This window comes from Aedes aegypti, chromosome 3 (genome assembly GCF_002204515.2).
Source record: "Aedes aegypti strain LVP_AGWG chromosome 3, AaegL5.0 Primary Assembly, whole genome shotgun sequence".
NCBI lineage: Eukaryota > Metazoa > Arthropoda > Insecta > Diptera > Culicidae > Aedes > Aedes aegypti.
In genome coordinates, this window is record NC_035109.1 from 103,908,322 (window position 1) to 104,052,500 (window position 144,179).

Consider the following 144,179-nt stretch of genomic DNA (forward strand, 5'->3'; position numbering starts at 1 on the left):
GATTCCCTATTAGTAAAAAAAATCTGTAGAATTTAACAATCAGTCCGATACCTCAGACAAATTTTTGGAGCAGCAAATCAAATCAGTCTCTAGGCCAAGCCATTCGATTCAAGTAAGGAAGCAAAGAAAATCGTCAATCGTAGTCAGCTTTTCTGAATTTGGTGGATTTAGGCAGGAGATCTTTTATTATGTTAGGGAAGTCAAACTTTCCTGAGTGGTGTTTGGTCTTTCTGCGGGGGTAAGCGATGGAATCCCAGGAGTTGTATCAGTAGTGTCTGCTTTATTGATTGCTTGCAACGGCGGGCGAATCAAGCTAATGTGGTGTCGTCGATATATGAGCGATTCTCGCTGAAACCAGACCGCCATCAAAACACGTCGTTGGAACTCCAATTTTATGTAACTGATCGCTAGTAAGCTGATGTGCTAGTTATCCATCGTATTTCGCTTCGATCAGTGAGAACCTGCAATTTTCCCAGTATTGCAGTGAATGATGCTGATACCAACCGATGCTAAACTATTCTCTCCCAAAACGGTTTTCGCATTGTGTTGTGCAATAAAATTTTGATAAATCTTGTTCGTTTATTGGAAAAAAATACAATAAAATTAATACTTGCCGTTGTCTCTATTCGTCGTATCGTTTCCATCACAACACATCAACGCTACAATAAAATGTTTAACAAGATTATTAAGACCTTTGAGTATACACTACCATCGCGTATTGCAACACTCATACTGAACATTGCAGCAATTTGAAAAGTTTATAAGCACCTAAAATGAATATTATCTCGTGATTCTGAGATTGAAAATACGTCTTTGATTCCCTGATTTTTTTTATTTTTGTTGAAAAAAACTTTTATCACTGGGTTTTGGGTGATGCTAAACGAAGAAGTGCTGCAATACTCGGTATTGCAACGATTCCATACTTTTGGTGGGCTGTGTACCTCTTCATTCCCACAGTATTCCGATGTGATTTTCCCTTAAAGTTCATTTGTTCCATTAAAATACAGCCCAAACATATCTGCACAATTACTTTTGACCAAACAAATGCAGCGAAAACAATCACAACCAAAGCAATCATTTCCTACGTAGAACATCACGTATACATTGAAACGTTTTTCCCTTAGTACGACGGATTGAATTTTGTTTACGTTCATAGTAATATCCGATCGTTGGGGGAATTTCGTGAATTATAAAAGTTTTACCGCGTGTAATTGGAATGAAGTCTTTCAGTAAAGAAGTACGAAGGTTTTCCATAGTGTAAATAAGCGCCCGGTGAAGTAAGTCACACAGGGGGCAGGAAGAAATGTGAACCGTGATATTTATTGAAATACAGTAGATTTATTGCATGTTTGGTGTACAAGTGGACAAACTATAATAACTTTCACAAAATTACACATGTAGAATGAAACTATGCTGCAAGGTATTCAAACTAACTTGCCGTAGTGGAACATTTTAAGTTTGATACGACGAATAATAGCGCTTACGACGAAGTAGATTTTTATTATCGTATAATTTGGGCCGGAGGTTCTTCGATTTGTATGAAATTTTCACCAAAGGTAGAGCTCGTGAATACATGACCAAAAGTAAAATTAAAATTAAAAAATATATGGTGGCCTTTTTTCCCGGAAAACTCTTGATGAATTGTTACACGGTGCTAAAATCTGCAGTGGGAATGACATACTTTTTTTTCATTATAGGACAATTCAACTTGGTGTTTTTCCCTAATTTTACTGAACAAAAAGTGATTTCACGTTAGTGCAGCTGAAAGATCATTAGAAGATATAATGAAAACTGATATAAACTGAACATTGACCAAAATGCAGACGGGACTGACATGCGATTCACGGCAACAAACTTTAGTTAATAATTTTCAGTTATTAAATTTTTGCATGATCTACAATACATTGAAGTGTTTAATTGTTTCTTTTGTTCTAAAGTTTTTATTCCTTCTCAAATGTTTTAAAATTATGACTTAAGTTTTTATCATACTTCCATTCATAAGTACTATAGAGAATTTGAAAAACCCACAGCAAACCCGTAATAAGAAAGTCTTATCTGAAAAGTGATTTGCTATAATTCACATATTATTTTGAAAAGTTACATTATTCGTTTATTTCGTAAAAAAAAATAATTGTTCAATTTGTACGTTTATTTCAACCAAAATACTAGTTAATTGAAAACTTGATAAATCCCGGGATCCCGGAATTTCCAGGGACAAGCATAGATTTTTGTCCCGAATCCCGGGACGAGCAAAATGACCGGGAAATGGACACACTGTGTACATTCAAAAATGTATAACCGAAGGTACAAACCAAATTAAATTATGAACAAATTATATAATTTCCCATTTTTCTCGCATAACTTACGATCTCGCCCTAAAAGCCATCGGTAACCATGTGTGTAGCTCGTTGTTTCTAAGCATTTGAATATGGAGTTACACGTTATTTAACAACGCTACACAGTGGGACGAAGCTGAAAATCGACGGTCAAAACCTCTTAGAGGCGTTTTAGCCCATAGGTGTCTTCGAGACATTGTTTTGAAGTAGCATCCCGAGTAATAATGAATAATAATTTTTAAATTATACTAAATAGGGAACTCGTGAAAAAAATTATTTAAGGAAAACAATTTTTAGGGTGATTATTACTTCAGCAAAGATTTAATTCTTTTTGTTTTCAACAACTTTGCTGAACATACTTGATATTTTTGACTTCGTTTTCACGGTGATATATTTTAATTTATCCAATTTTACTATAAATACCAGTTTTTTGACCATAGAAATGCGCATTTTGAACATGACATGTTCTACAACATATGTATTATATATTACAAAAATACACAACTATACCGAATATACCAAAGCTGTGAAATCATCACATCGGAAGATATAATGAAATGATGTTAAAATTTATATAATTTTTGACCATTTTTATATGCAAGTTTCTCTTGAATCGCCACTTTAATCGGCAGCCATATTGAGTATGATTTGATGCCTTATTATATCAGTTGAAGCCCCGTGGCAATAGAATGATCGGGTCTCATAGGTCACATTGATTTCAACCATTTTTGACAAGCATGGAGTAATATTTTGACATTTTGTGTACTCACTGTGCAATCAATAAACTTGGGATATTCTGTTATTTTTATATCACCAAACATTGTTGAAGACATCTGTATAAGTTTACAAGCTGTAAAAGTAGTGCATAAAAATATGTTTTTATTAAAATAAATACTATTTTTAGCTTAGCTTAGCTTAGCTTAGACTGACTACACATATCAATGGGATTCTACCCCATCACCCCGAATGCCATTTCCCAGAATGCCACCACCCCGAATTCCATTACCCCCAATGTACCATTACCCCGAATTCCATCACCCCGAATGCTTTTTCCCCTAATTTACAATTATCTTCACATGGTGATATTGATGACATTTCCCCATGATATTGGAATTCGGGGTAATGTCATTCGGGGTGATGGATCATTCGGGGTTTTGGAATTCGGGGTAATGGGATTCGGGGTAATGGGGTAGAATCATGAATGGTTGCTATTCCGTGATTGACCGAAGTCAGTGAAAATGCACAAAGAATCAACTAGAAGTTCAGCTGGGATTGGCCATAATCTTCTTCAGTGTGCATAATTCAGTGCCTCTATTTATACATGGTCAATACCGGCGCCGGCCACGTCCTTGCAGTCAGGTGGGATTGGGGGCATGAATGTTAGTGTGTAACCTTTGCTATTTGGAGACCGTGTTTTCCTCTGCATCTCCACAAAGGTTACTGGGAGGGATGTTTGTTAATGGGAAGGATCGTTGGGTCACAGGATTCACTTTGATAAGCGATTAGACCATGATAAATAATTATTTGTGAGATATAAACATGCTTATATGTAAATATAATATTTTCATTTGATATGTAGAGAAAAATTATGCCGACACTTGAGGTGACGAACCTTTCAAAGTTTGTTGAATAAAGTGAACCTTTCGGAAGTCTACACTTGAAGTTAAATGAATGAATAAAAAAAAATTAGACATAAATAATTTATGGATCAGAGTTTATGTCGACACTCACAGTGACGAACCATTCATATTTTTTTGAAAAATCATATTTACATCTCACCGTTGTAACGATTAAAGGTACAGTCATACATATTTTATAGATTAGAAACAGTAGCATGAAACGAGCTCACCAATTGATCCGTCATACTTGAGCAGCAATAATCCTCTTTCAGCTTCACTCGTTTGCTCGACTATATAAAAGCACTCAGAGAAAATAGGCACGCGACCCGTGAGAGAAAACAACTTACGACTACTCGGGCATTCTTGACGCACTGCCCAGGAGCAAGCGTCAACGTTGGAAGTTCAAAAAGAACTTATCGAAGGCGGCACTTTTTCACTTTACTCGATCGACGCGCGACATGTTTGATCCTGCCCTCATCGCCGGCCCCCGCAGGAGCAAGCGTCAAGGTCGAGAGGTCAAACACAACTCTTTATTAAAATAAATACTATTTTTGAGTATTGACTAGGTAGGTTTATCTTGTATCAGCAAGTTCGGACATAAATTCACTTTTGCTGACACAACAACCTAATGGTTGGAAAATTAGAGGAATTTGGCTTAACAGGCGAAATTATGTTTTACTCTCTATTTTTATTTGCTTTTTATCGTTAACATTATTATTATTTATTTTATTATTATTTATTTTTATTTTTTCACGCATTGTGACCTTTTAGACGTGAACGACTTAACCAGTTAAAGCGTCTCAAATAAAGACAACTAACTAACTAACGCATTGTGACCAAAGCCGAATTATCGTCAGCTACTACGATTTGGTGTAAAACTTGAGCAGTTTAAGTGTGACAAACATGTTGTTTCAAAATGTTGTTTTGCTATATAATAAATATAGAGTATTCCAAGTTTTTTAATTGCTCTGTGAGCATACAAAATAGTGTTCGGTAATATTGAAAATGTCATCATTTATTTCAATCATGCCTTCTGAAACCGAATATGAAGACCAAACGCTTACAAGTCGTTTACAGTTTCAGTTATTTTAAATTTGAAAACATACTCCTAAAGTTAGGCAATTTCTTAAATATTTTTTTTATTCTTGGCAGTAAATCTTTATTGTTGTCTAATTGAAAATTCCTATGAAATTTTTGACAACGGAATCGTTTTTAGCGATGCCATTTTTAGTGTGAAACACAATTTCCTAGCTCATATTGCATGCAGAAATTGTTGCTTCGAAAAGTTGACAAATTTACGCATGAAATAAAGGCAATTTTCGCAAAAATCCTTATTTTCTTTAGCTCATGAATATAAGAAGGAGAAGCGCAATTCATAATTTGGAAATGTTCTATCAATAAATAATGATACGAACTTTTCACGCGATGAGTCATTCCCATCAATAATACCCCGCTGATCAATGATACCCCGGATTATGGTGCTCCTAATATTTGTTTGCAGGTGAAAAGGGCTTAGTAATAGCAACCATATGATATGGATATAAGTGAGGCTAACTTGATAGATATGATAGTGGCATATCATATTTCGTATAATCTGATCCATAGCAGCAAGCTATTCATTAAATTTGCATTTTGGTTTGATTTTGTCTGATGACTTTTTTTTTTTTTTTTGAACCAAAATACTAACGAACTGACTTTTACCAAATGGAAGAAAATGTGAAGGCATGGCATTCAGTTGCCAAATAAACATATTTTGCTACGCTGCAATTCGTTTCGACGGAAATTGATTCCGAACATCCATGTCAAAGAACTGCTACCAACGAACAGTCATAGATCCGACCCAATGAACAATATTTCATTGCGTGACTCATTAGCTCATACCAAAGCTCTCCAGTGAAAGAGTGTCGAATACATCGCTTCCTCGCTGCATTTGCAATTGCAACCGATGCTTAATACAAGGGAATTTCGGTGTTTTCGTATTTTTCCACGCTTTAAATTGACTTTTAATTATCTTCCATTCAACACTTAGTAACACTAATGCCACTCTAGTTTTCTTCTTCCACTGACTGTCAGCAGAAAATCAATTTTACGAGTACGACACGCACGTGTGAGAGGTTGGCATTAGTCGAATGCGCCGAGTGGTCATCTGACATTAGGGGTGTTCACTATTGGCGCTGCTCTTTGGCTGACTCATGTGCAACACTGCAGTCGGAGCATCCACACCACAGCACCTCAATGCTTTCAGGAAAAGAATAGCAACTGCACTTTGAAGACACAATTCCTCTTTCCGACTATGCTGACTTGCCTGTCTGTCTGCTGAGTTGGCCCCCAAAGTGCGCTGATGGCCTGATGTGGTCGATCGTCGTTCGTTGGTGGTAATAATTAATCACGCTGCAAGTCGGGTTCGCCAGCTTTTTCGAGCAGCTCGTCCACGCGAACACGTCTTTTGAAAGCGCACATGAGCATGTTGAGCTTGCCAAAGATTACGACACCTTCGTGGGTCTGATGTCCGTCATGCACCCATCAGGAACTGTCCAGTCTTGTGCAACTCACCACGCTGGAGTACCACGAATTTATCTGGGAGTTAGATCCGCTGCGTTTTTCGTTGTTTATAATTTCAAGCAAAATAGCCCCAAAACACGCCATCGATCATGAAATGGGCATTTTACGGTCACCGTAATTAAGTCGAATGCTCCCATAGGGGTGTATCCTTCCATCAAGAGTAGAAGCAAACAAGCGACAACTTCGACGGAGTGGAATTAATCGGTTTGTCGCACAGCTCGGTTGACAATGCAAGACCGTAACCACAGGGGTAATGCCCCCTCTTTATGGGCACACAATCTTTTGGCGGTCGTGAGTAAAGATCGCGTAATATGTAGGTCCTCTTAACTTTGCCACCTCATTCGAGCTAAATATGTTTGACTCGACGCGGCACCCATCTAGATACCTAATTTGAATATTGTCGAGATTGCCGCTCACAGCTGGTGTGAAAAGATGTTGCATATCTGCATCTTTCAGCAGATGGTTAATTTTGTTTTCGTCAACTCCACCAATGATGATTGAAGGGTGTGAAAAACACTGCTGTCGGTACCTGTTCCGAATCGACGAAAATTGCACCAATTTAATTATGTAAACGAAATGTTCACCGTGGGTTTACCCTGATTTTATGCGATGAAAAAAAATTTTTTTTTTCTGTAGCTCGCTTGAAAGTTCTCAATTTCTTAAGTTCATCACACATTTTTGCGCCTCAATATCTTAACCGTCGGGCAGTCGTGCGGTTGTACTTTGTACAACAGCTGTAATTTATATGCTATTATTTTAAAACAAGATATCTATCGACAGCAAGCCAAAATGTATTCCTCAAGAATCTTATTAGGAACAATACTCAACAGTTTTTATTGACAGTATGGCCCTTTATAATGCGGTAAAATTAAAAAATGTTCATAGAAGTCTCAGAATAATACGGTCTTATTAGACTACAATTTGATATCGATATATCTCAAAATCCAAATAATTTTGAAACATGTGGTCTTCAGTAAAGTTGTTCTGGAGATGGAGCGCCTTATGACGGTAACTCATTTAATTCGGAAATTGACCGGTAGGTGGCACTAGTGTGCATTAAACTTTTACTTTTGTTTGCAAACATTTACATATCTGAAGAACCTGTCCATTTAGAAAGTTGGCATTTTCGTTACAGTTATTCAATGGCTATCTTTGCTCGAGCAAGTTGATTCGAAACTTTGCCACTAGGCGGCACTAGTGGGCATGGACTTTCGTTTTGCAGATATCTCAGTAGCCTGACCACTTAGAATGATTGCGTCTTCAGTAAAGTTATTCAGTAGCTCAAGGACTATTTTTATTTTAACAAATCTTCAATTTCAAGGCTTAAATAAAGATAGCCTTTGAACTACCGAACAACTGTGTCGAAGACTCCATCTTTCTAAGTAATCGGGCTGCTGATATGTTTGTAAAACAAATGTTCCATGCTTATTGGCGTCAACTGCAAAACAAAACTTTAATGCTCACTAGTACCGCCTGGTGGCAAAATTATGAATTAATTGCCTCTAACAATTATAGCTCTTGAGGTACGGAACAACTTTTCGCAGTCCAAAAAAAAACTCGTCGAGGCTGGTAAGGTCAAAATGGGATGGTCGGTCTGCACGGCCTGATGAAACTGATCCATCGGGAGACAAATTCGATGGAGAGATAAACACAAGGTGGCTTCAACTGTCAAAATATCAGCCGACAAGCTGATCGCTCGAACGCCGGTAATCATCGGAGGGGACTTAATGCTTGGGCCGTGGTGTGGGGTAACAGACTAACCAAGACGGTGGAAGCTATTCGAACAGTCATCGCGTGCGCGGAGAAAGCCTCCAAACAGAGGAGAGGCAGTGGTAACGATAGATGTGAAGAAATCGTTCAGCAGTGCCAGTTGGGAGGTTATCGTCGCAGCCCTACACATAATGCTGGTTCCTGAATATCTGGGTAAAGTTCTGCGAAGCTGCTCTGAGCTGGGTAATGGTTCACAACATAAACCAGGAACGCATGTCAACCAAAGTAACGGCGGGTGTTCCACATGGATCCATACTTGGTCCAACACTGTGGAATATGATGTACGATGGAGTGCTAACCTTGAGATGCTGATGGTGGAATCCCTAGACATCATTGAACCGTGGATGACTGGAGTCAAGCTGCAGATGTCCATCATAAAACGGGGATGGTGCTGGTCAGCAACTGCAAGGCGGTTCAGCAGTTTGAAATCAACGTCGGAGGGCACGTAATCTTATCGAAGCGCTTTCTAGAGCACCTTTGAGTAATGGTCGACGATAGGCTGAACTTAAAAGCCACTTAGACTATGCATGCGAAAAGGCAGCGAAAGCAGCTCACCGTATAGCTAGGATCATGCCCAACATCGTAGGACCAAGATGTAGTAGGAGGCGCTATCTGGCAACTGTATTATCCTCCATATTAAGATACGGAGTCCCAGCTTGGGCTGCAGCATTGACAACCAAACATAACCGAGAGAAGCTGGCATGCGGTGAATTATGTCGTCGCGGCAAATTATGCTGTCGCTGCAAAGAAGATGGCGTAAAGACCAGAGAGCTCCGGGCCGCGTTCGGAGTAGGCTAGATCCTCCGTCGGGGCGCCAGCAAACCGGAAGTCATCCTTCAACCGAAATTGCAGAACCGACCCTGGCACTTGGCACCGGCAAATGGTCGTCTGAGCGCCTGTGAACCAAAAGTTTCCCCCACCGGAATCGCAGGACTGACCTCGGCATCTACCCGGCCAGCTTCGGTGTAGGCCAGCTCCACCATCGGGGACGAGGCCGAGTAGCATCGATCGTCACAAATTTTAGGTCGTCGGGACGTCAGTGAACTAGAAGCCATCCTTCAACCATAATCGCTAAACCAACCTAGGCAAACAATTGATCAACCAGGAAAGCTCGAACAGCAGCAGCGGAGAACGAGTCGTCGTAGAGCAACAAAATGTACATAAGCGTCCAGTAGAAGCGGGGAAGTATGCGTCGTCGCATATAAAGCTGTCCAAAGCCCCGGCGAGATCTTCAACCGCCAATAGGGTAAAACGATTAGTCGTAGAGACACCGTACAAATATCGTAGTGAGTAGCGTTTCTGACAATCTTAAGCTCCAACAGCGAACTAGCAGAATAGCTTGAGGCTGAGACTGACGAAGTGCATGAACACAGCCCTCCCCGGATGAAGTTGCGTGATGTAGTTCCGGGGGGAGATCGAGGCATAGGAGCAGTAGGGAAAGTTTTTTTGAGGTTAAGCACGCCTAACGTGACTCCCAGACAGTGCCAACACACAACAGGACAGGCATTTGAAGCTTTTGTGTACCCTACTATAAAAAAAAAAAAAAGATTCCAATTAGCTAGAAGTTAAGTGTCTTCGGCAATGTTGTTCAGAAGATCAAGGGATTTCTGTAGATGCGGATCTGATTGAGAATATTTCCTTTAGATTGGGCTTTTAACAAATTTACTACAATCGTCTGTATCTTCCTAACCTTATAAGCTAGAAAGCTGATGTATTTGGCACTTCCACAATCATTTGAGCACAATCACTAACCCGTATAGGTGTAAGTGAAAGCAAATATACTAAAACTCTAATCGCTCAGTGAGAGTATACTTCTACACAGTTCGAACGAAACGTGTAAATTTCTGAGACATATAATGCACATAATTGGAGCGTGGAGCATCATGGATATTTACATGATATGTCATGTAAACTTCGATTATATGTCATGTAATGCAGCAGGATTATGAGTGGTTACATGACATATAACATATTTTTACATGATTTCCGACTTAAATTTACATGACGTCATGTTGCATTAATGAAGTTTACATGACGTGTAATCTTCATTATTTTTAACTGTGTACACATATCTAGTTTCTTAAAGTGGCATCAGGTATTCGGGAATGTTCATGGGACCAAAATTATTCCGGTGGATCACTGGGTCAGGTCAGGTGAAAAGAGTACTGTGCTTTTTTGCCCCTGTACTGCCGTGAATAGCAAGTCCCATCTGTAAAAAGTAGGCATTGAGAAAATGGGCTGTGAAGTTTCCAAACTCATTTTCTCTACGAATACCGTGGTGCATCAATACCCAGACGCTTAAGGTGCCACAAATGTCCTAACATCAATATGAACGTGTTATTTTAGAAAATCCTCAATGCAATATTGCTTCATAGATTGTTTCAAGCCAGATCTTCACGAAAGTTTTGAAATTTTCGTTACAATTCTTGATTTTAACACAAAAATTAATCAAATATTGAAGCATGTCTTGTCTATAAATCCGGACACCTTAGGCAAATGATGTCTTTAATTCCGGACACTCTTGGATCGAAATCCGGACAACGGTGTTATAGCATGCAACGCAATTAAATAACAATCTTTAATAAACTTGATGTCCACGTTTGCACTACATTGGCAAAAAGAATTCACGTTCGTAATAATAGTGGTTTGATTACCTGAGCTGAAACACACGTAGCTTGAACTGCATTCGATGCGGCTCGAACAGCTATTATTGAAGATAAATACAATATATCTAATAATAAATTGCATTCTGAACATTCACTATACTATCCATAGTTGTTTTTCAAGTTTTCATTTTTTTCTTTCTGGAATCTCATTTACACCAGTAAAACGGGGGTCCCGGACAGTCTTTTTACTCACTGATAAATGCATATTTCCTACATATTTAATGATACTGGAGTCACCGAACTTCAAAAATATCTCTTTTTAAACAGTTTTAGATAAAACATTCTATACAGATATATTTTACTAACTTTCACTTCAAACAAACGTTGTTCGCGCCGTAATCGATCGTTCAACTCGAGTTGAAGATAAATCGCGACGAAATGACGTCCGACGTGAATGAATTATTTGTTTTTATTTTTATATTTATTTGACAGTGGTTACTAGATTAGAAATTAATGTTCATAAAAAAGGGGATGAATAAAAACCATACATATAATTACTTTATTTTAACTGTAATTAATTGATATAATTAAAGTGTCCGGATATTGATACCGTCCGGATTTTGATTCACCACGGTATTCAAAACGATCCAGAGGATTGGAACATATTCAAATCTTAATGAAATTTTCACTAATTGCTTTTCACTGCAATATCTTTCCGAGAAAAATTTTAAGATGATCAAAACACGGTTTATTTTTGTGTTATACGGTGCGGAAATCTGTAGTGGGACTGATATGCAGTTACTTTACATTATGGGACAATTTTACTAGCTGTTTTTTCTTTCTTTTTCCAAACAAAGCTTATTATCTCATTGGGGCAGCTGAATGAGTATTGGAAGATATGTTGAAAATTAAACTCAACTAAATTTTGACGAAAATGCAGATGGGACTGACTTGCGATTTACGGCAGTGTAGGTAGGTAAATTTTAAATTTTTATCACAGATAATTTCTGAAATCGGCTATAATGTGGCCTCTCACGCCGAGGACCTGGGATCGAATCCCATCCCCGACATAGTCACTAACGACGTAAAAAGTTATAGTGACGACTTCCTTCGGAAGGGAAGTAAAGCCGTTGGTCCCGAGATGAACTAGCCCAGGGCTAAAAATCTCGTTAATAAAGTCAAACCAACCAACCTATAATGTGGCCACTAAACGGAAGAATTTTAAGAAAAAAGCATAATTGTGAACCTTTTGAGAATTGATTGAGTTGGATAACCATGTTTTCTGCATTTGATCGATCCTACAAATGGTCATAATCTGGTTCTCCGGAACACGCAAATTTTACTACCGTGTTGATTCAAAGAGTCCGGATGCTTCGAATCCGGGACACAGGCCTCAAATCTATATAAATAAAAATGGAATGGTGTTTGTATGTCACGAAATGGCTTACGAACGGGCCAACGGATATGAATGATTCTCTCTCCGTTTTCTTCGTCAAGAGTTCCGACGTGTTTGTGTGTATAAAAATCCCAGGATATTCACCGGGAAAGTTGAAAAAACGGAATTGTCATTTATCACGGGACGTTTCATAGCGTTTTTTAACAGCCTACTTGATGGCAAGACAAAGTTTGCCGGGACCGCTAGTCATCCAATAAATATTTGTTCGACAACTTTTATGCATGTAGAATGTAGTAGACATCTCAATTATGGATTCTAGGCGAAAAAAACGGATTTTGGTCCAAAAACACCGTGAAAAAGGCCAGCGTCCGGCTTTCACAGCGTCCGACAATTCGTATTGAAACGTTTGTGCAAAGCTTATGTGATCGTATTTTTGTAGATTGATACAGTTTAATATCCAACTAATTTATAGCTTGATCCTTTATTCTTCATTTATAATTTTGAATATTAGATCTTGATTATATATGCAAATTAATCGCAAACAAGTAAAGATACCTTGGCATGTCCCAAAACAAAGATTATTTGCCCGACCCGTTCCAGTAACTCCGGTCACATGAACATTCAAGAATTCCTCTGATCACTTTAAGAAATTAGATATTCTTCTTCTTGGCATTGACGTCCTCACTGGCACAGAGCCTGCTTCTCAGCTTAGTGTTCCTATGAGCACTTCCACAGTTATTAACTGAGAGCTTTCTTTGCCAAAGTTGCCATTTCGTATTCGTATATCGTGTGGCCGGTACGATGATACTCTATGCTCAGGGAAGTCAAGGAAATTTCCATTACGAAATGTTCCTGCACCGACCGGGATTCGAACCCAACCACCTTCAGCATGGCTTTGCTTTGTAGCCGCGGACTCTAATCACTCGGCTAAGGAAGGCCCAAATAAATTAGATTTGCGAACGAGTATACTGACAAAAAATATTGGAATATGTAAAGTATTCGCTTAACAGTTGTAGTTTCAGTATTTTTACTCTTACTCGACCCTATACGGGTTAATTTAGAGCTTTCATTGTCAATTCGAAAGGCTATTTTTGTATGAGTATATAGTGTGACAAGTACGAAAATACTCTATGCTCAGGTATTTCGAGAAACTTTCCAACCAGAAAAGATCTTCCACCGGTGGGATTACAACCCACGACCCTCAGCTTGGTCTTGCTTAACCCGTTAACGCCCAAGGTACGTTAACGCTCACTTTTTGTTATTCATAGTCGTATTTCCATATATTAAACCTTATTTCACCAAAAAATTTCAAGTCTATGGTGGGGATCCAAAAAAATTCTTGAAAGTGTGTCGTCCACATCTATTTGATCTATAAGTTTATTTTTGAGATTAATCAAATATATTTTCATGCTCTTCGACCCATAACAATGTAAACAAGTTGAAAAAACTGCAGGTGAGGGGTAATTCGTAAATTACGTCCCGTACAGAAGAGAAAGGAGGGGGTAACAAGGAAACGTGACTACCCATATAAAAATTTAAATCCATACAAAAAGTGTGATATAGAGGAAAATTAAGGAGGATAAATATGGCAAAACTTTGCGTGACGTAATTTATGTACGTACCCTTATGAAAAAATTGCAACATAAAGAATACAAATTTCAGAGGCGAAATATGCATGCCTGAACTAAATCATTTAGTGACTTCAATTCAATTTTCTGCTCTACCACGTAAGTAAGATACAGACATACATACATTTACATACATGTACATGTACAATTATGCACACTTACACCCTTTATATACCAAAAGCAAAATAAAATCTTACGTCAAATTTTTTTATTATAAAAAACCTACAGATGTTTCAGAATAGTCTTCAAAAAGATTCTATAAAACTTGCCAGCTGATAATGCCCTGCCCAGCGTATAAACATAACTAGCAATATATTTTTTCTGGGTCAAGCTATTAGTATATGTGGCTGGGATCTGACAGCGATCGAAATATATATTTGCAATATCAGAATTTCGTTAGTGCTAATCAAAAGTTAGTCCTCCAGTCCAACGACAGTCAAATATTGCACTCCAATTATTATTACATGCTTTACAAACGTGAATATTTGAAGCCAACATTATTCGTCTATAACGTTGGAGTTACTGCATCACTGATGCATATGGTCACCGATAGAACCGAATCCACGCGGTCCAAGATTTTTAACACTAGAGCGGGCCAGAATACGGAAGCGTGCCCGCACAAATGTCACAATTCTTGGACCGAGTGAGTTCAGCAAGGGAGGCTCTTTACTGCTACCTCAACGTGTCGCTGGTTCTAAAAATCAAACAACCATACACAAATACGACCAAACAATGGTGAAGACTTAATCAACTTTCTCGAACATTTATTTTAGGAATTTAGTAGAATTTTCTGATTAAATTGGCAACAATGCACTGCAGTAGCGCGTAGTAAGTAACTGCTTGCAAAAATATCTTTCAAGCGCATATATTACCTGAAATTTTGCGAACAATAATTTTTACTTTTCCACGTTCAGCCACTGGTTCTGGACTGGTTGGTGGCTATTAAATTTTACTCTCATTTGACAGCCGCCTTTCACCCTTAGAGTTCAGTTCATGGATGGATGAGTCAATTTGTCGGTTTTTTCGTTCTTCACTCCCTTCAGAAGATCATCTTTTCCATTCGACGGCTAGAAAACATGTGCTTCTTTTTTTTAGCCTTCAATAAATGGTGTCAAGGTTCATCTAAAAATGTAAGGAGCATTGCACTAAAAATAAGCGATTGTTGCTCGACTCGATAGTAATTATCTATTGTTTTGATCTAGGCAGACCAATTTCTTATTGGTTGTTTTCTTGATGTTTGGCACATAGAAGCAATTCCCAGCTAATAAGTTTTTTTGCGAAAATATCTCCTTTAGTAGATCATCGTTTTCGAAGATAGCAAATTTTTCATCACTGGACTTCAATATAGGCGAATAAAATATTTGCCGACTAGCGCCATCATGAGAATGACTTCCGAACTAAGAAGGATATATTCGAATAACTTTCTTCGGATTTATTCAGTGGACTGATGTATAAGCGAAGAAAATGTGTACCCAGTAGGTGATTTCCGAAGTAATAAGTCTCCAGGCGAATAGGTCTCATTTAGTTCTTCAGCTTTGTCAAAGACTTTAACTTTGTATCCAATCACTGGATTGAGATATAAGCAAATAATATATTTGTCTACAAGCGCCACCTTGGGAGAGTTTTCCAAACTACTATGTTTCTGGGCGAATAGATCGCATTTAGTTGAACACTTTTGTCGAAGACACCAATTTCGAATCTCATCGCTAGACTGAGATATAAAAAAAAATGTACCACTAGTGCCACCTTGTGAGTGTTTTCCTAACTAATAAGGTTTTAGGCGAATAGGATTCATTTAGTTGTTCAACATTGTCCAAGATACAAACTTTGTATCTAATCACTTGATGAGATATTATCAAAATAAAATTTTTGCCCACTAGCGCCATCTAGTGAATGTTTTCCGAACTAATAAGTTTTCGGGTGAATAGATCTCATTTAGTTGAACACATTTGTCGAAGACACCAATGTTGTATCTCATCACTGAAATGAGATATGAACAATAAAAATGTTCGACCATTAGCGCCATCTCTTGAGTGTTTTCCGAACTAATAAGGTTTTAGGCGATTAGGTCTCATTTGGTTGATCAACTTTATCGACGACACCAATTTTGTATCTAATAATTGGACTAAGATATAAGCAAATAAAGTTTTGGCTCACTAGCGCCCTTTTGTGAGCGTTTTCAGAATTCATAAGGTTCTTTGCAAATAGGTATTATTTAGTTGTTCAAGCTTTTCGAAGACACTATTTTTGTATCTCATAACTGGACTTCGATATAAGCAAATGAAGTTTTGGCTCACTAGCGCCATCTTGGGAGTGTTTTACGAATTTATAAGGTTCTATGCAAATAGGCAGTGTTGACCAGACTCATTTCCCCGAAATTCGAATTGTGAAGCCATGAACTGTTATAACTGTGCGTTATATTCCTGAGATGGAGGGGGAGGTGGTTGGGCTTGAGTGTTGCACATGGGATCCGACAGTTTCGATCTCGGTGGGCCGCAATTCAAGTTTCGGTGAAATGATTCGCACTCACTCACTCACTCATTTCATTTCACCGAAACTTGAATTGTGGCTCTCTGGGATCAAAACTAATCGATTTTGTGTGCAGTATTCAAGCTTAACCATCTGCTTTTCTATCTTAGGAGGATAGAGCATGGTTGTAGTAGTTCGTGGCTTCGTAGTTCGGAAAATGTTATTTTCGGGGAAATGAGTCTGAACAACACTGCAAATAGGTATTATTTAGTTGTTCAACTTTGTCAAAGACACCAATTTTGTATCTCATCGCTGGAATAAGATATGAGCAACAGAAGTTTTGGCTCACCAGCGCCATCTTGGGAGCGTTTTCCGAATTTATAAGGTTCTATACAAATAGGTATTATTGAGTTGTTCAACTTTGTCGAAGACACCAATTTTGTATCCCATCGCTGGACTGAGATACAGTGAAACCTCCATAAGTCGATATTGAAGGGACCATCGACTCATGGAAATATCGAGTCATGGAACAGCAATCCTTTGGAAAGCTGCTTCTAGGGACCATCATAGTAACCATGAAATTTTGTTTTTAGTATGGTTCCATGAGTCGATATCGAGTCATGGAACATCGACTCATGGAGGTATCACTGTATAAACGAAGCAAATACTTGTACCATGACCCCACAGTTATGGATCAAATAGTGTGGAGTCCAACGTATAAAATTCAATAAAACGACATGGGAAACGTAAAATTGTAATTTAAAAGCACGAATCGAATCGTTTCAAATTGGAACTTCGGTTAGTTAACTGTTTTGAGTGTAATATTTACATAGAATTGCATAAAAATTAAAAATTGTGTCGGTTCCTGAAAACCATTTTATGGATCAATTTTCATATTGATTGATTCATATTGATCAAATTGTGACATATTACGGATCAGTGCGCAAAATCAAGAGATTTTCAACTCAATGCATCTGTATCTGTAAATTATCAATGTGTCATATATTACTGCAAAAAAAGCAGTGTTAGAGCTGTAAACAAGGGTAAAATGCCCTTATTTTGTGATACTGCGTTGTAGTAACTGAGAAATGAACTGTTTTCGCTCCACATCAAGTTTTCCACCCATTTTTGTCTGCTAAAATATGCAATTTACAAACCTTGATGTTTTATTAGTTTTATCCTTAGTGCTATTGTCTGAAAATGTCGAATCCAATGCATCAAATAGCAGAAATCTACATATTTTTAAAGTGATCCATAACCGTGGTAAACAATCATTTCCTGGTCCATATTATGGATCACTAGTTAGGAGTGCTAACATTCGGTATTTTGAATAAAAAATCGAGTAAAATGTTTTCCAAAGATGAATTCATACTAAATCGAAGCGAACGAGCATAAAACATGCTATAACATTTGAATTTTACCACCTGTGGGAGCTTATGAATGCTGACGGCACTTCTTACAGAAAACGACCATATAATGATAGCTGTGTGCTACCAACTAAACATTTATCAAATATACAGTTATTTAGCGGTTGAATGTTGTGCTTAACATTACAAATGGCAAAAGACAAATAGTATAACATGCAAAAAATATGTTTTACGTCAACGTTTATGTTTTGAGCGAGTTATCCGATGTTGAACGTCAAAGTGATCCGTCACTGTGGGTGATCCGTATCTGTGTGGGCATGGTACGTCGGAAAGTTGTTTCATATGTTGCTTATATATGCAACATTTGTTGGCGTCTGTGCGCCACCTGATGAGTTGATTCTGAATTAAAATGGTTACCAAGTGGAAGTCAGCAGTCCTGTGATCAACTTTGCAGAAGACAGTTTTCTTGTAAACCTCTTTATTTTCAAGATATTTGCACTACAAGTACTGCCCTATTCATAGGACGCTGGGCGTTCGGGACTTCTGTCCTATTTTTAGGACGCTGGGCGGATAGGGGTTAATAGCTACACGTTTACCGCTACGGCTTTTTGGGTCTCCAAAAAGATAGTTAATGGTATAGGTTTTGAAACTTTGCCATCATGAAAACACATCTCAATAACAACTCAGCTCGTACTTATCCCATGCATCCACACCCATCCTCATCCATCAGCAAACAGCACATATCGAAAACCCGAAACCCGATCCAACAAAATCCCCAAGTCACACCGACTAAAATTGACCCCCAATATAAAAGCAACGGTTGGCCATTGCGTTAAAGTTTGTTCCTTCCAGTCCACCCCGATGGTCACTACCATTCACTACATCGCTTCTCGAGAAGAATCTTGAATTTTTGCATTACCCTACCAAAACCACCACCGACTTCGACTTCGCGGGAAAGTAAAGCCCTTCTTTGCAAAAGACAAAGCACACGTGCGACGCTCACCAACGACTTCAACGGCTCTCTCTTGCTGGAGACTTGAATGCTAGTGCCTACTGTGAGCGAGGAGCCCGTGAACGCGATCCATTCGTCCAATTCGCGCGCGCTACGTTCCAACCAGAAGCACCGAGGCGCGACATTCGCCAACGAACCGTCGTGGCGTAAGTTCGATTTTGCTGAATTGGTTAACTAGCCAGGTGCAGAAGTGTGACAATCTGACCCCAGCTGAGCACGTGCCCATCAAGTGCAGTGCAGTGAGTTCCGAACCTGTGTAGTCAAACGAGAGGGTTTCTGCTCTCCCGTAATTGAAACCGGAGCAAAAGGCTAGACTTTAGTACGGTGTACTAAAACAGGCCGGTTGGATATTCGCAGACGAGAGAGAGAGCCTAGTGAGACCCACTTTGAAAGTTCGTATGTGACGAAAGTGAGAGTGAGCGTTCCTGCAGAGACCCCAAACCAGCGACCGCGAGTGGTTTGTTTTTCGAAGCAATTATAAAAGTGTTATTCCGCATTTTAGCGCCTTTTAGTACCGTATGGACTGTTGATACAGAATGAAGTGGATTATTGTGGTATGTCGTAATTAGATTGTTTATTTTATGTTCAAAAATTTGCCTTGCTTTTCCTACATTGCTTAAATTGTTACTGGAGTGCTACCTGGTTGTAATTCAAAATTAACTTGAAGGACGTGTTCAAATACCGGAGTCTCAACGTACGGAGAACTCTTCCAAGGACTTTGTGAAAAACTTTGAATACGCAGCTGAACTGTTACGCCACACGCGCGTGCAAGAAAACAAAACGCAACTCTATGCAGAGCAGATCGATCGATCAAGGATTTCTAACTGGTGTACTGCTCGAAAGAGTTATGTAATTACGAAACCAAGTGCTGGCTCGGCGGTTCTTAGTGCTTTGAAACCTGTGGTCTTGCCGAGATGCCGAACGACATGAACGAACGGTGAAGAGTGTGGTGATCAACATAGTTGCAAAATGTGTGATTAATAATGATGATTTTGATAATGGTTCAGCGGTCGAGTTGGTTGGTTTAATAAGTGACGCTGAGAAGAGATCCAATACACGAATGACATGCTTTATTAAATTACCCATAATGACGGTGAACAGGTGGAAGAACACGTTTTGAAGCATGCGGCTCTTAATGGGAGTGACATAGTGAACACGGATGGGTTATTACTGTGGAATTGGCTTGTATAAATTTCAGAATACTCAATTGAACGGTAAGCGATTCTAGGCTTAAGAATTTTCCATGCGACCGGGCCAAACAACATATGAAGTGCCATGAAAAGCATTACGTAAAAGTGTTACGTTTATTTACAGCTCTTCAAATTATCAAATATCGAATGTGATACAGATTTAAGGCTACTGTAAAAATAGGAATAATAAATTCACACACTGCTGCACAGACAAAAATTTTACAAGGACATGGCAACTTGCAGAGATAAAAGCATAATAATAATGCAAAACCAAGAAATTATTATAACTTTATTATAGTAGATTTTTGCCCATGGTAAGTTCGCCACTCGAGACCATAGGGCGCTCTGCTAAAGAAAATACGTCTTCAATTGAAAGGCCAAGTATTGAACAGAAACATGTAGATTCCTGACTAAGTTAACATCGTACTATGTACTAGCATCAGATTTAAGGAGCAATTGATAATTATCTTCAGTAGAGAAAATTTTCATATTAATGGAAACATTCATGAATTTCCTTTTCCAGTTTATTACCTTTTTGGTATATCCTCACTAAGCTGGTCTATAATCATACAGATGCAACAATCCTAAGTTGTGTCCCCCAAATTTGTTCATTCCGACTCCCAGAAGCCACTGCGAAATGTGAACGGAATTCATCAAATCTTAGTGGAGTGTAAGTTGGGCGTCTCAACGAGCTCAAAGTTTGTTTGGAAAATTCGAGAAAATGTACGATTACATTTTGGCCATTTGTGGCATTGTAGTCATGGATGAAGCCAGAGGGGGGCAGGAGAGGCCGTTGTCCAGGGGGCCTGGTCTAAAAAGTCAACAAATTTATTTATTTATTGTCGTCAAGCATGTTTGTAGACCGTTACAGAGAGTTTCTTATGCGCTAGTTACACTTCTACATTCAATTACCTAATTTTTCTTCTTAAGATAATGTGCGGAAGTATTGTTTTAGCTTCGCTTTGGACCAAGCTAAGTCGATTGAATTGTAATGTTTATTATAAGTAGTCATCATTTGGTTCATTGGCCCAAATTTTGCATAATTAGTACGGTGATAGTTGATTGCAAATAGTTCTCGATGGCGTAAACGTCTGGATGGTACATAAAAGTTTAATTTAGATAATAATTCTGGTGAATCAACTTTATGGAATACAATATCGTTTATAAATGAAATCATGGCATATTCATGACGCTCTCTTAGTGTTTGAATATTAATCAACATACATCTAGCTTTGTAAGATGGTAATGGAAATTCTGTCCAACCTAATTTGAGAAGAGCATATAATAAAAATTGTTTTTGAACCGACTCTATCCTATCATGTACTGTTGAAAAAGGAGACCAAATTATGCTGCAATATTCAATTATTGATCTAACATAGGCAATGAACAATGTTTTTATTGTGTATGGATCATTGAAGTTATAAGCGAAGCGTTTAATGAAGCCTAACATATTATTAGCTTTATTTATCATAGTGTTATAGTGATCAATGAAGGTAAGTTTTGAGTCTAAAATTATGCCTAAGTCTCTGATTCTATTACATTTTTCAACATTTTGATTGCCTAAAGTTATTGTTACATTGGGAATGTCTTTTTTCCTGTTAAAAGATATCAGGTTACATTTTTTTACATTCAGTTGTAGTAGGCTTTTCCGACACCACGTGTGGAAGATTTGTACTTCGTGTTTAAAAGTATGTATGTCCTGTGCAGTTTTTATTTCGAAATAAAGTTTCATATCGTCAGCATAGATTAATACTTTTATTTTGTCAAGAATAAACGACAAATCGTTCACAAACAGTATAAACAAAAGTGGACCTAAATGAGAGCCTTGTGGAACCCCTGAAGTGGCATGTATTGGAGTTGACTTTTTTTCCTTTGAATTTCACTATTAGCTCGCGAGTGGTTAAATATGATTCAATCCATTTCAACAATTTGGCTTCAATACCAATTTTTTGTAGTTTAAATATAAGCATGGGTATATCGACACGGTCAAATGCTTTACTAAAATCTGTGTATAGAGCTTCTACATGATTTCCATTTTCCATAGCACTCAATGAATAGTTTACAAATTCGAGCAAATTAGTGGCTGTCGAACGCCCTTTAAAAAAGCCGTGCTGCGCTGTAGTTATTCTGTTTTTGATTTGGATGAATACTTTTTCATTTATGATAGCCTCAAAGAGCTTCGGAATGCACGAAATAAGGGCAATGCCACGATAGTTAATAATATCAGATTTTTTGCCAGATTTGAAAATGGGAACAAGGTATGAGCTTTTCCACATCTTTGGAAAGACTCCAGACTCCAGTGACATATTAAAGAGCCAAAATAAAGGAGTAGTTAATTCAATTGCTAAAGTCTTCATGAAGATTGGTGGAACTCCATCCGGTCCATTTCATTTGAATGCATCCAAGTTTTTCAAACCATTCAATATTTCATGCACATTTATATGACTGATACCAACATCGTTAGGAAATTCAGGATGGAAATCGAAATATTCATAATCACGATCAGCTTCAGAGTATGTTGTGTACACTTCTTGAAAAAATTTTGAAAATAAGTGGCATATATCTTGTGAGGTATGGCCAACCTTTTCATTAAAATACATTGTAGAATGAAAGTTATTTGATTTTAGTTTAGATTTAACATAGTTGAAGAAATTCTTTGGACAGTTTTTGATTTCTTGCTCAGTTTTGGATTTGTAGCTTTCATATGCCAATCGCATTGCTGAGTTGAGTTGTACGCTCATATTCAAATATACTTGTAAATTCTCTTGACTTTTATGCTTCTTTTAAATTTTATGTAGTTTCTGTTTACGATTCTTCAAATTTATTATTTCTTTATTGAACCAAACAGGATGTTTTGAAAAACCATTACACCTTCTTTTAATGATTGGTACTTCTTCTAATATTATTTTGAACAAACAGTTGTAGAAAACTTCTGTTGAATTATTTACATCATCTTTGCTTCTCAAAATCGATTGCCAGTTAATGTTATTTAATTTATTTCTAATGTTGTCATAGTTAGCTGAATTAAAGTCGAATATTTCCTCAAATTCATTGTCAATATAGAAATCTGTATTAGAAATAAACTGAGAAAATTCTATTGCCGTATGAAACACTTCATTTTTCCAAAGTGGAGTCAATGCCTCATTAACACAAAAGTCATCAGAGACGTTTGTCAGCAAGAGATCAAGATAACAGTTTTGTTGATTTTTTACATGATTGATTTGATTAAGACCTAAGTTTGCAATTTTGTCAAATATAAACTGTAGCAATTCACTTTCTCCAAAGACTGGGAGTAATATATAATCATTGTCCATATCAGGTATAAAATCAATGTTGCGTCATTTAAAATAATTTAAATTAATTAAGAGTGATTAATTTAAATTATTTTAAATGAGGTCAAAATATCATGATGAAATAATTTATTCAAGCTATAATTTGATTTTTATGGCATAGACCTATAGACTTCGTTTGAAAAAAAACATAGATGTCGCAAACAATCACTTTTCCATGAATTTCCCCAGGTTTCTGTCAACGACCTTGCAAGCAAAACTACTTTAATTTCAAAACATATCATATTGCAATTATTCACCTCCTTAAGGTGATGATGAATCGATGCCACACCTCAAATTTTCAAGAGCACAAATCTGGAGAACCAAACACCCGATTGGGCTGAAAACTTAATCGAATGGTCACTAGCTGGTGGTGCCAGCCCAATCGGGTGTTCGGTTCTCCAGATTTGTGCTCTTGAAAATTTGAGGTTTGGCTTTGATTCATCTTCACCTTTAAGATACTTCCAATTATTGGCTGGTTTGTCTCAAACACTATCTTAAGATAATTTCAAGCATTTCTTCTATGAAATCTCCCTATTATTCCATCTGGCACTTTTTCTTAAAAATTATCCTAGGAAGTATTCTAATGACGCCTCGACGAATTTCAATACCAATGATACCTTGTGATGTGTCAAATAACTTTTTCATCATACATTCCAAGATGTTTATCAAAAAGTTCCTTCATGTGATCTTTTATGTTTCGAAGGCATATTACCAAGAACTGCTAATTCACTTCAATAGGTTTTCCAAGAATTCTCTCCACCATTCATCCATGTTCATTCTTCATCAAGGTATTTCTCTGGAAACTATTGCTGGCAAGTTGTTTCAAATTATTATGAAATTATTTGAGAAAACACCTCCAAGAATTGTTCAAGGGCTTCTTCCAGAAATTCTTACATAACCTACATAAGCAGCTACTGCAGGAAACTTTTCCATTGCTTCCTCGAAGAATCTCTATAGAATTTCCCAACACGATTTTTTCGAATAATTTTTGAAGGTAATTATTATATTCAAGAAATTATTTTTATTCAAGAAATTCGTTCAAAGATTTTCCAAGTACTACTCTACGAAAAAAAACAAGAAATTCTCCCATGAATTATTTGAGATTTATTCAAGAATCGTTCTGGTATTCCTCCAAGAAGCACACCAGAGTTCCTCGGATATTTAGCAATCCTCGTTGGATTCGTTTTAAAATGTTCCAGGCACTCCTTCTCGGATTAGTCGGAGTCCAGGCTTTACGTTCTTAAGGTGAAGATGAATCGAAGCCAAAGTTCAAATTTTCAAGAGCATGGATCTGAAGAACCAAACATCCGTTTTAGCTGAAAACTTAATCGATTGATCACTAGCTGGTGGTGACCAATCGAATAGGTTTTCAGCTCAAACGGATGCTTGGTTCTTCAGATCCGTGCTCTTGAAAATTTGAACTTTGGCTTCGATTTATCTTCACTTTAAATAAAACCTCTTATTATTCTTGCAGGGCTATTCGGCAAGACGATCGTAGACGAAGAAGTTTCTCAGAACTAAAAAAAATTAATGATGGGGTTGGTGGTCTAATTGCCATAGCTTCTGATTCTTAAGCAGAAGGTCATGGGTTCAATCCCAGGCTCGTCTCTTTTCTCGTACTATGTAGTTATATATTTTACTCACTTCTTTCTCTCACTTTCAATCTATCACAGTTGACCTATTCGTTCATGGCATTTTCTAGAACCAGAGACGGATCAACGACTGTTTCCCCATGCATGTTACTTAGGCAGGCTGTTAACCAAAATACTCTATCATAAAATAACCACCCCTGCATTTTCTCACATGATCTTAATCTTACAGTTAACTCTCTCTCTACTCTTGCACTTACTTACTTGTATTCTATAACTCGATACCTCCATTGCCCGATGATTTTATTGATTCCCCCCAGATTTATCTAAGGACATGTTCAGGACAAATTCATGCAGGGATTTCGCGAGATACTTCTCTGTCAAAAATAATGAACTCCACTTAGGATTAAAACTACCTTAAAGTTTGTAAAAGGGACTCCTTAAAGATTTCTTTCGCAACACTAACACTAACGCAAAATCGTTTAAAGATTTTTTTAGAAACATGCCTGAAATTTCAACATTACTTTCTGTATGAACTTTTTCTAAACTGCCAGGGATTACTGTAGAATTGCATCCATCGATGCTGTTTACTTCTACAATTATTTATTTAAGAATTCTTAGAGGTATCCTCAGTGGAATCTATAGACGAATCTTTAAACCGAATAGCGCCTTCCGCTTTTTAACTAGCGCTGCCTTACCTGTGCGTTAAACCTAATGTCGGAAGTAGTGCGCTATACAGGTCATCTGATGCTCTATACAGCGCACTACTTCCGACATTAGGTTTAACGCACAGGTAAGGCAGCGCTAGTTAAAAAGCGGAAGGCGCTATTCGGTTTAGTGCTAGAAGGGGTATACTATCTTGCTGTCTGATTTTCTGCAATAAGCATTATATGTGATAATAAATGCTGAAAAAAAACGCTCTAAGTTAATAACTGGAAGTACTCTTAAAAGCTGAGAAGCAGGCTTTGTCCCAGTTAGGACGTAACACCAGAAATAATAGGAAGAAGAAAATGTATCAGTTTGCGCAGTTAGAACACAATAGTGTTATTTATTTATATAGCCTAAATATAAGATTATGATAATACTAACGGAGAACCAATAATAATTATTCTAAATAGTTCGTCAATATACTGTTTACATTCCATAAACTAAAAATACTACCATCTCTAATTTATTAGATATTTAAAAGATTGCCATCTTCCGCATTCAAATTTTGAATTAATTATATCTAAAAAGATGTCAAGATTATAGAAAAAAAAGTCTGAGCGATTGCCTATTACAAATCCACATATTTTTATCAGAGGCTTTTATTTGGCTTAGTGCTTAGGTGTACGGATTTCGGTCCCACACGGTATTCGTATAGATATAACTTTTGACTTTTTTGGTGGGGTTTCTAAAATAATCATTTTTTTAAGTATTCTGGTTTCTGGGAAAATATCAAGAAATTACTTTGAAGAACTGAAGGAAATAATAACGTAATTTTCGGACAATATTAATATTGGTGAACCAAATAATTTTAATTATATGTTTAAAAATCGTCTTACACAATATGAGATCAAATAGACCATTCCCAGCATTGACACACAGGTTGCAGATAGTTGAATTCCTTTTTAGATATATTGATTTATTAAAAATGATCCAAATAGATTTATTGACCGACGACACGCAACATAGATATTCAGTTAGTGGCACACTATCAATCTCTCGCGAAATGGGTCACATATGAATGTGATTTACGGCATTGCTTCCACAACACTGCCAAAGGCGAATTGCAACAGCGGCAGGAAACCCCTTTATTCCCACAGATGGTTGCACTCTGTCGCCGGTAGACACCATTCGACAGAGTTATTTTCGTCGTCATCACCAATGTCGGTTGCCTAAATCCACGAAACATCGGCACCGGTAGGCAACCAGTAGTAACCAGAAGCCTATAATCAACTCATTACGTCTCACAGTATAGTAGTGCGCGATCGCTCTGCCAAGCGTTGCCATAGAGTAAAGTGGGGCGAAATTTCTAGAAATTAGGAAAAAGTATTGAAAATGTCACATTTTGCCTATTTTTTTGAAAAACTGCTGTTTCAAAGAATATTAAAATTTGTTATCAAAATGTATCAAATTGTAGCAAACATGTTTGAGATTCACTGTGTGATATTTATTCCCATTCAACTGTAATAGTTTTTCTAGATACAGGGGATAGGCAAAATGATTGAGATAGGCAAAATTTTGCCCAAATTCAAATGCTTATAACTTTATGAAAAATGGATGAAATTGGATGCATCTGGAAGCAGTCGACGGCAAATTTGGTCCAGTTTTAGGAACTTCCTTGGCCATGCATATTGGCCACTGGACACCGGAGATGTTCCGGATTTTCTGAGGTCATGTCCAAATGTCATTTTTTCTGTCGCTTGTATTTTTGTGTGGTGTAAAGTTAGATAGATGTTTGCAATTTTCCTAGAAACTAGAACTAATAGGAAGTTGAATGCCACCGGACGCATTAAGATTGGTTGGAAATCTTCAGAAATATGACCATTTCCGTAAAACTGGTTCCGGAAAGCATGGTCAGTCATGTTTGTATTTCCAATCATGTAAATATTATCCGGAGCTATATCCAAGCGGACACCAACCTTAAAAATGATGTTTCCTGCAGCGTATTCAGAACCATTAGATGCACAGACCACTCTATAGAACGTTCCAGGTGCCCTGGGGGAAGTGGTCAATTAGGAACATATCCGGAACCATATCAATATGGGCATCAAACTTCATTATTTTCAAAGGTTATGCTTTCCGAAGCATTTCCAGCATCACCGGCTGCCATAACCACTTTATAGTAGGTTCCAGGTGCCCCGGGGGATGTGGCCGATTCGGAACATGTCCGTTCATCTGTTTAGAATCACATTCTACCATAAACAGTAAGATCCATGTGACTTGGAAAATGGCGAGCATTTTCAGAACCACAAGATATAATAATCACTCTATAGTATATTCCAGGGGCTCCTAGAGATGTGGCCAACTCGAAACATGACCTCATCCCCCAGGGCCCATGGAACCTACTATACAGTGGTCATATAAATAAGTTGCGCTGTAAATACTTCTATTAGCATCACCTTCAAAAATCTTGATGTTTTTACCCATATTGATGTGTTTTCGGACATGTTTTGAATTGGCCACATCCCCGGGGCACCTGGAATCTACTATAAAGTGGTCATGGCAGCCGGTGGTGCTGGAAATGCTTCGGAAAGCATAACCTTTGAAAATCATGAAGTTTGATGCTCATATTGATATGGTTCCAGATATGTTCCTAATTGACCACTTCCCCCAGGGCACCTGGAACCTTCTATAGAGTGGTCTGTACATCTAATGGTTCTGAATACGCTGCAGGAAACATCATTTTTAAGGTTGATGTCCACTTGGATACCGCTCCGGATAATATTTACATGATTGGAAATACAAACATGACTGACCATGCTTTCCGGAACCAGTTTTACGGAAATGGTCATATTTCTGACGATTTCCAACCAATCTTAATGCGTCCGGTGGCATTCAACTTCCTATTAGTTCTAGTTTCTAGGAAAATTGCAAACATCTATCTAACTTTACACCGCACAAAAATACAAGCGACAGAAAAAATGACATTTGGACATGACCTCAGAAAATCCGGAACATCTCCGATGTCCAGTGGCCAATATACATGGCCAAGGAAGTTCTTAAAACTGAACCAAATTTGCCGTCGACTGCTTCCAGATGCATCCAATTTCATTCATTTTTCATAAAGTTATAAGCATTTGAATTTGGGCAAAATTTTGCCTATCTCAATCATTTTGCCTATCCCCTGTATATCGATTATTTCCCTAAAATCCAAAATTTGCCCCACTTTACCCTACTGGGGCAATAGGTTTTCCACTTTACCTGCTACTGTTTGCTCGCATTATTTTCGCCGCATCTCCAATTGCCGCGCTTTGTGCCAAGGTAACCAGAGCGGCTTCCTCCGCACCGTTGTCGTTCAAGACCAAGATTGATGAATTACCGCGCACGTAGTAGTTGATGAGTTTTTGTTCGAAATTTCGCTCTCCTTGCAGCATTCCGACTTATATATTGTGCAGCCTTTAGGGGAACAGCGCACAATGGAATCATTTCAGAAACAAACGATCACAACGTCTAAAGGGTCTTGGGTGATTTTTTTGTGACAAACTACAAATTATCTCAATTTTTGATAACTATAAAAAAGCGGTATGAAAACTATCGATTCAAAAAGATTAAGATTAAAGATAGGGTGAATATTAGATAAATATGTTGTATTGAAATTTGTCATTTCTGTAAATAAAAAACCTTGTCTTTTCTGTACTTGCAACGATATTCTACATTTTTGTATTATATTTTGTTTTGCGTGTAAGGTTTTGATCGTCTTTTCCTGAAATGATCCCATTGTGCAGCGGCACAAAAACGAACTCACTACCGCTCTGTAATTGGCGTGATTTTCCTTCTTTTCGCACCTGGGGACGACCAGTAAACACGAGTTTCTGTGACTCTTCTTCGTGGAAATATGACGATTACTCGTCGAAGAACTAGATTATCTCCGGTGATGCATCATCATGCTTCATCGCTGTATTGCTCTACTACTGGATGGAAGGTTACATGACGAACATTTACTTTACCAACCAAGGGAAAAAATCGAGACCAGGATGAGAATGGTAAAGCTAATGATCGCGTTATTGGATTCATCAGCTGCCATTTCAGGCATCTTTCGCAAAAAATGGTTTTTGTCTTCCTGAAAGATGATCTTCTGTTCAATGAACACATCTCCCACTCATAGGGTCAGTTGTTACAAAATCGCAATTTACGACGACCTTTGTCAATGTTTGACATTATTGACTCTTCATCGCACCATCAACATGATAATTATAGGCGATATGACAACCCCTAAAGTGCCCCATTCAACGCCACCCGCGGTTGTCAACAGCTGAACAAGCAACTACAAACCGACAATTATGCAATCCCACTAACCTATTACGAACCCGTTCGAGTTGGTTGTTGTTGGTTGGGGCAAGCCTACGGGAGAACACATCTCTTCCTCGTTCGATCGGTAGGTACTTTGTCCGTATGGCAACGGGCATGCAGCATCTTCAGTCGTTTGGAACACGGTGTGGGTAAACCAGTCACATCGGACGCTTTCATCTGGGCACGATGGAAAAGTGAAATACAAGTGTTTCTTTTATGACAGGGAGCTATCCTCTAGCAAAAGTTAGACGATTGCTACTCTGAGTAAATAGCCTGAAAACGAAAAGCACGAATGTCACTGGTTAATAAACGCAACCCAGAAATGCAAGTCAGCATCTAGTTATGCAAGGTTACCGTGGCAAACTTAGCCGGTTCAACTAAGACAAGCAATTGTGATGGAAACCAATTAGGATGAAGTAGAATAAGAACATTAATTTTACGAACGGAATTTACAAGCTGAGGGTCGTGGATTCGAATCCCACTGGTCGAAGATCTTTCCGTAAAGATACGAAATTAAATCATAACGAAAACTATAGGTACGCACGGTAAATTGTTCACCAGCACGGCAAATGGTGACTTAGAACGGTACATGGCGACCCTAACATGACATTTGTAAACATATTTTTTGAGTAATTTTTATCATTACTAATTTTAGATTTTATCCTGAATGATGATATAATTACACGCTTCGTAGTGATATTCTAGTTTGCTTTAAATGATTTGGAAAATTATAACATTTTTTCAATAACGGCGCCGGCCACGTCCTTACGGTCATCGGGGAAAGGAAGGATAAACAGTTCGACAAAAAAGTCGAATTGAAAGACGGGACATCCCGGGCTTGAAAGTAAAAAAATAAACAAAAATAATGGCATTTTCAGAATGTTTGTGTCTGCCCCAGGTGAATATTGACTAAATAAGTGGATTCGCTTAGAGTTTCAGTATAGTAAGTAAGCATCTTACAGAACTAGCATATGATATGAGGGCTAGATTTCGGGAAAAGTTGAGAATAGGGTGTCCCAGACAAGCTGTGATTAATATGTAGGAATATGGCCATGATTATGAATCTTGCATTTGCTTGCATTATGTCAGCAAAAAGTCTAATTAGAAAATATTTCCATATATATAGTTTTTTTTTTTTTTTTTTGAGGAGTTTGGTTTTAAGTAGGGTTAGGTGTAGAATTAGGCAAAACCAAAAATGATCACAACAAAAAAAAATAAGACAAATACACGAACAAAAAGTGTGTTTTTTTTTTCAATTTTATGTGATGATTTGTTCTTTTTTACAGATTTGAAAAAAATGTACTCTTTCCAGCGAGAGCAAACATTTTAACCTTACAGTACTGGACAGAATAAAGTACGCATTGGCCATTTTTCCATACAAAATGATCAAGTTTGGAGTCTTATATCTCGGTTTCTAGTTGTCCGATTGACCTGAAATTTTCACCGCAGCTTGAAAGTAACCTCAAATTTGCTAGGCTAGAAATTCATAGTTTTTCATTAACGAACTTTTAAGTTATCGCAAATCTCAAATTTTGATAAAAATGACTTAATTTTAAAGTAAAAATAATTTTTAAATGAAAATATTCAGAGCAATATGTCCTTCTGCAAAAATGTACAATTTGATAAGACACACAAATTTGCAGAACATCATTTTTCGGTAAAACTGATTGTTTTCAAAATATTTTCAAAATTAAATTTTGCAATTTTTTGTAAATTGAGAGATTTTCAATAATTTAAAAGATTGTGTTTCAAATGCAGTGATATTTTAATTGAGTAAAATCTATGTTATATCTAGGCTGTGGTGAAAATTTCAGATCAATCGGAACACTAAAAGCTGAGATTTAGGTCTCCAAACTTGACCATTTTGTATGGGAAAACGGTCAATGCGTACTTTATTCTGTCCAGTACTGTAGCTGAGAAGCAGGCTCTTTCCCATTGTTATTTTCGCAAATCATAAATAGGTAGATGCCTCGAATTCAGGTCAGGTTTGTAGTGAGTTTTTGCATTTGTTTTTCGCGGAGACCGGTGAGATTCAAACTCTCGACTCTCAGCTTCGTCTTGCCGAATAGTTGCACATTTACTACTACGGATATCTGGGCTCCGTTCATGCATGGATGCCCCTCCTCATGGAAATACCGAATTATGAAACAGCATTTCTTACTCATACAACTATAAATCCTCGTAATGCAAATTTATCACAATTCTAATTTAATAATTGATTGAAAATTGTAGGAAATATGTGAAAGCAATTCTCTTTTGTTTCATTTCGAACCAATCTAATGCACACCAGCTGAAACTATAAGCAACAAAAAATAGACTGAAGTGAAGCCAAAAATTTTGTGCTGGAGAAGGTGCCGATTTGACAGCTCGTCCAAAAATACCGTTTTAGGCACAAGACACGCTCGTTTTCGAATGCGACATTTATATTTTACCTATCAATTTGGTATTAAGCACGTATTACTTTATCGAGTTTTTCTGAAATCGCTATATAATTTATTAGGTACAACGATAAACGATTATCAATATTATAATGTGTTTCTCATACGACATTTGTCGCTTCCCACGCGGGGTTTGATGAGGGCAAAGCGTAAATTTGTTTACTCCAGCACTAGCGTCATACAGATGGTGGTAGGCTTCAAAAACTAGCGCTTTCTTCAGGGAGTTGGTTCAATCAGATTATTCTATGAAACTAGACTAAACTCCGACTGCCGGATGAAGAAAGTTATGCAAGTTTGAATTTAAACAAAATGTTACGTATCCCAATCTTTTTGTCTTCTAGGTACGGGGCAAGTGTGCCATCCGAGGCTAGAGTTCCACTTTCAAGTTAATATAGTCTCAATAAAATTTTCATTATTAAATCCAGAATAAGTATAAATAAGGATCTAATATAAATATAATAGTCATTTTCACTATGGAAAATAATTAAAGGTCTTTGCAAGGAAACTGTGAAATATTATAAGAACTCCAGTCTTAAAAATAAAATGTGACTTGATTTAACCTTAACTGAAATGATTTATTTTTCAATGATTAAAGAATCTTTCCAATTATGATTCGTGATTTTACGGCTAACCAACCGACTGGAAGATTAACAGCTACCGAAAAACTAAATATGATATATACTTTGCAAATGGATTAAACGGACAAATTGAAGTGAAATTTGCAAAAAAGTTACACGTCTTCTCGGTGAGAATCGACTTCACGACTTCCTGTTCACTAGATAGGGCACGTTACTCCTATACCCAGACATCATGTATACGCGCTTCATATCAAGAGCTTGAGATCAGCTGCCATGAGCGCACAAAAATATCCGCGCGCTTGAGCACGTGCTATAGTGAGACACATTTTATTAGGTCTCATGTAGCAATGTACTAGCTCAAACGATCACATTTGCACTGGCTTATGCGCCGTCTTATGAGAAAATCTCAATGTGACAGCGATGATGAGACTCGCAGGTAAAGGTTCCAATAGCAATGGAAAGGGATCAAATGATGGACTAAACTGCCTGTAGGCAGTTTGAAAGGACTGACGTGGTTCAACGCGGTTGAGATTCTAGCATTTGAATTGAAAAACTTGTGCTGGCCACCGAAGAAGCATAATAGGCCTAGACCGACGCCGTATGCCTCCTAGGGTTGTTGTACTAGGCAAACATAACTGCATAAAAGTACTCCAAGTAAGCGCATGCGACGAGCCTCACGAGATGTCTCATGAGACTCGCTCACTAAGATATATGTTGTACGTCTCAGTGTTGTACGTATCTGTATCTCGTATCTTACATAATCTGTGAGCTACGATATGATATATCGCATGGCACACTAGCTCATTTAGGTATACATGAGAAACACGACACTCTGCCTATACCACGAAGACTCATGGACGCAGAAGTTTACCTGAATTAGATTTCAGCACAATAATTACGTGGATTGAAGATTATTCAAAATAGTTGTAGGGGAAATTTTCCAAAACAGTTGTTTTCACATTTAGTTCTTCGTATATGAAACCAATATATCTCAATGGGAAAGAATACCATAATATCTTATCTAAACCCAGAAGAAGTTCTGTTGTTCTTGTCTAATGTCACATAAAATCAAAATTACTACTAACGCTAAATCAATAAACTCATTACGCGTGGTAAAGATGGATAAATTATGGGTGAAATTATGGAAAAAAAGTGTTCGGCTGGGATTCGAACCCAGAAGAGCACTTTACCAACTAAGCTACCGAGCCACTTGGTGACCCAATAACTCAGTTGGTTACAAGTTTCGAATTCAAAGTTATTGGGTCACCAAATGGCTCGGTACCGTAAACCGGGGGCAAATTGATCACTGGGGCGATTTTGATCAGGTCGGTACAAAAACACAATTCCTCCTAAGGATGCTAAAGGCTTCGTTGGCACCACATACAATCCATGTTTTCTAGTTTATAGATGTCTAATGATGATTTTCAACTATTTCATTTTTAGTAGGGTGAGTTTTGCATAGAAATATTCACACTTTTTGATGGTGTAAGCAACACAGTTGGAAATGTCGGTGCTAAACAATCCACTGGTGCTATGTCAACTTTAGGTGTTTAAAATGTTGTGTAAGCTTAAACTTGAACTACTGAACTCATTTTTGATATCATGCAGCATAGCAAGTAGAGTTTTTTGCTCATAAAACCGTTTATTCTCAAATAATGTGCTCATTTCAAGGGAACTTGCCTACATTTAGGCGTTTTAGGCGAATTTTCAAAACTACAAATGAACTTTAACACTTCACTTTTTTGCAAAAAAAAAAGTCGAGCACTCGACACTGAAGAAGTCTGTAAGTCGCAGACGAAATAGGCCTATCTGTCAAGATAAGCAACACATATTAGAGTTTAAAGGTATTTGCTCACCTTAGTGATTTTAGTATTTTATTTTTTTTTTGCAAAAAAGTGAAGTGTTAAAGTTCATTTGTAGTTTTAAACATACTCTAATAATCCCTCCCAAAGTTTAATATAAAAAAGTGTAGTGAATTTTCAAAGTTAAATTTTGCAATAAAATGATGAAATACTCGACTTGTAAGAATTTTAATATCATTTTCAGATTCAGGAGACCCAAATTTAGTAGAGGGATTTTTTTAAATTTTTAAACCTGCTTTTTTGTATGGTGATCAAATTTGCCCCGAAGTGACATTTTACATTTTTGATATTAAAACTATTTTTATGATATGTTAAATATTATTTCATGAATATTCGATTACGTAAACTGATAAAGATCAATGGAGTACTGATTTTGTCGAAATTTTTTTGACAATATTTGTATTCCGAAGGAAAACACAACAAAAAGTTGTAAAATAGTGATCAATTTGCCCCCGGATTACGGTAGCTAAGTTGGTAAAGTGCTCGTCTAGCATACAACAGTCCTGGGTTCGAATCCCAGCCGAACACGTGGATTTTTTCCATAATTTCACCCATAATTTATCCATCTTTACCACGCGTAATGAGTTAATTAATTTAAGAGGAAAATAACCATCATCCTTTTTCAAATTTTCAAAATCAGTTTTTTTGCTCAAAGTGTTAGCAATGTTCAAGAAAATCTATCATTGCATTGCATTGGCTATCTATAAAGCGATGATAGATTTTCACAAGGATTTCTTCAATTTTGAACGAATAAACTGGTTTTTAATTTTTGATGATTGAATGAAGGATTCTTAAGGCTAAGTAGCCCGTCATTCATTTTGGCAACAATGATGACTTTTCGGCTTGAATTTCAAATGGATAAAACTCATTCTTGATAGTTTATATTGACTTGAAAAAATATCACTGTACGCGATAACATGCATAGAGTATACTGATACTTTTTCAGCTGTGTCAGTGCAAAACCAACTGGTTTTCTTTGATTCTTAATCGTGAGATGAATAAGCAACAATCATCAACGACGCGTACAAATTTCAATGACGGCTTACTTCGCCTTAAGCCTAATAACCATTGGATTACCGAACAGCTCAATATAAGCGTAAATTTATATCAATACTAATTAACAGAAAAATAAACCATCTAGGACATTCGTACAGGTTTTAAGTCAACTTTACTGCTATTCCGATAATCAAATCAGATAAAAACTAAACAATTTCTGTTAAATTATGGTTTGAGAGCAAATTTTAAATCCGTAAGGTGCAGATTTGTTGCAATTATCTCTAGTGGTCTTCTGGCCTCAAACAAGTGGCACACTGGCATATTAAGGGCCCACACTTAGATTTTTTTCACGAGCTCAGCTGTGCGGATCTCGGTGTTCCAATTTGAACCAAGACTCAGCTAACAAATTGTCCGGTTGCTTAACAACCAAGCACGGTTTACTGATACTCGGATTTTATTTCCCGAGGTACCAGGAAATTTCTTTGCCGACTACTCGGCTGTGCGAATATTGGTTAAAATAAGCCGAGATTTGGTATTCTAAATTGAGTGTGTTTGGCGTTCGTTTGGCATAATAGTCATTTAGCATGATAAGTCTGAAATCAGAGATTTCTTAAGGTGACATTCGTTTTTATGTTACGTTTGACTCCCACTGCCAACATTAGGCTTATTTTAGATTTAATTGGTTCATCTTTTTCTTGGCATTACGTCCTCTCTGGGACAGAGCCTGCTTCTCAGCTTAGTGTTCAATGAGTACTTCCACAGTTATTAACTGAGAGCTTTATTTGCCAAAGTTACCATTTTCGCATTCGTACATCGTGTAGCAGGTACGATGAGACATTATGCCTCAAGGAACTTTCATTACGAAAAGGTCCTGGACCGACCGGGAATCAAACCCAGACACCTTCAGCATGGCATTGCTTTGTAGCCGCTGACCACTCAGCTAAGGAAGGCCCCACAAGAAATGTCTCATGATTTGCTTGAACATATAATGGGGTACAGTTCGCATTAAAATACACGTTCCTCCCAAAATCATGACTCTTTTTCCTTGTATAGCATGCCGCATTTTTCCCCGTGCACATCTGGAAGCCAAAACCCACTGAAATAATATTGTTTGGATGAACAGGGGATAGGCAAAATGATTGAGACAGGCAAAATTTTGCTCAAATTCAAATGCTGCCATGACCACTAAATAGTAAATTCTAGCTGCTCCGGGGGATGTGGACAGTTCGAAACATTGGAGCATACCAATATGGGTATCACACTTCAAAGCTCTTGAAGGTGATGCTTCCGGAAGCATTTCTAGAACTACCGGCTGCTATGACTACTCTATGGTAGGTTTGTGGTGGCCCTGAGGAAGTAACTAATTTCAAACTGCTTCTAAAAGCATCTTATCCAAAAGCTTGAAGTTCGGTACCCATATTTATAATGGTTACGGACATGAACGAAATTGACCACTCATCCCGGGGCTCTTCGACCCTACTATAGAGTGGCCATAGCAGCCTGTGGTGCTTCCGGGAGCCTCAGTTTCAAAAATCTTGAAGTTTGTTACTCATATTGATATGGTTCTGAACATGTTTTGAATTGGCCACATCCCCCGGGGTACTTGGAACCTAATATAGAGTGGTCGTCACAGCCAGTGATTCAGGAAAGCATCACCTTTAAAAATCTTAAAATTTGATGCCCATATTGATGTGGTACCGCACATGTTCCTAATTGGCTTTCCCGAGGGCACCTGGAACCTAACCATATATTGGTCAGAGCATCGAATGGTTCTGAATATTTTCCCGGACGCATCATCGTGAAGTTTGATGCCCACTTGGATGTACTGGATATATGCATGATTGGAAATACAAACGTGATTGATGTTTTTTCCGCGACTAGTACTCGAAGCAGCTCCAGACCAATCAGCCGACAACGATCCTCATAACTTGGCAGACGGAACGAGTCACTCCAAGGCAGTTTGCGCAAGGCGAATCGAAGAAACCGTCGTTGGACCGATTCAACTCTTTCAACGCCGTTGTTATAATATGGATTCCAAACGGGAGAACCATATTCAAGAATCGAGCGCACCAGCGATCCATAAAGAGATTTCAGGCAATGAACATCGGAAAAATGTTTTGTCATGGGGACTACTGGAGGCATTTCTGAAGGAATCACTGTCGAGATTTTTCTATCTCTGAACCCCTAGCGAAATCTCGAGAAAACCCCGTGTGGAGATTTTTCTGGAGATATTTTTCTGGATCCTGGAATCCAGGCTTGATAATACTTCGCAATATCTTCAGAGTTCGCCGTTGTTATAATAGGGATTCCAAACGGGAGAACCATATTCAAGAATCGAGCGTACCAGCGATCCATAAAGAGATTTCAGGCAATGAACATCGGAAAAATGTTTTGTCATGGGGACTACTGGAGGCATTTCTGAAGGAATCACTGTCGAGATTTTTCTATCTCTGAACCCCTAGCGAAATCTCGAGAAAACCCCGTGTGGAGATTTTTCTGGAGATATTTTTCTGGATCCTGGAATCCAGGCTTGATAATACTTCGCAATATCTTCAGAGTTCAATGACATACTCTAGACAGTGATGGAAAGTGGCGATCATTTCTTCTGAACTGAAACAAAATCAAAACCAAACGCTCCCGAGCGTCAGAGCGCTGGTTTACTCGCATCTATCGTGCTCCCGAGTAACTGAAGCCAAAAGTGATTCGCGAACGTGTTCGGAGCTGTTCAGAGTCATATTGTGCTTTTGGGAAATAAAAGCTACTTCCTCTTCGAGATTTATAATTTCCAAGGGTTTTTGACTATGATCTAGTAGTTTACTGTCGATTTGATGGTTATACAATTAATTTGCCTGTCAAAACCATAATAAATCACACCTTGCTCGGTTACTCGCGAGTAAACGTTCCCGAGCTTGTTGCTACTTCTTTTGACATGTTCTCCCGAGCAGACGGGTGTGGACTTACTCACACCTAGCTGGTTCCCGAGTTTGTTATGCGTTGGTATACAGGGGGTTGTCAAAATAACTGGGACAGGCAAAAATTGAGCCAACTTTGGAATGCTGTAACTTTGACAAAAATTGACCGATTTCAATTCTTTAAGAAGTAATGGACGGGTCAACTAATCTAGTTTTGAGGTGCATCCACGGAGATGAACTATGACCACCGGATACCGGTGATAATCCGGATTTCCGGAAGCATGTCTTATGCAGTAAAATTATGACGTGTTTTTGGCAAAGGTCTCGGCTAAAAAATCAAAATTTTACTACACATGAAGATAGAAGATCTAATTCTGAAGCGATTGGTGCGCCAAATAATGTAGTCAAATATCCACTTAAGGTCTACAATAACCCTATTTAGCACGAGACATGAAAAATGAACTGTCGCACGATATGTATTGGAGTTCAATATCAATTGTCCCTAATTACAGGTTCCCTCTGGAACATCCGGTGGTCCCGGAAGTAGTCACTGTAGTCAACTATCCATTTTGAGTCTACAGTTGCCCTATTTACGACAAGACATGAAGAATGAGCCGTCGCATGATATGCTTTGGTGTCAAAATCGAAATGTCCCCTATGCAAGGTTCCCCCGGGGCACTGGGCGGCGCCATGAGTGGCCAAATCTGTACAAGACTCATTTTCAACCTCTAATAGGGTATTTTATGATAAGCTAGGGAGAAAACAATATTGCGCGACATATTTTGAGTGAATAAATTGTTTGATCCCAATTCGGATCCACTACCGGCACCGATTCCGGGGAAATGGCCATATATTGGTTGTTTCTGGACCAATAATTATACTTGGCGCACCAATCGCTTCAGAATTAGATCTTCTATCTTCATGTGTAGTAAAATTTTGATTTTTTAGCCGAAACCTTTGCCAAAAACACGTCATAATTTTACTGCATAAGACATGCTTCCGGAAATCCGGATTATCACCGGTATCCGGTGGTCATAGTTCATCTCCGTGGATGCACCTCAAAACTAGATTAGTTGACCCGTCCATTACTTCTTAAAGAATTGAAATCGTTCAATTTTTGTCAAAGTTGCAGCATTCCAAAGTTGGCCCAATTTTTGCCTGTCCCAGTTATTTTGACAACCCCCTGTACAATCGTGAACTGCTTCGTGATGCGAATTTTTCCAGCACTTCTAGATCAACGTGCTGCATTTAACTCTTTGCGAGGGAGCGAAAAATTGCTTAGCAGAGAGGCAACGAAAAATAAGCAAGGGAGATGCAGCACAAAACAAAACAGAATAACGGTCGGGACACTCAAGAGTTCTTTTGAAGCATGGGTAAAGGTGAGCATCACAACAAGAGAGATAGAGAGAGTACCAGAAAAAATCCTTGATTTTTTTTTGCAATCTCACTCTAATAGCTTGAGGATATGTGTAAAAAGTTTTGAGTTCAATTATTTCTCATCAGAAAAACGGCAAAATCACCTCATCTTTGCATCGCAGAAGAATTTCTATCAAGCCTGAAGGAATCCATGAAGAGATTTTCCAAAAGGAATCAATGAAGAAATTTTACTGAAAGATTTTCCTAATTTAATCTCTGGAGATATTGTAAGAATGATTTTCGATTAAATTTCTGCAGAAATTCAGTTTCAAGAGGAACTTTTGACGGAATCCATGGATGATTTTTTGAAGGCCCAAAACGAACCTCTGGAGAAATCTCTGGGATATCCCTGTAGTATTATCTGGAGAGATCCTTGGAATAAGTCATGTAGCGATTGCCTAGGTGGTAACTTTGTTAAAATCCCTGGATGAAATTGTTGAGACATCCCTATTGAATTCATGAGTAGTAGAACACCTGGAGGAATTTCTGGTAAAATCCCTGGAGTGAGTCGTGGGAAAAAAATCTTAAAAAATCTTCGGAATAATTCCTTGACGAACTTCGAGAGGACTACTTGGGGGTATCTTTGTATGTATCGATGGAGGAATCCTTGGAGGGCACTCTGGAGAATTCACAATAGAAATATCTTGAGTAATCCTTGAAAAGAGTTTGCTAGTGTAAATCCTGGAACAATTCCTGGAGATTTGCATGATATCTCTGCCAGAATCTTTGTAGAGATTTTCCTAGAGGAACCTTTGGAGGAGTCTCTGAGAGAATACTAGAAGAAATCGTTTGGAAAATCCCTGTAGAAATCTCCGCAAAAATTCCGAAGCATTCCTGGAAAAAAATCCTGAATAGATTTTACAGGAGCAATCTATGAAGGAATCACTGGAGAAATTCTTGCATTTTATTATTATTTATTCTGGTATACTTTTTTCCATTCACCATTAATACCTTTTCAAACATTTCATTAATTTCTTATACCCAGGTATTCTGTGTTAGGCAACACTATCATCCTTTTGGTAAAAATAAATTAAGCATTTCTTAACATTTTGTTAACAGCATATTAACAGCATAACAGCATATTTACCGTAACACTGAAATTTATTTATTTATTTCGTCAATCAATAGTAGACTACACATTTGCTTAATTCTATGTTGTATTATATCTTAAGGAATTAAGAGACATCATTCGATTCATTGGGCCGAATTTTGCATAGTTAGTTCGATGATTATTTGATGCAAACAAATTCCGATTTCTTAACTGTCTAGCGGGCGTGTAGAAATTCAAACATGATAAAAGATTGGTGGAATCAATACGCTGCGATACAATATCATTGATAAATGAAATCATGGCTATTTCGCGACGCTCATTTAAGGTTTGAATATCGATAAGCATGCATCGAGCCTCGTATGATGGCAGTGGAAACGTTGTCCAGCCTAATTTGCGTAAGGCATATAAAAGAAATTGCTTCTGTACTGATTCGATTCTATCCTCATGTGTTTTCATATGTGGGGACCACACAATACTACAATATTCTAAAACTGATCTTACATAAGCAATGTACAAGGTTTTAATCGTATATGGATCCCGAAAATTGTAGCTAAAACGCTCAATAAAGCTCAAAATATTGGTTGCTTTATGGATAATCGTATTATAATGATCAGTAAAGGTAAGTTTAGAATCTAATATGACACCTAAATCTCTAATCTTATCGCACTTTTGAACAATTTGATTTCCTAAAGAGACAGTAATCTGTGGTGTATTCCGTTTTCTGCTATATGTGATTAAATTACATTTTTTGACGTTTAATTGAAGTAAGCTTTTGCTACACCATTTATCAAATATACTTATTTCATTCAGATAAATGTCGCTATCTTTGTTGCTATTGATTTCCACTAAGCCTGCACTAAAATGAACATCATGCAAAAAACGTGAGCAAAACTAATATTATTTTTTTTAATTTTCATTGCGTTCCCGAAAATATATCTATAAATGATTGTAACCCATTTAAAGAGAAATCTAAAAGTTTCATATTTGACATCATAATACAACGATAGTCACATCACTGAAAAACCCCAAGACCTCTGTATCAACCCGAACACTCTGATTTACGCTCTAAATCGTCCGTACGAGATAAAAAATCATTGAAATTTGTTTGGTCTCGGTAAAAGGCACGGTATTCATTATACCACCACTTCCCCTAGAACATGGCATGCCTGAAAATTTGTTTGAAGATCAAAAGCGTATTTTTTAGACAAAGTTTCGATTTTCTTGTAATAAGAGGATACAGACATTCCATGTATTTCTAACATTTGGCTTGAATGCCACCAATGTGATTTTTGAAGGTTAAATTTTTATCTAGCACTAGCATGACAACATATCTACTTGAAGGTTTCAAATAAAGAACTTTTGGTTTATGTGGCAATATTGTAGGTTGAGTTTTGGAAGCATTTGAAGAAATCTTCCATTTTCGCAAGTATGAAGAAAAAATATCCAAACTTTTTTGCAAACTAATAGAGATGACACGCAGGCTTCGTGCTTTGGCTGAGAGGCCTGTGTTGTCCGTAATGTTACAAAGATTTTTGACATCCCTGAGGTCCCAAATTGCTGCCTTGAGGAACACCAGCTCTTTCAGGAATGATAAGCTATTTTTTGAAAGTTTCTTGATGAGAATGTAGAAAATTCCATCATTGCCAGGAGCATTCAGATTAATGATTTTTTTAATAGTTCTCACTTCTTCCAAATCAGTCTCCCAGGAATTTTCTAAAACATTCTCGTGATTGCGAATATTTTCGAAGTCCTGTGTAACTTGATTTTCAATTGGATTAGTAAGTCCTAAATTAAAATTGTGCGCGCTTTCAAATTGCATAACAAGTTTTTGAGTTTTTTCGCAATTGGTTATTAATAATTTGTTTCCTCTTTCAATGCCGGTATTGACTTTTGAGGTTTTTTTTTCAGAATTTAAGATAATTTACAAAAAGGCTTAGAGCCAGGATCCAAAAAACAAATTTTTTATTCAAAATTTTTGTTTCCTAATTGTGAAAATCGTTTTTTTTTTTCATTTCTTTCTGCAAATCCTGCCATATAATATTCAGGAACGCGAGTGCGGTGAAATTGACTTCTTCTCACGTTTTTACGACGGATCAAGAGTTTAAGATCATCGTCTATAATCACGGTTTCAAATTTTACTTCACATTTTGAAATTGCAATGCTCCTGGCTTCCACAATGGAATTTGTTAAAGTTTCAAGAGCATTGTCAATATCAATTTTTGTTTGTTATGGAATGTTAACATCAAGATTAGAGTCAATATATATACTTTGTGATTTTTTCCATGACCGATGTTTGGCATTAAAGTCACCAATGACAAACAATTTTGGATTACGTGTCAATTTTCGCAAGTCAGTCTGGAGCAATTAAACTTGCTGCCCAGAGCATGAAAAAGACGAATAGGCAGCTATGAAAGTATATTTACCAAGCTGTGTTTCAACAGAAACACCCAACGTTTAAAAAACTTTAGTTTCAAAAGACGAAAAAAGTTGATGTTTTATACGTCTGATGATTGCAACTCCACCACATGCTCCATCCAGTCGATCATTACAATAAACAAAAAAGTTGGGATCTCTTTACCATTTAAAGAACGGGCATTCCAGATCAAAATATTAAAAAAAAATATTTGGATCCATTAGAGAAACATTATCAAATAACAATTTTGTTAGTAAACTTTACACTGCTTCAGCCATATTGGTGGTTTTGAACATTCGTCATTTTCTCCTACAAAGTATACCATTTCCCTGTTGAGCTTGTTAGCGAGAATGTTCAGAAGTAGGCAGCTGGCCTGAAATGTTTGCCAAAATGTCGGTTGTCAGTTTAAAGTTTCAGCCCAACCACACTGCATGTAACCCGTTTCGCACCCATCGATAAGCTTTTTTTCAGACAATCTATAACTTCTCAGCCTTTTGATCGAAAACTTAAGTGGAATGGTTTATCGTTGGTGGCGCCGCAGCGTAGCGAGAATGCATGCATCGAGTAAATTGTATAATCAGCTAAAAACCGGTCGGTAGTTGACGGCCCAAGTTGTTTGGCGGCATCCTAGACGCATTTTTAGCGAGTGTGGGCCTTATTTTCGTGTTTTCACCGCAAAAAATAACCAACCTGGTGTCTGCGTGAGTGAACAACACCGAAAGTGATTTGTGATTAGTTGGGGATTTTTCCGCTGGGACGTTCCTGCCCCTCGAAACAAGCCGACTGGAACATGAAAAAATAAATACTTCTATGAAAACAACAGCATATAAAATATGTTGAATGAGACTAACCAAATCGGTTATGAAAGTGAATTTGATAAATACAATGTTTGGAACGACTTGGTGAACAACTGGTCAACACGGTCGTTAAGCCTACAAACCATAAAGATAATGAGGAGGGCGTTCCATTCCAACATTGGCGTAAAACAGAGGGCGGCTTTATTAATTCGACATGTGCCAAACAGTTGTTCGCTTTTTTTTCTTCTTCGTATTCAAACGAAATTATGTGATTGACGGCGAAGGAAGCACGCTGATAGCTGAATTCTTTTCAATTGGATATAGGTTACTGGGTCGATGTTATGATGAGGTGGGTTTGAATGATTGTTTATTTATGCAATGCTTTTTTTTAGTTTTTTAAAATTTTGCTCGTATGAGCAATGATACGTTTGAAAGTTTGCAGTTAAAATTCCTATAGTAATATTGGTGACAGTATTTGGATACTCAAAGCATTTTGCAGAAGATTCGTTTTGGGATTCAAAATATGCAGGGATGAAGATGGAAGCATTTTGGCAGACGAAGATGAGATGATATAAAATGGATGTTGAAATTCGATACTCTTGAGGACTGCTGGAGTTCAATGAAATCAGCCATCAACGATGCTGCTGAAAGAAACATGGTACAGAATCGACAGAATGAATGGTTCGACGAGGAATGTTGGCAGATTCTGGAGGAGAAGAATGCAGCATGGGCGGTTATACTGCAGCAAGGGACCCGTTGAACGTTATGGACGGGAACGGCTACAGCAATATGTCTCTTTCGGGAGAAACAACGCCGCCTGGAGGACACGGAGTGCGAGGAGATGAAACAGCAGTTTCGATCTCAAGAAACGCGGAAGTTTTATCAGAAGCTCAACGCATCCCGCAACCGCCTCGTGCCATGAGCCGAGGCGTGCAGAGATAAGAATGAGAGCATCTTGACGGGTGAACGTCAGGTGATCGAAAGGTGGAAGCAGTATTTCGACGAACACTAGAATGGTGCTGAGAGCGCAGACAATGAAATGCATTAGTTTTAAGACAATGAAATGCATTAGTTTTAAGTCTATGTATAAGCGAATGGTTCAAGTACCTGATTTCAATTACACTTATTTTAGGTTTAAGCATTAATTTAACAGGGTTATTACTAAAATTAACTTAAGTTGTTTTCGGTTTCTTGTATACTCACGCTTGTGACAGGCGGCAGCTCTGTCATTCCGAATCAGTGCACCCAGAGCAGCATGGCCAGGGCTGTTAATAAGGCACATAACTAATGGGCGCGCGCTGTTCAATAGGACAGTTCACACTCCCCTCGGGTACGCTAGCGTTCAGACTGGCTTACTTTCATCGCGTCTCACGTCTAGAATTGTCAATTTGGTGACCGCTCGAACGTATACTCCAGTAGATGTTTGTATAGTGGCCGAGTGAACTTCTCCGTCCTTGCCTGGGTGTAGTTTGGGGTCAGCTATCACATCCAGATCACCTATGGTTACTGGATCAGTGCGGTTAAACCGCTTTGATCGCTTTGTGATTTCGGGGAGGTAGTCACTTAGCCAACGCTTCCAGTACCTGTTGGCTAGCACCTGCGAGGCTAGTATATTTTGACGAAGAGTAGCACTGCTTTCGTCGATAGTAAAGAACGGCTTGATACCATTTGAGGAACCAAAGAGAAAATGGTTTGGTGTCAGCACGAGAGCACTGTCATTATCAACCGGGACGTGGATGAGCGGCCTGGAGTTAATGATGTTTTCGTCTTCGAACAGTAGGTTCCGAAGTACTTCATCAGTTGGGTTTCGAGGTGGGTTAATTGTTTGAAGATTTCTCTTAACGCTTCCTATCAGTCTCTCCCAGCTGCCACCCACGTGTGGCGCGAGGGGCGAATTGAAGGACCAAGCTGTTTCCACGTTTACGAATTTCTTCATAACTTGGTCGACGTTCAGTGCTGCAGCTGATGATGATGATGATGATGATGGTCCCGCCACATACCCCTACAGAAGTTTGAGCTAGACGATATAAAGCCTGTCCACGTTAAATTTCGGACACCCAAATAATGGCAGCAAAAAAAAGATACTCATAATTCAACAAAAACAATTGTTTATTTCAGAATAAAAGAGTTATATCTACAAAATAAACAGTTGACAAGGATGTTAATCCTTCTTTCTGTAAAATTCTCGAACTTTCTGTGGTACACCCGCCATCCGTGTCCGAAATTTATCGTGGACAGGCTTTATCTTTTAGATAATTAATTGTGATCAATGTTAACCAGATTTACAAGCAATATTCGGTCTGATTATTATAACAGGTGTAAACAACATTAGAAGTTTCCATACTCTACAGCAAAAAAACAAATTTAAAAAACACTGTTGGTCTCAACCATCAATATTCGTAAGCATTACTAGTGATCATGAAAGTTCAACAAAATCCAAAACATTGCCAGATTTGGTAACCCCGCAAGCTGATTTCAAAAACTATGGACATTATTCGCATTTTCAAGAAATTTCCGACATTCAACCAGACAACTTACTACTAATTAATAGAATCATCCAACAGTCTAAATCCCCAAATTGGTTGTTAAATAATCAAAAGTCATTTATACCTGTGTAGCTGCCTCTTTCATTTGACGAGACGCTCCGATAATGTTGGTTCCTCTATCGCTGTAAATCACCCGGGGTGTATCTCGACGCGACAGGAAGTTGCGAATTGCCATTATGCAAGATTAGATTCAGTGCTTAAAGAGGCCACAACTTCGATATGAACTGCACGAATTGTTAGGCAGGTTGCGAGCATTCCCCATCGTTTTTCTGTGCGTCTTCTAAATACTACTTCGTATGGCCCAAAATAAGTCTATACCCGTGTGTGTAAATGGTGGCGAATATGATTGGTGGACGTGGGTTGGCGTGGTCGTTCTTGCATCGTTGGCTGTTTTTTCTCACTGTAGGCTGAGCGGATACGCGGGATGTTGAATCTCTGACGAAGTTCGTTGATCACCGCTTCACGATTTTGGTGATGAAATTTTCGATGATAGTGCGAAATTATCAAGTTGGTAGTGGTCACGCGGTAGGATTATTGGCTTTTTAGCGTCTTCTGTAGTATAATGACAGACTGCAATTCGCATAAGTCCTTGGCGATCTAGCTACGGAGTTAATTTGTACAATCTGCTTTGCTTGGATAACGTTTCTGAGCTGTTGTGTTTCTGTCCTAACTTCTTCAAATGGGACATCTCTTCAGGGTATCCATCGCGTTGAGCTGATCGTAGAAGATATGCTTCAGCAGAAGTTAATTTTTTTTTTTTTTTTTGCTTATAGAGACTTTACCCAGAAGGGGCATTCGTCTCTTAATTAAAAGGGTTTTATTATCAAAAGTTATTTTGTTTTACAATTTGACTTATATACTACTGAACAATCCAATCCTTTTTACAAATCTTATTACCTTGTCTTCTGCGTCTTTCTCATTGCTAAGAATTTCAGCTAAATTCTTGTTTATTCCTAGCTCTTGTCTTTCAGCATCGTATCGCTGACACGCAGCAAGTACATGATGAACTGTTACTTTTCTATTGCATAACGTACACACTTCAGGTTCTTTTTTCTCAAAAATATGCTTCTTATTAAAAATTGAATGACCTAATCGTAATCTAGTTAATACTATTTGCTCCTTTCTGTCCGTTCTATCTGTCAATTTTCCAACACCGCTTTTAACTATTTTCAAGGTAGTCCTGGGATTTTGACTCCATGTGTTTTGGTGGGCCTTCCATATCATTTTTTGTATCCATTTGCTGGTATCCTGACAAGGAACTTCCTCAGTTGAAATTGATCGGTTTCTCCCACATCGTGCTGCGTCGTCGGCTTTTTCATTTCCTGGGATTCCTGAATGTCCGGGTATCCAACAAAAACGAATGTCCTTCCCTTCAATATCAGCTTCAATAAGTTGGATGTAACAGTTCTTCGATTTTCCAGATTCTAATGCTGCTAGGCAACTAGCTGAATCACTAAAGATGACTGATCTGTTTCTGGCATGTTTGGTTGCTTGTGATAGTGCCTTAGCTTCCGCAGTGAACACCGAACATTGTTTCGCTAGGCTGGCTTCTAATCTCGTGTCTGGTCCTACAACTCCGTACCCAACTTTTCCTTCGGCGAGGGATCCGTCCGTGTACCAGTGAGCATATCCTTGGTATTTTCTTTCTGTCACCTCTCTGAAAGCAATAAGTCCTAACATAGGGGGCTGTCCAGCTCTTACCTTCTCTTTTACGGACAAATCGATGCAAGGGACCGCTTTATTCCACGCTCTTGGGTGTATTGTTGCGAGCTTGCATATTTTTGGTATTTCTTCGCCTGTTAGGTTTTGAAACGCATCTTGAGCTCTCCTCCAAATATGATTAGAATCGTCATCAGATTTTTCTATCAATGCGCATGCTTTTTTGCTAATTGTCATTATAGCCATGAGATCAAATGGTAGACATCCAGATTCTACCACTAAGGAAAGAATTGGGGTAGTTCGAAGTGCACCAGAAGCTATTCTAATAATTTGGTTGTATATTGGTGCAAGTTTCTCGATGTTTTCTTCGCGAAGTATCTCTAACCCGTAGAAAAGATTTGAAGTTACTATGGAGTTTCCTATGTACAATAGGGTCTTACGATCTGCTCTTCTAGAGATTGCTCTAAGAAGATTTAATCTGCTTGTACAGTCTTCTTTCAGATTTTTAGTATGTTGGTTGCGGTTGCATTTTCTGTCAAAGGTGACTCCGAGAATTCGGGTTGTCTTATTTTTGGCTATTTCCTTTCCATCTAGAAGAATTTTAGGTCCTTCGAGGTGCCAATTACGATGCTTTTTGAGCTTGCAGCAATGCATAGTGGATGATTTGACCGGTGATAATTGAAAACCAACACTTGAGGCCCAATTTTCTACACTCTCTACAGCCTTCTGAAGTCTACGTCGCAGGTAGCTTACGCGTTTGCCAGAGAAAAACTTTTACATTTTTCGGGGCAAACTTGAAGACTGAATTCATAGCTAGAAGAAAAAGAGACACTGAGAGCACGGAGCCCTGTGGGACACCGTTTTCTAGATGTATCAATTTTGAGAGGACTCTAGAAAAGCTAACCCTCGCCGATCGTTGTTGCAGGAAGTTATTGATGAATTTATTCATGTTCGTACCGAGATCACAGTCAATGACGGTTTCCATGATGTGCCTATGCCATACCCGATCATAAGCTTTGCTGATATCAAGGGTAACCATCTCACAATGTTCTCCTCTTTCGGCTGCCTCGGCGATAGTTTCATATAGATCTGCTAGATAGTGTGTTGTTCCTTTTCCTTTCCGGAACGCGTATTGTTGTTGGTTGAGTATTCCATTGACTTCTAGATGGTTCATCAGTCGGCGATTTACCATTCGCTCCATTGTTTTGGCAACGCAGCTAATTAAAGATATTGGTCGGAAGCTATTGGATGCACAAGTGTTTTCCCCAGGTTTGGGAATCGGAATTATGATACTCTCTTTCCAAACAGAAGGGACATTGCCACTTTCCCAAATGCGGTTGAAGGCATTTAGTAGAGTCATTTTGCAGTGGAATGGTAGATTTTTTATCATAAGATACCCAATGCAGAAGTTAATCCGACCGGTGGTAGTCGGAGATCCGTCCAATTTTTGACGGCAATTGTCCAGAAATCTGAAAACGAAGGCTGTCACGTTATGCATGCGCTTCCAGCTGGAGAATTTGTAAGGATTGATGGAAGCTTCACATGGAGTGTGATTCGCGAGCAAGTTAGGACGGAGTTCTTTGTCCGTAGAATTGCTCAAGTTTTCCGGTAAGTTCGAGGAGTGGCCGGTCTTCATGTCGATGCTTAACAGCACGGCAAACATATGCGGCTTCACGAACGAAGAAAATGTCGTCGGAAAATCATATGAAACAGCACAGAGTCTCCTGATGCACCCGTCGAATGTTCCAGCGATCATGCGAACTCTGAAAATGAGATTCGGTCAACCCGAGACCGCGTCCACTCTTCGATACAAAAGGTAAATGCTCTACAACCAATACAAGAGGACCTACTAGAAACATTAGAACTTCCTACTAGAAACATTAGAACTTCCGGCGTCGCTGAAGCTGGACTGGGCTAGGCATAGACAAAACCTTCAACTTGGCGACCTTTGGGCACTGGGCGTATTCGTTAGCAGAAGTACCGTTGTGATTCCGGTGGATTCAAACGACACAAAGTCCAGACGCAAAGAAGCACGTGTAAAAATAAGCGAACACATACAACAATGCTCATTCTGAGACGTTTTTTGCATCCAGTGACAGTCCGATGTCCGTAGACTCCGATACAGGTCAGAGTGAAAGTCGTACGCCAATCTCAAAACACCCAGCCAAGGTGCCTGATGCGTGTATGGTATGCAAAAGAGATTGCAAAGATGTTTTAAAGTTCAAACAGTTTGTAGGAGTTGTCACGAGAATCCAGATGGGTCATTGTGAGGGAATTCAAACTGGGTCGCAGTTGTCTACGCAGGCACAAAGGAGCATGTGACGCGATCATCTGGGCTATTTTGTTTTGAAAAATTCTTGGCATATTGTTTGAACCATTTTTTGGTGAATCTCCAGGAAAATTTTCTTATGGAATTGCTCAAGGAATCCTCAATACTGATCAAATGTTTATTGGAACTCTTGGAAGAATCTCTGAAATCACTTTGGAAAAAAAAAACCTTAGAAAGTTTTATTGATGAGTCTTAAATCTGAGTTCGTTCTTAACTTTTTGAATACGAGGTCCTATTCAATAATTATCAACTCCGACACGAAAGCTCAATGTAAGTGTAAAGTGTCGCAAGTAAATCAATCAATCAATAATTGTTAGAGTTTTCATATAAAATTGAAATGAGTGGCAGGCTTGGTCGCAGTGGAATCGTAGATGTCACAAAGATGAAGAAGAATTATGCTTTTCATACAAATTCTCATATATAAGACATTAATGGCAGAGTTTTGGAAAGGGGCTGTCCATTAATTACGTAAGACAATTTTCGGGGTTTTTCAACCCCCCCATGGTAAGATTTTTTGTATGAAAATGAAAAATAAATTGTATGGCAAGTAAGAAATCTCAGAGAGATATCGAGTTATGAAGAGAAATTTTCCTCACAAGTGAAATTGACTAATGGAAACAACGACTTATCGATCGATAAATATCGACATATGGAGAGCATGATATATGGGAATTTGAAGGTACCGAAAAATCCATCGAGTTATAGTTATATACTTTTTTTTTCAACTTTATTATACACTCCCGTGCAAAAGTTTGGGTTCACCCCCTCAAAATCATACAAAAGTGTTCAGTAGACAGTTTCACAAAAATCAAAATTTCTGGGATTCAACCAGTCACCCCCAAGTCCTAGTTGCAATACTAAAACAAACCACCAGACAAATTTTCATCCAATTTGGAGAAGATAAGGAGGTGCCTCAAGTCGACATTGTGTTTTTTGGCTATTTTTTACATTCAAAAATTTCTACCGTAAATTTGGAAAAATGAAAATCAAAATAAATACCACTGGTTGAACGTATTATTAGTACTTTACAACTTTTGAGAACACTGTATGCGCCATTTGGCAGCAGCTCTAAATGCAGGGGAATGAGGAATGTCGTATTTCCGACGATTTTTTACAATTTATCTGTAATTCGGATGCAAAAATGATGTACTACAATAATGTTCAGAAATGACAAAGGGATGATACTACGATTGAACTTTTATGATTAGGCATCAGGTTAAGAATCTCGTAGAACAAAAACTGTAGAGAAATGTATGTTTTACAGGTACTTTAATGAACATAAATCAATTTTATGAGGTCAAAACCATCTCTTATCGCCATACATTGTTCTCAAAAGTTGTAATGTACTAATAATACGTTCAACTAGTGGTATTCATTCTGATTTTCATTTTTCCAAATTCTTGTTAGAATTTTTTGAATGTAAAAAATAGCCAAAAAACACAATGTCGACTTGAGGCACCTCCTAATCTTCTCCAAATTGGATGAAAATTTGTCTGGTAGTTTGTTTTAGTATTGCAACTAGGACTTGGGGGTGACTGGTTGAATCCCAGAAATTTTGATTTTTGTGAAACTGTCTAGTGTTCAGTCCATATCTCTGTTATTACACGTCTAATTAAAACTCTCTAAGCCGCATTCAACAGTTATTCTTACTTCGAATGTATTTTTCCAACATTTTTTTTTTTTTTGAATTTTGTATACAAAATTTTTACATAAAGTTGTGACATTTTTCAAAAACACACTGAAAAATCATATCTAATTTCCTCAGCATTGGATCGACCAAAATTTCAAATCAAAGTGACATTAGAATCGTAAACTTATATTCTTTGAAGAGACCGCACCAAATTTTGGCGGTAAAATTTGAAAAGAATTTAAAATCAATGAAACAGGCAGTGAAGTCATCGTGCAAAAGTTTGGGTTCAACCCTCAGTATGATGCAAATCGTGCAAAAATTTGGGTTCACCTGAGCCGCACGCACATAATTTTTTGTTATATCTTTACCATTTTTCAACCGATTTTAATAATTTAAAGCATTTTCGAGCGCAAATAATGGTTGGTTTGAGATTTCATAGATTTTTCGTGTTTTATGTAAGTTCAGGTGAACCCGAACTTTTGCACGATGGCTTGAATGACTGTTTCATTGATTTTGAATAGTTTTAGATTTGTCCGTAAAAATTTCGTGAGTGCTTTTCAAAGAATATAAGATTACGATTCTAATGACACCTTGTTTTAAAATATTGGTCGATCCAATGCTGAGGAAATTAGCTATGTGTGTTTTTTGAAAACTGTCATAACTTTATGTAAAAATTATGTATACAAAGTCCAAAGAATGGTTTTGTAAAAATACATACGAAGTAAGAATAACTCTGCCTTTCGAATGCGGCTTAGAGAGTTTCAATTGGACGTGTAATCACAGAGATATGGACTGAACACTTTTGTATGTTTTTAGGGAGTGAACCCAAACTTATGCACGGGAGTGTATATCGAGTTATAGAACATCGAGTTGTGGAGAGTCGACTGTATTTCTATATCCCAGCTTATATAAGTGGAACCGAAATTGTGACTTTTCAGTTCAGGATGCATTACCTATTGGTTTGATGAGCTCGTTTCATGCTTCTGATAACGCATTTGTATCATGGCATGTATTTTTTATGTATTTGTTAAACTGTCACTTAAAGTGTCGACAAAAGCGCTTATTCATGATTAAAATAAATTGAGATCCAATCCTTTGAATGATTCGACAATTAAGATGTCGACGCACTGATAAATAACTGCCTAATCAGAGTTTGCATGAATCGCATCACTTACCAAGGTGAATCCTGACCATGTAATTTTTTGACAAGGATGGAAAAAAAATGTCTCTAGCGATGATTAATCTAATAGGGCCGTCACTTTTCAAGTAGCACGATTTCTACACTGCATCACGCGAGCGTAGAACGAATATATATAAAGCGTCCGTTGCACCGTTTCTGAAGCAGCATAATAGACCTGTGCTATTCTGGCTAGGCTTGCCACTATGGGAAAAAAGCAATCGAGTGGCACGATGCGAACAACGTAGTTTTGGAAAGCAATGTTCACAACCCTCTCAATAGCCCAGAACTCCGCCCTATCGATCGGTATTGGGCCTTGGTCAGATGAAATTTAAAAATAAACTCAAATCCATGGAAAACGAGAAGAAGATCAAATCAAACTGGCATTTGGCAGCGAATAAGGTCGATGAAACCACTGTGCAAAATTTAATGCAAAGGGTTAATCTGAAGGCACTGCAGTTCGGATTTAGCAAACCAAAATGATAAATGAATATTTTTCCTTTAAATATATGAATTAAGCTACCAGAAAAAAAAGTTTTTGTACTACGAATTTTGACTGAGAGATATTATTTTTTCGACGACCAATTTTTGCGCGTTCCAGTTTTTAACTTGACGACAGAAGGCTAACCATTGTTGCTTTGATCGCAGGATAAAGAACAACCGCGAGGCATCATGTATTTTGTCATGATCATTAGATTTCCATCCTTGCTTTTAACCTTTCCACTGACAACACTCCTTCCTGTGGCAACCATGAGGATGCAGAGGTATACTTGGTCTTTAGTAACAATGGATGTCACACTACCATTCCTTCCTTTCCCTGATGACCGTTAACACGTGGCCGGCATCGTTAGTGACATTACTAAGTTGAAAACCTGATTCAGTTATCAGTTTGGCGCTTGTAGAATATGCATTATTATTTATGGTATCTTACCACTTATGCAGGGCACGTTCTTATTGAGGTGATAAGTATTGAAAATTATCTGGTATGGAAAACTTTATGTTATTATTTTACAGCCATTTTCTTCTGCTCGTGTAACCTTTTTTCATCCACATCATCACATTTGAAGCACACTAGTAAGTTGATAACTGGTAGAAGTTTCATCCAGATGTTTTTTTTTTTCAGAAATTAAAATGAAAAAATGTAGGCTAATAATAATTATTTATTAGAATGTTACTTGCATTAATCAAAATATACATGTTTGTTTTGTTTGCGTATATTCAAGCAAATTCTAAAATTTTTATTACGCAGTATTTTATTAACCTAAAATACAGAAATTATTTTCTGGAAGCGAAATTCGTAAACGAACGTAAACCTCATGAACACTTTTTATTATTTTTTTTTTCTACGAAGTTCTCTAAGGGTTCCATAACTCTACGATTAGTGTCGACATACGAGCAGAATTTTAGGGAATTAAGAATCGATTTTTGATTGAATTTTGGCGAAATGCTGAGTTTCCTTAGGAAATTCCTAGAAAATACCGACAAATAGCACTTCGCGGACAAGATTTTTTTTATGAAATCCTTCCAGATTAGCTTACAAGGAATCTGCCAAAAAATTCCAGAAAACAAGAAATTTTGCTTAGAGAAAAAAAAACATATCACGAAAAAAATGTTCAAACTCAAGCCACTCAATATCTACAAAGTATCTCAAGTATTTTGTGTTGGAAAGAACAATATTTTATCAAACCAAAATATTCTTAGAAGTAGAAATGGAGAAAACTCTTTAAAAACTTGAACTACAATTTTGGAGATAATTTTTGAGGAATACAAGCAATTGCTAGTGAAATTTATTGAAAATTTCCCCGGGTTTAAAAAAAAATCTCCAATGAAGTACCCAACAGATTTTTATTGGGCCATCAACTCATTTATGGTCCCGTAAAAATCGCAAAAAAAACTTAATAAGGGTAGGTGTACCAGTTATGGACATAATGGTTCCCTATTTCGCCACATGTGATAATTTATTAGTTTCCAAATTTTTGATCATTTTGTATGTTTAGTAGTTTGATATCAAATATATCTTGATGTTAGAACGTTCAAAAACATTCAAAATGAAAGGTTTTAAATAATACCAATATAGCCAAATAGGGAACCACTATAGCCATAACAAGTACACTTTCCCTACTAGAATCATAAGCAAATTACGAAATTCGCGCGAATCGCTATCATTGCGACAGATGTTCCGTCATTTAATCTAAATTACGCTAGCCTCTTCCTCTGGAACAAAATTCCTAACTACGCAAATGCTTAGGACTAAAAATCTTTTAATTACAAGTTTTTCAGATTCAACTTTAAAAATATTACTACCATTTTGTCTCAAGTTCCGAACAGGCTCATATTCCGAACACAATTTTAATGTCTTTTAATCTATTTCAAACTAATAGAGTTGTAATGATTTTCAAGTTCAAGTTATTAAAGCTTGTTCAGATAAATTTATTAGCGAAGTTATTCATTTGAATACGATTAATTCGTGCTGTTCGGAATTTGAATCAGGGTGTTCAGTATGTAAGACAGAATTACCATATAGTTCGGCATTTGAATCGAAATGTTGTTCCATACTTTTAAGTAAAAACTATACTTAATAAGTTTATATCAACATCTTTGTCGGCACAACCAACAGCTAACAATTAGGTTCAGCTTACGAAGAAATGGTCGGCGTTAAGTCAGAGGGGACCAAGTACCGTTTTGACTCATATTCCGAACACTTAAGGCCAGCTGTGAATTCAAATGCATCTGAGGGGCACAAATCAGTCGATATTTGTGAAAATTTAAATTTCTTCGCAAAGCCTAACTGTTAGCTGTTGAGTGTGCCGTTAATAATGTTTATTTTAACTTATTTAGTATTGTTTTAACGCAGAAGTATGGAACAACATTTTGATTCAAATGCCGAACACTGTGTTCATTCTGTCTCATATTCCGAACACCTTGATTCAAATTCCGAACAGCACGAATAAATTGTATTAAAATGAATAATTTCGCAAATAAATTTATCTGAGCTAGTTCTACTGACCACGAACTAGAGAATCATCACTACTCCTGAGGTCTTAAATAGATTGGAATATGTTTAAATTGAATTGCAATTGACTGCCATTTCGTGGTAATTTGATGACATATTTCAGCGAAACATTTCAACCAAATCGCCATACAAAATCCAAGTGTTCGGAATATGAGTCTGTTCGGAATTTGAGACAAAACGGTACAAAACTTGGGAAAATTGTATTATTCTCCCATTAGATGCGAAATTACCTTACCTCCTTTTCACTTTGACCAGATTTGATGAATGCTGTAAACTGCGAGAGATATGTAATAAATTTACTTTGGATGATCAATAAAAATCGATAAAAGTGTGCAGTCATAGTGGACCAAGAGCTTATGATCAGCGTGCTGAAAAATGCGAGGAAATAAAAAAAAAACATTTTTGAAACAATTTCTGTGCAGACAGAGCGGACCAAGTGTTAAAAAGCAATAAACTGATTGACTATTGCATTTTTTGAGTCGATTTCAGAGTCCAATTGAAGTTTTTGATTGTTCTATCGTGTATGTATGGAATGTGCTAGAACCCGCTTATTAGACCATTATATTTTGGTCGGTACTCAAGATTTTCACTTGGTCCACTCTGACTGAACACATATTTGAATATTTATGATCTCCAATGCTCTGACCCTGTAAAACCTTAAATTGAAAGCTATCGTAATGCCACTGATTTCGGTATTGACGATATGGATTATTGAAGAATTAACGATACTGGTGTTGATGGGCCTTGATAATCTGCTTATCTTAAAGATATGCACCCAGTTTGACTATGCAAGCATTAAGTGATTGTTATTTTCCTAGAAATTGTTCAGTCAGAGTGAACCAACTCACTGAACGATGATCTTTAGTTCAGTCAGAGTGGACCAAGTACACATAGTCCACCAAAAAATCGTTCTATAAGAGGTTCAGATTATGATTTTTCATGATTACCACTTCACATTATATTGTTTGAAAATAACACAAAGATGGGTAGAAATATTGAACCAAAATTTCAACGAGTTCAAAAATTACAGAGCGTTAGACTTCAAACCCATTTTTCTCAAAATATGAAAAATGTCACTTGGCCCACTCTGACTTAACGCCGACCAAATTTCAGATAAATAATACCGATCAGATGCATTTGAAGTCATTGTTAGTTTATTCGGAATATGAGTCAAAACGGTAAATCTATATTGTTTTCACAATCGTTTTGAGCAAGATTTTATGACACGGGTCGTTTGTCTATTTGAAGAGATGTTTATTGGCAAATAGCTCAAACAGATACAGAGGTCAAAAAGTTCGACCACTTAACATTTCTCAACAATGTTGAGTCAACATTCATAATCATAGATCATCCACTGGAACTTTAAACAATTATTCAACAACTGGAAACATTTTCAACTGAATACTCCTCATACAGCCACTTACATCCCACTTACTAACTCTTCATCGTAGCACCTGCATCTTCGCCGCCACCTGTCTTTCTGTAGTGCCAATCATCTCAGACCATCAAAGTTGCAGCAGCAAAACCGGTGAACCTTCCCATTTTTTTTTCTTTCTTCATGTTTTAGTCGATCCTTCAAGCGGTCAGTCACAGAAATAAACAAGAAATTGCACGAAAACGCTACTTTATGGCACACAAAGCTCGATTGCAAAAACCGCCAAATCTCACACGTTTACTTGCCATTGAACTGTATTCCCCGCGGCAGCCCGAAAAAAATGACTGTAATTCACATCGAGAAATAATGAGCTCCTCGTTAAATGTTGCCAAACCGCGAGGCAGTCGGTGATGATCACTGTGGCTCACGATACCATTCATTCATTTCACCGCGCTGTACACAGGAGTAGTTTTGATCAATCATGGCTAAATTATATTCTGTCCTTAAGGTGAATCGAAGCCAAAACTCAACTTTTGAAGAGCACAAATCTGGAGAATCGTACATCGGTTTGAGCTGGGAACGTAATCGATTGATCACCACCAACTAGTGACCAATCGATAAAGTTTTCAGCTCAAACGGATGTCTAGTTCTCCAGATTCGTGATCTTGAAAATTTTAGGTTTGGCTTCGATTTATCTTCTCCTTAATGGTCTTCTTATGCCCTAATATTGACTAAACAATAGATTTAGAACACTAAGCTGAGAAGCAGGCTCTGTCCCAGTGAGGACGTTTATGCCAAGAAGAAGATAAACAAAGATTGCAGCCAAAGTATTGCATCAGATATACAAAATTCATCATATACAAACAACAAATATAAACAAATGATCAAAACAGATGAAAAATTGTTAGAAAACCCACTTTTCGCAACTTCATTGCATCTTTCAATGCATTAAACATCTTAATGTCACCACAACATACGGCATGTATACAATGTTTAAAAACTATATCGGAATATAACCTAAAATGTTCATATCTGTAATTATGACCACGAATGTATTCCAGTTACTCCTCTGTGCGCTACTGCCCGAAGAAATTATGAGCAACAGGCCATTAAGCAATTTGGCAGCGATTCGGCAGCATAGCTACCGAAACACATCGAGCTTTCAATGGTCCATCGAGTAGCGGCCTTGCAAGGTCGGACTGAACCGAGCGCGCAATTTTCTCTTTCGTCTTTCTTCGCACGTGTTTGTGATCCAACGAATCCGAACCGAAAAGAAGCACAGAAAACGCTTAGCGCAGCATGAACTTTTTATGATTCACGTACATTTATGCTTGCAAATGGCCGTTCTTAAGTGCTTTATGGCTTTAGTATTAATTGAAATATGTTTGAACATGAAAACCGTTCCTAATAGACTCATAATGGTTGGCATTAATTAACACCTGAAGTTATATTGAGATGGTCAGTGATTGACGTCGTCGATCGCTTGGCCACCTACACCATACTTGCTTTTCCCCTGCCCACACGTCTTCACTACAGTGGGGCACGTTCACAGCTGTAGGAGCTAAGGCATTGCATGCAATTTTGCAAGCTGGTACGGTGTAAGTGTTTTATACAGTGGTCACTTACTACATAATTTTAGGCGTCGTTCTCAGTAAAAAAAACGATTCTCAATTTCACGATGCATAATAATTATTATTACAGTCACCTCACAGTTATGGATCAACTAAGGGTAATTTTCCAGAACAAAACATGGTGATTCCTGGCACTGCAGAATATAGTTGTTTTTGATAATACACCTCGAAATTCCCAGTTATTTACAAAAAAGTGTCGATTTCGGTAGAAATTTCAAACGTTGCCCACCCCACAGATGTGGATCAGTGGAAGCGGAGGATCCCTATTATGGATCAAATCGACTCATATTATGGATCAAAACACTATAACAGCAATTTAACTGCGAAGTAAACGAATGGTGTGCTAGTGAAAGCATACGTGTTGGCGTTTGTTTCGGGATCGTATCATTGGTTCATAACTGTGGTATGGTTTTCAATGCCCCACAGTTATGAATCAACGCTTCTGGGAATACGGTTTACATTTTATTTCCTACGGACGGAAAAAAATATTCTTAAGCATATGTATCATAATTCTGCGTAATTGCAACTCTAGTTGAAGAGATATTCCCGTTTTAATCCAACGCTGATCCATATCCGTGGGGTGACTGTACCTAGGGTGATGTTGATGTGCTAGTTCTTCTTTCTGGCGTTACGTCCCCACTGGGACAGAGCCTGCTTCTCAGCTTAATGTTCTTATGAGCACTTCCACAGTTATTAACTGAGAGCTTACTATGCCAATGACCATTTTTGCATGTGTATTTCGTGTGGCAGGTACGAAGATACTCTATGCCCTGGGAAGTCGAGAAAATTTCCAACCCGAAAAGATCCTCGACCGGTGGGATTCGAACCCACGACCCTCAGCTTGGTCTTGCTGAATAGCTGCGCGTTTACCGCTACGATGTGCTAGTATCCATCGTATTAAGCTTTGATCAGTGAAAACCTGCAATTTTTCCAGTAGGGGGAAGTCCTCTATGCCCGGACACTTTTTGTTTTTTGGTAATATTTCAAAATCTACATTAGTTTTACCGTAAATTTTTGTACAGTATAAAAAAACACATTATTCTAAGTAAAAACTCACATGAGAACAAAAATAAACGTTTACAATTCATTTTTATGATGGATTATTATGTGCCAAAAATGGTGTGCACTGAAATGTGTCCTCTATGCTCGGACACTATGATTTTCACCATCAAAGTTCACACCCAACCCACAGAAAGGCCAAAGGGCTTCGTATGTCAGCACATGCCTTGTGGGTTCAATCTTTGCATGATGTACAGCGTATAAAGCATATTAGCGAGATCATAGGTCAGTTCCATAAACTCATTCTTGATCAGCGCCATAGATCGAATCGCCATATGTCGCCGTCTATGTTGCATAAGCGGTTGTTCGTATTCAGATGGAAATGTCTTCGAGCATTCAACGCGTTTATAGTTCTTCGCAATTTCTTTGTCAGCTCGAAGTTTGAAGTTTGCTCTTAGGTACAGTCATCTCTCCCTTACTCGACCTACGTATCTCAATATCTATTTAGAGAACCATAGTAAAATTTGGTGTTCATGGCTGCCTCGATGGTCTTTTGAATCGCATATTTGCACTATTTCAGTATTCTGTAACACGATATCTCCCAAACTCGATGGTCTCTTCATTATCAAATTATGGAGAGATTACTGTACATCATATCTTGTGGCTGCTTCTCGTGCGCTCATTTGCCTTAAAAGCATCATGTTTACAGCACTTTATAAGGCCTCCAAGGACCGAAAATTTTGTTGTTTATGCTCTATTTTTGTTGCTGTTTGTTTTTTGTACCCTACATTTATGAAAAAGCGAATTTTAAATTAAATCCCAGTTATTAGGTTAACATTTTCACTGTCCGGCCACTTGCAATGGTTTACAAAAAAGGTTGCTTTTCTTTGAAATTCTACATTTTCTAATAAATGTTGCATTGTGATTGATACAAAACTTACTGAAGTCAACGTAGACAATTCAGCTTAAATTATAAGAAACATTTGTGGCTACACTTGTATGAAAATTTATCGTTTCACATTTTTTGGTAGATTGTAGCAGAGTGATACTTTCAACAGCTACTTTTTGTTTTTGTTTGGACATGAAAACTTCATAGTTTGTATACAGTGCAAAAATATGTTTTGGTATAATCCTGGAATACTAAAATAGAGGCTATCCGGCCATAGAGGACTTTCCACTATTACAGTGAATGATGCTGCTCAAACCGATGCCAAACAATTCTTTCCCAAAACGGCTTTCGAATTGTACAATAAGATTTTGATGAATCTTGATCGTCTTTTTGGAAATAATGTAATTAAATTTCATCTTGCCGTATTGTCCATCCGTCGTTTTCATTTCTGTCGCAATCAGTTTTCAGATTCGTCTCACAACTTACGGCTCACTGTGATATAGTGAGTGATCAAAACACAACACATCAACGCTATTATAAAATGTTTTACTAGAATATATCGATCTACGGGCATCTCCCTCCATTCTTTCAGCATGATACAATATATTAATGTCCTTAATAATTCTTTGTTGGCACATCAAAATTTAGCACAAACATATAAACACAATACCTTTTGTCCGAACAATCAAGACAATTGCTCTCAGTGCAGTGAAAACAACAAAATCAAAGGAATCGTTTTTTACGTCGAATATCGCGCACACATTGACGAGCACAACTTTTTTTTTCTCAGTACCGTAATCCGGGGGCAAATTGATCACTGGGGCGAATTTGATCAGGTCGATACCAAAACACATTTCCTTCCAAGGATGGTGAAGGATTCGTTGGCACCAAATACATTCCATGTTTTCAAGTTTAAATATGCCTAATAAGGATTTGGAACTATCTGGTGTCAGTTTTGCATAGAAATATTAACACTTTTTGAAGGTGTAAGTAATACAGTTGGAAATGTCGATGCTAAACAATCCACTGGTGCTATGCCTATATGTCAACTATGAGTGTTTAAAATGTTGTATAAACTTTAGTATTAACTACTGAACTCATTGTTAATATCATACAGCATAGCAAGTATGGTGTATTGCTCATGAAACCGTTTATTCTCAAATAATGTGCTTATTTCAAGGGAAATTGCCTACATTTAGGCGTATTAGGCAGATTTTCAAAGTTTAATTTTGCAATAAAATGATCAAATACTCGAGTTGTAAGATTTTTGACATCATATTCAGATTCAGGAGACCCAAATTTTGTAGATAAGGAAAATTTTTACTCTTAAACCTGCTTTTTTATTTGGTGATCAATTTCGCCCCAGTGCGTCATTCTAATTTTTGGATATTTAAACTATTTTTATAATATGTTAAATATTATTCGAAAAATCGATTACATAAACTGATAAAGGTCAATGTAGTACTGGTTTCGCCGAAATTTACATGACAATATTTGAATTCCGAAGGACAACACAGCAAAAAATTGTAAAATGGTGATCATTTTGCCCCCGGATTACGGTACGACGGATTGAACTTTGTTTACATTCTCAATTTTACGCGGCCGTTGAGGAAATTTTATACAATTCTATACTTTTACGGCGTGTGATTGGAATGAAATTCTTCAGTGAAAAAGTACCGTAATCCGGGGCAACATTGATCAGCGGGGTAACATTGATCGGGATGACTCATCTTGTTAAACGTTCAAATAAAGATTTATTGATGAACCATTTTCGAACCATGAATGGTGCCTCTCTTTCGTATATTCATAAACTAATGATAATTAAGGTTTTTGCCAAAATTGCGTTTAGTTCATGCGCAAATTTGTCAACTTTTTGAAATACAGTCGACCCTCCACATCTCGATGTTCTACATCTCGATATCTCTCCCTATGTCGATGATTTCATAAGTCCCTTCAGTCTGCATACATTTTCACTCTCCATATCTCGATATCCTCCTTATCTCGATATCTCCATATCTCGATGTGTTTCTGTTGATTTTTCGTTCTCAATTTTCTCTCCGTTTGTCGATATGACCAATATCGAAGGTTACTAGACCAAAGTTTTGGGATTCAAAACAAATTAGAAGCGCTTAATGACGTCTGTTTGTGTATTACTATCTTGGCAACGGAGTGTTTTTCAATCTAGTATTCATCAAAAATTTGTTCTTTGTCTCGATCTCTCCCTATCTCGATGGTCCCTTCGATATCGAGATGTGGAGAGGCGACTGTAATGATTTCTATCATTTTCACTTACACTACCGAAAATTAATGTCTCACATGAGTTCTGCAGACGATATGATCAAGGAAAATGCGGGTGTTACTAAAAATGGCAAGGCCGAAAACGATTCCGTTGTCAAATCTTTCATAAGTTTATTCAATTAGGCAAAATTAACTAATTACTATTACGAATGTAGAATTTCATGAGGAAATTACCTACTTTTAAGCGTATTCCGCGGTTCAAGGTGTTTTTAAATTTGAAATAACTCAAAAAGTAAATGACTTGTAAGAGTTTGGTCTTCATATTCGGCTTCAGGGGCCCTGATTTTAGTAAGTAACGACATTTCCAATATTAGCGAACGTTGTTTACTTGGGTGATCAATGTTACCCCATATCAGCTGAATCAAAAAATCACTTAAAACATTTATTTAAACATGTTTAAATCTTTCGAAAAAGAAAATAAAGTAAATAGTTAGGAGCGGTGGGTGCCAGTACTTGTTTTAAAAAGATGATACTTGTAACATTTGTATTGTGAAATGAAAAATTTAAGAAAAACTAAAAAAATGATCAATGTTACCCCGGTTTACGGTACGAAGGTTTTCCATAGTGTAGATAAGTGCCCGGCGAAGTAAGTCACACAGGGAGGCAGGAAGCAACTTGTATCATAAAATAGTGTGACTGATGTCGATCACTAAGCATTTCACTCATATCATGTTCGTTCATGCGATTTCGGTAAAAAAAACAGTGCAAAGTAGATAATTGAACTGAAGTTAGTTATCGAAATACAGTAGTTTTATTGCATTTTGGTTGACAAGTGTACGAACCAAAATTACTCTTGGAAAATGAATCCATGTTGCAGGTAAGTTGGAATATCCGCCGTAGTGGAACATTTTAAGTTTGATACGACGAATAATAGCGCTTACGACAAATTAGAACGAAACCCTACAGCACATTTCGAATCCGTTTTTTAAACACAGGTTGGAACTGCCGAAACCCGTTCTGAATCACAGTTTCAACCTCAATCCGATTCAGGTTCGCTCGAACTATAATTTGCTTGACGTTGGTTCGTTTATATGCTGATCACCAACCCAGTACCTAAAAACAAAAACGACAACTTTCCCAAACTGTGAGTTGCCACCCTTCTAAGGGGTAGTGGACCGTAGTATTTTCTTAACAAGATTTGAGTACAATGACTATTTAAGATTATCCTACAACTACAGGTCATCTGATGTACGAGCGTAACGAGTGACCCATTCAGTTACTTGCGAATTAGCATATCACTCATGGGTGCACGACGTTAGGCATTTAACATCAGATATCCGGACGATAGGCACAAATACGACAGGCATAATGTATTATTTCAATATCATTCAAGTTGGAACTACTGCAAACGCAAACCATTTTACTTTAAGTGCTAAATATTTTATACATAATAATTATATTTTGAAGCTGCATCTTGAAATTATTTTCATACTTATATGCAACTGATACCATCTGATCAGTTTAAAAAACCAGACTATTTTTTTCGTAAAAGTTTGCAAAACTCACCGGATTTGTTAAACAAGTTAAGCCGTAAAAAACTGAAAATCAGGACATTTCCTGCTAAATCAGAACAGATGTTAACCTAAATGTAACTATGATGAAACAGGATTATAACCTTTATATCTACTGTTTACGAATCGTAGAAGCTATACAGAGCAATTTTGGAATATCCTATCATATGTTAGGATAATTTCATCAAACTTCTAGTTTTAATAGTGGAAGTGGTCAATTTTCAATGCAAATAAAGTACCACATTGAACGACGTATTTGCATGCAACATCTAGTGGCATGGTCGGAAAAAAATCCTTACGAAAAGTTTTCCACTATGGAGTGAAAACTAAAGGCACACTCTGAAGCATAAAGCGTTCAATACCCGACAACACTACACACATAGTCACTGAACCTTAAAAGTTTTTCAAAAAGAGCTCATTGATTAGTTAGAGCTCAAAAGGATCAATAGAACCAGATCCATACATACTATCCAGGTTTTCATATCAAACTTTGAATACTATCATTTTTGACGATATTCAGTGACTGCCAAAATAGATCCCTTACTTTTTCATTGTAGTTTTATTACGCGAAACAAGCCAACAATCTATTGGAATACATTACGGCATATTTCGAATAGTAACCTAGAAAGTAGAATAGAATATCCCTAAATTCCCCACTTATTTTCAAAAAGATACTTTTTTGACAGAAATAATTAAATATCGGAAAATAGATAACATTTTCAAAAGTTTTTGTCTGTGTTATGATTTTAAGCATTTCAGATAATGTTTCTGTGATTTGTCGAACTTGATAGAGAATTCCAATCCCTTAAAACCCCACGTTTCCATAACACCCCATCTTACGGTACACGGTGTGCTGGAACACACATATTATCGAACTTGCATGAACCTCCGATCTTTTTTCACTAAAAGTTAGCCTTTATAGTCAAGAAAAGCTTGCGGAATATTAAAAAATCTTTCATCGGCAAAAAATTGAAAAAAGTCGATTTTTGTATTTTTACCCTTCTCCCATGTATGAGTTCATAGGAGAATATTAGAGTTACACTAATTTTGATGCATTGCAATAGCTCAAAGACTTATTTGATATACCTTGATCACGAATCGATTACAAGACGTTTCAAATTTAGCATAATTTCTACCTACATTCACACAAGGTGACCAGCCCATGGTGGTATGCCGTTTATTAACGACATCGCATTTTTACATAAATTTATTAAGGTAAACATACTACAACTTATCAAGTTTCAATCAATGTTTCCTATTCTACAGAATAATTGAAATCATTGGAGTTCGTTATTGAACATGAAGCTTTTTTAAGATAACAGACAATTGTATAATTACATGCAACCATTAAAATAAACCGCCATACAATTATATAGGGCAATGTACTGTCTAAATTTTGTATGGTGTGTTCACATCTAGCTGGTCTTGTTATTCACATTTGTTTTAATTGAAAGATGGAGGAAGATTCTACGTAAACCTGTATACGGTATGTCTACATCCAAAACAAGAACGCATACAAATATTGTAAAATATCGTTACATATACAGGGTTTATACAGAAAATGTAAGATGTGAAAATAAAAAAAAAATATGATAGTCTTATATTTCTTGTATGAGTAACAATATTATATAATACTTGTAAAGTTGTCATGCAGATTTAAATGGAAATCTTGCAGCCGCTGGTTGGGTGCGTTTGCTAAAACCTCACATCATTAACGTATCCCTAGTTACACTCATATACTTAAAACTAAATACATACCATCAAACGGGGTAACTTTGATAGTTTTTTTTAGAGAAAATCTAAATATTTTATTTTTTATTTGTAAAACAAGCAATGGTTTGTTAGTTATCGATTGCACATGAAAGATTGCATAACGGTTCGATCTTAATGAATCTATAGTTTTTCATATAATCGAAAGTCAGTTTTTGGTAATGGGGTAACATTGGTAATGAGTAGATAAGCACATGAAAATCCAAAACAAACTATTGTTTGACATCATCACAGTTTGAATTGGATTGGAGAACAGGGATTGAATCCTGAGAAAATTGAGAGAATCTCTCACGTATCGCTCTCTGTAACTATCATAACATGCTGCACATTATGAGAGACTGTTTATCGTATACTGCTACAAGTTTGATCAGATTGGGGGGATAGTAGTGCATGATAAAACCCCTCTAAACATGCTCCAAGCCTGGGGGACACTGTTGTTATTGGAAGTTCGTGGATTGTTTATCGTGCCAGTTAAGAAAAACCCCTATCCCCAACGGTAAACAAGCGAGAAAAATGGATTTTATCATCGCTCTCTCGTTGGGGCTCTCGCTCGCTGCTTCCATTTATCAGACTTGTTACACCTTGCGATACAATGACGATCGTGGACCGCAACAGATGGGATGTTTTTCTTTGCTTGCTTTGATCGTGCTTCATTCTCAAATGAGAGCGAATTCTGCAACGCCTGTTGGAGAATGTTAATCTTCCAGTCGTCGCGTGGTTTGCCACCGTCAGAACCACCACGCTGCTGTTGGGATCGTTCTAAGCGAGGTTTTTCCACCAGTGTTGTACAGAATACAACAGCGCGACGACTGTAGTGTTAAAAGAGAAACTGGATTAGATTTTATCAATTAAATTACAGAATTTATTGAACAAGAAACATCTTTAAAACGGTTTTCAGTCAAAACAAACATGATAAACACCATCATAAATTGATAATAATGGGTATAAAAGTATATCTCTGAATAGATATCTATCGATAATCATGTTTCGACATTGAATTCACCATAAATCAATCGTTTTTGGAACATGAATGAGTATAAATCGAATGAATCCCGTAAAGTACATGAGGTGTTGTATACCTCTAGGCTTTTAATGTTATATGGGAATTTGTGACTTTGATTACGAAAATGATTCCAAATTGTAAAACTGTTTTTCCCTATGAGGTTTGATACCGGATTCATGTTCTACTATAGCTAGGCCATCAAGCATACGTACCGAACTCATTATAGTTTCATGAAATAGTGATAGTAAAACAGATTATTTGTGAGCGTTTTGAAAGTACCAAAATCTCATCATTTTTAAATATTCGAATATAAAGCCTCAAATACTCTCGATTGGCACGAAAACAGCTCAGAGGTGAAGTGTCACACTGATACCCCTTAGTTTCGTATTCGTTTTGCTTAACTGAATAACATAATTTTTGTTATTTTGTTTAGTACGTTGCGGATCCCGCACTATCAAAGTTAGCCGCATTTTCAAAGATACCTCGTTTTACGATACTAAAATGTATGTGTCCATGTTGGATATTGAAATTGTTGTATCTATTTCGCAAAATTTACCCCCTCCATAAGTGCGAAGTCTTGAATAAAAGTGCTGAACTACGTTGGATCGATTTGTCATCGTCGCCACATTTATTATTCATCCTATGACAAATAATTGGAGTAATCCAGCCCTTTTACTCAAAATCAGGCACTTTAAACCCCAAATATAATGTGCGCATTGCATTTGAGTAGATTAGTGACAGCACAAAACTTGTATCACGATGAGCTTGAGACCACATTAAGGCTATATAAGCCGTTTACTGTTAATCATGTTATAGTGAACCCTCTCTCAAGACTTTTGCGCGTATAAGCACATGAATACAGCCTATACTGCCATGTGTTTCCATTTCTGGGAATTCCTATTCTGATTAGAAAACTTTACCGTATACGTAAAATATTACTTATTTGATTCAGAAAGAAGAATACAAAGCGTTCGTATGAGCTTTTCTGAAGTGAAAAGTGAAATTTCCATTATATAAAATACGGCATACCACCATGGGCTGGTCATATTGTGTGAGTGTATGTAGGAAATGATGCTTAATTTAAAACATCTAAGAATTCATTCATGTTAAAGATATGTCAAATTGATCATTAAGCCGTTAAAAGTCATCATATTAGTGTACCTCTAATATTCTCCTATGAACTCATATATGGGAGAAGGGTAAAAATACAAAAATCATCTTTTTCCAATTTTTTGCCGATGAAAGATTTTTTAATATTCTGCAAGCTTCTTTTGACTCTCAAGGCTAACTTTTAGTGAAAAAAGATCGGAGGTTCATGCAAGTTCGATAATATGTGTGTTCCAGCACACCGTGCGGTACATAATTTTTCCCTGACCTCCATTGAAATTCCCTGACTTTCCAGGTCAAAAATAAATTCCCTGACATTCCCTGACTTTCCATTTTGAAATGCCAAGTGACTGCTGGCGAGTTTGTTTTGGTTGATTGGATATCAGGTGTATCGTCACGCCATGGTAAAGAATGTTTCTTATACACTCATATCTGTTTAGTACACGCTTCAAAGTATCTGCATTTCCTTTACTGTGTAATGCACTGATAGTAAAATCACTTTGAACTTACAAATTGAAATTACACGAATACAATTGTCACCGTCAGACGGCAAGGGTTATCTAAGGTGGTGACACGAGTTCAGACTAAAATAGCTAAATTTTAATATATTTTTATCGCTAGTAAAAGAAGATAAAAATGTTCATTTTACCTGCACTATGTGAGTAAAATGAACAGCTGTTGGTGGTAAAGTCACCCCACAGTTATGGATAGCACACAGATATGGATCAAAGTTGGCTTAAACGGAGAATATCTCATCAAATAGAGTTGCAATTACGCAGAACACATTTTATCTACGTGAACTATAAATCTGTACAGCATTGCAATCCATCACAACATCTTTTAGCATATTTTATTCGTCCGTATGAAATTAAATGTTATCCCTATTCATAGAATCGTTGATTCATAAGTGTGGGGCATTGAAACCCGTACCACAGTTATGAATCAGCGATAAGACGATTCCGAAAGAAACGCCGAAAAGTATACTTTCACTAACACACCATTCGTTTACTTCACAGATAAATTGCTTTTATAGTGTTCTGATCCATAATATGAGTCGATTTGATCCATAATAAGGACCCTCCTGTTCCACTGATCCACATCTGTGGGATGGACAACGTTCGAAATTTCTATCGAAATCGACACTTTTTGTAAATAATTGCGATTTTTTATGTGTATTCTGGAAAACAACGATATTCGGCATTACCAGGCGGGTAATTTTGTTTTGTACAAGGTCACCATGATTTGTAATCGAATTTTATTCTAAAAAATGACCCTTAGCTGATCCATAACTGTGGGGTAACTGTAAAATAAACATCATGCGAAATACGAGACCAAAACAAATATTTTTGAAAATGTTCGTTACATTTCCGAAAATACATCCATAAATGATTGTAACCCATTCAAAAATAATTCTAAAGGTATCAGGTTTGATATGAGATCATAACGGTATGCACCTCACTAAAAATCTCTAGACCTTCGTGCTAAAAGTTACGTCACCACGTATTTTCAAACGTAGTTTTCTAAAATCTTAGTTTTCGTTGATATATTCACTTCAATTGACCTCCGTATCAACTCGAACACTTCGATTTATGCTTTAAATCGTATGTGCGTGATAAAAATTTATTAAAATTTGTTTTTTATTGGTGTTCATTTTACCACTCCTGTTCATTTCATAACCACTTCCCCTATCCATTGGTTACTTTGTATTACCGCATTTGAAGCCCAGTTGAACTGGATTTGCACGCCAAACGCAAACAGCAAAAGGCCTATTCACATGACGTCTCAAATCAGCTGATCGGGAAGCACTTTGACAGTTCTTCTATGAAAATAACAGGCCCGTGTTAGCACCGGTCCTCCACCGATGTAAACAAATGCATAGACGGATGCGTCACATGAAAAGGCCTAAATCTAGTCGAAAGAGAATCATCTTCTCCTAAGACGTGACAGGTCAAAGTACAAAAACGAAAGCAATTGCCTGTCAAAAAAAGACCACTTTGTTGCTAGCCCAGCCTTGTTGCTAGTTCATGGATTAAAGTTTGCATCAAAAGTTTGGAAATATTTCATGGAATCATTTTGTTTCAAATCTATTTATATTCGATATTAAGTTCAAAGCATGTGTTCATACAATACTAAAACATATAAAAAATACCTAATTTAGACCAATGTAATGGATTTTGTGTCATTTTTCTCTAAAAATATTGCCGGTTTTGATATCAACCTGAGTTTTAAAAAATATAACATCCTCTATTGCAGTAAATCAATGAAACGTGCAAGAAACAATCAAATTATGCGCCTTGATATTTAAATATGTTCAAAAAATTTGCTCAAGAAGGATACTGGTAACACTGGCAATTGTATCGTCAAGGCTATCTGCTGAAAAACAACGGGGCAGTCTTAGTTGAGCTGTCACGTCCTGTTCTAGATCTTCTCTAACAACTTACGAATACACGACAACATCGCAATCGGACGGTACGAATTATAGTTTTAGAGTTTTAGAATTGCTATTACTCTCACCTGCCTCCAGTCATCCGGAACAATGTTACACTCCAGAAAGTCACTAAACAAGTTCAGTAGGCGCCTCTTTGCGACGTCAAGGAGGCCTTTAAGCAAATTGAACTTGATTCGATCCATTCCTGGAGCGGAATAGTTACATGAAAGGAGAGCAAGTGAGAATTCAACCATCGCAAACGGTCTATCCACAGGAATATCTCGACGCACGCGATCAACAGGAACGGAATCCGGATAAACTTTCTTAGCGAAATCGATAAACCACCAAGGAGAGCTCTCACGATCCTCATTAACCGACGCAGATATAGATATTACGCATTCTTCTTCCGATGGTCCAAAGCGTTCTCAACGAGATATCGATAATCCTTACACGAAATGGCGCCAATAACCGCTTTTTTTCGCTTTGACCTTTTAAACTTGCGTTCAAGGGAAAAATAGCGCTCATAGTTATCAATTGAACCACGTTTCCGAAAGTATTTAAACGCGGCGGATTGTCCGCGATAGAGTTCCATACACTCGTCATCCCACCACGAATTGGGCGGCTTCTCACGAACCAACTGTTGAGAATCAACTCGAATAAAAATCGATACTTTTCCAACAGAGGAGGAGCTTCTACCGCTTGTTTTCCATCAATGATTGCTTCCGCGTACTTTCCCCAGTCTTTGTGCTTTGTGAAGTCGTAGGCGAGATCGATGGATGAAGACTGTTGTTTTCCATGGACCTATGCACGGGTTCACTATTTGACGTTTAAGCGGTGCCGTGTTATTTATGTGACCATTGAAACCAGTGAATTCGGCACCGCTCAAACGTCAAATTAGTGAACTCGTGCATCGGTCCATTGTAAATTAAAACTACGATTACATCAGTGATTCTAGTATGTGATATTGTCCTATAGACATCGAATTACCATGCAATGACTATTGATATAGTCCAAAATCGTTCCCAACGAAAACCTTTCCGGATTGAAGTGAGTAGAGCGTCTAAATGGATAATGATACCGTAAAACGGGGTAACTTTGATAATGCGGGTAATTTTGATAGTGCGTAACCCACCGCATACTAAATGAAATATCGTAATTTCTGTTGATCAGTTAAGCTAAACTAATGCAAAACTAAAGAATATTAGTATGACACTTGATGTAAGGGCGGTTTTCATTTTAATCAAGACCATTTTAAGCTTTTTATACGAATTTAAAAAATTTACACAATTTTAGCATTTTCAAAACGCTTACAAACAATCTGTTCTATGATCACTATTTGATGTAGTTTTGAATAGTTGGCCACTTATATTTGATAGCCTAGTTATCATAGAACTTGAATACGGTCTCAAATCTCTTAGCGAAAAGCATATTCACAAACTGGGACCATTTTTGTAATCTAAGTCAGAAATTTCCATGGAACGTTAAACACCTAGAGGTATGCAATGCCCTACAAATGTTCGTTATTCATTCAATTTTGTTCGAATCATACTCCATTATCAAAGTTACCCCAAAACAGAAAACCAACTTTCGATTATATGAACAATTATATATCTATTCAAAATTAATCTTTTGCCAATTTATCGACTGTAATCGATAGATAGGATGCCAGTACTTGTTTTAAAAATATAAATTGTAAATCTTTGAAACAGCATGCAAAAATATTCAAGTTTTCTTCGAAAAAACTATCAAAGTTACCCCGTTTTACGGTACTAACCCCACCCCCACAAAGAACGTCCCATAAAGGGTGGGGTAAAGAACTAATTGGGACCTCCTTAATTTACTTGGGCATGGGTACTTTTTTGGTCAATGTGTCTAATACTCGGCAATAAGATGCACGTAGGGTTTGGTCAATTATTACGTAAGCATCTTTTTCATCTTGTATAGACATTGTAAGATATACTAAACTTTCGCTCCCCTATAACAAGATCTTACTTTGATAAACATCTTTCAATCTAAAATCGAATGAATTTAAACAGTTAGTTAATTTTTATTTTAGTGTCTTTAGAGAGTTTACCCTCGGCCTTAACCTTCCCCAGATGGTCAGTTTGGAAGCCCGAACATTGTCCACATCCACGCTTTCACACTTGAGTAACGTCAGCGGTAGCCCAGTTATGATACTACCACAGACAAACAGACGTAACACTTAGAACAAATTTCTTCAAAATCCATCGCCCAGTTTACATCATCATCATCTGGTGAGAATGGCGGTAGTGTGAAACGTCAAACGCGAAGAAAAACGATGCGCGCGCCTCTGGTTGTGAGATTTGTAACATAGCGTATTTGAAATGATCGGTTAATGAGTGGTCGATGGAAATTTCGTCAGTGTTACGTCTGTTTGTCTGTGATACTACCCTGCAGATTCAATGATAATGCTATCCTTGTGCTTAGCATCTCCATCGTGACTATTCTCTGCGATGGTAACGTTAAAGTCTAGTTCATCCGGTGACCAACTGTTCGTTTTGGGTAACAATTTCTGTGACCGTATCCAAAATGAACAACCTATCTACTGATAGGGCACAGTATTCTGCTGGTACAGTATACACAGTTTAGCCAGTCCAAGGGAAGAACAAAAACTAACGCAATCCGATGTTAAAAAAGTGGTTCCGTTTCGACCGAGGCGCAATATATCACCCGACTTGTTGTGCCGGTACTGAAAGAGAAAGAACCGTTGTGATAAACAGTTATATTCTGACCAGAATCTCTTTCCGTAGTTCAATTTACTTGTCTTGGCTTTTGATCTTGTTCCGATCACATCTTGAAGGCCGCTGGAAGCTCAGCCCTCTGTGGCCATATCGTAATCTCAAAATGATCGATGCGGGAAAATACATGTACACAACATTCAACGTTTTGGATTTAAGTAAATAAAGTAAATTCAGAACCTTGGACAACATTCACGAACGAGCAAATAATTCTTGATCTGTCAAAAATAAGTCTCCTCGGGAGCTGACTTATTTTTGACAGATCGAAATCAGAGGCGGACTAATTTCTGAACTGAGTGATTCCAAGCAACAGCACCAAAATTTGGTAAATTTTTTAATTCATTTTTTTCTATTGAGCTGAAACTTTGCACAGTTTTCCAGTTCCATCTAAATCGTCATTTTCCGATATCAAATCTTCAAGTTGAGTCACGACTAACTTTTCAAAAGGGTGTATGTGAAAATGGTTCAAAAATATTCAAAAAGCTGCACAGCCAAAACGGTTCGTTCGATTGTTAGACAACTAAAGAAACAAAGTTAGACAACTAAATAAAGATTCCAAAAAAAAATACACACAGTAAAATTTTTTTTTTTTTTTTGCATTAAAAAACATAATTTTGGACACAAAAACTCAAATATCTCAAAACCCTATCGGAATACCAACGTAATTTTTTGAGGGAAAACGGTCCATTATATTAGCTATCTACCATAAAAATTTGGTGATGGTAAACCAATAAAAAAAAAAGTTATGACATTTCAAACATGTCACAATTTTCACATTTAGTAGAAAAAATTTTTTTTTTTCGGTGTAAATTATTACGGGAACCGCAGTTTGTTGCTGATTTTATTGTTAAGGGCCTTGCGTGAATTAAACAAGTCGTTTTCATGTATTCATTAGTATTATGTATATTATATGTATAAATATTATGTATATGTAAATATTATATGTATATGTAAATATTATATGTATATGTATATATGTATAAATTAAAATGAATTAACAGATTACACGAAAATATTTTTTTTTTTTACCAGGATATTTTTTTTTTAGAGTATGATCGATGAGTTTCTAAATGTTATATATAAACTTTAAAAGTTTTGGATTTGGGTATGCGTTATGAGAACATGAAAACATTTTATTAATACTTATTTATTTATTTATTGTTATTCAATTTTTTTACAATATCGAACACTTTTGCATCATTATCAGTACAGTTCGAGTATAGTTTTGCTTTAATTTTATTTTATGACAATGGAATGAAACAGTGAAATTTTTGGGTTCCTTGGATCGTTTTCGCGTTATTATATTGCTCGCTGAGCTCTGATGCCGTTAATTCGTACTCTTCAGTAGTAGTAAAACAAAATGATAATTTTGTTAAATCTTCTTCTTTTCTGCGATTCGCCCAATCAAATAGTTCTTTGGCAGTTTTAATTGGATGCTCACGTTCTTTGGCTAAACTTGCTCTTGTGGCCATGCGCTTTATGGTTCCTCCAATAGCATCACAAGGACCTTTGCCATGTGACGTAGCAAAGAAATGCCATTCTGCATCAATTCCGTACTTTGATTTAAATTGACATAGGCTCGAAAAATTCTTACGGTTTTTGTACTGCGATGCTGCTCCATCAGACATGAAATATATCTTTCTGATTTCTTTATCCTTATCAACGCGTAAAAAGTTAATCATTTTGGCAATGAACAAATTTACAGATACTGAGTCGTGTCTTAAATCTTCGGAAATTACAATAAAACTAAAATGTTCAATTTGCGTACTTCCATTGAAATAAATAACGAATGGATGAATTGTAGCTTGTTGTACGTTCCAGTGAGGGGACTGCACTTCATCTTGCAATACAAAGCTATAGTTTTCAGAAAAATCACAAATGACTAAAAATTCACCATCTTGTAATGTATTTTTCGTATTTTTTAAAAAGCGGGATTGCTCTGTTTTAATAAAGTCGTGAGGAATTAAACTTTCTAATTTCAAGCAAAAAAATGACACAAACTCATCTACAGGTTTTACAATAGTTTCTAGGTCACACCTATCCGTGGTCACCCATTGCTCAAATGATAACTGATCAATATAATTTTCTTCAAACTCAGCGAATAAAGTATTTTCCAATGATGAAGAATCTGGACAATCCGAACAAGATCGTAGATAGCAATTTGATGTTGTATTTTCACACAAAAGACTACCAGTTAACATTTTAATATCCTTTGATAAATTGATTCTTTTCAAACTATGTAAGATTAGGTTAATATTTTCGTGTGTTGTGCACACACAAACATTATGTGTTCCTGAATTGGATAGAAGCTTGCATTGCCTTGGACGAAGGCTTGCAAATGAGGAAAAACCTACCTTAATATTTTCGTTAATTTCCTTGAAGCGTGTATACGCTTCTTTCAAAGTAGTCATCATTAATCGTTTTTGGATTGCTTGACGCTTTCCATCTTTTTTTACAGATACATAATCTTTTTGGCCAGGCAAAGCTGTACTTACTTCATCGTCTTCAAAATATTGAATTATTTTTTCTTTTGTCTCATCTGTTAATGAAGTACTCGACCTAGCATTTTTGGTTGCAAGACAGTTATTTTTGAATTGTTTTGCCTCTTTTGCTGTATTTCTATTGGTTTTGAACTCATCAATGGCGTCTTGAATAGACCACGAGCTTGGCAGCATCGACAAAATCAATAATTTTTCTTTCCTTGTCGTGGCTAGATTCGAGAACCTTTCCTTCATATTCATAATTACCTCATCGTAGTCTGTATTTTCCACATCCTCAGGTCCTAATTTGAAGAGGTTTCTTCGTACAGCTTCGTTGATTTCACGGTATTTTTTCTCGGGATAATTGACGTAACCCATCTTCGTCCATTTAATCGGAGTCACTTTTATTCCAGCTATCCCTTCGTTGAAGCGTTCGATGTTGACCTTCTGGATGCACTCATCTTCTGATTGATTTGTTGAAACAGATGTCGCTGATGGTACCGTGGCAAGACTATCTGCACTTGGTACTTCTGGTAACTCCTCAGTTGTTGTCGGTGCATCTAGTAATTCCTCAGTTGTTGTTGTTTTCGAACTTCCTGCAACCTGATCCACCGATGATGTACAGATTGCCCGTTTGTCAACGTTTAAACGGCAGGACGTACAAATGCGTAAATTTGTATTCAATGTAGACATTGGAGCATAACCAGCCGCTTTCAGTTTATCTATGGTGCTTTCGGTGAGATTTCGTAGCTCTTTCGAACACTTTTTTTCTGCAAACGGCCTGCAACAGTTGAGAAAGCGACTACTCATGTTGCTCGTTAGATTTTAATAAACAAAATCACTTTAAAGTTTTTACTGACTAGTTTGGTGTCGTTTGCTTGACTGAAGAAAAATTTTACAATTAAATCTTTTATAACCATAGTGGTAGTATATTTTTAGCTTTTTCGTGAGTTGTTCATGGTATGTACCTATCATGTTTTTGAAGTTGTTGAAGTTACTCGCTTTCTCCCAAATATGATTAACAAAGTCTATTCTCTAAGAAGGAGGGTCTATACCCAGGTGTAATCAGATTTTAACTTTGTGGAGAAAACCAGCGCCAAGAAAACCGACCTGCTTCACGTATACTAGATCACCTGGGTATAGACCCGCCTTGTTCTCTACGAGGTAAACTTTTTGCAGGTAAACTAGTCGTATTCCTGTATATGAAAACTTTTTTTGTAGCTTTTGTCTTCAATATTAGATTTCTTATAGGTTTCTTTTATCAAAAGGTTTCAACACTATTGAGAGAATTTTTCTTCAGTTACGTACAATAAAAAATATGACACTATCAAGACTTTAGATCTCAACACTGAATCGCGTCTAACTTTCTAATAGATGCTATAATAGTTATGAATAATTAAATAAAATATCATGAAAACAACTTGTTAACCTCATGTGGTACCCTTAACAAAAAATTCAGCAACAAACTGCGGTCCTAAAAAAAAATTAACAATGAAAAAAAAAAATTTCACTAAGTGTCAAATTTGTGAAATATTTGAAATGTCATAACTTTTTTGTTTATTGGCTTACCATCACCAAATTTTTATGGTAGATAGCTAATATAATGGTTGGTTGGTATTCCGATAGGGTTTTGAGATATTTGAGTTTTTGTGACAAAAATGATGTTTTTTAATGCAAAAAATTTTTTTTTTACTGTGTGTATTTTTTTTTTTTTGAATCTTTATTTAGTTGTCTAACTTTGTTTCTTTAGTTGTCTAACAATCGAACGAACCGTTTTTGCTGTGCAGCTTTTTGAATATTTTTGAACCATTTTCACATACACCCTTTTGAAAAGTTAGTCGTGACTCAACTTGAAGATTTGATATCGGAAAATGACGATTTAGATGGAACTGAAAGACTGTGCAAAGTTTCAGATATTTTTGAAATGGTCGATCAGAATCGACTTGCATGCCTCCGTGGAATCCCTCAACTGTCAAATTTAAGTTCGGACTAATTTTAATAGCCCAATTGAGACAGACCCTAAGAGATCTAAACGGCTATCACTAGGACCTCCATCTTGAGCTAAAGGTGCCACTCGTGTAACTTCCCCAGTGTTGAGAATCGTAATATTGTAGTCGTCGCAGAGGTCAACGTTGATCGGTGGTCGTCATACAATTCCCCCCAGCCTGTACCGTGGGAGTTGAAATCTCTAATGAACAAATGTACATAGTTGCTGAATGCATTAATTCCTTACCCATTAAATTTATATATCATATATCTCTTTACAACTAAAATGATCCAACCAGGTAGCATCCAAATTATTTAAAAATTACATGCGATAGGATCACAGGCTTCCACTTAAATGTTTATTGATGCAACTTCGAATTTATTCTCGCTTCAGTTATCGTTATTGGTGTCAGTGTTGGCCCTGCAAACGACAGCCGCCAACAGGGAGAAAAAGCCAGAGAAGCGACCAACGAAGAAAGCTTCATCGGCGAAGCCAACCAAGACACCAAAATCCATTGTCGACGAGTTTACCGGCTTGCCGCCAGAGGACATCGACTTCATTAAAGAACTGGACAAGCAATTCAACGAAGCCGGAGGGAACAAGCTAAAAATCAAAGTCCAGCGAGACAACAGCTCCGACACGAGAAGTAGTAAGCGGACCATCGATGGTGAACTGGGGTTTGTTGTTTTGAAATCATACGTACTTAACCGTGGATAAAGGATATTACAATCTGTTTTCTTCCGTTTTAGATATGGTCCTTACAGTAACCATCATGAAGGAGGGTATCATTTTTCCAAGCAGAAATATATGTTATATCCCTACGCCCATCATGGCGGTCATGTGAAAGCTACGCACTCCACTGAGGAAACCGTCACCGAACTAGAAATCACACCATCGCACAGCTACGAACTGAAACCCATCGAGGAGGTATACCAGGTCTACCCCGATGGACACTATCATCAGTCATCACGCGAACAGCATTACTACGATCAACAACAGCACCATCAGCAACAGCAACAACAGCAAGATGATGATGTTCCTACAATTGTCCTGAAGATTCCAGGACCTGCTAAGTATGCTCAGCATCTGCAGGCCCTCCTGCAGCAATACTTGGAAGTTCGTGCAGCCCAACTATACAAGGAATTCCAGGAACAAGAGTACCAACATCAGCAACAGGTGATCGCACAGCAACAACAGCTGCTCGTACAACAGCAACAACAACATCAGCACCAACAGCAGCTGCAAGCACATCAGCACTATCACCACGGTCACCAGCATCAACCTCAGCCAACGAAATACAGTCAACCTGACCCATACCAAACTGAAGAAGTCTACGTCCCAATGTACAATGCTGGACACGGCAAGTTCATACCTGTTCACGGTCACTATTATGAATCACCGAGAAATCGACCAACACAACCATCTTATCGCAAGCCATCCCCTACTCCAACACATGTCCCCTACCACAGCTCTCCAGAGCCTGACCATCAAGCCTATGAATATGAAACCTACCACCAACCACAACCCGTTGCTCAACAACAGCATCAACAAGTCCAGTACCAATACGTACATCAGCAGCCTGAAACTGCTCCTGGATCACAACAACAAGAGTACGTCTACCAAAAACCCGTAGTCAACTTTGTTACTCCATCTCCAGATCACGACGAACCCGAGGAGCACTATCACCACCAAACCCCACCAAAATATCAGAACTTTGCCCAGTACCATGCCCAGCACAAACCACAACACCAGGAACCCGAGGACTACCTCCCGGAACCGAAACTGGTTGAGAACTACCCCAGCGACAAGCACACTCGGGTGGTCTACAAACCTCAAGCGGTCAAGGCCCAGCTCCAGCAAGCCTCCGAAGAACAACCCGAGTATGCCGCTCACCATGCCCAGCAACCAGAAGAGCACGATCACCAGCAACAGTACATCTACCAAGCGGTGTACCCCTCACACGCTCCATACCTGGAGAACAAGGCTTTCATCGAACCAGTGACCCCGGAAGCGATCAACGACCTACACAGCCATGGTTCATCTCCGGCACCGGAAATCGAATCACTCTACAATACCGAACCGATCGTTGCCATCACCCAGAAACCGAAAGCCATCTACAACTACCACGCCAATACGCCACGATCTAACTCCGGCCATCGGATGCATGCCACCAGATCGGCCGGCAGTGGCAGCAGCAGCAGCAAGTCCAGCAGTTCTTCCCGTAGCTCGTCAACGTCGTCCAGTTCCAGCAGCAAGGCATCCAGCAAACGGGACGCCCCCTATACCGAGGAACAGTTCAAAAAGATCAACAAGATGGTCCACCGGATGAAGAAGAAGACTCACAATACAGCCACGACCACTGATCGGAGTGAGACCGGGACCAAGATGAGTCTGTAATGCACCCCCAAAGAAGCCACAAGGCTTCCCGATGTAAATGTATTTTTAGTTGCGCAGATTTACTAGTTAGGAGTTTATTATTTAAATTATTAACCCGATGGAAGTTCGAAAAAAGCAAAAGAGGGAGGAGTGCGTTGAGCCCTCGAACAAAGAAAACTAAGATGATTTAGGTTCTATGTTGAAACCGCCATAATGATTATCTTTTTGAAAATGTACTCGGTTTGTTTGTGACCTGCTTCTAAAACCCTTGGAAGCGAGATTGACCAGACAACTACATATGACGCAGAAAACGAGATCAGCCTTATGAAATACTACACGGAATTGTTGATCGTGAGAACAGATTGACATTGGAACCGACCCATCTCCGTCAAACTCATTCTAACATGAGCATTTTATGTTTATCGTAGATAGTCAAACGATTAAGTTAATTCAAGACAGAGTTGACGTTTAGACAGTATTTAGTGGTAGTTAAGAAGACATAAGCAATAAAATACCAAAAAATTTAGTGCGGAATTCGATTTCTTTTACGCCGAAACACTCGTTCTAATTGCTCTGAACGGTAGTGCAGTTTGTAACATTTAGTTTTAGCTATCGAATAAAATGGACAGAAGTATTTCCAAACGCAATGAAACTTTACCTGATAAAACCATTGGCCACATTAACCACTCATCGACGAAAGACTACAAGTGCTTGCAGGTCCGCCTGCAACATGATCCAGGTATAATGATCATAGTGGACCACTAGTCTTATGAGCGTCTTGGTACCTTGAGGTAAAGTGAAGTGAATCTTTCTCGATCGTAGTTTCTTCTGGAGCCCCCAGGGAGCACGACTTTCACAGATTATCTGCCTTCGTAGTGCTCAATTAATGTTATTGTCAGCCGTTAGCAAGAAACCACATTCCAAGCGTATGTCGCATTGAAATCTATGAACAAATCGTGCACGGAAAAGGTGTGGTCCATTGTCGTCCACGAATGCGTTTTCTGTAGGTGATAGACGACGGAAGATAATCTGGGATAGCACCAAGGATAGCACTTTGTAGGCGGCGTTGTACAATAGTTTTCACAGATTTTAACTATTAGCCGATGTAGCCGTTGAAGGTAAGCGGGCGATTTCTCCAAGCCTACAGACACCAACATCGTTGTCCCAATCCTCTGCGCCATACAGGTGCTCACTGTAGTGCTGATTCCACCTTTCAATCACCTCGCCTCCATCAATCAAGTTTCCGTCTTCATCGCAGCACATTTCGGATCGCAGCGAAATGGGTTTGCATTAATTTCATTTATTTAGTATACATCAAACATACTACGGTAAGTGTACCAGTTATGGACATAATGATTCCCTATTTCGCCATACGTGATTACTTGAATGTCTTCACATTTTAAAAGATTGTGTGTGTTGAAGTGATAAAATTTAAGATATATCTTGATGTTGAAACATTCAAAAAGATTTAAAATGTGAATATTATCGAAATTTCACATATGGCCAAATAGGGAACCACTATGACCATAACTGGTACACTTTCCCTATACTGAATCAACATTTTCACTTCACATTACTGCCGCATCTCACCATCCTCGGTTCTGCCCCAAGCTCGCAAAATCGCTGCGCACTTGATCCGCCCACCTTGCTCGCTGCGATCCACATCTTCTTGTACAAATCGAATCCTAAGTGAACACCATCTTTGCAGGATTGCTGTCCAGCTGTTCACCGTAGAGTTGGGCGAGCTCGTGATTCATTCTTGATCGTCCTAAGAACAGAACGTCCAAAGACTCGAGCATCGTCCACGATTCATATTCGTAGAGATTTTATGTGGCCCGACTTTATGCGCATCCGTATTTCACAACTAAGGGATGGTACACAAATTATGTCACGCTAAATTTCAAGTTTTTGAACCTCTCCCCCCCCCCCTTGGTCAAGTTTTTTTGTATGAATCCTCCGAAATTTTTGTAAGGCTTGTCACGCTTGGCTTGACCCCCTCGGAGCGTGACGTAATTTGTGCATGACCCCTAACGTTATTATCAGTAGTCCAAAGTTGACGAACTCGTCGACCACCTCTAACGTATTCCCGTCTACTATAACATTGCTTCCTAGGCGAGCCATGTCGCGCTCGGCTCCACCTACTAGCATGTAATTTGTCTTGGATGCATTCACCACCAGTCCAACTATTGCTGCCTCGCGTTTCAGGTGGCTGTACATAATTTCTCCCAAACATTCTTACCGCGATTTTTCAAAATTTCTCAAAAAAAAGTCTTAGATCTTAGAGAAATGTCTGCTCTGTTCATAGCATCAGAGTCAAACTCCTATCTCCTTGGTTCTATTAGATTTCATTTTGTTTTTTAGATTCTTGTTTGATCTATTTTCGGTGTGTTTTTCTTTCCTTTTTGGTCTGTTTTTATTATTTTCAGGCAAGTGGTTTTCAATTTCCTCAGACTGGCACGAAAATGAAGAGTTAGAGGCAAAGGTATATCGGTGACAAAACCTAGTTTTATAATTATGTACCTTGAGGTTTTGTTCAGCAAATTTTAATTCTGATACAAATTGTATGGGAGTCAAAAAAACAAGCCAGGTTTATAATAATTGTTGTTTTTTTTTTTCTTAAAAGTTACTTGGAAATATCGTTAGAACGCTTGGGAACAGTAGAATTTCATCAAATCAACTCAACTAAACTCAAAACCAACCAAAATTTAAATTACGCTTTGCGTTTAAGCCCCTCAAATATAGTAACTTTCAACTGCCAGCCCAGGGTTAAAATTTTCCTTAATGACGGGGTTGGTGGTCTAATGGCTACCGCTTCTGCTCCATAAGCAGAAGGTCATGGGTTCAATCCCAGGCCCGTCCCTTTCCTCGTACTTTGTAGTTGTATATCTCTCACTTGCTTCTATCTTTCATTCTTAATCCATCACACTCAAACAATTCGTTCATAGCAAACGCTATGAAGACGGACGAGAAACCGTTTCCCTAACACTTCCATTCTTCCACGCGCATGCCTTTCCTTACGCCTGATACATAGGCAGTCTGCAAACCACAAAAGCAAACCTCTCTGCAATGCCTTTCCTCCAATCCATACACTTTCGCATGAACAGTCGGACTCCACGGTCTACAGTGGGCCTGTATAAGTGCAACATCATTTCCTCCCCCTTCCCCATATTGGTCTGCATTCTGACGTGGCAGGCGCCATTGTTGCCTAAAAATAGAAGATCACCAGCACTTATACACTGAGGGTGTCTGTTAGTCCCAAGCAGTCATTCGGTTGGTTCCTTGTGTAAGTGCAGCTGATCTGGCGATACTGGAGTAGCATTCACGGGCGGCCAATCAAGCTCAAGCTCAGCCCAGGGTTAAAATTTTCCTTAGCTTCATTGTGTGCAAAAAAAATCCAACTTTTGTCCTACCCATGGTTTTGAACATGGACGCGCCTCTGTTACTTAGAGATTGATAAAAATCGAATGTGATGAAAAGGTCCCGCTATTTACACCCCTCATAGAAACTTACATCTCAGCGAAGGCGCACCCCTTAGCAAACATAATCGATTTAAATTCGGAGGAACCAAAACGGTACTACTGATATTTGACCATGCAACGGAACTCTAGTCCCATCTTTGTTTCGCTTTTAGTTTAGTCCCAGAAAAATACTAGAAAAAAGGGGCTTTGTACAAGCAGTGACACCGAATCAAGCTAGAAAATTTGTTTAGTAATCAGCATTCGAGTGAGTCCTTGAATTACCAGTATTTAGCAGTCCTTGTTGAGTTAATACTCATGATTGTTATCCTCGCTTCAAGTGTAGTCTCGAGACTGGCAAACTCCGAGTCTTTAACCATCTGCTAGGTAAAAAAGATGCAATTTCAGAAACTGTTGCTAATAACAAGGACGTTGTACCGCGAATCCTCGAATTACCAGAACATATTACCCTAGCCCGACAAACAAGATGGAACTAGGGTTCAAATTGGTAAATCTTACCCCGCAACGCACCACGAAAAGGTGATCTACCCGCGTTACGGGTAAAAATGTCTAATAAATCGTGGGTTTGTGCCCACAAGAAATTAAAAAAAGTCATTATTTTCGAAGTAATAAGGTTTTACACGCAAACTCAGACTTATTTTTTTAGCAAATTTCCCTTCGCTGAATGTATATCCGACCAAATCAAGGTATAGTGTCAACTGGACCAAATTTCCATTCGACTAATTGTCTTCATCATTAAATTGATTTTCGACCAAACGTCCCTTCGATCAAATGTACTTTCGACCAAATGTCATTCGACCAAATTTCCTTTGACCAAATTTCTTTCGACCAAATGTCATAAAGCCTGTTGAACTGTGGCAAGTATTCACCAATTAAAAACATGTTCGAGGTGCTACAATGGCTTTCTAAGAAAGAGCGTAGGGGAAGTGGTGGTAAAATGAACAGTGGTGGTAAAATGAACACCGTGCCTTTTACCGAGAAAAACAAATTTCAATGAATTTTTATCACGCACGGACAATTTAGAGCATAAATCCAAGTGTTTGGATTGATACGGAGGTAAATTGAAGTGAAAATATCAACGAAAACTAAGATTTTAGAAAACCACGTTTAAAAATTGGACTTGACGTAACTTTTGACTCGAGGTTTTCCAGTGATGGGAATATCGTTGTGATGTGATGTCAAATCTGAAACTTTTACATTTCTTTTTGGATGGGTTACAATCATTTATAGATATATTTTCGGGAATGCAGCGAAAATTGTTAAAAATATCAGTTTTGCTCACGTTTTTTCAATGATGTTCATTTTACCACCAACAGCTGTTCATTTTACCCACATAGTGCAGGTAAAATGAACATTTCAATTGTTTTTTGCTAGCAATAAAAATATGTTAAAATTTAGCTATTTTGGTCTGAATTCATGTTCCTGCTTTAGCTAACATCCCTGTTTTTGATCTTGTGCGATAAAACTATACATATTCCTCGCTTTTCTTTCAGAAACAAGATGATATCCTTAAGGTGTTCATTTTACCACCCCTTCCCCTATTATTTTTGATGTGCTGACTCTGATTTTTCAACTGACAAATGATCACTTGCCGGAATACTTGACGAATATTATTTTACAAGTACGAATATTGTGTTGTGCCGTTTACAATGACTAGTATCCAAAGATCTATTTATTAAAATGGAATAAGGATTTTTAATGAACTACCAGTTGAAATATGAAATGCAAGATGCGCCAGAGAATTCCAAAGAAATTGTGCAACGTGGATTTAATTTAAGTATTCTTGAAATTGTATGTGTTTATCATTGTATATTGATATTATTATCAAAAGATAAATAAATGGATTATTATTGTTATTGTTATATCCTTTTTATCCGAAAACTTAACTGTGTGTAATTCATCTCAAAACAGATCACTAGTCGTTAGAGGCTTATGATCTCAAAATAGTTAATGACTACAAGCAAGAAACTATTTTCTATAAACATAAACTCAGTCGAACATCATTATAAAAGTGCCTAGCTGACATAGCTTTACAATAGATTTGTCACACAAATCTTGTTTTTGATTCCATCCCGTTATCCCGAATTCCATTAAACCGAAGGTCATGATCCCAAATTATATTTCCCTGAATGCAGTTACCCCAAAATCCAAATTATCCCGCATGACATTACGCCCAGCTAATATGCCTCGAGGTTATGGAATTCGGGGTAAAAATACAATCGGCCTTCCTTAGCCGAGTGGTTAGAGTCCGCGGCTACAAAGCAATGCCTGGCTGAAGGTGTCTGGGTCCGATTCCCGATCGGTCCAGGATCGTTTCTTGATGGAAATTTTTTTGACTTCCCTGGGCATAAAGTATAATCGTACCTGCCACACGATATACGAATGCGAAAATGGCAAGTTTGGTAATAACTGTGGAAGTGCTCATTGAACACTAAGCTGCGAAGCAGCCCAGTGAGGACGTAATACCACGAAGAAGAAGATACAATCGATGTAACGGAATTCGGGATTATGGGGTAGATTTATTACTTTCAGTCTATATGTATTACGTAAACGAAGGTTTCAGTTGGTCAAAATTAAGATATTGAGCATCATAAAATTGTGTTATTCTTAGAATAATGAGTTTTTTTTAGAAAAAATGTTTTGGAGAATCTAATTGTTTTCATTCGTTTTTATTAATCTGCTAAAACATTCTCAATATAATCCCTTTAACTCATTATCGCATCTAAAATAACTTAGTTTCAATTGAACAATTCTCTCCAACGTGGTCCCTCTAAATGAAAGTGAAGGTTTCAACGGTTTACATGTTGTCTGGTTTACGATGAACCTTCCACACATAAGTATGTATTGAAACATTTTGCGTGGTCACTTAGCGATCCAGTTGCGTGGCGGCAATGTTTATTCTCCTAGAGCCAACGCCGATTAGGAATACATGCACGTGTACATTTAAAATAATTGGTGCTTCACTATACAATGCACCGAAGGCGTCAGTTGGTTTGGTTTGAAAAAGGGCTTCAGCTGAATATTAACATTTTTATATCAATGCTCGATGATTGCTGTTTTTTATGGCTGTGTTTCTCTGAAGGTGTTCGATTAAAAACTGTTCCTCGCAATTAGAGTGATAGATTCGCTTTTAAAATGTAGTATTGATTTATGATGAAAAATATGCGTACATTGGCCGCACCAGCCCTGTTACGCTCCTCGATAATGAATGCAACGGAATCACTTACGATAATTTCAATTGAAAATTAAGTTACTCAGGATATCGAAAGCATTCTCAATCAAGAGAATGTTTTCGAAAATTTCTAGGGGACTGATTTGGAAGAAGTGAGAACTATTATCAAAAAACATCACAAATATGAAAGCCCCTAGCGATGATGAAATATTTTGCATTATCATCAAGCAACTTCCAGAGAGTAGCTTGTTATTCTTGGTTAATATATTTAATAAATATATTTCCAATCGGTATATTTTCCTGACAAATGGAAAAATTCCAAGGTTGTACCAATTTTAAAACCAGACGAAAACCCTGCAGAAGCATAAAGTTATCTCCAATTAGCTTGCTTTTCTCCATCAGTAAACTTTTTGAAAAGGTCATTTTGAGCAGAATGATGGTCCATCATTCATCGTCCATCAATAAAAATTCAATTTTTGCCAATGAACAGTTCAGATTCCGCCATGGACATTCGACCACTCATCAATTTTTACGTGTAACAAATTTGATTCGTTCCAACAAATCTGAAGGCTATTCTACTGGTCTTGCTCTTCTAGACATAGAAAAAGCATTCGACAGTGTTTGGCATGGGGGCTTGATTGTAAAATTTAGAAACTTTAATTTTCCAACATACATTGTTAGAAAAATTCCAAGTTATCTTTCAAATCGTACACATCTGGTTAATTATCAGAACTCCAGATCTGAAAAACTTCCTGTAAGAGCTGGTGTTTCTCAACGCAGCATTTTGGGACCAATATTATACAATATTTTCACATCTGACTTACCTGAGTTACCTCAGGGATGTCAAAAATCCTTGTTTGCGGATGACACAGGCCTCTCCGCCAAAGGACGAAGCCTGCATGTCATCTGTAGTAAATTGCAAAAAAGTTTGATTATGTTTTCTTCATACTTGCGAAAAAATGGAAGATTTCTCCTAATGCTTCCAAAACTCAACTAATAATATTCCCACATAAACCAAAAGCTCTTTATTTGAAACCTTCAAGTAGACATGTTGTCACGATAAGAGGGGTTCCAATAAATTGTTCAGATGAAGTTTAGTATCTAGGGCTCATGCTAGATAAGAATTTAACTTTCAAAAATCACATTGAGGGCATTCAAGCCAAATGTAACAAATACCGTCGGACGGGGCTACTTTTGATTCTAGGGGCTACTTTGGACACTCACCTTTTGTATTTATTAGCAGCGTAAATATCAATCCGAACAATTTTGTGTCTTCAGCACTTTTATTAACCAATATATGCTCCACCACTAGGCATGATTTTTTCTTGGAACAACATGAACAATAACAGGATAAACAAGAAAACATTTCAAAAAAGCCCGAATAAATATTCACAAGGTATAAAACATTGGCTATACAAACATTGTTTGAATTTTACCCATGTCTTGGAAACTTATTTTGAACATCACAAAACTATCAAATTGTCATGTTTCATGAAAATCTTGTGATTTGTTTTGCTTAAAATTGTTGTTTTATTAAAATAATTGATCAAAGGTCTTATTTTTGCGACTTTAATTTTATTATAATGTTTTGGTTTGTGTATTTTACAACATAAAAAAAATAATAAAATAAATGTTTGAAAAAGTGAATAGACATAAAACACATATATTTCAATACGTACCAATGTCAAATTCACAACATAATCTCTAAAAAACTATTTTTCGTCATATTTTACATTAATTTGTAGTACAGAACAGTTGCATCCTTCAAGTGCCTAAATTAAACTACTCTTAAGCCAGCTCTAAACTACTAAGTAGCTAAAAGAATATTACAAAAGCAAATTTACTTCTTTACGATCTTGCTAAACTTTACTTCATAGATTACGTTTTTAATGAAAATTGCTTACTGGTATTAAATTAGTTACCGGTATTAATGTGATCCTTCAACATATCGTTCATATAACAGTAAGAGCAGAAAAAAAAGTTTTTGTACATAACTCATTCATCATTGCAGTACCTAGTAGTTACGTCGTTCGTTTATGTCAACATGAAAATCGAGTACTCGTAACTGATAGTTCCATTTAAGAGGAAGTTGAAAATGTAAGTTTCATACTGCAAACTGAGAATAGTGAATGACATGTTTCGTTGAATTTTGTTATATATGTGTAATTGATTCTAGCTTTGCCATTTTCTACATTATGTTTATCAATGAAAAACGTTCCATAACATCACAGTGGACGACAATCTATTGAATCAGTTTGAAAGTTGTAAGGAAAAATCATTTCATTAGCAAATTGTGAAAATGTCCAAAGTAGCCCCTTTTTTGTCTTGAAGGACACACTTTTTTCGCTATTCAAGCATTTTTGTTATTTCTTGATGGATTTGCCTCATATTTTGCACATTTGTTACGTACATATACAACTTAAATATAGGCAAAAAATATCAACATCTGTCCATAATTCTAAGAGTTACAAATCCTCAAAGTTAAAGAATGTGGAAATAATGTCAAAAGAAGCCCCGTTTGACGGTATATAAAATGTCTGTAGCCACTTATTAACAGAAAATCGAAACTTTGTCTTAAGGACAAGCTCTTAATCTTCAAACAAATATTCAGGCTAGCCATTTGTATGCTATACGGATTTGGACTAGCTATTGTAATACCAGGAAGAAAGCTCTGCAGAGAACTCGAAATAAAATATTGAAAATTATTCTGAAGCTTCCTCCATGGTAAAGTACTAATGAGTTACAAATAATATCCAATGTTAAAACATTGGAACAAATGTCAAATAAAATAATTAATAATTTTAGACAAAAATCGTTGCAATATTCTATTGCCACGATTAATGCGCAATATTTATGTTAAGTTAGATTAAGTAAATTGAAAGGGTTTTTTTTCGCTTATAAGCTCACCTGTAAATATTCGTGACTGCTACGGTAAATAAAATGTAATATGTTGTTAACAAAATCTTAATAAAAGCTTAATTTTGTTATACCAAATTAAGATGATAGTGTTGTCTCACACAGAACACCTAGATATAAGAAATGAATGTAATGTTTGGAATGATACTAATAAAGAATTTAAAAAAACAGTAAACTGAGAAGCAGGCTCTGTTCCAGTGAGGTCGTCAATGCCAAGAAGAAGAAAGCTCGTCTTCTTCTATATTTTCATTCAGAGAAATCTATGACTAAACCATTTTGTCTACCTTACCGCTGGATGAATCTTGAGTTTATTTAACACCGAGAATTTAATTTCTTTTGTGTACCTTTACAATCTTTCAAATGGCCTTAAAAATGGTGTAAAAGTGTGACAACCATAAGGAAATCACAAATGTCATAATTACTTTTCTTCATGTTTGAAACTCATACAAATTACATATCTTTACAACCTCCATGATACAATTCCATTTCAGGAAACATCGGTACAAAGCTAGTTCCGTATGAATCTTACCGTTGCACATTGAGCCATTAGTCATGCTCCGTAGCTTACTTATTTGAATTCACGCCAGATCAACATCGACCATACGTTACCTTGGAAGGCCATAACTGTCAAATGACTTGGAACACATATTCCAATTAATGTAACATAGTCCCCTTAGGAAAAACCAATCAATTGCCGACAAGCCTTGCTGGCCGCGGTCGGTGGAAAGGATATGAAGATGCTCCTAGTAACGTTCAACAGCTCGTTACAAATTGCGTGCGATTTGATGCCTTTGGCCAGCCGCCTCTTGAAGTTTAAATTGGTCGAGTCGTCCACCGATCAAATTTAATGAAGCTACTCCCATAAGCACCGAACAAGTCAATAATATCCACCGCGTTTCGCAAAACTTTTACTCCACACGTTCAATATACCCTCTTGCGCGAAGGTGCGCAAGACGTGATGATCGCCATTGAAAGCGAAAATTCGCAATTCTCCTAAAGGCTGCTCGTATCGAATAATCAACCGGCAACACGCATCCATTGGGCTTGTGAGTTTGCCAGAAGATGTTACGATGTCTTCGTATCGTATCAGAGCCTTCGTGGCAAATGGAGAGGAAATTTCACTTCCAGGATCACGAGACCGCGCACCACCAGATACCAATCAGGGAGGCCAAACTGAACGGAATGTGTCAGACGTTATTTTTAAGTCACTACGAAAAACCTGTAATAATTTTAAAATCAAACATAATTCAACTTTTTGGCAGAAACTTTTTAAAATTGCCATTATTGAAAACAAGACTTCATAGAGAGTACTTTTTGTTATTTTTCGTTACAGAACTCGATTTTAACAGCACTCGTCGTAATTATCGAACTCGACAATCCTCGTTGGATAAATTTACCACTCGTGCTGTAAAAACCTTCATTCTGCAACTAGCTTAGCTTAGACTGACTACACATATCAATGGTTGCTATTCCGTGATTGACCGAAGTCAGTGAAAATGCACAAAGAATCAACTAGAAGTTCGGCTGGGATTGGCCATAATCTTCTTCAGTGTGCATAATTCAGTGCCTCTATTTATACAGGGTCAATAACGGCGCCGGCGTCCTTGCAGTCAGGTGGGATTGGGGGAAGGAATGTTAGTATGTAACCTTTGCTATTTGGAGACCGTGTTTGCCTCTGCATCTCCACAAAGGTTACTGGGAGGGATGTTTGTTAATGGGAAGGATCGTTGGGTCACAGGATTCACTTTGATAAGCGATTAGACCATAATAAATAATTATTTGTGAGATATAAACATGCTTATATGTAAATATAATATTTTCATTTGATATGAACAATATCTATGTAGAGAAAAATTATGCCGACACTTGAGGTGACGAACCTTTCAAAGTTTGTTGAATAAAGTGAACCTTTCGGAAGTCTACACTTGAAGTGTCGAACCATTCAAAGTTTTATTTTTGATTACAAAAATAAAGGTAAAAAGAAGAAGGTGTATTGAATAAAAAAAATTAGACATAAATAATTTATGAATCAGAGTTTATGTCGACACTCACAGTGACGAACCATTCATATTTTTTTGAAACATCATATTTACATCTCACCGTTGTAACGATTAACGGTTCAGTCATACATATTTTATAGAATAGGAACAGTAGCATGAAACGAGCTCACCAATTGATCCATCATCATTGAGCAGCAACAATCCTCTTTCAGCTTCAGTCGTTTGCTCGGCTATATAAAAGCACTCAGAGAAAATAGGCGCGCGACCCGTGATGGAAAACAACTGACGACTACTCGGGCTTTCTTGAAGCACTGCCCAGGAGCAAGCGTCAATGTTGGAAGATCATAAAGAACTAATCGAAAGCGGCACTTTTTCGCTTTACTCGATCGACGCGCGACATGTTTGATCCTGCCCTCATCGCCGGCCCCCGCAGGAGCAAGCGTCAAGGTCGGAAGATCAAACACAACTCATAAAAACCATCATTCTGCAACTAGTTCCAAAAACTACTATCACTTTATCACATTACAATGAATAGATTTCGCTTTTAAGTTCAGTGGAATCTAGATCATCCCACGATTGCAAAGTTCTTGAGCAAAAAAAATGCTTGGTGAATTTGTGTTACGTAAATTAAATGCTAGCTCTCAAAGTTAAATTTGAATAAAATGTTGTACAGTTATATCGAATAGACTGAAAATGAGATTTGTGTGATAAAACATGTGAAAAATTATGTAAGATATGTGTTAATTTGCCTTCGTGTTTTAGATCAGCCATGAGCTCAATGGGATTCGTATTCTCTTGATGGTTTATGAAATAAAAAAGAAACAAAAATATAGGCTGACGCAAATATATTGTGTGAAGTTTTGAGTTCCCTGACCGTTTAGTTTCAAGTATAGGCCTTCAAATTCACAAATGTAACCAGTAATCTTTCGAAGATTTATGAACATAGTTGATACCCATACGGTTTAATTTAGTTATATTCTACCGAAATTTTTGTAAAATGTTACCCAAAACAACTTGAAAATCTGATCGTCAGATCTGCAAGTGTAACGTTTGACATTTCAGAACATTATGAGCATGGATAATATCTAGACAGGCTCATATAACTAAGTTCTACCAAGGTTTGAGTTCAATTATTGTTTAAAGAGTACGGATAACAAATCTAAAACCGTCATCTGCAGAAGGCTTATGAACAACATGCATACTAGGGAGCAGCTTTATTTTTAAAAGTTCTCAAGTTCTTGTACGCTTTTCTGGATTCAAATCACATTAAAAGAAAACCTCAATGTTTAAGCTAAAAATATTGAGATTTTGAGGTGGGAAAAGCGGCTTGGTGTAGATGGTGAATTTTATAGTTTTTGGCATATTATTCTTCGATATTTAATTTATGTAGAGTTAATTAATTGTTATACATCAAATTTATCTCAAACTATAACAAGAATAAAAAAAGGATTTTTCTCAAAAATTTTCCTTATTTTGCCAAAAAATGACATTCATTCGACATGGATAATCAACCGATTCCTAATCATTTTACATGCTTTTGTGTAACGTTAAACAATAGATTTAACTGATTTGATTGAGCATGAGCATGAGCATAAATTACCGTACAATTCGTAGTTGCTACTCCGTGACTGTCCAGAACAATCCAAGTTGCACAGGGAATTAATGAATGGGGCTTGGGGTTAGCTTACTATTCTTCAATGTACACAAATCGAGAGCTCAAATGTTATAAGTCAATAACGGCGCCGGCCACGTCCTTACGGTCATCGGGGAAGGGAAGGAATATTAGTTAGACAACTAGACACCGAGTATACCTCTGCATCTCCACAGTTGTCATGGAAATGATATTAGGTTAGTGGGATAAGGATAAGGTAAAGATTTACTATAGGTGCAATGGAGCTCAAATTTCAAGCCAAACTATTTATTTCGATCATTTTTTGAACTAAATCGAGATGTGTAGCAATGGTACTTAGATTAATAGCTCCTGACCTATATGTCAATTTTTTTTTTTTAAACCAAAGATTTAAAGCAAAATGGCCGTAAAAAGCCACTAGTGCGACTATAGGGGACTGTCTACTAAGGGAACATCGACCCTACATATGTTTGATCGATTTTGATAACAAAGTCGAAATTTTCTGTTAGCTAAAACGGAACCGTGCTAAACTCAGAACTATTTTTCTAATTATAATTTTCAATTATTGATTAATTGGGAAATACGTTCTACATATATTTTGTCACTTAAATGACTTTAACGGTTTTTATAAGCTATAGGTGTATATCTATGAAGCATCTTGCTTGGGACCATGTGTTCCCTCTTAGAATTCTCAGGATCTCGCTGAGGATTTCGATAGGAATTTACATATACTGAAAGATTCTACCCCATTACCCAGAAAGCCGTTACCCCGAATGCCTTTTCCCCGATTTCCATTACCCCGAATACTATTTCCCCGAATTAACAATAATCTTAAATGCTGACCTTGACATTGATGACATTTCCGCATGATATTCGAATTCAGGGTTTTAGAATTATGTGTAATGGCATTCAGGGTTACGGCATTCCGAGTAATGGGAAAGAATGTAAAAATTGTAAAAATAATAATTAAAACACTGATTAATCATATGTTTCGCACGCATCAATAATATTATTGACAAGAAAGTGTCGTTTGAGCTGTGATCACATTTGTCATAGGGGTATTGAATGGTGCATTAGAATTCCAAGAAATATATATATAAAATATAGTGAAATATGCACACTTTTTATGATATATACATTTTAAGAGGAAAACGGATTGACATGAGCACATTCACCAACTTATCCGAAGAAACACCCGGTTTGCAGAGTGTTTATTCGGATAGTTTAGCGTATAAACCAAGTTTTTTTTTAACAGTGACCTGGTGATTACGCCAATATAATCGTTCATGAAACTCACTGATTGAACGGATAACACGATGTATGCATTTGCCAATGGCAAAGATAGTGCTGATGGTTACGTCGACTTAGCAAATTCCTCGCTCTTACCATCGTTGGTCTGCATTCTGATGTGGCAGGCACCATTTTTTCTTAAACATACAGACTTAAAAAAAGTTAAGTAAAAGAATATTGCTGTGGACGTAATTCTCGTTATGGTTGACTGATAAATGAATGACGTGCACACCATTGAATGCAACAAAAACGTGATCTTGAAGATGTATTGATCAAAAAATGTAATTTTATATGTCAAAGGACACGACAATTATGGCACTGTGATCGATATTTCTCGAATCAGACAATACTGACAGGGATACTCTTCCGTGCAAAAGTTTGGGTTCACCCCCTAAAAAACATACAAAAGTGTTTTGTCCATATCTCTGAGATTACACGTCCGATTGATATCCGATGGAAATCGTCCGAAATATGGCAATTTCCGTAACCTAGTTCCTGAAATTTTATATAAGAAATTATATGTCTGTACTCACATTCCAATACGAACACGTTTGAAACATTTTTCAAAATTTCCATCGAAAAAGCTGAAAATTTCACAAAACACTATTTTAATGGAAAAGATGGAATAGGCCCACGGACACGGGGATTTTTTTTTTATTTCCGTACAAAGTGGGCCGAAGGGTCTTAGATTTTCATGAAATTTATTCCACAAGCAGGGCTCATCAATATATGAATAAAAAAAATTGAGAAAAATTCAGGGTCACTTATTTTCCCGGAAAACTCAGTTGGATTTTTTTTGTTTTCCTCTGACACTACTTACTTTGAAAAATCATAACTCAAGAACGAAGCATCGTAGAAACAAAGTTTTTTTATGAAAATGAAAGCAAATTTTCTCAGTAATAAAAAAAAATAACTGGAAAATACTTGTTTTAATTATGAATAGTGGTTTACGGCTAACCAGCTGAGTGGAAGTTTAACAACTATCTAAAAGCTAAACATTACATATAATTTGTAATTGGATTAGATGGACATATTGATGTGAAGATTTGCGGAAAAATCACACGTCTTCTCAGTGAGAATCGAAGTCACGACTCCCTGATCTCTAGTTAGGGCGCGTTACCACTACGCAATGAGAGGGCTCATGAACACAGAAGTTAACAATTTTTTTTTTTATGAAAATGAAAGCAATTTTTCTCAGGAATAAAAAAAAAATATTAACTGGAAACAGTTTTCCACAAAATTTCCCACCGTTGAGAAAATTCGTAAAGAAAAGCCGGAAAAACTGTGTTCCAATTAGTGGAAAACTTTCAAAAAAATATTTTTGAGAAGGTAATTTCGTAAGCTTTAATCGCTGAAATTTTTTGAAATGTACTTTTTTTTCGTTTTTGAGTTATGGCCAATTTTGCCAAATTTAAATGTTGCCACCGATACCGATAGGACCTTTTCCATGTGAAGTTGGGAAAAAGTGCCATTCTGCTTTAATTTTAAAATCATTTTCATGATTGCATACATTTTTAAATTTGACATTAAGCGAATGGCTAGAGATGCTAGTATTAGAAAGTCATCAAAAATTAATAACGCCAAACAATTTTTCGACTGGGCTGTGTCGCAAAAAGTGAAAGACCAATTTAAAAAAGATTGGGAATTAATCTATGCAACTGAAAATGACTATTCAGAGGCTGAAAAATTTCTTCAGGAAAGATTTTCTAACCTTGTTCCAATTCCTGGAACAAAAAAATATCATTCATTTACCGTTTTGACTCATATTCCGAACACTTAAGGCCAACAGTGACTTCATATGCATCTGATAGGCATAAATTGGCTGATATTTGTGAAAATTCAAATTTCTCCGCAAAGTCTAACTGTTATGTTAAGTAACGTTTTTACGTAAAAGTATGGGACAACTTTTTGATTCAAATGCCGAACACTGTGTTCATTCTGTCTCATATTCCGAACAGCACGAATAAATCGTATTCGAATGAATAATTTCGCAAATAAATTTATCTGAGCTGGTTACACTGGTATCGAACTAGAGAATCATCACTACTCCCGAGGTATAGAATAGATTGGAAGACGTGAAAATTGAATTGCAATTGACTGCTATTTCTTTGTAATTTGATGACATATTTCAATGAAACATTTTAACCAAACCGCCATACAAAAACCGAGTGTTCGGAATATGAGTCTGTTCGGAATTTGAGACAAAACGGTATACCAAAAGACGAACGAAGCATTTTTGCTAGTGAATTCTCAGATGCACATGAAAACCAAGAAAATACAGCATGCTTTGTTCTTAATAATACAAAGAAACGAAAATCTTCTGCTTCAAAGACAATCTTCCCGATTGAAAAAATAGATAGTATTAAGATGAAAATTTAAGTTATATACTGAAAAATTGAAAAAAAAAAATAAAAAAAATAATGTTCCAAAGAAAAGAAAGAATCCCTTTTCAGTGTAATGGAAAATTGAGGCAGAAACAGTTTTTTTTTTTCAGTTTTTCTTAGCGGTGTAATTTTTCATGAAAAATATCATCCATTCTGACTTATACTTCATTAAAACCAATCCCATATCTTTTTTTCAGATGTTTTAGAAAACTTCCAATTGCTTTGATAAAAAATCTATGTTTTTCCGATGCTTCGATTGAAATATGGGTTTTCAAAGAAAAGGCTTATATGGTCATTTTACACAAAATTGGCCATAACTCAAAAACGAAAAAAAAAAGTACATTTCAAAAATTTCAGCGATTTAAGTTTATGAAATTACCTTCTCAAAAATATATTTTTGAAAGTTTTCCACTAATTGGAACATAGTTTTTCCGGCTTTTTTTTTACGAATTTTCTAAACAGTGGAAAATTTTGTGGAAAACTGTTTCCAGATAATATTTTTTTTTTATTCCTGAGTAAATTTGCTTTCATTTTCATGAAAAAAAACTTTGTTTCTACGATGCTTCTTTCTTGAGTTATGATTTTTCAAAGAAAAGGCTCAAAATGGCACATTTGCACTTTTTTACAAAATTGGCCATAGCTCAAAAACGAAAAAACAAAGTACATTTCAAAAATTTCAGCGATTTAAGTTTATGAAATTATCTTCTCAAAAATATTTTTAATGAAAGTTTTCCACGAGTTGGAGCATAGTTTTTTCGGCTTTTCTTTACGAATTTTCTCAACGGTGGAAAACTTTTTCCAGTTAATATTTTTTTTCATTCCTGAAAAAATTTGCTTTCATTTTCATAAAAAAAAACTTTGTTTCTATGATGCTTCGTTCTTGAGTTATGATTTTTCGAAGTACAGTGACTCAATCTCATTTTCGTACGGGGCACTGTTTTCATATTAAGTTGGTATAAATCTATTAAATGGTGCATGGACTTCGATATACTTTATCAATAATGAAGGTTATAGGTGTCATCTATTGTTTGGCAATGACAAACTGTATTCATTTGCTTAAATCTTTGGAATAATGGAAAAGTATTGAGATTGTGTCTATAATTGACCCAATTCCATATTCGTTCACCTAACAAAAAAGAAATATACAGCATTCAAAACTAATTTTTAATGGACTAGATGTTTACTTAAGCTCTTCGTTGTGTTGTTCAGATGCAGTAGAATACATTTGGAAAATTTAAAAGCGGACATATTTGAAACTCAAGTAAATTTAAGAAAAATACCAGTTTTCCCATGTTTTTTGCTAAAATATTCGGTAAGTCGAACAATAAATTGCATTTTTTCCAACATCACTTCCTTAAGAATGATAACTGCGAAAATAGCACAAGTTTCAAAAAATTATAATCAGTTTTAGAGTAGCTAGGAGTGGATATCGACAACTTATACTTTTGAATCTTAGGTAGTATAACATTTATAACAAGTTCAAAACCAAAAATTTTAGTCAATTTCTTTATGTTTGGCTCCTAAATGTATATACATAATCCATAGGTAATGTTCCTATCAAAACATTGCGTAATTATCATTTTTAATTTACATTTTACTACCAAACATGATTATAGAGATTTAAAGAATAAATATTATTGCCATAACCGCAACACAAACGTTTTTTAAAATCATGAAAACAACAGAATATATTCTATTTAATAGTATATCAATGCTCTCTGCTCATTCAAGTTATTTTGTATTTTTCTTATAAAATCAATAATTTGCAAAATAGGGTGCTATTTTGAATATAATTTGAATATTATTTCAAAGATAATTGAATATTACGATGACATCAATTATGTGGAGGTATGTACAGCGTAGTTTAGGGTACTTTATTGTAAAACGAAGTTCGTAGTTCAAATTATTTTTACAGACAAATTCAAAATTACCGTTTACCTGTTGTTTAAAATGAAAATTTGGTTTACATTGATTAAAAATATCATTTTAAAGGAGTTTTGAACTTATGGCACAACAATTTTCTGAACTCAAAAGGGATAAAAACTGTATATGATTATTGTAAACTATATATATTTCAACTAAATTTCTATCAGAGCTTACGAGTATAATCTATAGATTGGATCCAATGACAAAAATAAACGTTATTGTTCGAATTATAGGATTTAATAGCAAAAATCATTGGAAAACTGGCATTTCTCATAACTTTACCTAAATTTAATTTATGTCCACTAATAAATTGCCCAAATGTATTTCACTACATCTGAACATCATAATAAAGCATTTCAGTAATCAAATAGAGCTTCTAAATTTAGTTTTGAACGTTGAGCGTATGAATTTTGGTAGGTGTACGAATATGGAATTGGGTGAATTTTAGACATCAATTCAATACTTTTCTATTAATCCAAAGATGAATGTAAATGGAAACATTTTGTGATTGGCAAACAATAGATAACACCTGTTACGTTCAATGTGGATAAAGTATTTGTAGCTCAATACTTCATTTAATCGTTTTTTACTGACTTGATGTGGAAACAGTATCCTGTACGAATATGAAATTGGGCCGCTGTAAGTTTCCAACTGAGTTTTCCGGGGAAATAGGCGACCCTGATTTTTTCTCAATTTTTTTATTCATATATTGATGAGCCCTGCCTGTGGAAAAAGTTTCATGAAAATCTGAGACCTTTTGACCCAAACCCGTACGGAAATAAAAAAAAATCCCCACACCCGACCACCCACACCTCAAAGCGAGCCGTTTTTTTTTTGCCAAGGTTGAGAAATACTGGTATAGAGATATGGGAGATTTTAGCGATCATGGCAGCCGGTGTTTCTAGAAATGCTTATGGCTTATGAAATATGGCTGTCCATATTTTTAGAAAACAGATTACAGAAATGGCCATATTCCGGAAGATTTCCAACGGATATTCATGCGTCTGATGGCATTCAGTTTTCAAATAGATTTAATTTCTTGGAAAATTGTCAACATCTATACAACTTCACACAGCATAAGCGACAGAAAAAAAGTGTTTTGGACAAGACCTCGTACACCTCGGTGGCCAATATGCATGCCCTAGCAAAGTGCTAAAATTAGATCAAATTTGCCGTCGAATGCATCTAGATGCATCCAATTTCATCAATTTTTCGAAAAGTTATAATCATTTCAATTTAGGCAAAATTTTGCCTATCCCCTGTATTTAAATTTCGACACAAATTCACGTCATTTGGCTCGCTTCTTTTATGTGCATCCAAAAGACGTAGAAACATATGATTTTTGGGAGCAGTGTTGATAGACTCGCACTCAAATGTCAATCAATACGCTCTCCCGAGAGAGCAAACTCATTAGAGATCTGCTTCGCAAATCTCACGCTTGAGATTTTGATGCAAAATCAACTCAATCAACTCATACCGTAAAAAATGATTCAGTCGCAAAACCCGGCCAAAACTCGAGAAACCCGAATATTGTTGTTTACGTTAGAAAGGATTACTATAATTTTACCAGACTAACAAGAAATTATTGCCGTGTGTAAGTAAACTGTGGAAATGCGAGACAATGAGTCAAAAAGGTGAGCCAACTCATCCGTGATTTTTTGACTGCTGAGTTGCGTGATTGACAACTCACGCATGAAAAATCTCAAGCGTGAGTTGTGAGAAATTGAGTTTTTCACAACACTGTTTGGGAGTGTGTTAGTCAGTGCTGGAAAAGTTCGCATCACGAAGCAGCTCACGAGTGTAAACCAATGCATAACAAACATCACTGACTCGCGAACTGGCTAGGTGTGAGTAAGTCCGCACCCGTCTGCTCGGGAGAACTCAAAATGTCAAATGAAGCAGCACCAAACTCGGGAACGTTTACTCGCGAGTAACCGAGCTAGATGTGATTTGTTATGGTTTTGACAGACAAATTAATTGTATAACCATCAAATCGAAAGTAAACTGCTAGTTTGCAGTCAAAAACCCTTGGAAACCATAAATCTTGGAAGGGAGCAGCTTTTTCCCGAAAGCACAATATGACTCTGAACAGCTCCAAATACGTTCGCGAATCACTTTTAGCTTCGGTTACTCGGGAGCACGACGGATGCGAGTAAACCAGCGCTCTGACACTTGGGAGCTTTTGGTTTTCTTTTTGTACCAGTTCAGCAGAAATGTTCTTCACTTTCCATCACTGGTGTTAGTCCCAAGCAGTCGTCTGATTTGTTCCTTGTGTAAATGCAGCTGATCTGGTGATACTGGAATAGCAACCACGGGCGGCCAATCAAGCTCAAGCCTTTTCAAGGCACTCTCTAGTTTTTCTAAGAATAAAAATTGTAAACTATTTTACCGATTTTTGGTGGGAAATTTGAATTGTCGCTATTATATTGTTGACCCGATCCAGTGAATCGGTATTCAAGCCTACCGACAAATCGGCAAGCCTGGCCACCCTGATACTAATACCAAGTACGTACGAACGGTTCATTCACTGACCACATTGAGACCACACCCGAAGCTAAATCGGAGACGATGGTTACATTTAGCCAACTGGGCAGTGGTAATACTGTTGTTAATTGAGGAACTAAGCGTTTTTATTGCATTTTTCTTCGCTAGTGTTAAAGATAATAAATCGTCCACGCCAAGGTCATTGAAAGGGATCCAAAAGCATGCGCGCGGTGCGTATGAAAAGAAAGGCATTCACTCGTGACGACAGTCGAGCTATGCGTGCGTTTTGGAAGTTGCATATTGGAGCTGCAGGCGATTGAGTTACGCATTTTATGAAGCCTAATCGATGTGGCACCTTGAAGATAGATTGTTCACATTCACGTTAGCCAAGTAGATGCATGCTTCCTTGAGGCTTTTTCCCAAGATCGAGAAACAAACAAGTCGTGATGTAGTAGTTAGAATACACAGCTCACGTCGAGAATCAGATCCCATTCCTGAGATAGTCACTTGTGACATTGAGGTTAGAGCGACGACTTCTTTCGGATCGGAAGGGAAAAAAACTCGTCCCGGGCTCAAAATCTCAAACGTTGGAAAATCAGTTCTCCTCTCCATTTCGTGATAGATTCACAGAAAGCTAGTTCTCCACATAAACCATAATGTACATATAACGATGCAATCTACGAGCATATTTTATATGATGAAGAATAGCACGCAATGCAAATGGGAAGATTTCATTGCGCACTAATATGTGTTCTTATACGACTTAATATATGATAAACAATTCTGAAGTTACTGTAGGAGCTTTCGAGGTTACATATAAACACATAAATTCCGGCTTCTTGTCATTTTCATATTGCTTTAGGTTCTTCTTCGTGGCATAACGTCCTCACTGGGACAAAGACTGCTTCTCAGCTTAGTGTTCAATGAGCAATTCCACATTTATTAACTGAGAGCTTTCTTTGCCAAAATTGCCATTTTCACATTCGTATCTCGTGTGGCAGGTACGATGATACCTTATGCCCAGGGAATTCAAGGAAATTTCCATTACGAAAAGATCCTGGACCGAGCGGGAATCAAACCCAGACACTTTCAACATGGCTTTGTTTTGTAGCCGTGGACTCTCACCACTCGACTAAAGATGGCCCCATATTATTGTTTATATATATTGTTTTAGGTGATTCAAGTGAAAACCAGGTCTTGTGACTTATGACGATAAAGTTATTGTGACGACTTCCATCGAAAGGGAAGAACAACCGTTGGCCCATACTTTGAATTTTCAAGTGCAAAAGCCATACTTTGAATTTTCAAGTGCACAAGACTGGAGAATCTGACAACAGTTCGCGTTGAAAACCAATCAAATTGCTTGCTAGCTGGTGGAGACCAACGAGATAGATTGTCAACGCGGAGCGCTGTTTGGTTCTCAAGTCTTGTGCTCTTGAAAATTTGAGGTGTGGCTTCGTTCTATAATCACCTTAAATAAGGTTTCCAATACCTTAGCTCGCTACTGCTCGTTCAAATACCCGTATAGAAGACTGCTCAAGTTCAATGTTACTGTTTTGGGTGTTGAGTTGTGCGCTTATTTGCCACAGCACGAGTCTGGTATTGGCAGCTAAATAGACAAGCATTAAAAATGGGAACACTTTGTGGTTTAGCAAAAAGTAGCCCATAAAATAATTAGGTGTAACAGTATTGCTGTGTACACGTGTGCGTTTGAAATGCAAATATTGAATGCGGGAACACCAAACGCGGTAAAATTTTTCACAAGAAATGCGATGTCAGAAATATATTTTTCTTGCTAGGGCGGCGGTGATTTTTATAATCGTTGCTAGATGTCATTTGATTGTTTTGTATTACCGCATTTGCAGGACGTTTAACCAAGATTTGCATCTCAAATGCAATATTTTTAGCAATAAAAAATTGAAATAACACTAGAAATACATTTTTTTATCAATAAATCGATATAATTAAGGAATGATAAATTGAAATCTATTTTTAAAAACCAAATCGATGTTCCTACAAAATTTATCAGCAAAAATAAATAAAAAAATGGCACTTACAATATAAAAGTTAGCACTTTAAATTTGACCTCTTTTGGTCATCCAATTCATGTTTCTATTCGGGATATATTGGGTACAAAGTACTACCCTATACTTAAACTCTTATACACTAAAACCTCAATTTACGAAGTCTTTTTTTACGCTACCTCAATTTAAGTCACTTTTTTTACGCAGTGAACTCAATTAACGTCACTTTTTTACGCAGTGCGTAAATTGAGTTTTGATAATTCTGTGGGAAATTATTGACCTCCGGTTGAAGAAAACCGTTGGAAATCCATACAATATGGGTATTTTCGGAATGGGCACGACGAAAGGATGACGAAAATCGATGTCCGACGCCATTTTGGAATCCAAGATGGCGACCTCTGGTTTGGGAAAACCGTTGGCAACCCATACAATATGGGTATTTTCGAAACAGGCACGACGAAAGGATGACGAAAATCGATGTCCGACGCCATTTTATAATCCAAGATGGCGACCTCTGGTTTGGGAATACCGTTGGAAACCCATGCAATATGGGTATTTTTTTTTTAAGACAATCTACACCGTCTTCAGCCAAAGGCTGCACAGACTGAAAAATCACATACATTAGGCAACGGACAACACGGAACACCCAGTGGTCCAGTGATGAATTTTTCGTTTGACGAAAAGTTTCCACTGACTGGAGCGGGAATCGAACCCACGCTTCCTGGCACAATACGCCTAAACCGCTGACGCCGCTAACCGCAAGGCCACGAAGCCCACAATTAATTTTCGGAACGGGCACGACGAAAGGATGATGGAAATCGATGTCCGACGCTATTTTGGAATCCAAGATGGTGACCTCTGGTTTGGGAAAACCGTTGGAAATCCATACAATATGGGTATTTTCGGAATGGGCACGATGAGGGGATGACGAAAATTGATGTCCGACACCAATTTGGAATTGAATCAACAAGGCTACCAAAACGAATGACGGGCTACTTAGCCTTAAGTGTTTAGATTTTATGCTATAAATAAGTATCATCAATGTACAACTACTTAAGTTTGTAGATACTCAGGCTCATATATCGTGGTTCTCGGAAGTACAAAAACATCGACACAACTCAATACAAGACTTTGTTTGCAAATTTGGACAGAGGCCTTTGCAATATTGAAGAACTATCTATTGATGATTGGTTACGTTTGTATATCCTTATGCCCATATTCGATAGAGATCTTAGAGGACCAAGGACATCCGTACAAATTCATGCAATACATCGTTTACCCACAGGAATGGTAAGGGGCCTTTGGAGTAATTGAAAATTATCTTCTAATCACTTATTATGGTCGTAGATCCAAAGGCTTTTATTCAATGGAGTCCTTGAAGCACCAAAAACATCCGTATAAATCAATAAAATATTCCGTCGACTTGAATGAATGGTTAAGAAACTGTGCCATATTTATGAACTACCTATAGACCATTGATCACGTTTGTAGATTCAAAGGCCTATATTCAATGCAGTCCTTGGAGGACCTAGGATTTCGGTACGAATTATAACAATACTCATTTTAATGCTACATATAGAAAAGGGCCAGTGCCATATCAAAAAAGCATCTATTGATAATTGGTTACGCTTGTAGATCCTAAGGCCTATATTCGATATAGATCTTGGAGGACTTAGGACATCGGCACAAAATATTACAATACACCGTTTACTCACATGAATGGTTAGGGGCCTGTGGAGTATTTGAAAAGTATCCTCTTATCTCGTATTACGGTCGTAAATCCCAAGGCCTATATTCAATGGAGTCCTTGGAGGACTTAGGACATCCGCACAAATTATTACATTACACCGTTTACTCACATGAATGGTTAGGGGCCTGTGGAGTAATTGCAAACTAACCTCTAATCTCTTATTACGGTCGTAGATCCCAAGGCCTATATTCAATGGAGTCCTTGGAGGACCTAGGACATCCACACATATTATTACAATACTTTCACCGTTTACTCACATGAATGGTGAGGATACTGTGGAGTAATTGAAAACTTACCTCTAATCTCTTATTACGGTCGTAGATCCCAATGCCTATATTCAATGGAGTCCTTGGAGGACCTAGGACATCCACACATATTATTACAATTCACCGTTTACTCACATGAATGGTTAGGGGCCTGTGGAGTAATTGCAAACTAACCTCTAATCTTTTATTACGGCCGTAGATCCCAAGGCCTATATTCAATGGGGTCCTTGGAGGACCTAGAACATCGACACAAATTATAAAAATACTCATTTTACTACCATGAATAGATAAAGGCCTGTGCCATATCAAAAAAACATCAAAGGATCGCTAAATATGCCAGTACATTGCAGGTATATATTCCAGGAAGTTTTTGGATGAACTAGAAAACCTGTTGTACTCACTTAATTACCAATACTTGGATCTGACAATACAAACGCTTCTTAAAAATATAACAATCTTCTAGGGTTCAGTATTGTGAGACATTCTTCTACATAGAAATGATAAATTGATCTCTGTTAACTCATGTAGAATCATATGCCCAAACTCCAAAGAGTTCTTGGAAGACCTTAACTGCACACATTATAGCCTGATTTAGAACCCAATGTATTAATAATATATAATGGTGCTTAAAGAGCATATTTTTTTCTAAATAATATATATTAATTTCATACAAGTAGACTCCGAACGGCAAAACCTCGTTTTACGAACTGAGCTCCCTCGTTTTACGCACTGATTCAATTTACGCACCAACTCAATTTACGCACCCCCGATCTAGTTCGTAAATTGAGGTTATAGTGTATCAATTTTTATTTGAGATCGCATGTATTGTTTGATACTCTTTTTTTGTATTTTTTTTTTTTTTATTTTCAGATGTCAATATGATGTTTGGATACCAAGATGATGTTTAGTAAACCCCCTCCCTCATCCCTTTTTTCAAGATATCAATACACTCTCAAATCTACATTATATTGCAGTATATGGCTCTGTTATGGTTATTGTTTTACCGTATGAGCCTTTAGTTTTAGTTTTATTTTTGTTTTGTAACGTAATAAAAAAAATGGCCTTTGTACTTTGAAAACAGTTGTGATTTACGTGCTATCATTTTGCAACTGATATACCGTTTTGTCTCAAATTCCGAACAGACTCATATTCCGAAAACTCGGTTTTTGTATGGCGATTTGGTTGAAATGTATCGCTGAAATATGTCACCAAATAACAAGGAAATGGTAGTCAATTGCAATTCAATTATAACGTTTCCTATTTAAATTATACCGTGGAGGTAGTGATGATTCTCTGATTTAGGACCAGTAGAACAAGCTCAGATAAATTTTTTTTCTAAATTATTCATTTGAATACGATTTATTCGTGTTGCTCGGAATTTGAATCAAGGTGTTCGGAATATGAGACAGAATGAACGCAGTGTTCGGCATTTGAATCAAAATGTTGTTCCATGCTTTTGCGTAAAACACTAAAACAAACTACCGTTTTGACTCATATTCCGAACACTTAAGGCCAACAGTGACTTCAAATGCATGTGATAGGCATAAATCAGCTGATATTTGTAAAAAAAATAATTTCTCTTCAAAGACTAAATGTTAGCTGGTGGGTGTGCTGAAAAAATTGTTTGTTTAAACTTGTTTAGTATTGTTTTTACGTAAAAGAGTGGAACAACATTTTGATTCAAATGCAGAACACTGTGTTCATTCTGTCTCATATTCCGAACACCTTGATTCAAATTCCGAACAGCACGAATAAATCGTACTCAAATGAATAATTTCGCAAATAAATTCATCTGAGCTGGTTCTACTGGTCTCCAACATGAGAATCATAACTACTCCCGAGGTATAAAATAGATTGGAAGATGTTAAAATTGAATCACAATTGACTGACATTTCCTTGTAAATTGATGACATATTTCAGCGAAACATTTCAATCAAACCGCCATACAATAACCGAGTGTTCGGAATATGAGTCTGTTCGGAATTTGAGACATATATATCATGATTATTATCGGTACATCCAACAGTTAGACTTTCCGAAGAAATTCAAATTTACACAAATATCAGCCAATTTATGCCAGTCAGATGCATTTGAAGTCACTATTGGCCTTAAGTGTTCGGAATATGAGTTAAAACGGTATCTAAGGTGTGTCCCATTTATAATTGGAACATACACAAATTAAAAAAAAAAAATAGATATAAATAAGCAACATGATTTCTGTTTAAACTCAAATGTTGCACTGAATTTGAGTTTCAAAGGAAAAATAATAAACAAAAATTTTTTATCCCCTTTTTCGAGAAATTTTCGGACTTTTCCTGAAATACTATTCATCAACCGGCGCACAGTATCTTCATACATCTTTTAACAAGTTCATCCCATTTAGTTTATAGTTCGTTGACATTTTAGCTCTTAGATTCTGCTTCATGAAAGCCAAATACTTATATGATATACAGTATTGGACAAAACATTTGCAACTTTTTCGATTTTCCATACAAAATGACCAACTTTGGTAAGCTATATCTCAGATATTTATAGACCGATTTGAATGAAATTTTGACAGAACATCAGACATAACTTGAATTTTAACATATATTTTTGAGTAATTTTTCCAATCACAAGTTCAAACGCAGCAACGGTTTGACTAAAGTAAATTTTTTGACGATTTTTTATAAATGACATAACTAAACATATTGAAGGAATAGCTTCATGGTATCTTCAGCAAAGTTGTAGATTTTAACAATGTGAACAAGTTTGCTGAAGACAGTTTTTGTGTAGGGCTATCAGATTTTGAGATAAATAGTTTTGAATTTTTCGTCAAAAATTACACTTTAGATAAACCGTTATAATTTATAAACCCGTGATTGGAAAAATCACTCAAAAATATATGTTAAAATTCAAGTTATATCCGATGTTCTGTGAAAAGTTCATTCAAATCGGACGATAAATAACTGAGATCTAGCTTACCAATGTTGGTCATTTTGTATGGAAAATCGAAAAAGTTGCAAATGTTTTGTCCAATACTGTAAGTTATATCTAAAACGGGATTAATTAGGGTCAATAAGGTAAGTTGAGGGTTCACGTAGATTTCATCATCCATCATGAAAAAATCCAAACATACAACACTTGCTTCATGGTACGGAATCTGGGCACATTGCCTTAAGGCGAAGTAGGCCGTCATTGAAATTTGTGCGCGTCGTTGATGATTGTTGCTAATTCTTCTCACGATTCAAAGAATCAAAGAAAATCAGTTGGTTTTGCACTGACACAGCTGAAAAAGTATCAGCATACTTTATGTATATTAGCGCGTACAGTGATACTTTTTCAAGTCAATATAAACTGTCAAGTATGAGTTTTATTACTTTGTAATGCAAGCTGAAAAGTCATCATTGTTGCCAAAACGAATGACGGGCTACTTAGCCTTAATTTTGTTTGTTCCAATTCTAACTGGGCCACATCTTACTCATCACCTTGTATTTATGTCTTCTTTATAGTAATTTACTAGCTGGTTTCATATACCGTTTGTACTCATATTTCGAACACTTTAGGCCAACAATGACTTCAAATGTATCTTAAAGGCATAAACTAGCTGATATTTGTGACAATCTCAATTTATTTGCAAAGTCTAACTGTTAGCTGTTGGTAAAATTGTTCATTTAAACTTGTTTTGTATTGATTTTACGTACAATCATGGAACTCCATTTTGATTCAAATGCCGAACACTGTTCATTCTGTCTTATATTCCGAACACCTTGATTCAAATTCCGAACGGCACGAAGAAATCGTACCGTTTTGACTCATATTCCGAACACTTAAGGCGAACTGTGACTTCAAATGCATCTGATTGGCATAAATTGGCTGGTATTTGTGTGAATTTTAATTTCTTCGCAAAGTCTAACTGTTAGCTGTTGGGTGTACCAATAATAATGGTGATTTAAATAGTTTTAGTATTGTTTTTACGTGAAAGTATGGAACAACATTTTGATTCAAATTCCGAGCACTGTGTTCATTCTGTCTCATATTCCGAACACCTAGATTCAAATTCCGAACAGTACGAATAAATCGTATTCAAATGAATAATTTCACAAATAAATTTATCTGAGCTTGTTCTACTGGTCTCAAACTAGAGAATCATAAGTACTCCCACGGTATAAATTATATTGGAGACGTTAAAACTGAATTGCAATTAATTGCCATTTCCTTGTTATTTGGTGACATATTTCAGCGAAACATTTCAACCAAATCGCCATACAAAAACCGAGTGTTTGGAATATGAGTCTATTCGGAATTTGAGACAAAACGGTACTTGTTAACGTAAACTTTGTATGTTATTCGAGATTTTATTATTATTATTTTTTAGTACTCAGGGATATAAGTCACTTACAATCTATATAAATAAAAATGGAATGGTGTTTGTATGTCACGAAATGGCTTCCGAATGAGTCAACAGATTTGAATGATTATTTTTCCGTTTTGTTCGTCAAGTGCTCCGACGTGTTTGTGTGTATAAAAACCCCAGGATTCTCATCGGGAAAGTCCAAAAAACGAGAGTGATCGGAACTGTCATTTTGTATGGGACGATCTTTAGCGTTTTTCAACAGCCTACTTGATGGCAAGACGAAGTTTGCCGGGACCACTAGTTCAAAATAAAAAAAGAACCAATGCAAAAAAGAGGCTTTAAGTGTTGTTTCATTGTAACCTCCTACATACAAGTGTCAAGGGATATAGAACTGCGGCAGCTGTGGAATAATCCAACATCATTAGAGGAGCCAATTTTATCAAAAAGTGAACAGGTCTGTAGAATCATTGAGAGAATACAAGTAAAATAATATTGCTGCTACATAAAGTAATAATTTATTAGCAAGTAGTAAAATAAGTTATTAGTTCTGCATTTTTTCACATTTCTTTTAAAATCGGTATATGAGACTTTTGCAGATCCATATAAAATCTACAAATTTGCCGAAAGCGCGCCGATAACTTTGACAATTTTGTAAGTCACAGGCGAATTTTAAGTTCAAGACCATCCCACAAATTTGACAGCTAAAGTTGCCTTTGAATTGCCGCGAAAAGACAAAATATATAAAGAACAAACTTCATGAATTATGGTCATCTAAAGATCTCTTAGATTAGCACATACATTTGCCAAGAACTTTGAAAATGAAGAGGATCACAATTTGAATTGGTTGGCAAAAATGTGTATAACTACTTCCTCTACAATTCAATTGAAACCACACTCACGTAAAACTGAAAACAACAAAGTTAGATGAAAAACTGATTTTTCTGGTCCACCCTGACCCGCAAAAAACTTTCAGAATCATTTTTTTAAGCTCAAATGCTGAGCCAGTTCAAAAACTTGTTCGGCAAATAAATATAGGGAAAATAAATACAGGACTAAAATCCAGTCAAAAAACAATAAAACTTGTCAACAAAGCATATAAAAACTATATCAATTTTATAGATTTTATGCGCAATATTAAATTTTTCTTTATTTGTTTAACACACATATTTAATATTGCGTTATTTTAATGCTTGTATTCTATGGAGTATATTGATTTTTTAATTCTGGTTTTCGATTTTTCATTTTTATTTTTCGGATTATTCCTGTCAATTTGTATATGAGAAAAATCAAATCGTAATACTTGTTATGCAAATTCTCATCGTAACAGCCTGTTTTTCATCATGCCAATCTGTCATGAAACGGCCTACTTTCCTGCACTGAAGTATGCAGTGCGGGAATAGTCATTATGCAACCAAAACCAGTGCTATAATGATTCATTACGTAACGCTTTCTCATTACACAACTGTTTTGAGTTGCGTAATGAAGCATGACACAACATATTTTTTCAGAAATTGTGAAATACTGGTGAATGCATTCCGATATAATTTCTGATACCTCAAGTGGTCTTCTACGAAATTAAAAAAAATGTTGTACGTAACTCTTTGCAGAACTCGATTTTTACTGCACTCATCGTAATTAATTTACGAGTCGTGCTGTAAAAATCATCATTCTACAAAATATTTCGTAAACTACTATTGCAGTTTCTCATCGTAATAGGCTGGTTTTCATTACACCATTTTTTATGAAACAGCCTACTTTCCTGCACTAAATGGTGCAGTGAGGTAATAGTCATTACGCAATTGAAATCAGTTACACAATGACTATTACGCAACGATTCTTCATTACGCAGCTGTTTTTAGTTACGTAATGAATCATCACACAACAATTTTTATAAGTTGTAAAATAATGGTGAATGCATCGCAATGGGATTTCTAATACTCTCAAGCGGTCTTCTATCATCTTTCTGCAACTTAGGTAAAAATCATTTGCGATGAAAACATTGTTTGAATTTTTCACACATCCTGCAAAGTTGTTGAGAGCATTACAAAACAATCAAACAATCAAGTTTCTTAAAAGTTTTTGATAATTTTTTGTTAAAAATTGTTATTTTATAAAAATAGTTGATCGAACTTCTTAATTTAACGACTTTTATTTTATTTTAAATTGTTGGTTTGTATATTTCACAACACAAAAAATTAAACCAAGGATTCAGAAAAGTAAATAACTATAAAACATATATATTTATATACGTAGCGAGCCGAATCCTATTTTTGACACTTTTGATTCACGTGTGCGAATTTTTATGTGTTTCGTAAAGTATATGTCGAAACATGAATGTAACAAAGATGACAGTTATGCTTTTATGGGCAGTACTGAGCTCATACTGGGTCACAGCATGCGACGTATTGGAGTGCGTCTTATTGCAAAGTTTCAGACGATTCGGCCGAGATAAAGCCCCCATGCCAAAGTAAATCATGGAAGTAGGGTGATGTGCTAGTATCTAGGGTTTTGGTACCGGGAGTACCGGTACCGAAAGTACCGGTATTACAGACCAATTTTTGGTACCGAAATACTGGTACTGGAAAGCATTGAGTACCGGTATTTTCGGTACTGATGAAAAATCCACTAATCATTTGAATCAATATTAATTTTTTCACAAAAAATTAAACGTAAGTTATATAGAATTCGTTGATGGCAAACTTCTTAGGTCGATCAACGAACATATTACATAAAGGCTTATTCTAACCAGCATCTTTTCAGCACTGAAGATGTTTTATCTCCGCGCATAAAAACATTAGAAGCACGAATTATCAATTGTTGAATACAAATGAAGCTGCTGATGATGAATGTCAAGTTTTCTAGACAACTAGGATCAAATATAACGAAAGCTTTCAGGATACTAAAGCATTCAAAGGTGCTTCAATTAAGGCACAACGTGGTTCGACTGGTTATATTGTTCAAGGGCATTTTTCTAGACAGCCTAAAAATGCCCTTAAAGCACAAAGATTGATAGCAATTATTCGGAATAATTCGTGTATCACGAGAATACCAAATTTAACGATGCATGGGCAACAATTTGAGCAACTTCCGGACGGACTTAGAAAGAGGTTTCTCTGTGTCTGAAAGTTATGTTACAAAATTACGCACACGTATGTCAGCTAAACATTGAACATAGAACATGCTTTGCATATTTTAATCCTACTTTATGAATGAAATAAAAGGCGATAAAATGGAAACAGTCCACAAATTATTAATTTTGAACGGTTTTTCGCATCATATACAATATTACTCAGGACGTCTGCAACTTTTCCGAGCAACTGTGGACGGTTAAAGGTTAGATTTGAATGAATGTGGTCCCTCACGTCAGACAGAACTTGTATTTCAACACAGATTTTTGTTTGGTTCATGATTTAGAACGGTTTACTAATTACTCTTTTTTTAAGACCTTATTTTGTTAGTGTTATAGTTCATAAAAATTAACAATAAGCGCCAGTAACCTTGTATTAATTGGCAAATTTGAAAACGTTGCGGTTCTGTTGTCCAGTACTGTATGCTTTATATATATTACAAACCTTTGTTCCAGTACCGGTATTTTACCGGTACTACCGGTACTGAGCGTTACAGTACCGTAGAACCGGTACTGGTAAAAAGGGGTCGGTACTAGGAACCCTACTAGTATCCTTCGTATTAAGCTTTGACCAGTGAGAATCTGCAATTTTTCCAGTATTGCAGCGAATGATGCTAATACAAATCGATGCCAAACAATTCTTTCCCAAAACGGCTTTCGCATTGTACAACAAGATTTTCAAAAATCTTGATCGTTTATTGGAGATATTGCAATTAGAGTTTTCATTACCGGGAACATTTCCCGGGAATTGAGATTTCCCGGGATTCCCGTTTCCCGGGAAATGATTTTCTGTTTCCCGGGATTCCCGTATTTCCCGGGAAGCTTTACAAAAAAAGAATTTACTATCTATTTTCAAACAAATACCATCGCACCATTTACTTATCATATAATTCTAACCAATGAGCTCACTACATCAATAGTTATATTTCGATGCTGATTTTTTGTTTTTTGTAATGAAAGAGTTGTTCATAAAATAGATATCGTTTGTGACAAATTTTGCTACATAAAATAAAGGAATTTTCAAGGGATTTTTTCAATGAATTCAGTAGGCTTATAAAGTTATCATGGATGTAACAGACACAATTTTTAATATAAAGTTTGATCAAAAATAAACTGCACGAGGACTTTTACTAAATGCTATAAAATGTGTTGTTCTGAAGCCTAGCGTTTGAAATGAAGCTAACATTTCTTTAGATAAACATGAATAAATTACTCACAAAGAAGAGAAATAACCAACAAATTTACTGGTATAAAATACATAAAGGGTCGATGAAGCCGCACGACTAAGAACAAACCCAGACAACCAAAATGTACGTATAACGAAATCACCTGGAGGCTTTATATGTGCAAAATTTCACTTATAAGATGTCGCGAAAAGGCCTTCTACGTACAAAAGTGGAGGCGATATGCGTGCATATATTATGTGATGAATAATAACATACAATGCGAGTGTATAAATATTCTACCGAACCAACCTGTGATCTTATGCGACTTAACTTATGATAACAAATGTTGATTTGACATCTGCTACGGATTGATGCGACTTACTTTGTACGAGTGTACGAGACGAAACATAATGTATAAATGAAATCAGAAAAGATGTGTTTTATGCGAGGAAACTCATCAAACTGACGAGTTTATCCACGGTGTTTTGCGGGTTTGATGTAATTAGTATGAATAAACGAGTTGTAAGGTGAACTTTCATGCGATTTCTGGTTATCTGGGAATATTCGAATAAAATCGAAAAATAAAACCAGTGGCATTGTTTTTACGTCTGAAAGCTTTTTATCACGGCTTTGTGAAAAAAAATACGAAAACTTTTTATTTATTTATTGTCGCTTGTGCTACTAAAGCCTATAATACAAAGCAAAATACAAATCAAAACCGTGTTTTTACAAAACTTTTACATATTTGCTTTAAAAAGTGGATCAAAAGCTATAAAAAAGTTCTAATTTAATTAATTATTTTGTTTTATGAAAAATAGTTTTCTCAATAGTGCTACTATAGGAACAATAGGTTTCCTATATATGCAAGGGAGCTTGAATTATAAGCAAAACTATATTACGATCATTTTTTCTAATAAAATCGAGTTGTGTATCAATGGTACTTAGGTACCTGAGCTTTAAGTTAAAAATATTTTGCAACGATTTGTAGTAAAACGGCCGTAAAAAGCTACTAGTGCGAAAATAAGGGACTGTCTACTAAGGGAACACCGACCCTATACGAAATACGAATAATTTGAAAAATAAAATTCCACCCAATTTGCTTTATTTTCACGTTTTTCAGAATTTCCCGGGATCCCGGGATTTCCCGGGAAATGGTAATTTTATTTCCCGTTTCCCGGGAAATCAATTCCCGGGAAATTTGAAAACTCTAATTGCAATGAAATTATTGCTTGCCGTTTTCATTTCTGTCAGTTAGTTTTCAGATTCGTCTCACAACTAACGGCTCACTGTGATATAGTGAGTGGTCAAAATTCAACATATCAACGCTGTGATAAAATGTTTTACTAGAGTATATAGAGCTATGGGTATCTCCCTCCATTCCTTCAGCATGATGAAATATTTTAATTTCCTTAAAATTCATTGTTCGCCATCAAAATTCAGCCCAAACATATTAACACAATTCCTTTTGACCGAACAATCATGACAGCTGCTCACAGTGCAGCGAAAACAACACAATCAAAGAAACCGTTTTCTACGCCGAGCATCGCGCACACATTGATGCGCACAAGTTTTTTTCTCAGTACGACGGATTGAACGGTGTTTACATTCTCAATTATACGCGGTCGTTTAGGAAATTTCATAAAATTTCGTGAATTAAAGAAGTTTTACGGCGTGTGATTAGAATTAAATCTTTTAGTGAAGAAGTACACAAGTACCGTTTTGATTCAAATTACGGACACTTAAGGCCTCAGTGAAATATAACCCAGCTTGGACCATACAAAATAAATCATTCTGTGCGATTTTTTAGCGTTATCGAGCGTCGGAAGCCCTTAACTTTCCGATGGTGGGTAAAGAATACGCGTCTGCAACTTGAATAATTTTAAATAAATCAAAACGTGTGGCTTTTTCATTATTCTTATTCCGGACGCTCCCTCACTTTTGCCTCATATTTCGGACGCTTTAATTCGAATTACGGACAGCTCATGATAATCATTAATGGAACAGTCAAATCATCAATTTAAATCGTTCAACCACTTAAGAGACGTCTAAGGTAGTTTGGGATTATAAATTTGCAATGATATTTATGGAAAAAACCTAATAAAACGAGCCTCGAAAATGAGAACTTTTGGACGGTTAAAATTGAAACATTTCGTGTGAAATGTTTCCCATACAAACGAGAGTGTCCGGAATTTAAGGCTGTCCGTAATATGAATCAAAACGGTAAGTCATACAGGAGGGGGGACGTTAAGAAACTTGTATCGAAAAGTGGTGAGGCTCAGTCCATCGCTAAGCATTTTTCTTGGATCGTGTTCGTCTTTGCGAGTTCGGTGAAAAGTGCAAAGTGAATAATTGAACTGAAGTGATTTCTCTTATTAATGTTCGAATCCTCTGAGCAGAGTGTCAATAGAGAAACTTAAAAGTAGATGGAGTACCGTGTATCTTTTAATTCCGGTCCTAAATGCTTATCTTTGACAGATACACCGATACTACACACGAAATATAGAACAAAGTTTGTTTGAACTGCAAGATAACTCCAGCTTGCCAACAACAATCAAGACAGGCTTGGGGAAAATCGCTAGTTTTCTTTTGTTGTGTACTTTCGATCTTACCTGACAAACATGAAAAAAGGGCCACAGTTTTCTATGCACCAAATATTAATTTTCATTGGAAAAAGTAAAACCATGCGTTTTTCAATACTTTATATTCAATCAGTTGAAAGGTGCTCACGTGACATTACTTGCATTATGTGCATGAATTGATTTTCATTCAATTTTTGTCACTTTTGATGAAATGCGAAAATGTGTTTTAATCAGTTACGCGCTTTTTCCATGTTAGTCCAATGTTTGAGATCTGGGCTCACAGTGACAGTTCGTGACAGCGGAATCCCGGCTCACTATGACGTACAGAAATTTTGTATTGGTTTCTCCCTCCCAGGTACGAACCATAATTATCACAAAATTACACTTTGAAAATGAATCTATGTTGCAGGTAAGTTTGAATATCCGCGGTAGTGGAAAATTTTAAGTTTGATACGATGAATAAAAGCGCTTACGACGAAGTAAAACGAAACCCTACCCAAGTAGCTTTGCACCCTATAACTAGTAAACTGACAGCATAATTAAAAAAAAAAAAGTGTCGTATTTACACGCATACGCAATTCAAAGTAATTGAATCCTTCATCTGCTAAAAATAAACTACACGTACGTCATCTCAAAACTATTGAGATCCTAAATATTAACATAATTTTAATAGGGTAACGACTGTTTATTTTGTTCTCAAACGCTAACAGTTGGCGCCAGCGGCAAACATTACAGACAACAACCTTTCGAACATTCAGTTTCTCTTACCGGCCGCCGAGCGGCGACACTGATGTTTGTATTCCGCTCACTGATCGCGCTACGCTGGATTCTCAAATTTCTCAAACTTTCAACACAAGCGCATGGAAGAATGGTAGTCGGAGAACTGTCAAAACGTATGGAAAATAATTAAAATCGTAAATTGCTTGCAATTAGGAAACTGAATAAAAAAGTATTGATTAGAAATCAAGTGTAAATTGAATACATAACTTTTTGTGTTTAGTTCATCTTCCGTGGTGCTTTCTTTGCTTCAGGATTTCGTTTTTACTACCATTGAAAAAGAGCCATCTATTGCCTTTTGAGTTTTGAATATCACCCTATTGTTTACGATCATGCAAAACATTATTCTTTTACCGGCACACACTGTAGGTCTCAGCGCATTAGATTTTTTATTTAAAAAAAATCATAACTTTTGAACAGCTTAAGATTTTAACTTTTTAGGAAAAAAATAAAACTCTGAAAAACAATTTTTTATATTTTTTCATGTCAATTTTTTTTTTCAGAGCTTAAAATTTTGTTTAAAAAATTGAAATCCTAAGCTTTAATTCTATAAAAATAGATTGGAAATCGGTTGAGCTGTTCAAAGGTTATGATTTGTGTACCGATGAAAAATGACTGATTTTTTATTTTCAAACAAATATATCTAAAAACTAATCGCTGAAAAATTGACAGTAAACGAAAAATTTTCTAAACTTTCAAGAAAAAAAAAAGAACAGCAATAGCCCCTTTTATCCCGAGGCCCTCAAAACACAAAAAAACGGGATTTTTTTTTTCATGTAAAATATAAAACCATTTTTGTGAAACTTTATATTTTTCTTAAAAAGTCGAAATCTTTAGCTTTTATTTCGTCCAAAAAAATTGGAAATCGGTCAAGCGGTTCTAAAGTTATAATATTTAAAAAAATAAAAAAATTTCAAAGTCGCGAATTTTTCTGGTCACCTTATCTAGGAAATGGTCACCCTAATCAAAAAAATCAAAAAAAAAAGTGTATCCTTATTTCGGATAAGGAACAAATTTTCACGGAATTCAGTGACCCACTAGATTGGTTTTTCATGGAATGGCTGTAAATTTGGTCGATTTTTCCTATACAAACTTCAAACTCGTTTAGCCCTTAGAGTTGAAGGATTCCCCTAAACTTGTCACAGTAGCCTCTGGGGATCCAAGTTAACAAATTGAGAGTAGTGTAGCTATAGCTTTATAAAGATTTGTGATGTTTGATGATTATGGGCTATCATAATATACATTTTTAAATGTTTTTTTTTAATTAATTGCTGCCACAATTGTTTGTCTCGAATTATTTTATTGGGTACTAGTGGTCCCGGCAAACTTCGTCTTGCCATCAAGTAGGCTGTTGAAAACCGCCATGAATCGTCCCATACAAAATGACAGTTCCGTTCAGTCCCGTTATTCCTACTTTCCCAGTGAACATCCTGGAACTTTTATACACACAAACACGTCGGAACCCTTGATGAACAAAATGGAAAAAGAATCATCCAAATCCGTTGCCCCGTTTGTGAGCCATTTCGTGACATACAAACACCATTCCATTTTTATCTATATAGATGAACTATGAGCTATGGTCTATGGTCCATATATACTAGTGATCGTTATCCTTTTCCCAGGGCATAATAATATTTTTTCCGGCTGCTATTTTCCCCCTAAATTTTCATTTCATTATCACTTTTCCACCCAGGGCACGCACACAGCCACCGATTCGGGCGATTCCTTTTCACGAGACACGGCAACGGCCAGTTAGTGGCAGCTAAGTAGGTACTTGGCGCTGCTGGGCGCGCGCATATGGCCACACTTGAGTGAATCCGTGCGCTTTTCGTCGGACCCCCGCGAACAAGTCTATATATAAAAGCTGGTGGCCTTGGTTGGTATCCTACCAGTCCGTTTCAATCCGGTAATCCGGTTGGGCGCAGCAGCCCCGAGAGCATAATGACGATGAATTACGATTTCGCCGTACGCGTGGTGCTATTGATAAGCCTAATTGTGAGTGATTTTTTGGTGTTTTTGTGATGTGGTCGGATAAACTTGAATGAAGATCCTTGATGATGGACTGTGAAAACCATGGAAGATTATTGGTGTTTTTCGTGAAGATTGAACTGAATTCAAATGGACTCCATGGACATTGTGCTAATACAAGTGATCGAAAATTGAACAACCAAACGATTCAGCGTTTATATATTGTGATTTACAAAGGCATGTGTGATTAATTCTTCGTTTTTCATTCCCAAAAGTCCCTAGTGTGTGGAGCCAAACCCGAGAGCAGCAAAAGTAGCAGCAGCAGCAGCAGCAACAGTGGCAACGGCCACCACAAGCATAGACCCAAAAGGTATGATGAGGATGGGCCTTCAGAACAGGTTTACTATGTTGACCAAATAGCATCTGATTCTGAGATATCTCCCTGGACGTCGAACCGTATAATCGCCAAAACCACCGGTAAGTGCCAATAGTGTGATCGAAAAGGAACTCCTAGAAAAAAACAGTGATTATTGACTTATGATTTTGGACTCTATAAAGCTTTGAAAATCTGTGCTGGAACATTGGAAATCTGAAGCAACTCAATTCAACAGAAAAAAAGTTAGTGTTTATCGTATTGAACTGAAGTGAAGGTGAAACTCCAATTAATTTCAATAGCATATAACCCGAGTGACATTCCAATGGAAATGTGTGTAATGTTCAAACTGTGAAAACTCGTTCGAAACATTAATTGCAAAAAAGTTACACCTTAGATCAGTTTGTGAACGTACAGCTATTAAAAAAGACCATGTTAAAGACGAATGGAAATCCTGGTTCGGTCAAGGATCTTTCCCAAGTATCAGATGTCAGAAAGCCACTAAGGGACCTTCCTTAGCCGAGTGGTTAGAATCCGCGACTACAAAGCAAAGCCATGCTGAAGGTGTTTGGGTTCGAGTACCGGTCGGTCCATAATCTTTTTGTAATGGAAATTTCCTTGACTTCCCTGGACATAGAGTATCATCGTACCTGCCACACGATATACAAATGCGAAAACGGTAACTTTGGCAAAGAAAGCTCTTAGTTTGTGAAAGTGGTAATTGAACACTATGCTGAGAAGCAGACAGAATAGGTATAACAGCGCCATCAAAAAGTGTGCTGCAACATACATGAACGTTAACAACAACGGGTTAAGAATAAGAAAATGTCCTGAAGATTCAGAAATCTGAAATCAAGGTCACTTTAAGTATTGACGAGGGAACTGGAAACACATTCGACAAAAAATAGACAGTCGGAAGTGAACAGTCAACGCTCTAAACAGGAGACTGCAATTTTGCATTGATAGACTGTTGAAATACTGTGTTGCTCCTGGAGAACAAAGGATCAGTAATGTACATTTTTCCGACGACATGATTCCAAACTACTCCAGTATTGGTTAGGGTGAGTTGCCACCAAAGAATTGATCTGATGCATCCAGCACTTCAAAATTGGAATTACTAGCTCAGGGCCAATGAAGTCATCAGATTCAGGCTCTATTGCAAGTCAACTCATTGGCCTATAAATCCAGGAAGATTGGATACTTAATTTGGATTCCTTGAAGTTGACTGCATTTAGTTCATCAATTTGCTTTTGACATGCGATTACTAGCCTCCAGCTAACGGTGCAGTGTCTACCAATTGAATAAAACTAATTCAGTTTTAGCTCACGAGGATATACACCAGCATTAGCTCTACCTACAAGAACCCAGAATATCAAGTTTAGGAGATCTAGGGCAAATGTACCATTAGTGGTGCACCTAAGCGAAAACTGCTAAAACATGGTGATGAAATCATGACTTATATGATTTTAGCGTATCAATCGCTAGATCTCAAATCCTTCTATCATTCAAATGTATAAAAATCACGATTAATTTGAAATTTCCCTGCAAAAAGCCTTGCACCAACAATAGGAACACTGTTCCTTTAGTGGAGGTATGTTTTAAGAATGGTTCCTTTAGTGGCGCAAACCATTGATTTCTTATGGGACCCTCCACTATGGGTACTGATGCACCACTATAGGTGCAAAGGAGCAAAAAATTTAAGCAAAATAATTGTTTAAAATAGGTTTATGGTTAAATTTCATGAATATTTTTCGATAACTTGTATCATTTTCACATCGTACATCATAGAAAAATATCACATAGCCATAAAAAAGTGCGAAACATGTCAAAACACACTACCTCCACTATTGGAGCTACCTCCACTAAGGGAGCGTTTGCCCTATGGAAATCTTGTACGTAACGCTATTCAAATGTCTGTTTTTAACTTGTTCATGATTAAAAATGTGATGATTAAAATAAAAACATTGATGTTTGTATTCAAATTATTTTCACAATAGCTTACAAATGTTTGCATTTTAAATATTTAGTTCATAATATTCAACAAGGCATGTCTGGTAAACTCAAATACCATCTGGAACAGAAGAGGATATGTCCCATCTTCTGCTGGAGAGTGGAAAGGATTAAAGCTATTAACCACCCATTGGATCGATTCAGCACTAAGGACAGTCTTTCCAAACGAACACCGAACCATTGGCTCAGACGATTTCGTACTCTCCTTGTAGTCTGTTTCAGGGTTCAAACCGAAGCACTCGAATCTGAACCTAAACCCAAACATGTGTAAGGTGAACAACGGTTTGAACGTCGCGTCGGTTAATTTTTACTTCGGTTGCAACCGCGGTTAAAATTGTGGTAAAAATCTTCGGTTGCATCCGAGTTCAGAACGATGGCACAAAACAGACAGATAGAAAATAGTTGAAATCCACGCTTAAAAATTTCTACTTATCGTGTCTTGTTGTGTTATATAGTAAATTCCTTTGTTTTTCACAAAGTTAACGCTAAATTTTACCCAAATATTGACTTAGTTGATCTGATTTAATAAAACATTCATTCAAGCCTCAAGGATCTTGCGAATTGTACCATGAAGTTCCATATATGATCGTAGAAATTTATCCGCGCGGATTACTACAGTTCTCTTTCCCTATCTGTCAGCTTTGTGCCATTATTTGCACCTTAGTTTAAGCCGAAGTTTGAACCGAAGTTTGACGTGGTACACTGGTGCAGAGACGAAGCGCGTTCGCGGTTTAACACAAGGTGCAAGGTTCAAACATCGGGTCTGTTCATGGGAAGACTGCGAGGTGAATCCAGAGATTCTTAACTACATGAAAAGGCATTTTGTTTATACGTAGATGTAGCTATGTTCAGTTAACGATTCCTCATCCGACACATGCCAATTCGGCAACACGTGACTGGTTCTGCTCGAGCTCGATTATTCATTCATTTATTTAGTTAACATCTAAATAGATAACACTGAATCAAAAATTTTACGTTACAATACTCGGTTCGTGCCGCATCTCTCCATCCTCGGTTCTGCCCACGTTCGCCAAATCAATGCGCACTTAATCCGCCCATCTAGCTCGCTGTGCTCCACGCCAAACCGGATCCGAAGCGAACACCATCTTTGCAGTGTTGCTGTCTGAAATTCTTGCAACATGCCCTGCCCATCGTATTCTTCCAGCTTAGGCCACCTTCTGGATACTGGGATCGCCGTAGAGTTGAGCGAGCTCGTGGTTCTTCCTTCGCCGCCATACAACGTTTTCCTGCACACCGCCGAAGATAGTCCTAAGCACCCAACGTTCGAAGACTCCAAGTGCTTGCAGGTCCTTCTCGAGCATCGTCCACGTTTCATGCCCGTAGAGGACTGCCGGCCTTATGATCGTTTTTTACATGGTACATTTGGTGCGGGTGTGAATCTTTTTTGACCGCAGCTTCTTGTGAAGGCCATAGTAGACCCAACTTCCACTGATGATGTGCCTCCGTATTTCACGGCTAACAAGGATCCAAGGTAGACGAACTCGTCGGTTACCTCGAACGTATCCCCCGTCTATCGTAATACTGCTTCCAAGGCGAGCCCTGTCGCGCTCGGCTCTACTAGCATGTACTTTGTCTAGGACGCATTTACCACCAGTCCAACTTTTGCTGCCTCGCGTTTCAGGCAGGCGTACAGGTCTGCCACCTTTTCAAATGTTCGGCCGACAATGTCCTTATCATCCGCGAAGCAAACAAATTGACTGGATCTCGTAAAAATCGTACCTCGGTGTCAAGCCTGGCTCACCGCATAAAAACTTCTAGCGCAATATTGAACAACAGGCACGAAAGTCCATCACCTTGTCGTTGTCCCCGGCGGGATCCAAACGAACTGGAATGAGCGCCTGAAATCTTCAAACAATTTTGCACTCCTTCTATCATTGCTCTTATCAGTCTCGTGACCTTCCCGGGAAAGCTGTTCTCGTCCATGATTTTCCATAGCTCTACGCGGTCGATACTATCGACCGAAGTAGCTCTCAGCTGCATTCCCAGACAATCAGAAGTCGCATGAAAGTTCATGTAATAACTCGTTTCTTCATACAAACTACATTCAAACCGCAAAATACGGGGGATAAAATCGTCAGATTGATGAGTTTCCTCGCATAAAACGCTTTTGTCTGAGTTCATTTGTACATCTTGTTTCGTCCCATACACTCGTACAAAGTAAATCACATCAATCCGTAGCAGCTGTCAAATAAACATTTGTTATCATAAGTTAAATCGCATAATATCACAGGTTAGTTCGGTAGAACATTTACACTCGCGCATTGTATGCTGTAATTCATCACACAATATATGCATGTATATCGCCTCCACTTTTGTACGTAGAAGGCCTTTCCACGACATCTTATAAGTGAAATTTTGTACATACAATGCCTCCAGGTGATTTCGTTATACGTACATTTTGATTGTCTGGGTTGTTGATGGCTGCCTTCACTGTTCTCCAGCAGTCCTCAAGCTTCATCCAGTTCACCCTCTTCCGGTAATGCAGCCTCGAGGTGGTACGCATATGCCGCTGCGACATCCAATTGCTTGAGGTGCTCTAGATCATACTTGTTAACGACGAAGAGTTTTGGGCGCAGTTTAAACATCACCAGATAGTGGTAAGAGTCGATGTGCCATCCATCAATCAGAACGTGGTCGATTTGCGATTCTGTCTGCTGTGGTGATCTCCAGGTGTATCGGTACGGAAGGCTGTGACTACCTACTGACATGTGCTACAAATGGCCATATTCTTGGAGGCGGCAAAATCAATTAGTCGTAGGCCGTTTTCGTTCGTCAGCCGGTGGGCGCTGAACTTTCCAATCGTCGGTCTGAATTCCTCCTCCTGACCAACCTGAGCGTTTAGATCTCCTATGATGATTTTGACGTCGTGGCTTGGGCATCGGTCGTACTCGCGTTCGAGCTGCGCGTAAAAAGCGTCTTTATCATCATCAGTGCTTCCGGAGTGAGGGCTATGCACGTTTATTATGCTGAAGTTGAAGAACCGGCCTTTGATCCTCAACTTGCACATTCTCTCATTGATCGGCCACCACCCGATCACGCGCCTCTGCTTATCACCCATCACTATAAAAGCTGTTCCCAGCTCATGTGTATTGCCGCAGCTCTGGTAGATGGTATGGTTACCTCTAAAAGTTCGTACCATTGACCCCTTCCAACACACTTCCTGCAGCGCTACGATGCCGAATCCGCGGTCCTTCACCACGTCGGCGAGTATGCTTGTGCTCCCGATGAAGTTGAGAGATCCACAGTTCCCAAACCGAGCTTTCAATCGCTAGTCCCTTTACGTCGCTGTGGTCTTCGCCGATTGTCGCGGTTCGCATTCTTTCGTTGATTATTCGTTGCTTGATTTTTTACGGCTGGCTTGCAAGGCCTGACACCAACCCTCTAGATTTCCGGAGGACCATTCCCCCTAAATATTCGTGCTTAAACAGCCCAAACAAGCAAACAAACAAATCAAAACAGTCTAAACAAAAACCGTTAGATGGAAATTGACTTCCCATGGTTTCTTGTATACCAATCTGACACATTTGATATTAGCCGATGGATCCATCTACCTTAATTGGGGTTATCCCATTCCTGCTTCCAACCTCTGGGCGTAGTCTCTTTACACGCGTTGCGGAATCATTTGGTACCTCTTTGGTTGAAGAATTGAACATCTTCCTTGATGGGCGTTATCCCGGCTATGATGCACTCTTATTATATACTATGAGGCTTCTCTAGAAACCGTTCGGTATGCGCTTGACTCTTAAGCACATGAGCTTAAACGTGCCTTCCAACCGCTTTGGGTTTCCGCTCATTCTAAGCACTTTTGACCACATTGGTCCTCTATACCTTTGTATGGATAGCGCCCCGCCTGCCAAGAGCTTGCGATTGCTGGCAATTACAGCAGAGCTGTTAGACATCATCCTCGAAAGCGCCGCTATAGCCGTAGATGCCCTTTTACAGATATATTCGACGCAGCTAGTAAAGCTGAGCTTATCATCGATCATTACCCCAAGATACCTAAGGGATCGCTATGGTGCACTCTATGGTGACTCTATGGTGCAATCACCTACCGAGATAAGCGCCTGTTGCTCGGACTTGCGGTTGTTGATCACCACCACCTCAGTCTTGTGATGAGTCAGTCTTAGTTTCCTAGACGTCACCCAGTCCTCAACAATGGAGATAGAGTGCGCTGCTGTCAACTCTACTTTCTCCATCGATTAACTATAGTCCTATTGGGTTATGTCGTCGGTGAAGCCAACGATCTTAACACCCATTGGAAGGGGCAGCCTCAGTACGTCATCGTACATCGCATTCCATAACATCGGGCCCATAATTGAAGCTTGAGGTACTCCCGCGGTAATTTGAACGCCTTTCTCCCCTTCAATGTGTCATACAGTAGAACGCTACTATCAAAGTAGCTTTCTAGAAGCTTACACAACTGCACCGGTACCTTGAGGCGGCGAAGTGCGTGAGCTATCGCTTCTCAACTTACGCCGTTGAACGCATTCTTCACATCCTTATCACTCTGAAGTAACGGATGTCACTCCTTTCATGCACGATTGCCACCTCAGCTGACAAATATTATTTAATCTTCTGTATTTCAAGATCCTTATCAGCTAGAAGATTGATGTCTTCGGGAAAGCTGTTAACCCGTATAGGCCTGAGTGGAAGAAAAATGACTAAAACTCTCACCGCTCAGCGAATACTCAACGGATTACAATGATTTTTTGTCAGTATACTCGTACACATATCTAGTTTCTAAATGTGGTAGAAGGATATCGGGAATGTTCATGTGGCCGGAGTTATTGCGATGGATCACTGGGTCAGGTCGGATGACAAGAGTTCTGTGCTTCTGTGCCCCTGGAGGTAATTTCCAGAATCGGCTATAATATGGCCACTATATCATGGAGTTTTAAGAAAAACGAATCAGCATAAACCTTCTGATGATCGATTAAATTGAATAATTATGTCAACAGCATTTGATTGATCCTACAAATGACCATTTTCGGATCTCTGGGATGCATCAAATTAATGATAAAGTGCACAATTTGTATCCTAACATCTGTTTCAAGTTTATGGGAACACATTTTAGTAAACTTTTATGTTCGATCTATACTTTTGGAGATTTGAAACGATTCAGTACCTAACAAATCTAGAGCCGGTTCTTCAGGGCATCAAGTCCAAGTGGCCGCATCTGGTATACTCTTAACGGTGCAAAACTGTTAGTTTTTGATGTTGAATATCAGATCTTAATGATTTATGCAAATTAAAATGATTGCCATTGAAAATAAATAAAGATAACTTGGCATGTACCAAAAAATCGCCTTTTGTCACCCGACTTGACCCAGTAACCCACCGCAATAACTCCGGCTACAGGAGTATTTCCGAGTTCCTCCGGCCATTTCTAGAAACTAGATATGTGGGCCAGTATACTGACAAAAACTTATTTGAATTCGTTAAGTATTCGCTGAGTGGTACGGGTTTTAGTATTTTTGCTTTCACTCAGGCCTATACGGGTTAAGCATTCAGCAAGGGCTATCTGGCGGTAATGAGTCTGATAAGAAATTCATCCACTTGGTGGCGCTAGTAACAAAGTAATCTTCTTCTTTTTTTATTTTTTTTATTACAAAGTAATCTTTAATCATTACTACCTCAATATCATTATCAGCTAAAAGATTGGAGCCCCCGGCAGAGATATTCAGCAGATTGAGGGCTATCTGGAGGTGAAAAATCTAATATAGAATTTAACCGCTAGGTGACTAGCAAAAATGTCTGTGACCTTTATCAGCTAGGAGTTGATGTCTTCGGTGAAGCTGTTCAGAAGATCAAGGGCTATCTGGCGATTAAGAGTCTGATTGGTATTACATCCGCTAGGTAGCGCTAGTAAAAATAAATCTTCAATCTTCTCTGTCTTCGGTATCTTCGGCAAAGATATTCAGCTGACTGGGCTGTCTGGAGGTGAAAAATATTGGCGCCAATGTATGTCCGATAAGAAATTATTACCAATCCATTATTTAAACAGTTATGGAGTGTACCATAGCCTAAAGTTGACTTCCTAAAAACGCTGATAAAATTTGGAATGGCTCAATATCGTTATCATCTAGAAGTTTGAAGTCTTCCGCAAAGATATTCAGCTTTCTGGCAGTAAACAGTCTGATTCACCTAGGTGGCGCAAGCAAAAAAAAAATCTTTAATCTTCTCTATCTCAAGATCCTCATCAGCTAAAAGGTTGGTGTCTTCAGCCAAGCCGTTCAACTAACACGGCAATCTTGTGATGAAAAATTTGTTTAGAAATACATCCACTTGGTGGTGCCAGTAATACATTTTCTTTAATCTTTTGTACCTCAAATACTTATCAGTTGATCGAAGGCTATCTGGCTATGAAAAGTCTCATTTAGAATTCAACCACTAGGTAATGCTAATAACAAATTTTCTTCAAACTCCAGTATCTCTATATACAGCAAAAATAAAAGCTCGAGTCTAACAGTGAAACCTGAGTAACACATTGATTCGAATTTCTGGACGGCCATACCAAAATTTTTCACCTCCAGATAGCCCTCAATCTGCTGAATATCTTTACCGAAGACACCAACGTCTGATAGGGATCTTGAGGTAGAGAAAATTAAAAGATTATTTCTTCTAGATCCACCTTGTAGATGAATTCCCAATCAAACTCTTAACCGCCGGATAGCTCATGCTGTGCTGAACAGCTTTTGCGAGGACACCAACCTTTTAGTTGATAAGGATCTTAAAATACAGACGATTGAAGAAAATTTGTTAGTAGGTCAACCTAGCTGATAAATTCTCATTCAGACTTTTCACCGCCATATGGCCTTTATTCTGCTGAACAGCTCTACCGAAGACACCAACCTCCTAGCAGATAAGGGTCTTAAGGTAGCAAAGATTGAAGATTTTTCTTACTAGCGCCACCTAGCGGATGAATTCCCAAACTGACTTGAGATACAGTTGATTGAAAAAAAAAATGTTACTAGAGCCACTTAGCGGATGAATTCTCAATCATATTTTTCATCGCCGGATAACCCTTGATCTGCTGAATAAGTCTGCCGAAGACAACAACCTTCTAGCTCATTTGGATGTTTTGATATTCGTTTGAGCCTAATTTAAAAAAAAAAAGACACGGACACCGTCTTCAGCCATTTAGCTGCACAGACTGTAACTTAACACTAGACAACGGACAAGCATGCTCTAGTGACACAGCCGAGAAACATTCCTGACGAAAAGTTTCGACAGCCTAATTTGAGAGTAATTACTGAATAAGAGTACCTCACCAGGCCTGGTAGACTGATACATTATTTCTGTAAATCCGAGAGATCTGAAAAACTTTTGACAGAATTCATTCGAGATCCTTAGTGATTTCAATTTGCTAAGCCAATGTCTAGTGACACAAATCCTTGTTATTTTATAGCGTGTGCATTCCACGGTTCCATTTCAATGATTATTTACTGTTAGCTTTCTTCAACAATTGATTATTATTATTATTATTAATGCATTCGTATATCATGTGACAAGCAGTGTTGATAGACTCACACTCAAATCTCAATCAATACGCTCTCCCGTGAGAGCAAACTCATTAGAGATCTGCTTCGCAAATCTCACGCTTGAGATTTTGATGCAAAATCACTCAATCAACTCAAACCGTAAAAAATGATTCAGTCGCAAAACCCGTCGAAAACTCGTGAAACCCGAATGTTGTTGTTTATGTTAGAAGAATTACTATAATTTTATCAGTCTAACAAGAAATTCTTGCCGTATGTGAGTAAACTGTGGAAGTACGAGACAATGAGTCATAAAGGTAAGCCAACTCATCAATGATTTTTTGACTGCTGAGTTGCGTGATTGACAACTCACGCATGAAAAATCTCAAGCGTGAGTTATGAGAAATTGAGTTTTTCACAACACTGGTGGCAAGCACAAATATACTCTATGTCCTGAGAATAAGATAACACGGCCCGAAAACACCTTCAACCGGCAAGATTTCGATCTACGAACCTCAGCATGGTCTAAAAGCTGAGCGTAGCGTTACTAGAAAAATGTAGGTAATCAATTTTGTTATTTTGTAATGTCGATAATAAAACAAAAAGAAGAACACGTATTTTGAATAGCTGTTAAAATTTCTGATTGCATGTAAAATAAATCTAATGTAATATGAATAAACCCGTCACTTTTAATTTAAGCATGAAATAAGAAGTTTAAAAATCTTAAAGCTGCCATAATAGTTACTTTTCGTCACCTGTTTAATTCACCTTTATCCCCAGAAAATGGTAAACAGTCCCAGTACATAATTAACATCTCGCCGGAAGACGAAGTTATCATTCACGAAGGGGGCGCATCTGATCGTAACTCCGTCCAGGAGCCGGATCAGGAACAATCCCCACAGGACTTTGTCCAACAAGCGCTGCGTATGCGCGAGCAGTACATGAAGGGATCGGGTGCGAGAGCTTCCACCCCGCTTCCGGCCAGCTCATTTGTCGAGTACACGACGGTCAAGTACGATCACTTTGGACCAAGTAAGTCGCCTCCATCAGCTGCACCAGCTTACCATAGCAAACCTGTTCCGTCGAAGCCTCATCATCCTGCACAACCACCACAGTCGGCAGCACTATCGGGTCACCAAGCACCACAGGTCAACTACCGACCGAAACACATCAAACCGAAGCCAACCAAAATCCCAGTGAACACGGTAACGCCATTCAGTGACATTGAGCTACCAGAGGCCGAAGCCACCAGTCCCTACCGAAAGGAGAAACTAAAGGAACAACCTAAGTCTCCGAAACACAATCCACTCAAACAACAGGACACAGAAGCATCCACACTCTACATACAGAAAGTCAAACCCATAGATCCTGTTTACACCAGTTACAACACTCATCACGATACTGGCAGCAGCTTCAAAGAGTTTCAGCAATTGCCTCTCACTGATTCCCATGGAGCTAGTTCTGTGTTGAACATACAGAAGGTAAAACCTCCATCCAATCATAGACCCAGTTTCCATCATGAAGACACCAGATCAGACTACCACGAGAAAAAGCACAAACATAAGCACATATCATCCGAAGAAATTCGCTACAAACCAAAGCACAAAACACATAGTCATCATCACCATGTTGAACAGACAGCTGAATTCTTTCCGGAAAAGATTCGCCATACTGTCGAACGGCAGTCACCAAAACTACATCAGGAATCGCCGGCAGAGTCGTTTGACAAATACTATCTACCAAAGGCAACAGTCAAAGAAGTTAAGCTCGAGCCCGAACCAGCACCATCCGTAGAATCATACCGATATCAACCACTCAAAAGTTATCCTCCAGAGGAATCCCACAAGTTCAAGTTCACCAAAGAAATATCCAGCACCCCCGAACCATACAAGCCATATCATCACATCAAAACATTCACCGAAGACAAACGGGGTATGAAGGAAGAACATTTCCGCCATCAGCCGTCGCCACGTCCTCATCACTACGATTTCCCTAGTCCTTCACAGAAACCTCATCATGCTGAAAGACCAAGCGCAAAGCCGAAATACAGCGAATATGTCTCTAAAGATGATAACTACCCTCAATCGTTCTTGAACGCACATCAAGTAGAGACCCACGAATCATACAAACCAACATGGACAAAGACAGAGGAATTATCCGATAAACATCCAGAAGTCGTCAAAATTGGCCCTACATTACCCCCAAAGTACTACGAAGAGCCTTCTCCTGCTCCAAGCTATGCTAAAGTAACCACCTACCCAACCCAATCATCGTCTAATTCGCAACAAGTTTACCACCGAATAAAAGCGCCACAACCAGGAGATCCGTACAAGTTCAAACCGAGCCCAACTCCGGAAATCTCCATTGCCAGCCACGGATTCCAGAAACCAACCTCTTCCAGCTTTCCCAAGTACATCCCCACAAAAATGCCAGAACTGGAAGATCCTAAAACCAGCATGAAATATTCTTATCCCTCTTCCGAGTCTATTTCGAACTATATTCCATCGTCGACTCAAGAACCGTTCAGTGCTTCACCCGAGCATCCCAAAGTATTCTCCTTGGCACCGACCACCTACACACCCAAATACGCCATGTCACCCACACCTGACACCTTCGATTTCCCACATATGAGCGAAGCCCCGAAGTCTTTCTCCAAATACAGTGAACCAACCCCATCTACAAAGGTCTACGGCACCATAGTCCCCTCTGAACAACCATTCAAAACCCTCAGCACAAAAATCTACATGAAACCCTCCCCAACGGAGTTCTCGTTTACCGAGCAGAAGGAAACCTCCATGAAACCCCTTCAAAATCGCACCACCTCCGTTGAATTCTCACCATCACCCAGTGAAGACCCTCAAACAGAGTATTACACAAACCCGGAGCTTACCACTTACTACGTGTTTGCCAATGGCACGGAAATCAAGCTTGGAAACGATCCGTCTAAAATTCCTCCGGAGTTCCGTGTCACTCCGGGAGACTCATCGTTTTTCAGTTCCAACTATTCCACCAAGTTGGCCGAAGACTACGCTATGAAGTTCAATTGGGACAGCATTCCATCTTCCACGAAAGAATCAGATTTCTTTGTTAGCCCGGAAAACGCCGTCAAAGAGGGCAAAATGAAGTTCCAGAAATCGAAATTACCATTGAAATTTTCCAAGCAGTTGAAACCGATTAAGACGGTTACAATCTATAGGAACACACATCGGTCAGCTGACGACACCGAGATGGAAGGTGGATTCGAACCCTCGGATCACTACTTCAAGCAAGGGGCCGACGTTCCACAAATCAGTGACAAGCGCGGCGAAGTTACAGATGACGACGAAGATTTCTTCTTCGCCAACGGAGAGGTCATTCTTCAAGATGACCCCAGTAAGGCCTCCAAGAAGAATTCAGTCTTCCTTCCACCGGGATTGGATAAGGCTCAGATGATGCTGAAGATAGCGCAACAGCAGCAACTTCAGCAGCAACATTTGCAGCAGCAAGCTTTGCTGCAGCAACAACTGCAACATCAGCAACTTCAGCAGCAGCAACTTCAACAGCAGCAACTTCATCACCAACAACATCAAAAGCAACCTCAACAACAACCATTGCAACAGCAACAACCACTACAGCAGCATCATCCAAATTCGCTTCAAGATCAACAGGTACCCGATATGGACATGAGTGCTGAACCTTCGAAGAAGCATCAGTACTTCGTGTTGTATCACATTGAGGACAACAAAAAGAAACCTCGACCTACACCACCAACAACCACTCAGGCACCAACCCCTCCACCAATGAAACAAGAAATCCACTACCACTACAGTGAAAAGGAGAACGAAGATCCAGAGGTAACACATGAGCATTACAACTACCACCATGAGGAAACGATCGAGGACTTGGATGACGATGTTCAGCATCACTACATCAACCCGAATGCCGGAAAGTTCAACTTCCGTCCGAACATAGCGCATCCGTCATACAAGTACAGGGACAATGCTGGAGCCGGTAGCGAAACATCAGTGCGAGTGGTAGATCCAGATTTCAAACATGGCCGCCCTATGGAGATCACCAAGCAAGAATACATGCGCCACGTGCAAAACGCCGTACTGAAGTACATGAAACAGTTGCAAGATGAAGGGCGGCTGCCGGTGGTGGGTCAAGACGCGGATGATACTCAGAAAACTTTCGAGGAAATTGATATTGAAGCACTGTTGAATGGGAATAATCCGAAACATAAATTCCAGCTGAATCCAAATCCCGTCAAACCAGCCAGTGTGCCGATGAATCCAAGCCAGTACAAACCGATGAAAACAGTCCCAAGTTCAAATTCATATAAATCTCTGGCAAATCTGAAGATCCCGAAGAACACGTTTCCTGCAGGAAAACCTCTGAAGACGGCCATCGAGAGTCTGCAGGAGCAGCTCGGCAACAGTGTGGACTTGACGGTGAAAGGTACGAAAGCTCCCTTCAAACCAGATCTTTCGGCAATCGATGTCGGTCAGTCGTATCTGCACGGCCCTAGCTATGAGCCACCAATCCCAATCAAAACCGCCTCGTCCAACTTCGACAATCCATCCGTGGTGAAGATTCCTGCGCAGAAAACCAAGTTGCACTTCAACCAGCAGACATACCACGACATCAACTCGCTGACAAATTTGAAAGAAACGCAAAGCCTGAAGGCTACCTCGCCGTACTCATCGATCAAGGGTGGAACCGCCAACGTGGGTGCCTCGATCAGTTTCGGTGGTGCCAACAAGGTAAGCACCAGCCACGCCGAGGACATCAAGTTGGGACCGGAGGCGCTTGATGCGCCTATTCAGATCATCAACGGCATCCCAGTGACGAACCCCTACAACATCGATATGAACACGCTAAGGTGAGTACCAATGTTTATGTAGTAAGCATGTATCGATGACATAATCTGTAACTCGTTAGTTATCACGAAACTGAATTATATTGGGTATACTCAACTCATCAGGCATGGTATATAATTTACGTAAAGTAAAAATTGCTCTTTGTAACGCATTTTATATGGTTAATTATTTTTAAGTTAAATCGTTAAATAAATTGTAGCGTATCACAAGAGCCTCTCGAATCCGCTATAGAGTTATTTTGTTCGTATACGATGCCTCATAAGTACAGAAACTCGCTCATAAAAGTATTGCACCACTCAACTCAATGCTAAGAATACAAAGTGAAAAATCTCACAATAATTGATGTAGCAGCAGTTTTTAGTGAAATTGTATACAATAACCACTATTCATTCTATCTCAATGAATGCAATGTTCTAATGCTACACGGCACTGAATTAATTCTATAAGACTTGAGATAATTAATAATATATATTGCCAAGTCTTGCATTTGCCATGTAGGGTAGGAGTACCAGTTATGGACATAATGGTTCCTTATTTCGCCATACGTGATAATTTTGTAGTTTTCAAATTTTTAATCATTTTGTGCATTTTAGTAGTTCGATATCAAATTCAAATATTCAAATATATTCATAATTTTCGATTAATGGCATATGGTCAAATAGGAAACTACTACAGTAATACCTCGATATAACGTAACTCGATTTTTATTTTCGTTACGTTATATCGAGGTTACGTTATATCGAAGCAAACTTTTTTTTTCTTAATTTCGTATAACCTACAAATGCCCGGGGTTCATTTAACGTGTAATATAAAAAAATCGTACCTTTTATATTTTTCTACGAACAATCTATCACAAAAGAAAAGCTTGGTGGTATTAAAACAATTTGAAACCTGTTTTTCCGTAAATTGCACGGAAAATAAAAATATTTTCAGAAAAATATTAAAAATTTAAGATTTTTAAAAGTACCGTAAAAATTTGAATTTTTATTATTGCCAAAAATCAGTTACTAGAAGAGGCTTCAAGAAAAAATGAAAAAGGGTAGGGATGTTCAAAAATAAAAATTTTATAAATCAAAATCCAAAATTCATAGATTTGCGAATAAAAATAAAGCATTGCCCAAAACGTGTTTAGAACGATTTTAGATAACTAAAAATTATATTTAGATCGAACATAAAAATTTGGGTATTAGAGGGTTAAGCCACCGACAGAAGTTTTCTGAATATAAGGAATACAAATGAACCTATAGATTCGTTATCCGAATTGTAAGTTGCAAACCATAAAAAAATTAAACCACATGATGATCGATTTAGTTACCTGAATCATATAATTGGTGATATGTAGGGAAAGTGTACCAGTTATGGCTATACAGTAATACCTCGATATAACGTAACCTCGATATAACGTAACCTCTTTATAACGTAACTCGATATAACGTAATTTTTACCTCGATATAACGTAACTTTTTTTTTTGACCCCATTTATTTTTACAATTTTTATCAAAAACATGGTTTATGAACTGCTATAAACATTTTTCAAGATTCAAACACCAACCAATACTAAATCAAAGCAATTCAAGCGTTTACCACAGACAAACAGACGTAACACTTACAGTACTGGACAGAATAAAGTACGCATTGGCCGTTTTTCCATACAAAATGGTCAAGTTTGGAGGTCTGAATCTCAGCTTTTAGTGGTCCGATTGATCTGAAATTTTCACCACAGCCTAGGTATAACATAGATTTTACTCAATTAAAATATCACTGCATTTGAAACACAATCTTTTCAATTATTAAAAATCTCTCAATTTGCAAAAAATTGCAAACTTTAATTTTTAAAATATTTTGAAAACAATCAGTTTTTCCGAAAAATGATGTTCTGCAAACTTGTGTGTCTTATCAAATTGTACATTTTTGCAGAAGAACATATTGCCCTAAATATTTTCATTTAAAAATTATTTTTACTTTAAAATTTTGTCATTTTTTATCAAAATTTGATATTTGCGATAACTTAAAAGTTTGTTAATGAAAAACTATGAATTTCTAGCCTAGCAAATTTGAGGTTACTTTCAAGCTGCAGTGAAAATTTCAGGTCAATCGGACTACTAGAAACCGAGATATAAGGCTCCAAACTTGATCATTTTGTATTGAAAAACGGCCAATGCGTACTTTATTCTGTCCAGTACTGTATAACAAATAGCGATCAAAATCATAGTCGAGAGAGCATGTACGCCCAATGCTAAAATCGATGTATTTGGCCGGTAGACCAACAGATGGCGGTAGTGTGTAACGTCAAACACGAACAAAAACTATGCGAGCGCTGCCGGTGGTGGACTGACCACCTACAATATATTTGAATCGACCGTTAAAAAGGTGGTCGATGGACAGCGGTAAGAGTGTGACGTCTGTTTGTCTGTGCGTTTACTATCACTGAATACAGTCATAAATCGATATCGAAATTTCTCGATGGATTCTGAGGATGCCTCCAGATATTCCGACAATAATTGCTCCATGGACTTATCTTAAACTGTCCTGGTATTCATGTATAAACTTAAAACCTATTCTTAAAATAATTCCGACAGGGATATTCCAGAAATTCTACAAGTTGACCCTCCAGATATTCATGTGTTATTTCTCCAGGATACAAAGTGGATTCAACTTTGCATTCTACAAACAATTCCACATATGATACCTTATACTTTTCCGGAGACTAGAAATTTATAAATTATTTCAGCATTTTTTCGTGAATTCTTCCAGCGGCCTTTTTAAAGAACAATCCAATTATGATTCTTGGAATGCTCTACAAATTATTTAAAAAACCGTACAGGTATTCGTCCAAAAACCTGAAGAACAATTTTCTTGGCATTTCTCCATTAATTTAATTATGATTTTCTGCAGAACTTTTTACAAATATTTATGCAGAAACCATTCCATGTACTACTTTAGGTTCTTCAAGGATTCTATGTGAAATGAAATCTTTCATTGATTCCAGCACGAATTTCTAAAGAAAGATTCCAATGATTTCATTCATCAATTCTTGAAGACGATAAGTCGAGAAATTTTTCTATGGATTTTTTTTATTACAAAAATATATTCAGGGATTCCAAAAACTGAGCATTCTCCTCCGGAGATCCTCCAGAAATCTCTCCTAAAATACTACCGAAAATTCACAACGTATTCGTTCAGAAACTTTCGCATGAAAAATTACTCGAAGATAGTTCTTATTTTTGACAGTTTTCTAGTGATTTCTTCATGAATTCTAAAAAAAAATATTTCAAAGAATTCTTGGGACATTCATTCTAAAATTCTGTCCAGAAATTACAAAAAGATTTGCTTTAAGAGTTTTACCACGAGTTCCTCATAACAAAATTCTTGCAATTCCATAACTGCTCGCTAGAAATGTTCATGGATTGCTCAACATTAACATTTTTAAAGATTTCTGAAAGATCTCATTGATGAATTTATTGTATAGTTTCTCCGAGTGTTCAAGGAATCCTTCAAAGTTTTTTTTTTCTTAATAAATTTCATTAGAAAATACTGAAATAAAAAGGTAAAAGTAAAAAATAAAACAAAAAAAATTATAAGCAAATTTCATACGGAAAAATATTTTAAAAAAATATGTGAGATAAACTGAAAATGCCTGCTAGTTCAATAATATCAATGTAAGACCCATTTTCTCACCAAACAACACATGATGAACGAAATTCAGAAAAAAAAATTTGCTTCGATATAACGTAACCTCAATATAACGTAACGAAAATAAAAATCGAGTTACGTTATATCGAGGTATTACTGTATAAGAATACAATTTTTCAAACAATTTTCAAAAATGCAAAAAAGTTTCAAAAGTCATAAAAAACTTGTCTTATTTGCGTGTTATGAGTCAAGGTTAAGCCAAAAATAAAATCGTTTTGATTTCCGAGCTACCAAAAAATACACAAAATTCCAAAGTGTACCCCGTCTAAAGGCGGGGTTGGGTATTAGAGGGTTAATGCGCAGAATCTTTAATCATTACCTGGATATCATACCCACCCAAACTATCCGCAATAACTGTACCTTCAGTATCTCGACCTTCAACTTCAGGATCAACACATATGTACATAATATCCACATTTGTGTTATGAGCTCATTTTTAGTCGATACATTGTTAGATACATTGAATAGTATAGTATCTACATCTAAAGTCTGGATATACAGATCCTGAAGATATACAAAATCAACACGGCTCAGTACGGTAGCTCGGCGGTCATGGTGTGCCTTTATCTGCCCATAGAGTCACGCAGAACAGAAAGTAGTAAAGGAAAAGCTACATTCAAGCAGGCCTTCAGGATCGACACTTTCAACATAAATCATTTTTTATGTTTCTGCCTACACCGCGGTGCACCGTCGAAAAACGAAAAACGCCTTTTGTGTGTTCAAATCAGATTCTTACACATAGTAATATTGTTGAATGAAACTTTTGGTGTTTATAAAATATTAAACACTCTCCAAATTATCAGAAATGTCATAACCTCAATGACTACGTCAATAAAAGTTTTTGCAGTATTTACTAGAGCATTCATGAAGTTGTATCGTGAAGGTGAATGAAACCGTAGAATATCAATAAAAGGCTTAAAGAAGTTTCGTGCACCATGTGAACTATGAAGATCTTTAGATCGTAGTTCAGGTGTTAAAATATTTGGAATTATAAACTATTTTTTATCCATGATGATAATAAATCTTCGGGCTGTTTAGTAGAATACCTATAAGTAGATGAAAAACACGAATTTAGTACTGTACCATTTAATTCCACTAGAGTTTGTATCCTTTGACAGATACTGCCTTTAAGTATTGATATTGCGTATTGTTTGGATGACATGCGATATTGAACCTTTTGCACATTAAAGAGGGATACCACAAAGGGTTTCTGGATATGCAGAGAACATTGGGCAGTATGAATGAAATGTAAAAAAAATTGAGCAATACTACATTCTCGGTAGTAAATGCTACATGTGGAACAGAAGTGGAACATATTTGTGTCATTTTACTTCACTACACTTTTCGAACTTACTACAAACAACGAGTTGGTATGAATAGAAGTAACATTTACTACACAGGTACTGGTACAGTGGAACCTCCATGAGTCGATGTTTCATAACTCGATATCGACTCATAGACCTATACTAAAAACATAATTTCATGGTTATTATGATGGTCCCCTCAAACAGCTTTCCAAAGCATTTCTGTTCCATTACTCGATATTTCCATAAGTCGATGGTCCCTTCAGATATCAACTCATGTAGGTTTCACTGTAGTTAGCTTCAAATGTTGCTAATCATACTTTGGGATTGTTGAATTAAATGGAATAATCAAAATTTGAGTAAAACTCAAAGGAAAATAATGTCAGCTTTGATATTTCGAAAAGTATTTCGAGATTTCCGTAAAAAAAACTCTGATATTTCAAAACGAGTTTTGATATTCCGTTAAGAGTACCGTAGGAATTTTGAATTTTTGCGTGAATTTCCCGATAAATTGCATGGAAGAACCTTGTTTTGCTAACTGATCAGCTTTTTCGTTTCCTTCTATTCCGCAATGGCCAGGAACCCAATATAGATTAACCTTATTACGATAGGACAACTGCTGCAGTAGCTTGACACACTCCCAAACAAAAGAAAAAAAAAACGATTTTATAGTTTGGGATGGAAAGCAAAGTTTTCTGTGTGTGTGATAATGAGAAAATGTATGAGTTAGTAAAAGAAAGAGTGGATGAGTAAGTAAGAGAGTTTATAAGATGTAATAAATTCCTAAATCGACTCTTCAAGTTGCAGGCTTAACAGAAACTCATCTGCGAATTCAAGGTCATTCTGCGAAGCAAATATTTAACATAACATTCACGACACAAATCTTCCCACGAATTGACATTTCCTTGGACTTAGTTTGCAATACATATCATGATATTTGATACATCGTTTAAGTTTAGAACCACCAACATATTTTCAATTTGCACCGAAGGGCCAACTATGCGGAATAACCAAGTATGTGGCCAGGTCATCTTATTCTTCTTATGACTTGACTTTGACTTCTTCTTGACTTCATCAAGTTTGGTATGTCGCAAGATAGGTCTCAAGACCGCTAATATAATGGCCACTTCCTCTGGGGAACAGGGTATCCAAAACAACCTGGCATGTAATCAAGTCATCCAGGAACCTTTGAATTACCCTTCTTAAGCCTTGATTTGTGAATTCATGAAGTTTGATGTTGCCAGCTAGGTTTCAGAACCGACAGTTTAGAGGCCATTTCCCCCAGGAAACCGGGAATTCAGAACAATCCGACATGTGGTCAAGTCATTCAAATACATTTGAACCAACTGTAGATTTGATTTGCAAATTCATGAAAATTGATATGTCGCAATCCAAGTTTCAGATTCGCCAATATAATGGCCACTTCCACCAGTGAACCGGTATTCGGACCAACCCAGCATATGGCCAAATCATCCAAAAACGGTCGAACTATTTTTATTTGGACTTGGTTTACTAAATCATGAAGCTGATTTGTCGCAAGCCATGGACTCGAAATTAAAGTAGTTAATGATTCTTCAAGTGGGATTATGTCAGTTCTCCTCGTGATGAATCCAAAATTACGGTGAATTTCTAATCGATGACGGCGGTTCAAAAATAATAAAAAAAAAATATGATTGACCCATAAAATTCAACTGAAATTCATTGATAAACGGATGGGACATAACATTTTGATATTGAAAATTTCAATTAAATTGGACTTCAGACTCACATGAATGACGAATGCATCCCGATAATACAAACATATAAAACAGATTGTGTTCCACATGGGATGTAAAGCCAACGTAAGAAGATGTTCAAAACGATTTTCCCAAACACCAGCTAATTCAAAACTGACAATTGAGTATTTTGTTCAAGATTAGCGCAGCGAATTGTATAGTGTGACAGTTATGCGTGGAAATTCAACAATGGGACAAATTGACTTGGCTTGCTTTTCATTGAGTTTCCGAATTAAGTTAATTTTTGGTAAATGTTTTTTAAAACTATACGTAAAAATAAACTGTTTGATGACAAAAAGTCAAAAGGCACAAAAAGTAACATGGGACAATTATGCGTATAACGGAAGCATAATCATGAATAGAAGTAATCTGAAATCGTTCAACATTAGGAAATTGCATTTAAAGTGGTGGTAGTGAGTGTGTCAAATTGAGTATTTAAAACTATTTTTATCTGGAGATCCTGATGAAAGGTTAACAGTTTGAATCATATTCCCAATGAGATAGAATGAGTCTGTCTTCGTCAAAGTCATTTAACAAACGAACATTTTTTTATCGTTAGGAAGAAACGGAGACATTTGCACCAACCGTTTCAAATTCAGAGGATATTTGAAATCGTTGGGAGTGATGTTGCTAAAGAAATGTCATTGCATTGGTGCTCAATTATCTGGGATGGGTCAAAAGTATTTCCATATTTTGTCCTGGCTGATTAACCTAGGCTTAAGCGCCATTTCCGAAAATGAGTTTTACGCGGAAAGATGCATTTTGAGCTTTAGAATGAAACATTAGACAAAAGCGGTCTTCTACAAAGTTGTTTGTATTAGTTAAGTCCTTTGTTTGGTGTTATTGGAAATTAGGGTGGACCATATTTTCATAGAAATTGTGTAACTAACTTTCTTATTTGTATTATACATGCTTCAGCAAAGTTATAGACCATTCAATTTCAAGCAACTATACCAAAAAAAGTTTTTTTGTATCTCTTATATTGACCGATTTAGAGCTTTTTTTCTGCAGTGACATAGAGTGGTCCGAACAAAACTGGTTTTCTGGTTCTAGTGTTTTCAATTCAAATTGATCATCAAAGTAGTCTATGAAACACATTTAGAGCTTTAAAAAATGCGTAATTTGGTGAGTGAAGAAACTCGCTATCTCCTTCCGTTTAGGAGTTATTGTTGTTTTTCTCTCAAAAACATGCCTACTTTGATTGTGAATATCTCTAATTGGGGCAAACATAAAAAATATCTTTTGACGGCATTCAAAAAACAAAATAAAATTGTATATTATATTAAAAAAATTACAGATGTGTTATTTTTGTAACTCTAATAAAATGCCTTGAAAAATAAAAGATTTTAAGCAGAAAAACTTCAATAACTTTTGAACTAAAACAGATATCATAAATATTTTTGCATGAAAATTTGCGTTTTGTTAAGTTCTTAAAGTCGTTCATAGACCGCATTGACGAGAAATATGAAATAAGAAAGATAGGGCTCTAAAACTATTTTGAAGATTTTCATAGTATGTATTTCTTTATTATTTTGCTTTTTGAGCATGAAAATGAAATTTTAGACAAAAATGATCTTGTACAAAATTGTTTCTAAAAATGTAAGCTTTCATACTATGTCATCTGAAACTAGGGTGATCCACAATATCACACATATCATATAATCAACTTTTTTATTTGCAAAAATACTGGTATATGCTCTTAGGCAAAGCGGTAGAACTTGAAATTTTGATCAACTTTGCCAAAAAAAGTTTTTCTTCAATATTTGACCAATCTAGAGCATTTTTTCCTTATCATCGCAGGGTGGTCCAACAAAAATAAATTTTTCAACTCTAGTTTTTTGATACTAGTTTCTCGTCAAAGTCGACTATGAACGACTTTTAGAACTTAACAAAACGCAAATTTTCATGCAAAAAGAGTGTTGATATATATTTAAGTTCAAAAGTTATTAAAGTTTTTGTGATAAAAAATATTTGACTTCCAAGACGTTTTATTAGAGTTACAAAAATAACACATCTGTAATTTTTTGATATAATATACAATTTTATTTTGTCTTTTGAACGCCGTCAAAAGATATTTCTTATGTTTGCCCCAAT

At 37.2% G+C, this 144,179-nt stretch overlaps 2 protein-coding genes across 3 annotated transcripts in view; both read left to right on the forward strand.

Annotated features, from left to right (window-relative positions):
* The first annotated feature begins 18,620 nt into the window (after positions 1–18,620).
* On the forward strand, positions 18,621–81,828 carry LOC5563562 (G-box-binding factor). 2 transcript variants are annotated; one of them, XM_021851717.1, is made up of 3 exons: positions 18,621–19,319; positions 79,319–79,602; positions 79,675–81,828. In XM_021851717.1, the coding sequence occupies exons 1-3, from the start codon at positions 19,302–19,304 to the stop codon at positions 81,320–81,322; spliced, it is 1,950 nt and encodes a 649-aa protein (XP_021707409.1). In that variant the 5' UTR covers positions 18,621–19,301; the 3' UTR covers positions 81,323–81,828. The 2 variants fall into 2 exon arrangements, with proteins under 2 accessions (XP_021707409.1, XP_021707408.1); XM_021851716.1 differs by lacking the exon at positions 18,621–19,319 and having other exon boundaries at positions 79,078–79,602.
* A 48,930-nt stretch (positions 81,829–130,758) lies between these two features.
* LOC5563559 overlaps positions 130,759–144,179 on the forward strand; it is a 17,260-nt gene continuing 3,839 nt past the window's right edge. The window contains exons 1-2 of the mRNA XM_021850698.1: positions 130,759–130,771; positions 131,235–135,315. Coding sequence (XP_021706390.1) covers positions 130,759–130,771; positions 131,235–135,315 — 4,094 coding nt within the window. The remainder of the gene's footprint in view (positions 130,772–131,234; positions 135,316–144,179) is intronic.

Bases quoted from the DNA above. Each gene is read 5' to 3' on its own strand.
- LOC5563562 (XM_021851716.1), top strand. From the start codon at position 79,280: ATGTTTATTGATGCAACTTCGAATTTATTCTCGCTTCAGTTATCGTTA. The intron at 79,603-79,674 runs GTTTGTTGTTTT...CTTCCGTTTTAG, and splicing joins ACCATCGATGGTGAACTGGG to ATATGGTCCTTACAGTAACC.